At 40.2% G+C, this 117,653-nt stretch overlaps 13 protein-coding genes and 1 long non-coding RNA gene across 18 annotated transcripts in view; 8 read left to right on the top strand and 6 right to left on the bottom strand.

Annotated features, from left to right (window-relative positions):
* Positions 1-1,362: 1,362 nt before the first annotated feature.
* On the top strand, positions 1,363-6,563 carry LOC124394205 (tripartite motif-containing protein 16-like). The gene is made up of 6 exons (XM_046862340.1): positions 1,363-1,993; positions 3,910-4,005; positions 4,099-4,332; positions 4,497-4,656; positions 4,849-4,911; positions 5,133-6,563. Exons 1-6 carry the CDS (start codon positions 1,406-1,408, stop codon positions 5,660-5,662), a joined length of 1,671 nt encoding a protein of 556 aa, XP_046718296.1. The 5' UTR covers positions 1,363-1,405; the 3' UTR covers positions 5,663-6,563.
* A 6,760-nt stretch (positions 6,564-13,323) lies between these two features.
* LOC124394214 (tripartite motif-containing protein 16-like) lies at positions 13,324-19,077 on the top strand. The gene is made up of 6 exons (XM_046862349.1): positions 13,324-13,930; positions 15,259-15,354; positions 15,435-15,668; positions 15,834-15,993; positions 17,228-17,287; positions 17,538-19,077. Exons 1-6 carry the CDS (start codon positions 13,355-13,357, stop codon positions 18,062-18,064), a joined length of 1,653 nt encoding a protein of 550 aa, XP_046718305.1. The 5' UTR covers positions 13,324-13,354; the 3' UTR covers positions 18,065-19,077.
* A 515-nt stretch (positions 19,078-19,592) lies between these two features.
* On the bottom strand, positions 19,593-26,545 carry LOC124394207 (E3 ubiquitin/ISG15 ligase TRIM25-like). The gene is made up of 6 exons (XM_046862342.1): positions 25,906-26,545; positions 25,322-25,405; positions 24,918-25,151; positions 24,576-24,735; positions 23,115-23,174; positions 19,593-21,799 (listed from the first exon to the last, which is right to left on the bottom strand). The coding sequence occupies exons 1-6, from the start codon at positions 26,473-26,475 to the stop codon at positions 21,240-21,242; spliced, it is 1,668 nt and encodes a 555-aa protein (XP_046718298.1). The 5' UTR covers positions 26,476-26,545; the 3' UTR covers positions 19,593-21,239.
* A 3,935-nt stretch (positions 26,546-30,480) lies between these two features.
* LOC124394220 (tripartite motif-containing protein 16-like) lies at positions 30,481-36,306 on the bottom strand. Its single transcript, XM_046862356.1, has 6 exons — positions 35,791-36,306; positions 33,683-33,778; positions 33,304-33,537; positions 33,014-33,173; positions 32,628-32,687; positions 30,481-31,385 (listed from the first exon to the last, which is right to left on the bottom strand). The coding sequence occupies exons 1-6, from the start codon at positions 36,166-36,168 to the stop codon at positions 30,859-30,861; spliced, it is 1,455 nt and encodes a 484-aa protein (XP_046718312.1). The 5' UTR covers positions 36,169-36,306; the 3' UTR covers positions 30,481-30,858.
* A 2,378-nt stretch (positions 36,307-38,684) lies between these two features.
* LOC124394219 (tripartite motif-containing protein 16-like) lies at positions 38,685-43,460 on the bottom strand. The gene is made up of 7 exons (XM_046862354.1): positions 43,376-43,460; positions 41,474-41,958; positions 40,627-40,722; positions 40,203-40,436; positions 39,886-40,045; positions 39,663-39,713; positions 38,685-39,521 (listed from the first exon to the last, which is right to left on the bottom strand). The coding sequence occupies exons 2-7, from the start codon at positions 41,834-41,836 to the stop codon at positions 38,968-38,970; spliced, it is 1,458 nt and encodes a 485-aa protein (XP_046718310.1). The 5' UTR covers positions 41,837-41,958; positions 43,376-43,460; the 3' UTR covers positions 38,685-38,967.
* Positions 39,463-40,023, top strand: LOC124394243. The gene is made up of 3 exons (XR_006927460.1): positions 39,463-39,543; positions 39,785-39,870; positions 39,944-40,023. It is a non-coding gene; the product is annotated as an uncharacterized LOC124394243 (long non-coding RNA).
* Positions 43,461-45,340: 1,880 nt separating the features above from the next.
* On the top strand, positions 45,341-49,891 carry LOC124394330. Its single transcript, XM_046862469.1, has 2 exons — positions 45,341-45,431; positions 46,008-49,891. The coding sequence occupies exons 1-2, from the start codon at positions 45,377-45,379 to the stop codon at positions 49,889-49,891; spliced, it is 3,939 nt and encodes a 1,312-aa protein (XP_046718425.1). The 5' UTR covers positions 45,341-45,376.
* Positions 45,344-66,086, top strand: LOC124394198. Of its 3 annotated transcripts, XM_046862332.1 has the most exons (4): positions 45,344-45,373; positions 62,693-62,750; positions 63,333-65,296; positions 65,492-66,086. In XM_046862332.1, exons 2-4 carry the CDS (start codon positions 62,696-62,698, stop codon positions 66,071-66,073), a joined length of 2,601 nt encoding a protein of 866 aa, XP_046718288.1. In that variant the 5' UTR covers positions 45,344-45,373; positions 62,693-62,695; the 3' UTR covers positions 66,074-66,086. The 3 variants fall into 3 exon arrangements, with proteins under 3 accessions (XP_046718288.1, XP_046718286.1, XP_046718287.1); XM_046862330.1 differs by having other exon boundaries at positions 63,333-66,086; XM_046862331.1 differs by lacking the exon at positions 45,344-45,373 and having other exon boundaries at positions 62,659-62,750; positions 63,333-66,086.
* A 2,637-nt stretch (positions 66,087-68,723) lies between these two features.
* Positions 68,724-75,868, top strand: LOC124394204 (E3 ubiquitin/ISG15 ligase TRIM25-like). Its single transcript, XM_046862339.1, has 6 exons — positions 68,724-70,252; positions 72,571-72,669; positions 72,767-73,000; positions 73,118-73,277; positions 73,372-73,437; positions 74,233-75,868. Exons 1-6 carry the CDS (start codon positions 69,653-69,655, stop codon positions 74,775-74,777), a joined length of 1,704 nt encoding a protein of 567 aa, XP_046718295.1. The 5' UTR covers positions 68,724-69,652; the 3' UTR covers positions 74,778-75,868.
* A 1,694-nt stretch (positions 75,869-77,562) lies between these two features.
* Positions 77,563-81,160, bottom strand: LOC124394221. Of its 2 annotated transcripts, none has more exons than XM_046862357.1 (2): positions 80,835-81,160; positions 77,563-78,838 (listed from the first exon to the last, which is right to left on the bottom strand). In XM_046862357.1, the coding sequence occupies exons 1-2, from the start codon at positions 81,031-81,033 to the stop codon at positions 77,652-77,654; spliced, it is 1,386 nt and encodes a 461-aa protein (XP_046718313.1). In that variant the 5' UTR covers positions 81,034-81,160; the 3' UTR covers positions 77,563-77,651. The 2 variants fall into 2 exon arrangements, with proteins under 2 accessions (XP_046718313.1, XP_046718314.1); XM_046862358.1 differs by lacking the exon at positions 80,835-81,160 and adding an exon at positions 79,807-79,852.
* A 463-nt stretch (positions 81,161-81,623) lies between these two features.
* On the top strand, positions 81,624-95,260 carry inpp5ka (inositol polyphosphate-5-phosphatase Ka). Of its 2 annotated transcripts, XM_046863227.1 has the most exons (14): positions 81,624-81,842; positions 82,432-82,522; positions 85,989-86,093; positions 86,871-86,979; positions 87,963-88,079; positions 89,392-89,567; positions 90,848-90,959; positions 91,034-91,143; positions 91,232-91,258; positions 92,513-92,759; positions 92,996-93,133; positions 93,820-93,903; positions 94,003-94,107; positions 94,461-95,260. In XM_046863227.1, exons 2-14 carry the CDS (start codon positions 82,509-82,511, stop codon positions 94,539-94,541), a joined length of 1,425 nt encoding a protein of 474 aa, XP_046719183.1. In that variant the 5' UTR covers positions 81,624-81,842; positions 82,432-82,508; the 3' UTR covers positions 94,542-95,260. The 2 variants fall into 2 exon arrangements, with proteins under 2 accessions (XP_046719183.1, XP_046719184.1); XM_046863228.1 differs by lacking the exon at positions 91,232-91,258 and having other exon boundaries at positions 81,644-81,842.
* Positions 95,261-96,460: 1,200 nt separating this feature from the next.
* Positions 96,461-102,936, top strand: tekt1 (tektin 1). The gene is made up of 8 exons (XM_046863229.1): positions 96,461-96,587; positions 97,585-97,778; positions 97,922-98,087; positions 98,862-98,990; positions 99,083-99,229; positions 101,230-101,455; positions 101,576-101,772; positions 102,675-102,936. The coding sequence occupies exons 2-8, from the start codon at positions 97,589-97,591 to the stop codon at positions 102,832-102,834; spliced, it is 1,215 nt and encodes a 404-aa protein (XP_046719185.1). The 5' UTR covers positions 96,461-96,587; positions 97,585-97,588; the 3' UTR covers positions 102,835-102,936.
* A 3,450-nt stretch (positions 102,937-106,386) lies between these two features.
* On the bottom strand, positions 106,387-113,280 carry LOC124394785. Its single transcript, XM_046863225.1, has 2 exons — positions 113,008-113,280; positions 106,387-110,881 (listed from the first exon to the last, which is right to left on the bottom strand). The coding sequence occupies exons 1-2, from the start codon at positions 113,060-113,062 to the stop codon at positions 107,994-107,996; spliced, it is 2,943 nt and encodes a 980-aa protein (XP_046719181.1). The 5' UTR covers positions 113,063-113,280; the 3' UTR covers positions 106,387-107,993.
* A 1,301-nt stretch (positions 113,281-114,581) lies between these two features.
* xaf1 (XIAP associated factor 1) overlaps positions 114,582-117,653 on the bottom strand; it is a 7,150-nt gene continuing 4,078 nt past the window's right edge. The window contains exons 4-8 of the mRNA XM_046863255.1: positions 117,535-117,653; positions 116,813-116,862; positions 116,530-116,733; positions 114,805-114,883; positions 114,582-114,644 (exon numbers count right to left, since the gene is read on the bottom strand). The exon at positions 117,535-117,653 is cut by the window's right edge and continues 77 nt beyond it. Of these exons, the coding sequence (XP_046719211.1) occupies positions 114,824-114,883; positions 116,530-116,733; positions 116,813-116,862; positions 117,535-117,653 (433 nt within the window). The 3' untranslated portion in view covers positions 114,582-114,644; positions 114,805-114,823. The remainder of the gene's footprint in view (positions 114,645-114,804; positions 114,884-116,529; positions 116,734-116,812; positions 116,863-117,534) is intronic.

Below are 117,653 nucleotides of genomic sequence, written 5' to 3'. Positions count from 1 at the left end.
CCTGGGTGTTCACATCACACAGGACCTGTCTTGGTTCTGTCACATCAACACCCTGGTGAAGAAGGCCCGGCAGCGTCTGTACCATCTGAGACGCTTAAGGGACTTTAAACTACCTCTTAGGTGCTTAAGACTTTTTACACTTGCACCATTGAGAGTGTTCTGACGGGTAGCATCACTTCCTGGTTTGGGAACAGCACCATGCAGGACAGACGAGCCCTCCAGAGGGTGGTGCGTTCAGCTGATCGTACCATCCACACCGAGCTCCCTGACCTGCAGGACATCTACGGCACGCGGTGCAGGACCAGAGCCAGGAAGATTGTGAAGGACCTCAGCCATCCCAACAATGGACTCTTTTCTCTGTTGCGTTGGGAAACGCTTCTGCTCCTGAAGGCGAACACAGAGAGAATGAGGAGGAGCTTCTTCCCGCAGGCCATTCGGTGTTTAAACCAGGTAACACCCAGGATCTAAAAACTGGCCCACTCTAAAAACTGGCCCACTCTCTCCATCATCACCCTTTTTCCCCTGCACAATCACACTTTTCGTGCTACGGCACATTATACACTGGACTTGCACAGCACAGTGCACTTTACATTTCATATTTTCTTTTTCATATTTATTTCATATTTTTTTATATTCTTATTTTTATACCACACCATTCCGCACAAAAACACTTTACACCACACCTTACTGCACACGGACACTCATGGACAATCAAAAACCATGCCTAACTTGTTTACTGTTGTTTACTGGTTAACTGCACACTGCCATAAACATTTTCTGTGTACATTTTCTGTGTATGTGTATATATATGTATATATGTATATGTATGTATATATACATATATATTTATATATCTTTATATCTTTATTTACTATTTATATATCTACTATATATATATATATATATTTAAATATCTTTTAATGAAAGCTAAAAGAACATGGCTGTAAATTAGCCAAGACCCACCAGAAATCTCTTTTGCACTTTCAAATCAAATCAAATCAAATCAAATTTTTATTTATCACATACACATACATACAGGGTACGACATGCAGTGAAATGCTTTTAACGACGGTCCGGCATGAGGGAATAAAATAGGGTAAAAAGGAGAATAAAAATATAAATATAATAACAAAATTTAAAAGAAAAATATAATAACAAGAAAAAGAAGGCAGATAACTGACAAAGTACCTAATTTATTCAGAAAATTGAACAAATCACTTTTTAATTTGTACAACTGTATAAATCACAGAGAAGCTCCTGTACAGTAAAAAAGTCTCTCTCCTGTTGAGTGTTTGAAATGTGAACTCTTGCTCCAGGTGGCCACACCCACTTTCTCTGTTACACAATCACAAACACTGAGACAGGATGAAACAGGATAAAACTCTCAGTGTGTCAGTGCTAGAAAATGGCAGCGGCAAGTATTTCAGATCAGGATCACTTTAACTGTCCAGTGTGTCTGGATCTCCTGAAGGATCCAGTGACTCTCCATTGTGGCCACAGTTACTGTAAGGTGTGTATTAATGGCTTCTGGGATGAAGAAGATCAGAAGAAGGTCTACAGCTGCCCCCAGTGTAGACAGACGTTCACTCCGAGGCCTGTTTTACGCAGGAACAACATGCTGGCTGAAGTGGTGGAGAAAGTGAAGAAGAACAAACTCCAAGCTGCTTCTGCTGCTCACTATTACACTGGACCTGGAGATGTGGACTGCGATTCCTGCACTGGGAGAAAACGCAAAGCCACTAAATCCTGTCTGGTGTGTCTGGCCTCCTATTGTGAAGATCATCTTAAACCTCACTATCAGTCTCAGGCTTTTAAAAAGCACAAGTTAGTTGAAGCCTGTGTAGATCTCCAAGAGAAGATCTGCTCTCAGCATGACAAACTGAATGAGATCTACTGCCGTACTGACCAAAGCTTCATCTGTTACTTGTGTACTTTGGATAAACACAGAGGTCATGATACTGTTTCAACTACTGCAGAAAGAACTGAAAAACAGGTGAGTGTTGGACATTTCTAGTCAAAATTCATTTAATATTATTTAGTAGATTTAATTTGTTAAATGACTGTTATTATTTGGTATTAAACGTAGGTGTTGTTACCAACACCCAATAACCTTACAGCATTTTACAGCTAAGAACTTTAACAGTAACAGTGTTATCATGGTTTTTGTGGTTAAATGAGTTACAGTTTTTTAAAAATCTTTGTTGCTAGCTTTTATTCGAATTTATTTAATTTGTAATACTTTTATATGTACGTTCTGGTTTCATATAAAGACACACTGGAACATGCAAAATAGGTGTGAAGTCATGTTTGTCAGTGTCAGGCGAAAGAATGTGCCGGAAAACCAAAGTGCAATCCACAAAGGTTTTTAATGGAAGAATTTTTGAGCAGTCAGAAAACGGCAAAACCACAACGAAACTCCAGGTTCAACAATCCTGGTGAAAACTATGAGCAAACAAAACACACAGTCCTGTAACCAATGATTTTCAGAAACAGAGTGTTAGGAGAGTCCAACAGTGATCTTAAGCATAAGCTGTAGAACGGACAAAGAACTGGTGGGAGAACGGGGTTTAAATAGAGTGCAAACTGATAAGGCCCAGGTGTAGCTGATTAGTATGCGGGAGAGCTGCTTGGAGTGATAGGTGGAGGCATGGCTGGTGGATCCCTGACAGTCCCTTGGTGAGGTGAGCCAGGGCAATCCGTGGTATTTTCCCCCTGTTTCCTGTGGAAACCATGGGAGCAAGGACAGCAGCGAGGCCAGAGGGCAGAACGTTGTCCTCAGTTGAGGAAGGAGCAGAGCGACATTCTCAGTAGGAAGTGGAGGCTGGGTGACGTTCTCAGCAAGGCACGAAGGCTGGGCGATGTTCAAAACGAGTGAAAAAAGTAACGCCTTATAGTCTGGAAAATACGGTAAATTCAATACAGAGGTGGCAAACGTACACACATTCTTCACTTAAGTAGAAGTACATATAATTCCTCTTCTTCTTCTTTTTTGGCTGCTCCCACTAGGATTCTCCACAGCGGATCATCCGTCTCCATACCCCCCTGTCCTTCACATCTGCCTTTTTTAAACCAACTACCTGCATGTCTTTCCTCACCACATCCATAAACCTCCTCCTTCGTCTTCTGCTTTTCCTCCTTCCTGGTGGCTCCATCCTCAGCATTCTCCTACTGATATACCCCATTTCCCTCCTCTGCACATGTCCAAACCGTCTTAATCAAGCTTCTCTCCCTTTGTTTACAAAACTGTGCCTCTAAGGGAAAGTTTATAATAAAATACTCTTGTAAATGTTTTAAAGTAATTATGGTGTTTTACATTACATAAATTATCAGGACACCAAACGGAACCTTTGCTATGTTTCCACACCGATGGTTAATGAGATGATACCGGAGAAACTGTACCTCTTCTAAATTTCATACGGATTACATTAACAGAGGATATTTGTTTCGATGAATTTTTGTACATCCACTGAGATTTGGGTTGTTTTATTTATTTACATTTGCAGCATTTGGCAGACGCCCTTATCCAGAGCGACTTACAACTGAGCAGGGGAGGGTTTTAGGGCTTTTTGCTCAAGGGCCCAGCAGTGGCAGCTTGGTGGTGGTACCACTAAGGGGGTGCGTCAAAAATTCCTGGATTTTTACAACCCGGAGGGGGTCTTAGAAAGAGTTCCAGTGGAGTTCCACTGTATACAAATGTCATGTTAAAGGTTTTAATCTTGCCTCCTTTATATGCATAAAAAGTGCTCAAAAAAAAAAAAATCATGATTTCTACCAAATACCATTAAAGTAGGAATTATTCAAATTTGTACTTTTTTTGTTTTCTAAAGCAGGAATAATAAACTTAATTTTTTTTATATAATTATGTAGAAATGACCTCCTACTGCAGGAATAATAAACTGTACTTCTCAGAATGAGCTAAAGGAGGAGCAGCTGAAATCCCAGCAGAAGGTCCAGGAGAAGCAGAAGAAGGTGAAGGAGCTGAAACAGACTGTGTATATTATAAAGGTGAGGAATGAGCTGTACATGTGTGGAGAATGAAGTCACCATACGATAAAGTGTTACTCTTCAGCTAGACTTCTTGTGAACATGTTTGAACAGACACGTTCCCAAGCAGCTGTAGATGATAATGAGAAGATCTTTAATGAGATGATCAGCTCCCTGGTGAAAAGGCGCTCGGAGGTGAAGGAGAAGATCAGAGCTCAAGAAAAAGCTGAACTGAGTCGAGCTGAACAACACCTGAAACATCTGGAGCAGGAGATCACTGATCTTCAGAGGAGAATCAGTGAGCTGGAGCAGCTTTCACACACACCTGATCACATCCACTTCCTCCAGGTACACTCATTGTCTAATCTACAGAGGGCGCTGTTCCTCACAAAGTCTCCTCCTGAAAGCTCATTACGCCATCAGAAGTGTGTCTTTGGTCTGATTCAGTCTGAGCTTCATTCGTTTCTCTCCTCCCCTTTTCTCCTTCTCTATGATGTGTTTACTCTCTGTAGAGTTTCCCGTCTCTCTGTGTTTCTCCTGGATGTGACGACTCACCCAGCTTCACTGTCAATCAACATCTCTCATTTGATGGAGTGAGGAAATCTGTCTCAGATCTGAAAAAACGAGTCGAGGAGATCTGTCAGGAGGAATTCAACAAAATCCGTCCACAAGGTAAAGAAGCAAATGTTTAATCTGTTTCACAGTAAAAAGAGACTTAAAGAAAACAAATACCAGAAGAAAGAAAGAAGAAGAAATGAGACATTCTCACACTTAGAGCAGTGAGGAATCTTGTTTTTCGAATCCTCGCTTTAAAGTGTCTTCATGTGATTTTTACGTCTGCATTTTGTCTCTGTGTGTCCGCAGCTGCAGTAGTTCAGAGGACTTTGCCCTCACAACAACTGAAGACCAGAAAAGAATGTCTGCAATGTAATTGGAAAACACACACACAGACACACACACACACACACACACACACACACACACACACACACACACACGCACACACGTACACTTCTTTGTATTGTTGATCTAAATCGGATCCATTTTTCCCTAAAGACTGATCCTGAGTAATATTTCATATAGAATACACTTTTTTTTTCATATACACACACACTTATTACTAACCTGTGGACATTTTCTTGTTTTAGATTTCTGTTATCTGACTCTGGATCCCGACACGGCACATCCCTTCCTCGTTCTGTCTGAGAACCACAGAGCAGTGACGTGGAGTGAGACAAAACAGCAATACTCTGATCATCCAGAGAGATTTGACTCCTGGGTCCAGGTGTTGTGTAAAGAGAGTGTGTGTGGACGCCGTTACTGGGAGGTGGATTGGAACAGTGAGAACTGGGTCTACATATCAGTCTCATATAAAGAGATCAGCAGGAAAGGACAGGGTGATGAGAGTGTGTTTGGACGCAACAGTCAGTCCTGGAGTCTGCAGTGTTCTTCTTCCTCTGTCTCTTTCTCTCACAACGGCGTTAAGACCGAACTCCGAGGTCCAGTGGCGTCTAAAATAGGCGTGTACGTGGATCACAGTGCAGGAACTCTGTTCTTCTACAGCATCTCTAAAAGATTGAGGCTTCTCCACAGCGTCCAAACCACATTCACTCAGCCGCTATACGCTGGTTTCAGGATCGGTTTTAAGTCAGCTGTGAAGTTTTGTGAGTTAAAATGAAATGTTCATCAAAGTGTTTAGTAAAATTACTAAACATTTTAGAACATTTCTGGAAAATAAATTTATCAGATGGAAAGTTTTTACTTGTATGCACGATTAGGGGGTTTATTATACTGATAGAAAAAATAGAAAAGATAATTGTAAGATGGTCTGGATAAAAGTGTCTGACAAATGCTGTAAATGTAAATGCTTTGGAAGGATGTGTTTTTTTTATCTGCACCAGAAGAGTACTCCAAAATACAGTGCGAGATCTCATATAAGCAGTCTCAGGATCTGGGATCAGTGATGTGACTGTGCTTCTGTTTTTCACCACTAGTGGGCCCCCCAGTCCCCACACCTTACTCCCTCCTCCCTAATCTGCCCAGAATGTTTGCACCTGTGTGGCATTATTTCTGTGTGTATTTAAGGTTTTGCGGTTGTGTAATCTGTTATGTGTTATAATGTGATTTGTTTCTGATGTTATGTTCACCCCTTTACTGTTTTTCAAGTCTCTTGTTAACTCCCGAGCTCCCTGTGTAGTCCTGTTTTGAGTTTGTGTGTCCAGAGTCCACTGCCCCTGTCTAGTTTTCTTCTACTCAAGTTTGGTTTTGTGCTCAATACTTTTTTAATCATAAACTGTATTCTTACTCTGCCTGTGTAGGACTTCAAAACATTTAGAAAATTAAACTTTTGTAATATTTTTCTTTTTTTTTTTTTTTGGTTTGTGAATCTCAGACTGTTCAAATAGAGAACTATGGATTTATCCTGCACTCCCATCTTGGTCTCTGCACGTGGTTTCTAGCCCCTTCTTGTGGCAGACCATCAAAGTGCCTGCCTTTAGCTTGAGCATGTCTAATAAATGTCATGAATGTAGCTGCTTTGGCAAAGATTGTGTTTTCAGAAATAATAAATCGCACTCAAACTGCTGCCTCTTTGTTTCTGTCCTCCTACTGGTCCAAAAACACCCTACTGTGTGTAAAAGACATTTTGATTTTATATCTTAAACCTTAAACCGACTGTTAAAAAAAATCATCAAAAAAGTGGAGAAATAAAGAGTCTTTTCTCAAGCAAGACTCCAGAACCAACCTGTGAAGTGTAAAATTCAACAAAAAAAAACCAACAACAAAATTTCAAGCGTAGTGAATTTACAAAGCAAAGTGCAAAAAAGATTTCTGGTGAGTCGCAGCTAATGTCAGGTCCCATCTTAAACTTCACTATCAGTCTCAGGCTTTTAAGAACCACAAGTTAGTTGAGGCCTGTGCAGATCTCCAAATGAAGATCTGCTCTCAGCACGACAAACTGATTGAGATCTACTGCTGTACTAACCAAAGAGCTTCATCAGTTACTTGTGCACGATGGATAAACACAGAGGTCATGATGCTGTTGCAGCAAAAACAGAAAGAAGTGAAGAACAGGTGAGTGTTGGACATTGTTATTTTTTAGGCTGTTTATGAGGAAGACTGAACAAAGTCCCATGTTCCTGTCCTTTTCCTTTCCTCAGATCCCGGTCCCGGCATCGCCCTATCTCTGAATAGGGTTCTCTTCGATTGGAGGCCTGAGATTTCAGAGCTACACAGGTATCGTTAGCCAACAGGGTACCGGTGGAAATTGGGCTACTGTTGGCCGAAGTAGGAGAAGGAGAGGAGGAAGACGTCTACAGAGACGGCAGGGAAAGGAGCAGTGTAGGAGAGTGGAGGTTAGGGTTGGTACTTTAAATGTCGGTACTATGACGGGGAAAGGGAGAGAGATAGCTGATATGATGGAGAGGAGAAAGGTAGATATGTTGTGTGTTCAGGAGACCAAGTGGAAAGGGAGTAAGGCCAGGAACATTGGAGGTGGGTTCAAACTGTTCTATCATGGTGTGGATGGAAAGAGAAATGGTGTAGGGGTAATTCTGAAGGAAGAGTACAGTAAGAGTGTAGTGGAGGTGAAGAGAGTTTCTGATCAGATGATGAACATGAAGCTGGAAGTTGAAGGGATGATGATAAATGTCATCAGTGCCTATGCTCCACAAGTTGGCTGTGAGATGGAGGAGAAGGAAAGATTCTGGAGTGAATTAGATGAAGTGGTAGATGGTGTACCTAGGAAAGAGCGATTGGTGATTGGGGCAGACTTTAATGGGCATGTTGGTGAAGGGAACAGAGGTGATGAGGAGGTGATGGGTAGGTATGGCCTTAAGTAGAGGAATGTGGAAGGGCAGATGGTGGTAGATTTTGCTAAAAGGATGGAAATGGCAGTGGTTAACACTTATTTTAAGAAGAAGGAGGATCATAGGGTGACGTATAAGAGTGGAGGAAGGTGGACTATGTTCTATGCAGGAGATGCAACCTGAAGAAGATTGGAGACTGTAAGGTGTTGGCAGGGGACAGTGTAGCTAGACAGCATCGGATGGTGGTCTGTAGGATGGTTTTGGAGGCGAAGAAGAAGAGAAGAAGAGTGAGGACTGTAGGAGAAGTTGGACACTAAGGAAGGAGAAAAGGATTTGTACCGATTGGCCAGGCAGAGGGACCAAGCTGGGAAGGATGTGCTGCAAGTTAGAGCAATAAACGATGGAGAGGGAAATGTGTTGACTAGTGAGGAGAGTGTGTTGAGAAGGTGGAGGGAGTATTTTGAGTAGCTGATGAATGAGGTAAATCAGATGGAGAGAAGGTTGGATGATGTGGAGTTGGTGAAGCAGGATGTAGATAGGATTAGTAAGGAGGAAGTGAGAGCAGCGATTAAGAGGATGAAGAGTGAAAAGTCGGTTGGACCAGATGACATACCTGTAGAAGCATGGAGATGTTTAGGAGAGATGGCAGTGGAGTTTTTAACCAGATTGTTTAACAAGATTCTGGAAGGTGGGAGGATGCCTGAGGAATGGAGAAGGAGTGTGCTGGTACCGATCTTTAAGCATACGGGAGATGTGCAGACCTGCAGTAACTACAGGGGAATTAAGTTGATCAGTCACACCATGAAGTTATGGGAAAGAGTAGTGGAAGCCAGGCTGAGAGAAGAGGTGACCATCTGTGAGCAACAGTATGGTTTCATGCCGAGGAAGAGCACCACAGATGCCTTATTTACTTTGAGGATGTTGATGGAGAAGTATAGAGAAGGACAGAAAGAATTGCGGTGTCTATGTGTGGATTTAGAGAAAGCATACGACAGGGTGCTGAGAGAGGAGCTGTGGTACTGTATGAGGAAGTCAGGTGTGCCAGAGAAGTATGTGAGGGTGGTGCAGGACATATATGAGGACAGTGTGACGGCATTGAAGTGTGCAGTAGGAACGACAGACTGGTTCAGGGTGAGGGTTGGACTACACCAAGGATCGGCTCTTAGCCCTTTCCTGTTTGCAGTGGTGATGGACAGGTTAAAGGACGAGGTTAGACAGGAGTCTCCCTGGACTATGATGTTTTCGGATGATATTGTGATTTGTGGTGAGAGTAGTGAGCAGGTTGAGAAGAGCCTGGAGAGGTGGAGATATTCGCTGGTATATGAAAGTCAGTAGGAGTAAGACAGAGTACATGTGTGTGAATGAGAGGGATGGCAGTGGAGTGGTGCGGTTGCAGGGAGAAGAGGTGGAGAAGGTGGAGGAGTTCAGGTACCTGGGGTCAACAGTGCAAAGTAATGGAGAGTGTGTTAGAGAAGTGAAGAAAAGAGTCCAGGCAGGGTGGAGTGGGTGGAGAAGAGTGACATGAGTGATTTGTGATAAAAGAGTATCTGCAAGAATGAAAGGGAAAGTTCATAGGACTGTGGTGAGACCTGAGATGTTGTATGGATTAGAGACAGTGGCATTGAGTAGAAGACAGGAGGTGGAGCTGGAGGTAGCAGAGCTGAAGATGTTAAGGTTTTCGTTGGGAGTGACGAGGATGGACAAGATTAGAAATTAGTTTATTAGAGGGACAGAGCATGTAGGATGCTTTGGTGACAAGGCGAGGGAGGCGAGATTGAGATGGTTTGGACATGTGCAAAGAAGGGACATGAATTATATTGGTAGAAGAATGCTGAGGATGGAGCCACCAGGTAGGAGGAGGAGGTTCATGGATGTGGTGAGGGAAGACATGCAGGTAGTTGGTGTGAAAGAGGCAGATGTAGAGGACAGGGTGGTATGGAGACAGATGATCTGCTGTGGCGACCCCTAATGGGAGCAGCCGAAAGAAGAAGAAGAAGATTTATATTTTTGCATATTTGTCACACTTAAATTATTCAGATCATGTAGCAAATTTTAATATTACACAAAGATAACCCAAGTAAATACAAAATGGATTTCTTAAGGAATATTTGGAGGATTTGTTGGATAAGGGATGGATCACTAGCTCGAAGTCACCGTATTCTTCACCGGTAGTATGTGTGCGTAAGAAGGATGGAACGCTCCGCCTCTGCTGTGACTACCGGGAGTTAAATAAGAAATCCATTCCAGACAGACACCCAATACCCAGAATACAAGACATGCTTGACAGCTTGGTGGGCAGCACCTGGTTTTCAGTTCTCGATCAAGGTAAAGCTTATCACCAGGGGTTTGTAGAGGAATCCAGCCGACCTCTTACTGCGTTCATAACACCGTGGGGATTATATGAATGGGTGAGAGTTCCGTTTGGATTGTCCAACGCACCGGCTGAATTCCAAAGGAGCATGGAGGAGTGCCTGAGAGAACTGCGGGATGAGGTATGTCAGCCTTACTTAGATGATAATTTAGTCCATTCGAAAACATTTGATGATCATCTCCAGGATCTAAGAAAGGTATTGCAGTGTTACCAGAAGCATGGTGTTAAGGTCAAGCCTAGAAAATGCGAAGTGTTCCAGAATCGGGTACGATTTCTAGGGAGGTTAGTGACTAAAGATGGGTACACAATGGACCCTGCTGACATTGCTCCGGTTCAAGCCCTAAAAGAGAGGACCCCTAAAACAGTTGGAGAAGTAAGGAAGTTACTAGGATTTCTTTCCTACTACCGGTCATACATCGAGAACTTCTCCCGCAAGGCTGCGGCTCTTTATATGCTGCTCACTGATACGATGACACCAAAAACAAAAGTACGGCTGAAGCAGAAGGGCAAGGGAAAACGTCGCCAAGGACAGCTTGCATCATCACATCCTGTCACATGGACTGAAGAACATCAAAAGGTCCTCTGCGAATTAGTGGACTGCTTGTCCAACCCACCTGTGTTGGGCTATCCAGATCTGAATGAACCATTTGTGCTACACTGTGACACTTCCCAGGAAGGCCTCGGTGCAGTGTTATATCAAAGGCAAGAAGGCAAGTTAGTGGTAATAGCTTATGGATCAAGAACCCTAACTGCTTCTGAGAAAAATTACCACCTGCATTCAGTAAAGTTGGAGTTCTTGGCCATGAAGTGGGCGATCTGTGAGCGGTTTAGAGATTATTTGTACTATGCACCATCCTTTATTGTGTACACAGACAATAACCCTCTTACATATGTGTTGACAACAGCCAAGCTTAATGCAACCACATACAGATGGGTAGCCGAACTTGCCGATTTTCGATTCGCCATTAAATACCGTCCAGGAAAGTCGAATGCGGCAGAGAAGGTGTTCGGTGACTTTGTTTTGAAGTTTGGTTTCCCAACTAAACTGCACCACGACCAAGGAAGGGAATTCGACAACAAGCTGTTTGCCAAATTGCAAGAGTACATTGGTGTGCAAGGTTCCCATACAACCCCATATCACCCACAGGGAAACGGACAAGTTGAGCGGTTTAACCGCACATTGCTTGCAATGCTGAGAGCTTTACCCGAGACCGCTAAAACCGACTGGAAGACATCACTCGCAAAGGTTGTGAATGCATACAACTGTACAAGAAATGAGGCAACGGCGTTCGCACCATACTACCTTCTGTTCGGCCGTACACCAAGATTGCCTATTGATGTTATGTTTGGTATACAAGCACAGGACCAAAACTCCTCTTACGATGACTATGCTGAGAGCTGGAGAAAGAGAATGATTGAAGCATATGAGCTGGCCTCAAGAGTATCCAACAAGGCAAAGGAGAGAGGAAAAGCTTTATATGACAAGAAAGTGCACGGAGCTGAATTGTTTCCTGGTAACAGAGTATTGGTCTGTAATTTTAAGGAGAGAAGTGGACCTGGAAAACTCAGACCATTTTGGGAAGAGCAAATTTATGTGGTCACCCAGAGGAAGTATCCGGATAGTCCAGTATATGAAGTCCGACCGGAAAATGGGAAAGGAAAAACAAGAATACTTCACAGAAAACCACTAGAATCGCATCCAAAGGATACAGCAGTGCTGAACAGTGCAGAGTCAGAGGGAGAAGATGAGGTCTCATTAGCAAGAGAAGAGGTTGTAGAAACCGATGAAGCTGAAAAGATTGACGCAGAGATTCCTTCGCAACAAGTCTGCAAAAGAGTATATCCTTTGAGAAACAGGAAAGCAAAAAAAATGTTTAGTTACAACACCCTAGGTCAGCCTAGTATTGTGGATGTTTAAAAATGCAGCGTTACGGTATTAGTTACAGTGTTAATTGCACTTTAGTTCTACAAAGTTAATCAGTTAAGTTAAAAGAAAAAAATTGCTTAATTTATTTTTTGTGTTTTATCAATGTTCAGTTAATAAGTACATTCCAGAAAATAACACAGATAATGTAGATTGTTTCCATGGGGTAAGGTTAATTTCCTTCAGTGAAAGTACAGATTCCTGTTAATGAACAGTGATGGTGACAGAAGATCATGGTGCACAATGATGTCTGCTGCAAACACACGACATAGAAAAGGAGATAAATGGCGTGTGTCGCGTGCAAAAGTACAGCACGAGTACTCGAAATGTTGTATCACTGACTTCTAACCAAGGAACAATTTCATTGGTGGAACCAAAAGTGTATTCTGAGAATGTCGGGACTACATTCTATTTTGTAGGGGAGAATGTGGGGAAATCTCGAATATACTGATAGTTTTGTGGTACAATCTAGCACCAACACCAACTGATGGAGATCACAGCGTCGGCAAATCACAGTCTGAACGACATTCTAAAAAATACCAACTCTGATTAACAGAGCAATACAACACAGTCCTGAGTCTGTTCTGTCTGTCTTCATCTTTCTTTGAGTTTAGCGTGTTTGTTCTCTGCTAATCAATCAATCAGTGTAGTAGTTTCCGGGTCACGATTTATGTTCCCTCTTGCATTATTTTTTATCTATATATTTTTTAGCTCAGTAAAGGATATGATTTGAAATAAAGTTCAGTACCGTTCTTCAAACAAAACATACTTATGTAAAAGTAAAATAAAATAAAGACTACTTAAATAAGTACAAACAAAAAATACTTCTCAAATACAGTAACTGACAAAGACTAAATTATGATGCTGGAATTAATTTTTTTAATGAATTCATTTCTTTAAAGCTTCTTCAGGACCATGTCTATTGTTAAAAGCACTGTGTGTTTCACTGTTTTGAAGAGTAATTGCCAAAGTACCTCAATCATATAATAAACAGAAGAATTAACCAATCAGATTGAAATGTGTATGAATGTATAAATAACAGAGAAGCTTCTATAGAGTAAAGATATATTCTCTCCTGTTGAGTAGATGAACTGTATGTCTATTATTCGAACCCCCTCTCAATGAAAACTCTCTCTGTTACACAATAACAATCACTGAGGCGGGATGACGATTTCAGAGAAAACGAAACCCGAAAAAGTCCCTCCCTCTCTCTCTATCTCCGTCTCTCTTGCTCTCTCTCTGCTTCTCTCAGTGTGTCAGTGCAAGAAAATGGCAGAAGCATGTATTTCAGATCAGGATCAGTTCATCTGTCCAGTGTGTCTGGAGCTCCTGAAGGATCCTGTAACTCCTCCATGTGGTCACAGCTTCTGTAAGGTGTGTATTAACAGCTTCTGGAATAAAGAAGATCAGAAGAAGGTCTACAGCTGCCCCCAGTGTAGAGAAACTTTCACTCCGAGACCTGTTCTACGCAGGAACAACATGCTGGCTGAAGTGGTGGAGAAACTGAAGATGACCGCTTCTGCTGTTTACCATTATGCTGGACCTGGAGATGTGGAGTGTGATTCCTGCATCGGGAGAAAACGCAAAGCCACTAATTCCTGTCTGGTGTGTCTGGCTTCATATTGTGAAGATCATCTTAAACCTCACTATCAGTCTCAGGCTTTTAAGAAGCACAAGTTAGTTGAAGCCTGTGTAGATCTCCAAGAGAAGATCTGCTCTCAGCACGACAAACTGATCGATATCTACTGTCGTACCGACCGAAGCTTCATCTGTTACTTGTGTACTTTGGATAAACACAGAGGTCATGATAATGTTACAGCAAACGTGGAAAGAACTGAAAAACAGGTGAGAACTGGACATTTCAATTCATTCATTTCTATTTAAAAATATATGTAGTTAAGTTAATTGGTTAAAATGCCAACACCCAATGAACTTCTTACAGAATTTTATAGCTAAAGCACATATTGTGAGTATACAGTATAACTGACTTCCAGAAGAAAGGATATTGCTTATAATCATACACTCCAGTGCTCATGATACTTCTCACTCAAGGTGTTGGGAATTTTTTTTGGTCCCACCCTTGGTGTTACTCAAAGGAGATTAAGTTTCCTTTTGAATTTGATTCCTCCCAAGGTTTCTTACTCATACCATCTAAGGGTTTTGTTTCTTGCCACAGTTGCCCCAGGCTGCTCATGGGGGATAAACACACCACACATCATTCACTTATATTAACATTTTTGTTCTATAATTCTTACATTCTGTAAAGCTGCTTTGAGACAATGTCCATTGTGAAAATTGCCATGGAAACAAACTTGATTAGAATTGAATAGTTATTGATTTTTGAAGGCATTCTGGGAGCTACTGGCTTCAGCTTTGTGCTAAATAACCAGACACCGACTGATATGAGGTGGTATCGAAAAGTTTCGAGTGAAACAGCAAATCTGCCTCAGAGATGTTTGACATACAATTAGAGCAATTAGAACAATTAGATTTGTGGGGACTAAAGGTCTTGAAACTTTTTGATACCACCTCGTATATATTCTATGAAACCCTTGATCTGTAACTTCTGAATCTAGATTCACCACTATAGGTCATCATGGGGCACAATACACACAAATTCTTACACTTTTTTCCACTAGAGCCTGTTCACCTTCATGCATGTTTTGAGTGGTAGGAGGAAACCAGAGAACCCAAGGAAACATAACTATGAAGAGACAAAGAAAAACTTTAACAAAAATTAACAAATTCAGGGTTGAACCCAGGATCTGAGAGCTGTGTGGGAGCTTCTAGGGCATAATTGGCTTACTTGCTCGAGGGTCCAGCAGTGGCAGCTTGGTGATGCTGGGATTGGAACTCACAACCTTCTGATCAGATGTCCAACATCTTAACCAATGAGCCCCCACCTCGATTACGACCAATAAATATTTTGTAATCACATTCTATTTTTTATACAAAAATTAACTTTACTTTTCTACATTTTCACAAAAGATATAATACAATTAAATATAATATAAACAAACATTTTACTTAATGCAATAAAAGTAGGAATTGTTTATATTGTTTATACATTTCTTTTGTATTTATTTTTAATATATTTATGTAGCAATGACCTCTGCAGGATTAAAAAAATAAAAAAGCATGAATAAAAAAAACTGTATCGTCTTCGGTCTCAGAATGAGCTAAAGGAGGAGCAGATGAAATCCCAGCAGAAGATCCAGGAGAAGCAGAAGAAGGTGCAGGAGCTGAAACAGTCTGTGGATATTATAAAGGTGACGAATGATATAGAGTCGCTATAAGATAACGTGTTACTCTTCAACCAGACTTTCATCATTTATATATGTTATTTCAGACGCGTTCCCAAGCAGCTGTAGATGATAATGAGAAGATCTTCCATGAGCTGATCAACTCTGTGGAGATAAGGCGCTCGGAGGTGAAGGAGCTGATCAGAGCTCAGGAAAAAGCTGAACTGAGTCGAGCTAACCGACTTCTGAAACATCTGGAGCAGGAGATCGCTGATCTTCAGAGGAGAGTCAGTGATCTGGAGCAGCTTTCACACACACCTGATCACATCCACTTCCTCCAGGTAACACTCACTGTCTGATCTACAGAGGGCGCTGTTCCTCACAAAGTTTCCTCCTCAAAGCTCATTACGCCATCAGAAGTGTGTCTTTGGTCTGATTCAGTCTGAGATTCATTCGTTTCTCTCCTACACTTTTCTCCTTCTCTATGATGTGTTTCCTCTCTGTAGAGTTTCCCGTCTCTCTGTGTTTCTCCTGGATGTGATGACTCACCCAGCTTCACTGTAAATCAACACCTCACATTTGATGGAGTGAGGAAATCTGTCTCAGATTTGAAAACACGAGTCGAGGAGATCTGTCAGGAGGAATTCAACAAAATCCATCCACAAGGTTGGAAACAAATATCTTCTGTATCACAGTAAAGAGAGACATGAAATACATAGAAATCTTATTGAAATTCACACATAACAAATATAAACTTTAGATAGGAACTGACAGGAACCTACATACAGTCAGTCAGTAAGTAATAACACTCATATAGTCAGAGCTTCACCTGGAAAAAGTGCTGGATTGTTCTCAAGGTTTGAGGTTTTGGGGTGTTGCTGATTTTGACATTTAAATGCTGAGTGGATGAAGCTCTAAATCAGGAGCCCCCAAACTTTTTTTCTGTGAAGGCCACATCATTTATCCTTTCTTCACTGGAAGTTGGTCTACAACAGAAAGTGACATGGTTGAAGGAACTACCAGAATTATTGTGGAGATTTGATTATGATTTTAAATCTATTTATTTTGCCTTCTAATGCTGGATTCATTTATTATTTTGTCCTGTACCGTACAGACCATTTTCAGAGCTATATCACCTATTATAAAAACATTATGACTATCATAAAGATGTTTATTCATGTTCATTGCTATTGAAATCAAAACATTTACATACTTATGCATATGCATGCGGTTGGTGGCTGAATCTTACAAATTAGGCTACGTTAATATCTTAATGCAAGAGTTAACAGTTAACTTAAGAGTTCGACTAATTTTACTGATGCAGATAGCGAGGTTGGATCGTACTCACCAATAAACAATTAATCAACCAATAGCTTTAAAAATTGATACTGGATAAACAACCAACAAACATAAAACTATATGTAAAATAGTACTGAACTTTATTACAAAAAAGTACTGGATAATGAAAATGTGCTAAAGGAAATAAATAGGAACATATTTAGTAATAAATATAATTATAACATAATATGGCCCTCTCCGTGCAGCCCGCAGTCCCGCATTTAAAAACAAACAGCACATAGCATCTGTAATTCGCCTCTAGAGGCCGCTCTCGTAATGACAGGTGACCAGATCCCGGAAAACTATCGGAATGGATTTTTGCTGATAGTCGATATTTCCAGCGATCAACTATTGGTGCCTTGATTTCTATTAATAACAAAGAGATATTTTAGCTTGCAAACCAATCTTCATTATCAAATACAGATATGATATGAGTAAAACATATATTTTAAATTAATTATTCAAAATATGTCTCTGACATCACTGAGATCAGTGAGGAATCTCATTTCCATATTCATGCTGTAAAGTTTCTTCATGCCATTTCGTCTTTGTGTCTCCACAGCTGCAGCAGTTCACACAGTTTTACCCTTAGAACCGCAGAGCAGAGAACATTTTCTGCAGTGTAGGTGTAAAACACACACACACACACACACACACACACACACACACACACACACACACACACACGTCTGTATTGTTGATCTAAATCTGATCCATTTCTCCCTGATGACTGATGATGTGTAATATTTAAAATAGTTCATGTAGAGCAGCATTAGGAGAACAGAAACACACACAGGTGTCTCACACACACACACACACTTATTATAAATCCTGTAATTAACATCAAACCTGTGGACATTTTATTGTTCTAGATTTCTGTTATCTGACTCTGGATCCCAACACAGCACATCCTCAACTCATTCTGTCTGAGAAGAACAGAGTCGTGAGTTGGAGTGACGTAGAACAGCGATACTCTGATCATCCAAAGAGATTTGACTCCTGGCCTCAGGTGTTGTGTAAGCAACCTGTGTGTGGACGCTGTTACTGGGAGGTGGAGTGGAACAGTAAGTGCTGGATGCTCGCTTCAGTCTCGTATAAAAATATCAGCAGGAAAGGAGGGAGTAATGAGTGTGGCTTTGGATGCAACAGTCAGTCCTGGAGTCTGCAGTGTTCTTCCTCTTTCTCTTTCTGGCACAACGACATCATGACCGATCTCAGAGGTCCAGCGTCCTCCAGAATAGGAGTGTATGTGGATCACAGTGCAGGAACTCTGTCCTTCTACAGCATTTCTAAAACAATGAGGCTCCTTCACAGAGTCCACACCACATTCACTCAGCCGCTGTACGCTGGATTTAGGATCGGTTCTTACTCAGCTGTGAAGTTGTGTGGTCCAAAATGAAAATGTTTAGTAAAATCATACAGAAGGGATCAGATTTATTTTCCTGTAGGATATTTCTAGTACAAAAAATTGTGATAAAGTGGAATATTTTTACTTTATGCAGTATTATGGGGTTCATTATACTTATAGGAAAAATGTACAATTTCTGTATAAATGATATATATGGTATAATTCTATATTGCCAGCTATGTCCTTGTAGACGTAGTAGTGTAATAGAAAAAACAAATAACCCAACTGTCAACTGTAATTGACTCTTTCATTGAAAATCCAAATCCAAATTATCCAAAATATAGATGTGGATAATGTAGAGGTTTGAAGAACTCATTCATTCAAGTCTTCCGTCTTCTCCTGAGTCTCGAGTAATGTTCTCACACTGTACGGTTTTTACTCCGTATTAGTTTCAACACTGTAGGATCTCAGTTGTCATAATGCCAAGATTGTATAAAAGTGAAAAACTGACGCAGACAAGAAAAGACTCGTCCCATAATTTTGTTTTGCCTCGATAATAAAAACGTCATACGAACACTCCTTTTTCCCTCCAGAACTCAGTGAGATTCATTTCTTGCTGTTCTGCCCATCTGACTCATTTCCACATCTCCTCTGAGCTGGTTTGACGTTGCTGTCATGCTAATCACTAAATGCTAACTGCTACATGCTTAGTCCTGAATCTGTTCATGAAACTTTATACACAACCTGCATTTATATTGTGAATATTTAAATGATAAATATTGATAAATATTTAAATTCACTAATGTCCTTTTTCTTTTGTATTTTGTGTAATGTGTATTTTTGTGTGTTCTTCTAGTTTTTTTGTAATCAATGGACATTGTCCCAAAGCACCTTCTCTGCTGCCTAAGTTATAAAGTACATATTGCATGATGATTACGGTATTGATTTGGAAAATGTTATAATATACAATAAAGCTCTTCACCATGTAAAGAAAAAATACTTTTTCAATACCATTTTTGCTTTTTTTATTTTTGAGTTTCGGGATGAATTGATGAATAAAATGTTTTACGTCAAATGTGAACAGAAAGTGCAATCGCTGACTGTTTTTTTTTTTTTTAAGTCCTAATAAAGAATAAAAAAAGATTTGATATATGAGCGAGACCACTATCCGTCACAGGAGTTTCGTCAACCGGTTTCTCTGGATGGAATTTGTAGTTAGTAATTTCACAGGCAGTCAAATTTAATCCATGATATTATCACACAAGATACACCATATACACCAGAAGCTTTTACACACACATTAAGGTGCAGTTACAGTTTTATTATTCCTGAAGAAATATGAATAAGAACATATTTTACTTTAAAATATCTTAGAAAATCTACAACAGTGTGTCATGAAATGCCGTGTTCACACTGTGTGATTTTTAATAGTCCTTTAGGATTGAATAAACACGACCCCCATGTCACAATGTAGGATCTCAGTTGTCATTTTAAGAAAAAGACTCTTCTGAAGTTTGACATCATCGATCCGTGACACGTCCAGACCCGTTTTCTTGCTAAAGCTATCTGTAGCGTTCATTTTGTTTATGAATTACATGCTTTGATGATTAAAATGTCATACATTTACTTCATGACTTAATTATGTTTATGAGAAGCTCCTACCAGGTCTTGGTTTGACAGTTGTTGTTGTAAGAGAAATCACATTGCAGGAAAGAACCTGAAATCATCTGACCAGAATTTCATCAGTGGAAAAACATAAGCAAATTTTATTCATAAAGCACATTTAAAATCAAATCAAAGTGCTGTACATAATAGTAAAAAGCAAGAAATAAAACAAATAACACAAATTAAACTTAAAAACATGGAAAGCACATAAGAGAAGATGAGTTTTAAGTATGGATTTGATTTCAGTTAACGTAGAAACAGTCGTAATTCGTAGAGGTAGGTTGTTCGATTACACCTCCATTGTAGGCGAGATTGTCAGACAGACAAGAGATGTTGATCTCTTTATCTAAGTGATCTGGATGGATTATGAAGAATAATTAGGTCAGTGAGGTATTTGAGATCTTGGTTGCACGAAGATTCTAAGATCTTAAAATCAATATGGTATCGCACTGGCAACCCATGTGATAAACATAAAAATTGAAGTGATGTGATCGTGTTTGCAGCCACCCATGTGGTGAACCATCTGAAGATGAGAGATAAAGGAGAGAGGTATCCTGACATACAGTGAGTTGCACTTATCGAATCATGTGGAAATGCAGGTGTGAATGACTGCTTCATAGCTACCTCTTAAAAAATGATTTGACTTCAGCCAATTGGTGTAGGTGAGAGAAGCTGGTGCTAACTTTGCTATTGATTTTAATTGTCTAGCTTAAGATTTTAATATTGGTGGTAAGGTATGATGAGAGGGCACCTACTTCAACAAAACTCCTATTAGAGAATTCATATGGACCAAATTGGATAATTAGCATTTTGTTATCATCGAACAACATCATAATCAACAAAACTAATTAATTACTATTAGTAAACCAAATTCACTACTTTACTATTAAATTCACAAAGACATGCTTATTGTCTCTTGTGTGACTAAAAAGGATCACAATAGTCATTTATCAGGGGTCAGTGAACACATCGGTGATCAAATGATTCAAAATTACGGCTTTTAGCTTTGCTCGCCCTTTTTCGGATTTTCATAATATGACTCAGATGTCAAAATTGTGGACAAGGTACAGAATTTAAAGCTAGAAGCTAATTCAAAGTAAAAAAAAAAAAAAAAGGACAAAAAGTGAATCAATCTACAAATAAACAACACTGGATTAGTGTACAGTACCAGTGACGTGGAACACAGAAACAAGTCAGAAACAATAGCAGTGTTCAAAACAACTGGCTTGGCAAAGTCAGTTGTACAGAAACATTGACTAACCACATATTTCTCAAAATTGTGTGTGTGTAATTGAGCAAAACTGTGCTCAGTAGCTTGGTGAGTGAGAGGGCTGGAGTATATAAGCATTGTAGTCTTTGGCGGCCATATTTGATTGATGTGGTGTTTGCTTGGAAGTGAAATTGATGTCCAGTTGTGACCTGACACGGTACATACAGTTACTGTTTATTAACGGATTATCCACAAAAATCGTACACTAGTTCCTTTGAAATTATTGATATAATTCATGGATCTACAGAATAGATTATTCTATAGAATAAACCCCTTCGGGAGATCAAATCCTTACATTTTCTCCTCCTTAACAATTTTACTAACATTTGGACCACATAATCTCACAGTTGAGTAAAAATGACACACCCTGAACCCAGGGTACAGAGGCTGCGTGAACGTTGTGTGGACTCTGTGGAGGAGCCTCATCGTGCCAGTGATGCTGTAGAAGGACAAAGTTCCTGTGCAGTGATCCACATACACTCCTATTCTGGACGAAGCTGGAATTACGAGCTCAGTCGGAATACCGTTGTGCCAAAAGGAGACAGAAGAAGGAGAACACCACAGACTCAATGATTGCTTTTCATACCCAAACTCACTCTCTTCAACTCCTCCTTTCCTGCAGATATCTTTATATGAGACCGATATGGAGACACCCATCCCGCTCCACTCCACCTCCCAGTAACAGCGACCACACACTCTCTCTTTACACAACACCTGAGGCCTGGAGTCAAATCTCTCTGGGTGATCAGAGTATCGCTGTGTGGTCCTTTCACGTGTCACGACTCTGTTCTCCTCAGACAGAAGGAGTTGATGATGTGCCGTGTTGGGATCCAGAGTCAGATGAATAAAATCTAAAGCAAGAAAATGTCCACGGGTTAGATGTTAAGAACAAGATTTATGATGCAGCACCTTGCAACTCATTCAATCCTCTTCAAAAGTCATTATATTCATTCATTTCCAGGGACAACAGGCGTCTAGTTTCTGGAGAAGAAAACGCTAGAATTCAGGCCATGCATCAATTACTGTATAAGGGACTCGGCCAAGTCACTGTCCACTACCATTGCCTACTACCACCATCACAGCTTCTGCTACAACACTATGGTTGTTTTATTTCTCTGTGTTTGAGTTGCCTGCCATGCTAAGAAAAGTCATCTAATTGGCTCCTGCAAGCTGATTGGTGCTGCCTCCTGATTGGTGCTCCTCACTTTAAAAGCCATGCCATCAGTTGTTTGTGAGCCGTTTGGGTTGTGCTGTTTGTTTAAATAGTTCAGAACTTGTGTCAGAGTTTGTTGTTAAGATCTTTGGAGATTCTGGGAACCAGTTTGTTTGATTGGTTTGTTGGAAAGGGCTGTTTCCACCTATTTAAACTATTTGTTTGGTTGGTTGATTGGTTTGTTGGACGTCAAGGGTCTGGGCAAACTTTATGGCCCTAATCCTTATGCCAGGATGTCTCTCACATTCTAACAGACAGAGGAAGTGTGTCAACTTACCAGACATTCTGAGCTGAAACTCAAGAAGACTAGAAAATGGTCTTTATATTTAAAAAGGCAACACATCCACATTTATCAAAAGTTGCTCATCCACACTGAAACATCTGATAACGCTCACATCCCTGTACTGCACATAAGCAAAATTTAAGACGCTTCGACTTGCGTAATTTTCACCTGCCAATTATTTACTTTCCAGCACTTTAAAACATCGGAGCTCTGTTGAGGACAGGCACCGTCACGTGACTAAACGTGCGTCATTGTTTTTTTTTAAAGCCTCCGTTTTCACAGTTCACACCGCACGCAAAAACAACGTTTTCAGATTTATCCACTTTGGAGAGCGTTTTCAAAAAACTACATTTTCCTGGACTGAAACCATCAGAAGGCCGAAACGGAGAGGAAAATACATGTTTTCAAACAAAACAAAACAAAAAGCATATCGGTGTGGACATCTCCCAACATCAGACTGTCACATTCATAGTATTTGAGAGCATCAGTGTCACATTCCTACAAAACAACCCTCCTTTACTCCTATAGTGTTTACCAAGCCATTACCCATTTTAACCACTTACCAAGCCATTTATTGTATTTTGCTGTTCTGTTTTTTTATCATTAATTCTCTGCTCATCGTTTTTATGAGAGACCCCTGAGTGTATTCATGTGTGTGTTTCATGCTTACACTGAAGAAAGTCTTCTCTGTTTCTCTCTTCAGGGAGTAAAATCATCTGAACTGCTGCAGCTATGGAGACACAGAGACAAATCAAAGATTAAAAAAGTACGTGGGAACAGTTTGAAGCATAAAAATAAATACAATTGAACTGTTTTCCAAGATATGTTTAGATGGTTGACCTCAGCTCCAGGGTCAACAACTGGCTTCACCACCATCATTGTTTCTCCTGTAGACTTTGCTCACACAGACATTCTCTCCAGCTCCCCAAGACCTTCTCCGAAGGGAAGGGTTCATGCATGTCAAGGCTTTATTTTTGCATTAAAGGGTCAGAATTTTCACTGTTTTGCGTTACTCTGTTATGTTGTTTTGCTGTTTTGTCCACGTATAAATGTGGATGAGCAACATTTGAGGAACGATTGAAAACAAAATTGTGGCTGCGGAGTGTTTTTAGACGAAAACGCCGTTTGGAAATGTATCCCGGATTAGTGTAGATGTAGTCTAACTCTCATGCTGTTGACCCTGGGTTAAATCCCAGCCCTGACACATGTTGAGCAGTAGGACTGGATTTTGAAGCACGAAAACCAACAGTCACTTTTCCCAGATGATCCTCTGAAAATATGTGCATTTTTGCTTTCTTTTAAAGGTGTTATATTTGTTGTTTCACACACATTACAGCACAGGGAAATCCAGCGATGTTAGGAAGCCATGATACAGCACCCCCTGGAGCACAGAAGCTTAAGAGCCTTGGTCAAGGGCCCCAAGAGTGGCAGCTTGGCTATACAGGGACTTGAAGCCCCAACCTTCTGATCAGTAAACCAGAGCATTAACCAGTGTGCAACCACTTCCCTGATGAACCTTGTGTAGGAATTAAGGCAGGATTATAGCTGCTGGAGCAGAGACTGCTGTCATTTTCTGTTCAATTTCACCTAAGTTTTTAGCAATAATGATATGATATGCATTTGTGGTGCTCAAAAAGATTACGGTAATCCCCCGCTTTACCGCAGTTCAAATCTGGCGCCCCGCTTTATTGCATTTGCCACGTAACTGATTAGTTTGGCTGATTTTCCAGGTCTCTCGCGGAGAGCACAATAGACCAAAACACTTATAGGGAATTGTTTTTATGGAGTTTTATGTTGACATAATGAAATGTATTCATAAAAATATAATTATCCATTGTAAAATGCAGTCAAATGTTAATACAGTACAGTACTGTAAACATAAAATGGCATTTTTGAGGTGGCGTCCGTTTATCGTGGTTTTTCGTTTATTGCGGACGGTTTTGGAACTTACGCATTACTGTAGTTTCTTGATTTATGTAACTTACAAAATTATGTTAAACTAATAAAGGTGGTAGGTAGCTTAGTGGTTGAGGCACTGGTTTTTGGATCTGAAGGTCATGAGTTCAAATCGCTGCCCCTGAGCAGGGTCTGTAATCACATAGCTGCTCAGGTGTCTAAAAAGTTCTCTTACCTTGTGGACGGATTTTGTTCAATTCCTTCTGGCAGATTTTCATGACTTGTTTTTGCAGATCTGAGACAGATTTCCTCACTTCATCAAATGAGAGATATTGATTGACAGTGAAGCTGGGTGAGTCGTTACATCCAGGAGAAACACAGAGAGACGGGAAACTCTACAGAGAGGAAACACATCATAGAGAAGGAGAAAAGTGTAGGAGAGAAACGAATAAATCTCAGACTGAATCAGACCAAAGACACACTTGTGTTCAGGAACATTTATTACTGCTGTAATGAGCTTTTAGGAGGAAACTTTGTGAGGAACAGCGCCCTCTGTAGGTCAGACAGTGAGTGTTACCTGCAGGAAGCTGATGTGGCTGTGTGTGTCTGAAAGCTGCTCCAGTTCACTGACACTGCTATTGAAGTCATTAATCTCCTGCTTCAGTTTCTTCAGGAGGTTTCTAGCTTGCCTCAGTTGAGATGTCTTCTGAGCTCTGATCAGCTCCGTCACCTCCGAGCGTCTTTTCTGCATGAGGCTGATCAGCTCATGGAAGATCCTCTCATTATCATCTTCTGCTCCCTGTGAACTCCTCTGTTAGAACACACACTCATTTTAGTGTCTTTATAAACCAACTCTTTAGTTTTTACTATGATACCTTTGTGTGTGTGTGTGTGTGTGTGTGTGTGTGTGTGTGTGTGTGTGTGTGTGTGTGTGTGTGTGAGATATTTACTTGTTTTTATAACTGGGTTTTCTTTTTTTACCTTAAGAATATTTATAATATTTTTCAGCTTCCGCACCATGTTCCTCTTCTTCTGGACCCTCTTCTGGAATTTCTTCAGCTCATTCTGCAACCAAATAAAAGAAATGCAATAAGTTCTGTATCTCTGGAAGTCCTAAGAGGTCATTCATTATAATTATTTTTTTCTTTCCTTCATGGATAATAACCAGAACTATTCGTGGCAGTCCATGAAAGCTGCCACAAATGATTCTGGTTATTATCCATGATGCTGCCTCTGAGTTTTATATAATCTGCAAACTGAAAGGTATAGTTAACTTCTGCAGATGTCAGGTGGCAGAGATGGTTGCAAGACCATGCAAGGTTTAATGCAACAGATGAACAAATAATTAAAAAAAACACTCTTTCAAGGTAAAATTGGAATTAGAGTATCACTAGTGTATCATCAAAAACATATTCTTGTAATATACAACTGAAATTTGGAACATAAAGACGTCTAAACGCAAAGAGATTCAAATGAAATAAAAAATGATCTTAAAAAAGCAACAATGCGATAAAACTTTCACAGTTTTAGATTTTAGAACAATTTTCGTGAGAAGAAGTTCTCACCTGTTTTTCCATCACTTCATCATTAATTAAAACTGTATCGTGGTCTTTATGTTCATTCATCCAACACAAGTAGCAGATGAAGTTTCGGTCAGTGCGACAGTAGATATCGATAAGGTTGCTGTGCTGAGAGCAGATCCTCTCCTGGAGATCTGCACAGGCTTCGACTAACTTGTGCTTCTTAAGAGCCGGAGACTGATAATGAGGTTGAAGATGTTCTTCACAATAGGAGGCCAGACACATTAGACAGGACTTGGTGGCTTTGTGATTGCTCTCAATGCAGAAATCACACTTTACATATCCAGGTCCAGAAGAAGCAGGTTGAAGTTTCTTCAGGTTCTCTACTTCTTTAGCCAGCATGTCGTTTCTACGAAGATCTGGCCTTGTAGTGAACGTTTTTTTACATTGCAGGCAGCTGTAGACTTCATTCATGGCCTCCTGATCCCAGCAGATACTAATACAGCTCATACAGAAATGATGTCCACAGGGAGTAGTCACTGGGTCGTCCAGGAGATCCAGACACACTGGACAGCTGAACTCATCCTGGCACATTGAAGTACTAGCTTTTGCCATGTTCCTCAGGGAGAGAGAGAGAGAGAGAGAAAGAGAGAGAGAGCGAGAGAGAGAGAGAGAGGCAATTTGAATTTTCTTTTTCTCAGAAGATACCTTTCTGGTTCTGGGTGTGTGTAATTTATGTGACAGAAAGTGAACAGGCGTGGCTTCAAAGGCACAGGAAGTTCAGCCTTTTTCTGTTGAAATGAGCTTCTGTAACTGAATCATTTATGACCATCATGTGTTTTTACACCATTAAGTAGAAATAAATATAATTGCAAAAGGCCTAGAAGGTACGTATTGTGAAGCAGATACGAGATAGAGATGAGAGAAAATATAAAAAACGGAATGATCATCAACATCATAGCAACATAATGTTTTTAGAAAGCAAACAAAAAAAAAAGCCATAAAGTTTTAGTAACAAAGTGACGATTTATTTCTGCCATTTCTGCTCAATCATCTGATTGTTACTTTATTACGGATAATCGATACAATAATAGTTTCAAAATTGCCGTTACAAGCCTCAGTAAAACTGAAACTGCTCGGTACAGCAGGTTTGCTGTTGCCATAAACTACCTTCCTGTTGTATTTGAACAATTCTACTTATTAATAAAAACAAGGAGGGGAAAGTCCCTTGGTATTTTTTGAAAGTCTCTGTGCATGCAAACTCGCCTGAGCTGAACTTTGCTGTAAGCAGGATTCAGTCTCGCTGCATATGTACTGTACGTTTTTATTTACTGTGTGTCTTCTTTATAAAAACCCCCACCTACACATCTACACACCTACACACCTACACACTTACAACAACGTTACATCCACAGATAGTTGCTCTTTTATATATATATATATATATATATATATATATATATATATATATATATATATATATATATATATATATTTTTTTTTTATTATTATTATTTTTTTACATAAAAGGTAAAAGCAGATTGGACATGGATTAGACACTGGATTAAAAATTACTTTCCTGGATTTGCTGGAAAAATTAGGAAAAAGGACGTCTGTTTTGACAACAACTAATATTTGTCCTTTAAGATATTCTGAAGAACAATCCTCTCAGTTCTGCCTTGATAAATGCATCATTGTCTATAAAATGCTTGATTGTCCCAACTATGAGGATTGGGATGATGATGATGGGGGATGATTAATCCCTGGCTGGATAATTATGTGTATGTGTGTGTTATTGTATGTGTGTTTTACTGAATTCTTAGATCCAGTTGTCTCTGATAGTGGTCCTGTTAATGATGGGCATCAAAGAAGATGCTTCATCTTCATGTTTGTGGTGGACATGCATATTCATTTTGTATGTCCATCACATGCATCATCCTTTACTCATAGAAGATCCAAAATATGATGGCTCCTTAGTTTAATTCGTTAATATTATAGATATTGTAGTTGTTACTTAATTAATATTGATTGATTAGTAATCTAATAAATTGTCACATTCAATTAAATTGATTAAATCAAATTAAGTAAATTAAAATTTTTTATTAATTAGTTTACATCATCAAGAAATATGATAAAATTATCAAGGATTTTCTATTGGAAGGAAAAAGACCCTGAATTAAAATGAGTAAGCTGATTCACCTGAAGGGGCAGAGGGGGCTTTGTCTCCGTTTATTCAAGTCTGTGGGGCAGTAATGGCGAGTCGAGGCGAGAGCAAGACGAGTTTCTCAAAGTGGAAATATGCTCATTATTTCACTTTAGTTGATCATAAAGACAAAAACTTTTTAGTCAAATGTAAGTTGTGTCTTTCTGGTTCGAAGCTCATATCTACTGTGATAAACAGCAACTCCAATCTGTTGAAGCTCCTCCAGGAACTCCATGCCTGAGGAGCTAGAAGTTAGAAGCTAAGTTCTGTTCTACATTGTTGATAGTTTTCATATTTCAGCTGTGAAAGGAACATTTTAAAGAGCTTAACACAAAAGCTTTTATGATGCAGAAGCCACTCGTTTTTGATTGTGAATCTATTATTCAGCTTGTTTTGTTCTTTATTTCAGAAATCCTTGTGATATATTCAGTTTGTGCTGCTCTGACTTTAATAAAACAGTGTTTAAACATTACTTTGTGTTTAAGTCAGTTTTGTGTTTGTGTAGATCATAACGCATAAAAGGGCATTAATGGGAAAAGTAAAGAAAGTTCTTCAAAAAAGTAACTAAAAAGTAACTTTTAACAGTAACGCATTACTTTTTGGTGAAAATAATCAACAAAGTAATTTTGTTATTTTTTGAATAAGTAACAAGTAACTGTAACTAGTTACTATTTTTTAGTAACTAGCACAACACTACAGGGAGTGCAGAATTATTAGGCAAGTTGTATTTTTGAGGATTAATTTTATTTGAGGATTTAATTTGAACAACAACCATGTTCTCAATGAACACAAAAAACTCATTAATATCAAAGCTGAATATTTTTGGAAGTAGTTTTTAGTTTTAGCTATTTTAGGGGGATATCTGTGTGTGCAGGTGACTATTACTGTGCATAATTATTAGGCAACTTAACAAAAAACAAATTTATACCCATTTCAATTATTTATTTTTACCAGTGAAACCAATATAACATCTCAACATTCACAAATATACATTTCTGACATTCAAAAACCAAACAAAAACAAATCAGTGACCAATATAGCCACCTTTCTTTGCAAGGACACTCAAAAGCCTGCCATCCATGGATTCTGTCAGTGTTTTGATCTGTTCACCATCAACATTGCGTGCAGCAGCAACCACAGCCTCCCAGACACTGTTCAGAGAGGTGTACTGTTTTCCTCCTTGTAAATCGCACATTTGATGATGGACCACAGGTTCTCAATGGGGTTCAGATCAGGTGAACAAGGAGGCCATATCATTAGATTTTCTTCTTTTATACCCTTTCTTGCCAGCCACGCTGTGGAGTACTTGGACGTGTGTGATGGAGCATTGTCCTGCATGAAAATCATGTTTTTCTTGAAGGATGCAGACTTCTTCCTGTACCACTGCTTGAAGAAGGTGTCTTCCAGAAACTGGCAGTAGGACTGGGAGTTCAGCTTGACTCCATCCTCAACCCGAAAAGGCCCCACAAGCTCATCTTTGATGATACCAGCCCAAACCAGTACTCCACCTCCACCTTGCTGGCGCCTGAGTCGGACTGGAGCTCTCTGCCCTTTACCAATCCAGCCACGGGCCCATCCATCTGGCCCATCAAGACTCACTCTCATTTCATCAGTCCATAAAACCTTAGAAAAATCAGTCTTGAGATATTTCTTGGCCCAGTCTTGACGTTTCAGCTTGTGTGTCTTGTTCAGTGGTGGTCGACTTTCTGCCTTTCTTACCTTGGCCATGTCTCTGAGTATTGCACACCTTGTGCTTTTGGGCACTCAGTGATGTTGCAGCTCTGAAATATGGCCAAACTGGTGGCAAGTGGCATCTTGGCAGCTGCACGCTTGACTTTTCTCAGTTCACGGGCAGTTATTTTGCGCCTTGGTTTTCCACACGCTTCTTGCGACCCTGTTGACTATTTTGAATGAAACGCTTGATTGTTCGATGATCACGCTTCAGAAGCTTGGCTATTTTAAGACTGCTGCATCCCTCTGCAATATATCTCACTATTTTTGACTTTTCTGAGCCTGTCAAGTCCTTCTTTTGACCCATTTGCCAAAGGAAAGGAAGTTGCCTAATAATTATGCACACCTGATATAGGGTGTTGATGTCATTAGACCACACCCTTCTCATTACAGAGATGCACATCACCTAATATGCTTAATTGGTAGTAGGCTTTCCAGCCTATACAGCTTGGAGTAAGACAACATGCATAACGAGGATGATGTGGTCAAAATACTCATTTGCCTAATAATTCTGCACTCCTGTATATATATATATATATATATATATATATATATATATATATATATATATATATATATATATATATATATCTATATATATATATATATATATATTTGCACTGTATATTAAGCAGTTACTCATATAGAAGTTCTGAAGTTTAGTGTGAAAAATATTTTTCCTGCATTGCAAGTTCTCCACCATTTGTGCCACAGTGAAATTAGGAATAAATCACTGGTTTAAACACTTATGGAAAGTGTGGAAAGTATAAGTAAATATAAAATCATTAAGCAAAAAAATTTTCATGTTTTTTTAACTTTTACATTTTTATTTTGAATTTAAACCTTTATTTAAACCATACAGGAGTAAATTGCCTAAAACTTACTATCAACACATTTCTTTTAATAAGATATTTATAAGTAATTATACAGTTAGCAACATTTATCAAAAAAATATCATGCAAAAAAAACCCAAATATATTAAAAAATGTGTTTCACACGGGCCGTTTCCATCAACAGCAAGTTCTGCAAGAATTCGATTTACAGTTAAACTTTCGATACTTCAACTAACAATCACATAATCTCACAGCTGAATAAAAATTACACACACTAAACCCTGGGTATAGCGGCTGAGTGAAGGTGGTTTGGACTCTGTGGAGGAGACTCATGGGGTCAGAGACGTTGTAGAAGGACAGAGTTCCTGCACTGTGATCCACATACACTCCTATTCTATGGGACACAGGACTTGGGAGCACAGTATTTTTGTTGTTATGCCAAAACGAGACTGAGGAAGGAGAACACAACAAACTCCAGGACTGACTGTTGCGTCCAAACAAACTTTCATCACCGTCTCCTTTCCGGCGGATGTCTTTATATGAGACTGATATCTCCACACCCACCCCGCTCCACTCCACCTCCCAGTAACCACGCCCACACACACTCTCTTTACACAACACCTGAGACTTGAAGTCAAATTTCTCTGGATGATCAGAGTATCGTTGTTTTGCCTTTCCATGTGTTGCGACTCTGTTCTCCTCAGATAGAAGGATCTGATGATGTGCCCTGTTGGGATCCAGAGTTAGATGAATTGAATCTGAAACAAAACAACAAAATGTCCACAGTTGATTAATCGCAAGAGTAGCTTTCAATGTATTCAATCCCCGTACAAGTCATCTTGTGGATTCCAAATTGCACACACCCATTCACAATTTCTAGAACCGGCTTTTGCTGAATTAGCGTCTTTCAATCGTTTGGGGTGAGTTCCTAGCAGCTTTGCACATAGATAGAATCACACCACTTATTGGGGTGTCCAAACTCTTTGATATACGACTTACACTGTAAATTTCCAAAGAGAATACTGAACAGTTTTCCACTTTCCCTTAATACATTTGAAATGAGCTTTGGATCAGAGATGATGGTGGTGTTTCTGAATCATGTTCACGCATGCCTTCTTCTTCTTCGCATGATAGAGATTTAACCTGCATTTGTGGATAAAATGGAAAACTCTTCACAGAAAATGATTTCCGGAGGTCTTAATGGGCTCCGTGATTTCCATTACAGAATTATCACTGGTGCAATCACTGATCAACACTTTGATCCCTTTTGCTCCAGATATTTGAAACATTTGATGATAATTTGTAGCGTAAATAATGAGAGGTAATTGTTTTGCAATTTGATGTAGAGAAACATTATTCTGAAATTGTTCCACAATTTCACATCTTCATTTTGCAGAGACTCTGCCTTTTAAGATACACTAAAAAACTTTCTTTCGGCTTCTCCCATTAGGGGGCGCCACAGCAGATCATCCGTATTCATGATCCGCATGTTTGATTTGGCACGTTTTTACGCTGGATGCGCTTCCTATCACAACCCTCCCCATTTATCCGGGGTTGGGACCGGCACTAAGAGTGGCTGGGGTTGGTTCCCTGACCGGGGATTGAACCCGGGCCACAGCGGTGAGAGCGCCGCATCCTAACCACTAGACCACCAGGGGGCCTTCTATTTAATAAAATAGCAAAATGTTTCTTTAACTATTTCATTTGAATAACACATTTTTTTCCAGACTCTTGTTGTCCCCATACAATTTAAAGACGTGTTGCAGCCATTCAATTTCAAACGATCTTATTGTTTAACTTAAATCGGTACATCTCCTCATTTTCAGCATTTGATATATTTTTTGTTTGTATTGTGAATAAAATATGAGTTTATGAGATTCGCCAATTCTCATAAACCATAACTCATAATCCAAAACTTTTTTTGGAACTGTGGCCATAAAAATTGCACATCATTGTGTAAAATAGGCCTGTGTGTGTGTGTGTGTGTGTGTTACACCTACGCTTCAGAAAAACATCTCTGCCTTGTGGTTTTGAGCATAACATCATCTGAATTGCTGTAGCTGTGGAGACACAGACAAAATGGAGAATGATGAGAGTTTTGATTCATTATTGTTCTCAGACAGACACTTGGACACAGTTGGACCTCAGGCAAGATATCTGACAGCGCAAATTTTACCATATGACAACAATCCCTTTGCCCAGGTGAAGCTCTGAGAAGTTTCTGATGCTCCTCATGCAAATGCTGGTCATTTACAAGGTCAGTGTTAATGTATTGGTGTAAAGTTAGTCTTTATCCTGCTTACTTCATATTCTTGTTACAGGAATTTATTAATGCAGTCTCTCTTTGCTCCCGAGAAAAAGCTTCCAGCAGAAAAAGTTCTCTTACCATGTGGAAGGATTTTGTTGAATTCCTCACAACAGAGTTCCAAGACTCGTTTTTTTAGATTCAAGACAGATGTCTTCACACCATCAAATGAAAGTTGTTGGTTGACGGTGAAGCTGGGTGAGTTGCCAGATCCAGGAGAAACACAAAGAAACGGAAATCTCTACAGATCATAGAGAAGGAGAAAAGTGTAGGAGAGAAACGAATGAATCTCAGACTGAATCGGACCAAAGACACACTTGTGATGCTGTAATGAGCTTTTAGGAGCTTGTAGATCAGACAGTGAGTGTTACCTGGAGAAAGTGGAAGTGATCAGGTGTGTGTGAAAGCTGCTCCAGCTCACTGATTCTCGTCTGAAGATCAGCGATCTCCTGCTCCAGTTGCTTCAGGGGTTGTTCTGCTCGACTCAGTTCAGCTTTTTCCCGAGCTCTGATCAGCTCCGTCACGTCCGAGCGCTTTTTCTCTATGGAACTGATTATCTCAGTAAAGATCTTCTCAGTATCATCTACTGCTTCCTGTGAACGCTTCTGTTACAGCACATACAAAACATTTTGTTATTTAAAAAGCAAGTCTTCGTCTAACTCTGATACTGTATCAGTGAAAGACAGTGTGTGTGTGTGTGTGTGTGTGTGTGTGTATTTTCAGGGGTTTCATTTGAATTACTTTTCACACCTTGATAGTTTCCACAGTTTGTTTCAGGTCCTTCACCTTCTTCTGCTTCTCCTGGATCCTCTCCTGGAATTGTATCTGCTTGTCCTCGATCTCATTCTGTGACCAAATAAAACAGAATGATGCATGTTTGTATTAACAGTTCAGTGTGTCAGTGTTATCTGCAAATAAAAAGGTGTGGTTCACACTTGCTCTACAGATTTTCGCTGGAAGTGGATGGAGCTATAATGAATAGACATTCAGTGTTGAAGATGAGGATGAGGTTCCCTCTAAAGGTCTGGTTCCTCTCAAGGTTCCTACCTCATGCTATCTCAGGGAGTTTTTCCTTCACCACAGTCACCACTGATACACTCACTAAGGACAAACTTATAGGCACTAAGATCATACATGCTTTTATATAACTTTATAACCGCTTTATCTCTCTAAAGCTGCTTTGAGACCGCGTGCGCTGTTAAACGCGCTCTACAGATAAAAATGAATTGATTTGTGAGTCCATCAAGGCTTTACTGCAAGTCAAAACCAAAGGCTTGGGAGCAGGTGGCTGATAGCTTTCAATAGCAAAACCCGAATAAAAGCGCAAGAAAGAACATGACAGAGAACCATCATGGTTAATTACAATCGCAGTGTGAATTCAATTCTGCACTCATTATGAGGTCTGGATTTGTTTGAAAATGGTGTCTGGGAGTAATTAATTATAATTTCTTTATTCAGTACACAGTACACGCTCTTATACATATACTAATTGTCCGTCTTCAAATGATGGGTGAAGTCCCACCTTTTAAACTAGCGCTTTAACCTACTGAACCAGCGTTGGTGGATTGATTTGTTGCTAGAGACTCAAAGCACTTTTGTACGTCGCTCTGGATACGGGTGTCTGCTAAATGCTGTAAATATAAATGTGGGCTTGGGCAAGTCCCTCAGTCCTTCATATTTCTTCCTTATGGACTTACCATTAATTTACATCTTTCTTTTTCACTGGCGATTGTAGTACGATGGCTTCTTTAATTAATTAGCGTGTAGGGCGTGCTAATCACGTGACCCCCTTATATAGGAGCAGGTGAGGTTTCGGGGCCTACTATACAGTGGCCGAGAAGTGCAAAACACATTAACAAATCCGAAACCAAAATAACAAATGCAAAACCAAATGCATTTTATATTTTCTTTCACAAAAGCCCTTAAAGTGATTAAAAACAAAAATGCAATGAATCTTTTGTCCTTTATAGAAAAATATGATTTACAGAATAAACCATAGCCCTGTTTTAACTTTTTTTACTTTAATTGTATTATTATTATTATTATAAATTGTATTTATTTATCTATTTTTTCACTCTTTCCCGTAAATATGTGTATATATTTGTATTTTCATGCACCTGTTCTGTGTATTGTAATGTAAATTGTACTTGTTATTGCCATGTTGTTTGTATATGGTTAATTACTTTAAAAAAAAAGAAAGAAAGAAAAAAAAGAAAAAAATAAGACTGTTGAACTTCCTGTATATTTTTGAATGACAGGTGTCTCGTCCAATGATTTGTAAGTTTCAATTCACAAACGATACCTACCTTTTCCAGTTGTTTGAATTGTCATTGTGTTTTTGGATTTGTTAATGTGTTTGATGAGTGTTTAATGAGTAAGACAAACCGGAAAAGGGAGGTATAGTTTGTGAATGGAAACTTACAGATCATTGGACGAGACACCTGTCATTTAAGATATACAGGTGAATGACAGGTGTCTCGTCCAATGATCGGTAAGTTTCCATTCACCAACTAACTAAATCTATGTATAATAAAAATGACTTTGGTGGTAATTGTGTCTTTTCTTGTCACTTGTCAGTTTAGTTGGAAGCATCATGTCAAATCATTAGGTGCAGGTGAAGCCTCCCGGCCACACAAAGTTTCCACAACTGGGCTTTACAAAGACTTACACTCATACTATTCATTTTCTCAGGCTGAACACAATTACCACCGACGTCAATTTTATTATACATATTATAAATATTAACACAATATTCACTCTTCTGTACCAACAACCCTTCAATTTCTAACACAAAAATAATATCACAGTAAATGATATTCACATAGAAACTTGGCAGAAAACAAAGATAAATTTCTCACCTGTTTTTTATTCCTTTCATCTTCAGTCAGAACAGTTTTGTGGCCTTTATGATCCTTCATCATACACAAGTAACAGATGAAGCTTTGGTCAGTATGACAGTAGAGCTCGATCAGTTTGCCATGCTGACAGCAGATCTTCTCTTGGAGATCTACACAGGCTTCAACTAACTTGTGCCTCTTAAAGGTCTCAGACTGATAGTGAGGTTTAAGATGATCTTCACAGTAGGAGGCCAGACACACCAGACAGGAATTGGTGGCCTTGCGTTTTCTCCCAATACAGAAATCACACTCGACATCTCCAGGTCCAGCATCTCCAGGTCCAGGTCCACAGTCAGCAGAAGAAGCATTTTGGGGTTCAGTATTCATCATTTTAGCCATCAAAGTTTTTCTTGGAGTGAAAATCTCTCAAAACAATTAAACTGATCCTGATGTTTTCAAATAATACAGTATGTTTCTGCCTGCACGCACTGAAAAAGAGAGAAAGAGACAGAGAGAGAGAGAGAGAGAGAGAGAGAGAGAGGGTTGAAAGAGAAAGGGAGGAGCTTGCATTTGCAGTTTCGTTTACTCATAAAAAAACTTCAGGGTGTGTCGAATCATGTGACAGGAAATGTGGTTATGGGCAGAGATGGAAAAGTCCACACATCCTTCACTCAGTAAAAGTGCAGATACTCATGATATAAAAGACTCTGGTAAAAGCTAAAGTTCTGACTGCACTTTTTCACTCAAGCTAAGGTAAAGAAGTTTGGGCTCCGACATGTTCTTCAGTAAAAAGTAGTGGTTATTACTACCTGTTTTAGTGTCACGCTGGAAACTGAACCTCACATCATATTAATATATTAATATAAAATAATTTCTAATGTTGTTCTCTAATGAATGTATCCAGACTGAAGATCCACCATATAAAACACCAGCCGAGAAAAGATGATGATGATCACTTGATCAGGAATGTCTCTGTTCTCACTCATGTTCTCATCAATGACTCCCTCTGTCTCATCCACGTTAACCCCAGACTTCTTACTGCCTTCTGCCTGCTCATTGTGAGCTTCAGAAACTAGTCTACGTCTGTGGTGTGTGAGAGGAAATGATGCACCAGTGGATTAAAAAAGCTGCACAATGACAAGAAACAGGTTGATCTGCTGAAAACGGAGCAGTGAGAAGAATAATATTGGCATTTCAACAAATAGATTAAAACTAAAGTAACGAGTCTGTTTTCAAAATGTAAGAAGTAGAAAGTACAGATGTTTGTGTAAAAATGTACTGAGTGAAAGTAAAAAGTTATCAGAAGAATAAATAATGAAGTAAAATACTGATATCAGAAAAATCTACTGAAGTACAGGAATGAAGTATTTACTTCCCACTTCTGGGCTGCATTGAGCCACAACAGAGGGGTTAAAGCTGATCTAGGAGATCGATCTGGACTGTAATAAATGCATACAACATTTATTAACGTTATAAACGTATATAAACTGCTACAATGGCTTATGGCTGCAGTGATTATGAACAAGTGTCCATCAGTGAACAGTTGATAACTTCAACAGTGATGGAACTGTAATGAATGGACATTTAGTGCTGAGAATGAGGATGAGGATGGTTCCCTTTTTAAGTGCGGTTCCCCTCAAGTTTTTTACTCTTACCATTTCAGAGAGTTTTTCATTGCCGTTGTCACCACCGACTCACTCTTTAAATGTTAACGTAATTAATTTCTTATTTATGAGGCTGAGATGTATATTTGTAATCTGTTTATTTCTGTAAATCTGCTTTGGGTCAATGTTAAAAGCGCTATATAATTTCAATTGAATTAATTAAATTCCGACGCCCTCTCGAGGCAAGGGCTGAGGGTTAGGGTTAGGGTTAGGGTTTAAGGTTAGGGTTAGAGGTGGTGAAGCAGATATGGCGAGGTTTTACAGAGCACAGGTGGATCTGTTTGTGTCCCCTGTGGTTCTCCCTTGCTCACCCAGCCTTTTTGGGGTTGGACGCCATGGTACAGATGTGGCCAAGGCTATGCCTGTACGCCTTTCCCCATCACGCTGCTCCTGGAAGTTCTGGAGAGAGTTTGCTGGGGTGGATTCCGTCTCCTCGTGGTTGCACCTTGATGGACGGTCAGACCATGGTTCATGGACCTAGTGTCCCTCCTCAAGGAACCTCCTCGGGAGATTCCTCACAGGAGGGATCTTCTCTTCCAGGCAGGGGGCACCTTGGTTCACCCCTGCCCGAAGATTTGGAGGCGGTGGCTGTGGCAGCCTCTACGGCCGGGTCCACTAGAGTCCCACTCCAGGACATCTGCAACGCTGCAAGCTGGTCCACCCCGCTCTACCTTCAGGTTCTATAATCTTGACCTTAGAGCCAGTCCCGGCTCCTCTGTTCTGAGCTCTGGCTGTGCTCTTTCACACTAGGCAGGGACTGTTCAGTGCGGCATGATTGGACTCTTGTTCTCAAAGCATTGTGTCCCTGAAAAGGGACCTCCCTAGGTTACATATGTAGCCCTAGTTCCCTGAGGGAACGAAACGCTGCGTCTCTGAGCCACACTCCCTGCATTCCTACCGCTCTTCTCTTCTCTTTGCAGAAGCTAGCATTGGCTCCACCGCTTACACTCTTTGTAGCTTTCTGGACCTTTCACAGGCACTGTATATTAATCAATTACTCATATAGAAGTTTTGAAGAAAAGCTTTTGGGACACGGGGTTAATTTGAGTGTGGCTGATTTTGTGTGTGGTATATTCGGGTTGTAGTTGTAAATGCTTTCATTTCATATTGCATTATGATTATTTTATTGTCTAATAACGTGACTAAATTGGTTTTGCTCCATTTCAAGTAGAAAGCTGGTGTGGAAAGAAGGTGTATAATTGCTGGCTTACTTATATAATCATTCATCATTAAAATGCAAAAGGTTTTTAACTGTTTTTTTATTCAGAATATTCATTTAAACCCTCCTTTAAATCACACAGGAGTAAATTGCTGGACACTTACTATCAACAGATTTCGCTTGATAAGATATTTCACAGTAATGAATTAAAAAGGTTGTAACATTTCTCCAAAGCAATATCATGAAAGATACATGTAGGATAACAAATGTGTTTTTACACACAGTAAGATCTGTTTCCATGAACAGCAAGTTCAGCAAAAATGTAAAGTACATACACCGTTAGAGTATTACACATTCTAGTATTACATTAGAGTATTACACATTCTTTTGTGCTTTAACAAACATCTTATCACCTAATCTCACAGCTGAATGATAATAACACACACTGAACCCCGGGTATAGCGGCTGAGTGAAGGTGGTGTGGACTCTGTGGAGGAGTCTCATGGTGTCAGAGACGTTGTAGAAGGACAGAGTTCCTGCACTGTGATCCACATACACTCCTATTCTATAGGACGCAGGACTTGGGAGCACAGTCTTTATGTTGTTGTGCCAAAACGAGACTAAGGAAGGAGAACACCACAAACTCCAGGACTGACTGTTGCGTCCAAACACACTTTCATCACCATCTCCTTTCCGGCGGATGTCTTTATATGAGACTGATATCTCCACACCCATCCTGTTCCACTCCACCTCCCAGTAACCACGCCCACACACACTCTCTTTACACAACAGTTGAGGTTTGAAGTCAAATCTCTCTGGATGATCAGAGAATCGTTGGGCTGCCCTTTCACGTCTCACGACTCTGTTCTCCTCAGATAGAAGGAGTTGTTTATGTGCTGTGTTTGGATCCAGAGTAAGATGAATGAAATCTAAGAAACAACATGTCCACAGGTGATTAGCTTTCAGTGTATTCATTGGATTCCAAAGATGGCACATGCTTCGTATGTGTTTGTGTGTGTGTGTGTGTGTGTGTGTGTGTGTGTGTGTGTGTGTGTGTGTGTTACACACACCTTTCAGAAAATCATCTCTGCCGTCTGGTTTTGAAAGTAAAAACGTTCTAACTGTGGAAACAAAATGGAGATTGAACAATAACGTTGAAACAGTGAGAATTTTGATTCCTTATTGCCCTCAGACAGACACTTGGAGTAGGATTGGATTTGGAGCCTCAAAGAAGATACTGGACATTGGGCAGCATTTCAGAAAAAATATTTCCAGAAGGTAAATGTCTCTTACCATGTGGATAGATGTTCTTGAATTCCTCCTGACAGATTTTCTTGACTCGCTTTTTCAGATTTGAAACAGATTTCCTCACTTCATCAAATGAGGGATGATGATTGATGGTGAAGCTGGGTGAGCCGTCACATTCAGGAGAAACACAGAGAGACGGGAAACTCTACAGAGGGGAAACACATCATAGACGAGAGAAACGAATGAATCTCAGACTATATCGGGACAAAGACACACTTCTGATCTCAGACAGGAACATTTATTGTTGAGGGGGAAACTTTGTGAGGAACAGCGCCCTCTGTAGATTAGACAGTGAGTGTTACCTGGAGAAAGTGGATGTGATCAGGTGTGTGTGAAAGCTGCTCCAGATCACTGACTCTCCTCTGAAGATCAGAAATTTCCTGCTTCAGTTGCTCTCGAAAATGTTGATTTTGATTCAAATCAGCTTTCTCCTGATTTCTGATCAGCTCCGTCACCTCTGAGCGCCTTTTCTTCATGGAGATGATCAGCTCAGTAAAGATCTCCTCATTATCATCCACTGCTGCTTGGTAACGTGTCTGTTAGAGCACAAACACACAGATGTCGCAACTCTTCATGTTATTGTGATACCAGAAAAAGAAAGAGAAAGAGCTAGAGGGAGAGTTGTTTGTGTTTGCAGTTTCATTTTCCCAGAAAGAGCTTTCTGGTTCTGGGTGTTTTGTAATCTTGTGACTGTTTACAGGGTTTTTATGGGAATTCCGTTCATACCTGGATACTTTCCCTAGTCTGTTTGAGTTCCTGCACCTTCTTCTGCTTCTCCTGGATCCTCTGCTGGAATTTCATCTGCTTGTCCTTTAGCTCATTCTGAGACCAAATAAAACACATGTATGCATTTCTTAACTAGGGATGAGCAGTATTTATGATAGATGTGTTTAAAATACGTATTTTAAATATAAAATAGGATTTTGTAATTTGTATTTGAGAGAGTGGATGAAAACGGCTTCATATTGTGTATCAAAATACTTTTTGCATTTTTGTGGTTTTAAAATACTGTTAAATACTTTGTAAGAAGTTCTACATGATGACATCATAAAAATGCAGCCTCTGATTGGTGCCTACTTAGTATTTTGCTCAGACTTGTTGATCAGAACAGAAAATTTATCCATATGGAAAAAGGTGGTGAAGAAACCTGCAGCTAACAGCTTTCAAACATGATCGTCTGATGATCGATAAATAAATATTTGATTGCCGAATATTGTACCCTAATTCAAGTAGCTGTTTAGTAGGATCATGATTTGGCAGACCACTGCATGAACCAAACATAATATATTATATTTATGATTAACAATCAGATGATTAATTAGTTAGAAACTGCAGGTGCCATCAGTCGTTTTCTGATGAAGGACTTGTTTGTTATTGAGTTGATGTTACTGATGTAAATCAGCCCTTCGTTATCAAACACCAGACTAAATTAGGACACAATTATAAATCATTCACAAACTGTTAAACATTAAACTGTTGCTTGCTTTAAAAGGTTTTCATTTTTGATTTTAGGTTTTGAACTAGATTTTGTATAAATGTACTCAAGAAAAGTTTAACAAAAAGTAGTTCTCACCTGTTTTTTATTCCTTTCATCTTCAGCTGGAACAGTTTCATGGCCTTTATGTTCTTTCATCGTACAAAAGTAACAGATGAAGCTTTGGTCAGTACGGCAGTAGATCTCCATCAGTTTGTCGTGCTGAGAGCAGATCTTCTCTTGGAGATCTGCACAGGCTTCAACTAACTTGTGTTTCTTAAAAGCCTGAGACTGATAGTGAGGTTTAAGATGATCTTCACAGTAGGAGGCCAGACACACCAGACAGGAATTGGTGGCTTTGCGTTTTCTCCCAATGCAGGCATCACACTCCACAGGTCTAGCATCTCCAGGTCCAGCTCCATAGTGCGCAGAAGAAGCAGCTTGGGGTTCATTGTTCATCATTTCAGCCAGTAAGTTTTCCTGTATAGGATAGGACTTGGAGTCGAAGAGTCTCTACAATGGATAATTAAATTGATCCTGATGCGTTGAATTGCTGGCCTTTGTAATGTTCCTGCCTGCTCACACTGAGGAAAACACCGAGATATATAGGGAGGGAAAGAGGGAGAGAGAGGGAGGTGTGTTTGCATTTGCAGTGAGTTTCAGTTTCTCAAAAAAGACCTCAGTGCAGGGGCGTAGTCATCATTTCAAAAGTAGGAGGGACGAAATGTCTAGTGTTACCTGTTTGTTTTTTCAGTTAACCCTTGTGTAATTGACAGGTTTTATTTTTAATCATATTGTTTTGCTTTATATGCTTTATGATTATATATGATTAAAAAACAGAAAGAAAGAAAGAAAGAAAAAAAGAAAGAAAGAAAGAAAGAAAGAAAGAAAGAAAGAAAGAAAGAAAGAAAGAAAGAAATACAACAGCTTGCCACTGGGACAGGACCCTTAAAAGGACATCTTTGTACCTTATTTACCCCAAAAATGTATAGTTGTACATTAAGGTACACATTGGTACTCTAAGGTAGTAATGTGAACCTTTTTGAGTATAAAGTACAAAGATGTCCTTATAATGGTACTAAGAGTATACTGTTTACATATTTCACATTGTATTGTGTGTATGCACAGCACACGGCACACAGTAATGGAGACTTTCACATTCAAATAATACTTCATTTTGTTCTCTTCTACAGTCCATGTTTCAGGAAGAAAACAAGTCATTCAAAACAAACTACTGAAAGAAAATATGTATTGAACTCAACTGACAAACATGTCAAGACCCGATATCAGTGAGATGAAATAAACATTTAGTGTCACTTCTTTTAAGCTTCCTGTCTGGTTTGTTTAAAAATAGTAGCTTTTAACACAGTGTTAAAGCGAACATAGATCTCAATATATAAAGCTACTTAAAACTGCCAAAAGTGTTTCTGCGACGTTCCTTCCCATCTAACAGCTGAGTAATCATTTCCCTATTTATATTGTCAGTTTTGTCACTGTGGATGTGACACACAGCAACACTGTTTAGACGGGACTGTGTCAATAGTGACATACAGAAGAAAATAAATTAAGCACACTGCTGGACATTACCCAATAATTTGTATCCTAAATTGTTTAACACTTTAGTATGGGGAATGTATTCACTATTAACTTTGACATTCGCCTCAAACTCTTAATTTACTGCTTATTAGCTTTAAAGGTAGTGGTTGTAGTTAAGTTTAGGTATTAGGTAGGATTATGGGATGCAGAATATGGTCATAAAGGATAAGGAATGAATATGTGCTTTCTAAGTCGCCTACTAATAAACAGCCAATGTGCAGTTGTTCATCATACTAATCTGTTACATATTTATTTCTATATTTTACTAATTACATTTTTTATGATTGGTCCATATATAATCCTACAAACACTTGTGTATAAATAGATTATACATTATAAAATGTAAAAAAAAAAAAAAAAAAAAGGCAATAGCAGCCAGGTGTTAAAAGCCACATCTGTTCTCACCTGTAAAGTTTCTTGTGTAACATCCTGAATCTGCCCTGACAAACCGAGGCTGTCTGTTTCTTGCTCATTCTTGACAACACATTAAAATGTAAAATTAGTGCAATAATGAAAGAGCAGCCCATAAAATAAAGATCAGTTCCTATCAGCATACTGTAACGTTTCCCCTGTGATCTACACTCATTCACCGGACTACATTACCCAGCATCCTTTGCACCTCGTCATCCACCATGTTTGTTTCCGGTCTTCACCTGTCTGTTCACCTGGACTCTATTTATACTCATCACCACTGTCTTTATTCAGTGTCGGTTATCATCTTTACTACGGTGTATGTGTGTGTGATTTACCTGCTCCTTATTATTAAAATCACATCTTTAATGTTACTATTTGTTGTCCTCGCCTCTCCGTGTACATACCGTGACACACAGAGTTAAACATGCTGTACAATCTCACTTCAACATTATCTATATTCTTATTTAATGGGTTTTAATATCAGACTTGTTAAAAGACATTATAAAAGAGTTTAAGGAAAATACACAGAAAAAAGTGAATGTCCAAGCAGCTATTTTTCCTTATAATCCTTTAAAACTTGCTAATTATTCAACAAGAGCAACAGGCAGAGTTACTAAACATTGTGCAACACAATTCGGATACCATATGCAACTTACACTGCTTGACTTTTTTGTAAAAAAGGAGTGAAGCGGTTTTTCCTGCTTTGAGCTCATCGCAACCGAATGTTGGATCGCGCGCGGGACCGCGGATGCGACTCGAGCTACAGTACTGGGGCGCGTGACAAATGAGTGACTGATTGCCATGGACACGTGAACGTCATGTATAGACTATCTTGTCTCTTTGAATTTTAAATCACTCTGCATTAATATACATTGCTCCATTAAAACCTCAACATGTCGTGAACACACACTCTCCATTAAAAAAGTGAGGGGGACGAATTTACTTTTTATAAAAAGTGCGGGGGACTTCATCATCTATAACTTAATATCTTTTGGCGCAATATCAACTTTATTTAAAGTGAATAAAATACCCTAGTTAATGGAGCTCAACATGAATTGAGCCGCAGACACACACCTGACCCGCAGGTGAGATGAACTGGGAAAGCAGGCAGTGGGTCAAACCACTGTGAGGAAGGGGAGGGGGGGGAACGCAACTGTTTCTAAATGCATTTTTTGCGTTTGTTTATTTTTCTACTTACACAATTATTTAGGTATACATACATATATTTTTTACAATAGAGAGTGCAATATTTTTAAAATAATTTTTGGGGGAAATAATTCCCCAAAAATGCCCCCAAAAAATAAGGGATGCAACTCACGCTTTTGTCTTTTCTCGCATCACCTATAGGTGTCACTATTTCTCCTCTTATCGGGTGTAATAGATAAAAATTGGAATTTAAACAAACAATATGTATTTAATAAAAATAACTATTTCACAATTTAAAAAAAAAGTATTTTGGCACCATTTAAAATAAATCTCTTCTATTTCTGTTACATGGGCTTGAGGAGCTTTAGGTCTGATCCCCTCAGTAGGCTGATCATGTAAACTGGTTCATAAAGCAGGTGAAAGTGTTCAATAAACCCGGTTTGTTTAACTGGGACTTTTTTCCTTTCTGTTTTTTTGGTGATTTAATGCGGAGTGAAATGTGAGTCTATTAAAAGTTATTAAAGGGAAAATACAGCGGTAAAAAGTGATTTTATTAATCATTATTTATTAAAAAATACTCATTATTATTGTTATTATTATTATTATTATTATTATTATTATTATTATAAGGTAAAATAAATCTTACAAAGTCTGATCAGAAAAACGAATTTGGATTAATTCAGCTCGGTGTTTTCCTCCGTTCTCCGTGTGGCTCCTCTGCGTTTCTCTATGACGTCACGTTGAGTGACGTCACAGTGTGTTTCATAAAGAGCCGCGGGCGCTCAGGAAAGCAGACTCTTTTTTATTGTTCAAGAGTGAAGCATCGTTTTATTTTAATAATACATCATGGAGTTCAAGTGTCTACTGATTGAACAATCTGGTGATCCAGACAAAAGTTCTGGTATGTGAAATCACACACACACACACACACACACACACACACACACACACACACACACACACACACACACATACATATATCTATTAGGTGCCTAGATGAGGGTGGGCTCCTCTCAAGGTTTCTTCCTCATTCCTTCTCAGGAGGTTTTTTATTTTGTGCACTTATTAGGAAGAGACATATAGAGACAATGTCCATTATTAAAAGCGCTTTACAAATAAAACTGAATTGAAGTGAATTTTATATAGTAAAGATGTATAATGTTATAATTATGACACTATAGGATTATGTGTATGATCTTCTAACCCCTTGAACACTCCCTGGTTCTAAATGTAAGGAAGATGTTAATGACGTCCCCTTATGTAGAATGTGCATGTGAGCTGTTCTTCTACACAAAATCACTCCATTTTCAATCAAAGAGTCAAAATATTTGCTGGAGTTGCTTCAGTTTGTGGATTTGATTTATACTACTTTATATAATTGGATTTAAAGACCTGCATTAGATCTTGTTTTTGTCTTCATCAAGCTCTTGTTAATGTTTCTGTTCTAAATGTGCAACATTTTCTTTCTTTCACATAGAAAACCGTGTTGTGGAACTCCGTTTTCCAAACCATGGAAGTATTGGAGAAGGTTCATTTAAACGGAAATCTAAATCTTCTCCGTATGGTGACAACGACGACAACAATTATGAAACTATGCCGATGATTCACCAGCAAATGTACGGCCCGGGATGTTCGTATTATAACTTTGCATATTGTAAACCTCCCCGGGACGACCTTGAGGATAAAACTCCTGTCGTTCAGCCTCCTGCAAAAACAACAAGAATCGATTCATTGTATGTTGAACCTCTTGTGATGATGTCAGAGCGCAGTGGTGGTACGTCTGAGACTGTTACTAACCAGCCTAAGTCCAGCGTTAGAACAGTGCACCATAAACATAAGTGCAAGTCTCCTCGTCATGGTGACAACGACGACAACAATGATGAATCAATGGCAATGATTTGCCAGCAAATGTATGGCCCAGGAGGTCCTTATTATAACTATGCAAATCGTAAACCTTCCCGGGACAACCTTGAGGATAAAACTCCTGTCAAGAAGTTGCCTGCAAAACCATCAAAGGTTAATTCATCACATGTTGAAGCTCCTGCGGTGTCGGAGCACAGTGGTGATACATTTGAGTCTAAGCTTTTTACCAGTCAAACAAAGTCTCGTGATGGTGACAGTGACGACAATTATGAAACTATGGCGATGATTTGCCAGCAAATGTACGGCCCGGGAGGTCCTTATTATAACTTTGCAAATTGTAAACCTCCCCGGGACAATCTTAAGGATAAAACTCCTGTCATTCAGCCTCCTGCGATGATGTCAGAGCGCAGTGGTGGTACGTCTGAGACTGTTACTAACCAGCCAAAGTCCAGCGTTAGAACAGAGCACCATAAACATAAGTGCAAGTCTCCTCGTCATGTTGACAACGACGACAACAATTATGAATCCATGGCGATGATTCGCCAGCAGATGTACGGCCCGGGAGGTCCTTATTATAACTCGCCAAATCGTAAACCCGCCCAGGATGACCTTGAGGAACAGGATGTAACTCCTGTCGTTCAGCCTCCTGCAAAAACAACAAGAATCGATTTATCGTATGTTGAACCTCCTGCATTGATGTCAGAGTGCAGCGTTGGTACGTCTGAGACTTTTACTAATAAGCCAATGTTCAGTGTTATAACAGAGCACCTTAAACATAAGTGCAAGTCTCTTCGTAATGGTGACAATGACGACAAGTATGAAAATATGGCGATGATTTGCCAGCAAATGTACGGCCCGGGAGGTCCTTATTATAACTTTGCAAACCGTAAACCTCCCCGGGATGACCTTGAGGATAAAACTCCTGTTGTTCAGCCTCCTGCAAAAACAATAACGATCGATTCATTGTATGTTGAACCTCCTGCAATGATGTCAGAGCGCAGCGGTGGTCCGTCTGAGGCTGTTACTAATAAGCCGAAATCCAGCGTTACAAAAGGCTCATGTAAACGACAACGCAAGTCTTTTCGTGATGGTCAGACTGTTACTAAGCCTCTCCTGGATGACTTTGGGGATAAAACTCCTGTCAAGAAGTTGCCTGCAAAACCATCAAAGGTTGATTCATCACATGTTGAAGCTCCTGCAGTGCCGGAGCACAGTGGTGATACATTTGAGTCTAAGCTTTTTACCAGCCAAGCAAAGTCTCGTGATGGTGACAATGATGACAATTATGAAACTATGGCGATGATTTGCCAGCAAATGTACGGCCCGGGAGGTCCTTATTATAACTTTGCAAACTGTAAACCTCCCCGGGACGACCTTGAGGATAAAACTCCTGTTGTTCAGCCTCCTGCAAAAACAATAACGATCGATTCATTGTATGTTGAACCTCCTGCAATGATGTCAAAGCGCAGCGGTGGTCCGTCTGAGGCTGTTATTAATAAGCGGAAATCCAGTGTTACAAAAGGCTCACGTAAACGACAACGCAAGTCTTCTCGTGATGGTGAGACTGTTACTAAGCCTCTCCGGGACAACCTTGAGGATAAAACTCCTGTCAAGAAGTTGCCTGCAAAACCATCAAAGGTTGATTCATCACATGTTGAAGCTCCTGCGGTGTCGGAGCACAGTGGTGATACATTTGAGTCTAAGCTTTTTACCAGCCAAGCAAAGTCTCGTGATGGTGACAGTGACGACAATTATGAAACTATGGCGATGATTTGCCAGCAAATGTACGGCCCGGAAGGTCCTTATTATAACTTTGCAAATCGTAAACCTCTCCGGGACAATCTTAAGGATAAAACTCCTCTCATTCAGCCTCCTGCATTGATGTCAGAGTGCAGCGTTGGTACGTCTGAGACTTTTACTAATAAGCCAATGTTCAGTGTTATAACAGAGCACCTTAAACATAAGTGCAAGTCTCTTCGTGATGGTGAAAATGACGACAAGTATGAAAATATGGCGATGATTTGCCAGCAAATGTACGGCCCGGGAGGTCCTTATTATAACTTTGCAAACTGTAAACCTCCCCGGGACGACCTTGAGGATAAAACTCCTGTTGTTCAGCCTCCTGCAAAAACAATAACGATCGATTCATTGTATGTTGAACCTCCTGCAATGATGTCAAAGCGCAGCGGTGGTCCGTCTGAGGCTGTTATTAATAAGCGGAAATCCAGTGTTACAAAAGGCTCACGTAAACGACAACGCAAGTCTTCTCGTGATGGTGAGACTGTTACTAAGCCTCTCCGGGACAACCTTGAGGATAAAACTCCTGTCAAGAAGTTGCCTGCAAAACCATCAAAGGTTGATTCATCACATGTTGAAGCTCCTGCGGTGTCGGAGCACAGTGGTGATACATTTGAGTCTAAGCTTTTTACCAGCCAAGCAAAGTCTCGTGATGGTGACAGTGACGACAATTATGAAACTATGGCGATGATTTGCCAGCAAATGTACGGCCCGGAAGGTCCTTATTATAACTTTGCAAATCGTAAACCTCTCCGGGACAATCTTAAGGATAAAACTCCTCTCATTCAGCCTCCTGCATTGATGTCAGAGTGCAGCGTTGGTACGTCTGAGACTTTTACTAATAAGCCAATGTTCAGTGTTATAACAGAGCACCTTAAACATAAGTGCAAGTCTCTTCGTGATGGTGAAAATGACGACAAGTATGAAAATATGGCGATGATTTGCCAGCAAATGTATGGCCCGGGAGGTCCTTATTATAACTTTGCAAACTGTAAACCTCCCCGGGACGACCTTGAGGATAAAACTCCTGTTGTTCAGCCTCCTGCAAAAACAATAACGATCGATTCATTGTATGTTGAACCTCCTGCAATGATGTCAGAGCGCAGCGGTGGTCCGTCTGAGGCTGTTACTAATAAGCCGAAATCCAGCGTTACAAAAGGCTCACGTAAACGACAACGCAAGTCTTCTCGTGATGGTGAGACTGTTACTAAGCCTCTCCGGGACAACCTTGAGGATAAAACTCCTGTCAAGAAGTTGCCTGCAAAACCATCAAAGGTTGATTCATCACATGTTGAAGCTCCTGCGGTGTCGGAGCACAGTGGTGATACATTTGAGTCTAAGCTTTTTACCAGCCAAGCAAAGTCCAGCATTACAGACGGCTCGCGTAAACGACGATGCAAGTCCCCTAATGACGGCAAGAACACCCTCAAAGTTCTCGGGATGATGATTCACAAGAAACTGTATGGTCCTGGTGGTCGTTATCATGATTTGGTAAAACGTAAACGACCCTGGGGTGAGGACGAGGACAAGAAAAAAGATTCCTCTAAACCTGCCAAAAAGTTCTGCTCTTCCAAAGATCGTTCTGACACACAACCGAGAGCCCGAGGAAAAGGCAAAACTAAAAAGCAGATGAAGTCTGCTGAAGGGGATGGTGGTGCTGAAACCCGCAGCAGCCAAACAGCTGAGCCGATTGACCCATGACCGCACAGCCTCGAGCCAGAGGGGTGTAAAACTTTATCAGAAGAACAAACTGGAAAACATCCCAATGTTGAGACAGTAACGTGTGGAATGTTACATTTGAACCCCTTTACACTTATCCTCTCCTCCTCCTGATACAAAAGATCCTTTGTGTTATGTTAAATACATTTATAAATACATTCCCATATTATTTGCTCCATTAAAAAATCTCTAATACATTGTTTTTTTCTGTGTGTGTGTTTTATTCAGTAATGCTAGGATTCTGTGTTTATATATGAACAGAGTATATAAATAAAATAACGTGTGTGTATATTTATATATATATATATTAATATATAAATACGCTGTACTGAGGCAGTTGGTTGTCCCCAACGAGCTCCATAAAGATTTGCTTTCCATGATTTGGATGTGAAGATCTTCAGCGGCCTGCTATAGAGCTCTGATCTCAAATCTACCAAACACTTTTGGGATGAATGTGAACACTCCCCTCAGTGTAGACACACCTTAATCCCAGGCCTGTTCTACACAGAAACAACATGCTGGCTGAAGAGTTGGAGAAACAAAAGAAGACTGAACTCCAAGCTGCTTCTGCTGCTCACCATTACACAGGATCTGGAGATGTAGACTGAGATTCCTGCACCGGGAGAAAACACAAAGCCATTCAATTCTGTCTGGTGTGTTTGGTCTCCTTTTGTAGATTGTGTCAAGGATGGACATGACACCAAGACAGTTTTCTAAGATAGAACACGTTTTTTATTTTCTCCTTCTGTTTCTCTCTGCCTGTCTGCCTCCTTCTATGTCTTACCTAAACTCCTGAAACCCTGCCTACTCCTTAAAGGGCTATGCCACATTTAACCACTTTACATCCCTCCCCTTAGGCTAGTGATTACAGTTTTTCTCAACTGCTTTCAGTCATTTCTCACAACAGAACTGCATTTCTCAAAACTACTCGTCCCACCGTCAGAACCTGTTGTCAGTTCTTCACATCATATCAGCAATGTCTTGTTGTTTTCATCAATTTGCAATTGCTTTTGGACAACATGCAAATGGTTCTGTACATCTGTCAGCTGATTTTGACAATTCTTGTTGCTTTTGTCTTGCTGTGCAAAATAACTTGTCCTGGTTCTCAGCTGAAAAGTCACAACCACCAAACCAATTAGTCTTTTTCTCAGGTTGGAAGTCTGTACTATCAAAATGAGTGAACATGTTCTCAGAATTGTATGTCTGTACAGATTTCTACAAATTGTAAGTACATGTTTGCTAAGAAATATGTCCAGAATTGACAAATTGCTCTCAGGTGAGTCTTCACCTTCGTTAACAAAGAGAAACATGTGCAACTCTAGACTAACAAATGATCAACCAGTTCTGTGAAATAGCTCAGAGGTGCAATTCATGAAGACTGATTTGGCAGCGTCACATATATATACAGTGCACAACACAAGTGTTTCCCTTTCTGATAATGGAAGCTGAAGGAAGAAGAGGAGGATTAAGATTGCGTGGTGGAAGAGTACAGAAACACAGAAGAGGAAGGGGGAATAAGATGCCAAGAATACACCGTGATTCCAGATGAAATCAGGTCCACACTGGTGGATCACGTTATCAATCATGGCCTTACAATGGAAGAGGCTGGTCAAAGGGTGCAGCCAAATGTTGGAAGAACAACTGTGTCATCAATAATTCAAACATTTCGTAGAGAGAACAGGTATGTAATGTACTGTATAGTAAAGTAATACTGTAGACTTACTGTTACATATACTGTAATACACCTTAGGTTTTCCATGCATACAGTATTCTTAGTTATTTACTGTATGAATCAAAATCCTGTGATCCTTATACTTCTATAATTTACAATATATTTTCTCATGTAGGACTGCAAGACAACCTCGCAGGGGTGGCAGAGGGCCCCTTTTCACACCTCAGCAGGAGGAAGCAATTTGCAGCATGGTTATGTCTAACAATGCCATAAGACTAAGGGAGATACAAAGTGCTATTGTTGAAGACAACAGTATCTTTGAAAATATACAATCTGTGAGCATTTCAACTATAGACAGGGTCTTGAAAAGACATGTAATCACCATGAAGCAACTGTACAATGTACCCTTTGAAAGAAATGCTGACAGAGTGAAAGAGCTACGACTCCAGTTTGTACAGGTATGTTGTATACCCACTATACTGTAAGAGTAACTTCTACACATTTGATATTGGTGGAACTTCATAGATCTTTACATTTGATGTAAAGCTGTAAACAATGAAGACAAATACAGTAATTTATGCACACTGTGTTTTTTCTGGTATATAGCGCATAATGGAAATGGAATCAGGAGAACCACCTCACAACTTCATATACTGGCTTCAACCTGGCCAAAGGCAGAAGGCGTGGTAGAAATCTAATCGGCCAGAGAGCTACTGTTGATGTCCCAGGCCAACGTGGAGGAAACATCACTATGTGTGCTGCTATTTCAGACCAAGGTGTGCTAGCTCATATTCCTATTATGGGACCATACAACACACAGCATATCCTTACATTCTTAGACAATCTCTATAGAAATGTCATTCCTGAAGATGAGAGGGACCTCAATTGAGATGATCTACCAAAGTATGTAGTAATTTGTGACAATGTCAGTTTCCATCACTCTGACAACATCAGGCAGTGGTTTGTCCACCACCGCAGGATGCTGATTGAATTCCTTCCACCCTACTCCCCGTTCCTGAACCCAATTGAAGAGTTTTTCTCGGCTTGGAGGTGGAAGGTTTATGATCATCAGCCACATACATGGATGACACTGCTGGCTGCCATGGATGCAGCATGTGAGGACATCTCAGCAGATGCATGCAGAGGCTGGATTAGGCACTCAAGAAGATTCTCTCCACCATGCATAGCAAGGGAAAATATATGTTGTGATGTGGATGAGAATCTGTGGCCCAACAGAGAGGACCGACATGACGCATAGGAAAACTGCCATATAATTTCACCTTTGCCTTCTGTACATGTATAGTTTTTCCCACTTTGTCTTTTTCAGGTTTTCATTTGTTGGTAAATAGCCTATGTGTAGTTTCCTTTGTTTTCAGTATGTAAGTACCACTATTAACAGTACAGTCAAAATGTGAATACAGTGTGATTTTTTTGTTTCGATTCTTCCATATACTGTTACGTGGGTCGATGTTGATTGGTTAACTGAGGTTAGATGGAATCAATCAGAAAAATTATCTATTCATACCATGTAAATTACTGTAACACCTGGTTGATGTACAATGGTTTGCAAAAGTAACTTCTTTTTTTATCGGAGGGACACTGTAAATTATGACACACACCAGTACGGTAATTTAGTAGTTTCTAGTCATCAAAACCTGACTTGAGTATAATTTAAATAACTAAAACTGTGTATGATGTTCTACTGACAACATGACTAATAATTTTGCCTGTCACGTTCACATTGTTGAAAAAATGACATGGGATTCTGCTGCCTCTGACACAATGATTGATGAAAAAACACACTTTTGCACGATAGACAAAGCATTTTGAGCAGGTGACTCGTATTTTCCGGTTATCCAATATGTTGTGCAGTTTGTACGTGTTGTTTTGAGAAATGCACTTGGAGATCTGCAAACTTCAATTCTGATCTGAGAAATTACTGAAAGCAGTTGAGAAAAACTGTAACAACTGAGAATTCAAACATAACATTCCAAACTAACTGGAGCATGGGAAAAGCATAACATGGAACAGTATCATTACGAAAGAAAAGCAGAAGAATAAATGTCCTCAACCAGTGAAGTAATCCTGATAACGTGGGTTGGGGCGACTGACCCTCTCTGAACGAGTCACTTAAGGCTGGGCAGTGGGGGCAGCAGTGGCAGGTGCTTCACTCTAAGATGGCAACAGTACAGATGACTATAGGGTTGTAGGAGGTGAAGCTTGTGACGAAAGTATATAATTATCTTCACACTCCACAGGTGCAGGCTCCTGAACCTGGAGAAGGAGACGTCAGTTTCTTGTGTATTGTCTGCCCTGAGATGTTACCACATAGCTGTTAGGCTGAGAAGCAGGGCCTTGTTCAATGGCCAGTTTGTCGAAACCCTTGTCTGCATCCTTACTGTCTGAACCCTTTGTAAAGACGGGAGAGTGTGGGCTTTGCGGTCATAGTATGCTTTGCTCTCCTGTCTCCTTCGGGTCAACAAAGCTTTGACATCACGGCATAAGGATGGCTTCAGCCGGTCTTTCAGCTCCGGAAGAAAAGCTCTTGTACGTCTGGAAAAGAGGAGCTGGGCAGGAGATGGCAGGTCAGCACGAGGAAGGTTACGCAGATGGAGTAAAGCAGCCTGTATGTCACTGCGGTCTCTGTGACACTTCTCAATCAAATGTTTGGCGGATCGCACAGCACGCTCCGCAAGGCCATTGGACTGTGGGTAGTGAGGGCTACTCCGAATGTGTTTGAAATCCCAGGCACGTGCAAAGTCAGAGAAGTCATTATAGATGAACTGTCGTGCATTGTCTGTCATGAGTGTCTGGGGAACTCCATGAACCGCAAAGTGACATCACTATAGTGTGGAATGAATTTTGATAGATAGTTTGTCATGCCAAGAAACCGTTGCAAGGCCTGTTTGTCATCAGGTTTTGGCATTTGGCGGATGGCTATAGTCTTGTCAGGGTCAGGTTTGATGCCGTCAGCAGTTAGAAGGTGGCCTACATAGGAGACAGAGGTGACACGAAACTTGCACTTGACAGGGTTTAGCTGCATGTTGCAGGCACGGATTTTGTGAAGTACCTGTTTCAGTCGTTCCTGTAGTGTGCTTCCCCAGACAAGGATGTCATCTACCACAATTTGACATGGCTGCCCTTCAAAAAGATGTTCCATGGTGCGCTGGAATACTTCACTGCCGGTGGAAATCCGGCATACGTAAAATCTGTACCTGCCAAATGGCGTCATGAATGTGGTCAGCTTAGATGATGCTTCATCTAACAGGATTTGCCAAAACCCGCATTTTGCATCAAGGATGCTGAAGATCTTGGCCCCCGGCATGTCAGCAATAACCTGGTCAATAGTTTTCAATGGATGGTGCAGTCTGAGAAGTGCTGTGTTGAGGTGCACTGGATCTATACATATCCTAACAGAGCCATCTTTCTTTTTCGCAGCAACCATGTCTGACACCCACTCCGTGGCATCGGTCTCAGGGGCGATTACGCCCAATTTAGTCATTATCTCGAGTTCTGCCATGACTTTTCCTTCATTGCAATGGGCACTTCCTTGGGTGCACAGTCGGCGCTACTGACTCATCTAATCGCATGTGATAAACAACAGGAAGTTTGCCGAGTGCTGTGGTGTCAAACAAGTCACTAAATTCCCGTACCTCTGGTTCTTGGTCCTGCACGGCATGAACATGTGGACCCAGCTGTACCAGGCCCATCGCCAAGCTGTCCTGCAATCCAAGCAGTGGCCTCACATTAAGATCTACAACATGGAATTTGAGCTGGTCTTGTTCACAGTGTAGTGTTGTGGTGCCCACAGTGTTGATCGTTTGCCCACCGTATGCTATGAGATTCACCTTTTATTAGTTTTAATTTGAGCTGAGGGTACAATGAGGTGTAGCTGTTGGGTGGAAATAACATTGCATTTGGCACCTGTGTCCACCTTCAGTTTTAACTGACCCGATCCATGCTTCAGATGTCTTCTTCTTCTTCTTCTTCTTTCGGCTGCTCCCATTAGGGGTCGCCACAGCGGATCATCCGTCTCCATACCACCCTGTCCTCTACATCTGCCTCTTTTACACCAACTACCTGCATGTCTTCCCTCACCACATCCATGAACCTCCTTCTTGGCCTCCCTCTTTTCCTCCTACCTGGTGGCTCCATCCTCAGCATTCTTCTACCAATATAATTTATGTCACTCCTCTGCACATGTCCAAACCATCTCAATCTCGCCTCCCTCACCTTGTCACCAAAACATCCTACATGCGCTGTCCCTCGAATAAACTCATTTCTAATCTTATCCATCCTCGTTACTCCCAACGAAAACCTCAACATCTTCAGCTCTGCTACCTCCAGCTCCACCTCCTGTCTTTTACTCAATGCCACTGTCTCTAATCCATACAACATCGCAGGTCTCACCACAGTCCTATAAACTTTCCCTTTCATTTTGCAGATACCCTACTATCACAAATCACTCCTGTCACTCTTCTCCACCCACTCCACCCTGCCTGCACTCTTTTCTTCACTTCTCTAACACACTCTCCATTACTTTGCACTGTTGACCCCAGGTACCTGAATTCCTCCACCTTCTGAAGCTCTTCTCCTGCAACCGCACCACTCCACTGCCCTCCCTCTCATTCACACACATGTATTCTGTCTTACTCCTACTGAGTTTCATTCCCCTTCTCTCCAGCGCATATCTCCACCTCTCCAGGCTCTTCTCAACCTGCTCCCTACTCTCACAACAAATCACAATATCATCTGCAAACATCATAGTCCAGGAGACTCCTGTCTGACCTCGTCCGTCAACCTGTCCATCACCACTGCAAACAGGAAAGGGCTCAGGGCGATCCTTGATGCAGTCCAACCTTCACCCAAAACCAGTCTGTCGTACCTACTGCACACTTCACTGCTGTCACACTGTCCTCATACATGTCCTGCACCACCCTCACATACTTCTCTGACACACCTGACTTCCTCATACAATACCACAACTCCTCTCTTGGCACTCTGTCGTAGGCTTTCTCTAAATCCACAAATACACAATGCAATTCCTTCTGTCCTTCTCTATACTTCTCTATCAACATTCTCAAAGCAAATAAGGCATCTGTGGTGCTCTTCCTCGGCATGAAACCATACTGTTGCTCACAGATGGTCACCTCTTCTCTCAACCTGGCTTCCACTACTCTTTCCCATAACTTCATGGTGTGACTGATCAACTTAATTCCCCTGTAGTTACTGCAGGTCTGCACATCTCCTGTATGCTTAAAGATTGGTACCAGCACACTCCTTCTCCATTCCTCAGGCATCTTCTCACCTTCCAAAATCCTGTTAAACAATCTGGTCAAAAACTCCACTGCCATCTCTCCTAAACATCTCACGCTTCTACCGGTATGTCATCTGGTCCAACCGACTTTCCACTCTTCATCCTCTTAATCGCTGCTCTCACTTCCTCCTTACTAATCCTATCTACATCCTGCTTCACCAACTCCACATCATCCAACCTTCTCTCTCTGTGATTTTCCTCATTCATCAGCTGCTCAAAATACTCCCTCCACCTTCTCAACACACTCTCCTCACTAGTCAACACATTTCCCTCTCCATCCTTTACTGCTCTAACTTGCAGTACATCCTTTCCAGCTCGGTCCCTCTGCCTGGCCAATCTGTATAAATCCTTTTCTCCTTCCTTAGTGTCCAACCTCTCATACAGCTCCTCATATGCCTTTTCCTTGGCTTTCGCCACATCCCTCTTAACCTGCTGCCGCATCTCCTTGTACTCCTGCCTACTTTTCTCATCACTCTGTCTATCCCACTTCTGTTTTGCCAACCTCTTTCTCCTTATGCTCTCCTGCACTTCCTCATTCCACCACCACGTCTCCTTGTCTTCCTTTCTATTTCCAGATGTCACACCAAGTACTTTTCTAGCTGCCTCCCTCATCACTCCTGCAGTAGTTGCCCAATCATCCAACACCTCCTTAACACCACTGAGCCTCTCTGACCTCTTCCTGAACCTCACACTACACTCTTCCTCCTTCAGTTTCCACCATCTTATTCTTCTTTCAGTCCTCACTCTCCTCCTCTTCTTCTTCGCCTCCAAAACCATCCTACAGACCACCATCCTATGCTGTCTACACTGTCCCCTGCCAACACCTTACAGTCTTCAATCTCCTTCAGGTTGCATCTCCTGCATAGCACATAGTCCACCTGTGTGCACCTTCCTCCACTTTTATCGTCACCCTATGATCCTCCTTCTTCTTAAAATAAGTGTTCACCACTGCCATTTCCATCCTTTTAGCAAAATCTACCACGATCTGCCCTTCCACATTCCTCTCCTTAAAACCATACCTACCCATCACCTCCTCATCACCTCTGTTTCCTTCACCTACATGTCCATTAAAATCTGCCCCAATCACCAACCGTTCTTTCCTAGGTACACCATCTACCACTTCATCTAATTCACTCCAGAATCTTTCCTTCTCCTCCATCTCACAGCCAACTTTATCATCATCCCTTCGACTTCCACCTTCACGATCATCACCCTATCAGAAACTCCCTTCACCTCCACTACACTCTTACTGTACTCTTCCTTCAGAATCACCCCTACACCATTTCTCTTTCCATCCACACCATGATAAAACAGTTTAAATCCACCTCCAATGTTCCTGGCCTTACTCCCTTTCCACTTGGTCTCCTGAACACACAGCATATCTACCTTTCTCCTCTCCATCATATCAGCTATCTCTCCCTTTCCCGTCATAGTACCAACATTTAAAGTACCAACCCTAACCTCCACTCTCCTACACTGCTCCTTTCCCTGCCGTCTCTGTAGACGTCTTCCTCCTCTCCTTCTCCTCCTTCGGCCAACAGTAGCCCAATTTCCACCGGTACCCTGTCGGCTAACGATACCTGTGGCGGTCGTTGTTAACCCGGCCTCGACCGATCCGGTATGAAATTCTCATTTGTGATCCGTGATATTTGATTTGGCACATGTTTTACGCTGGATGCCCTTCCTAACGCAACCCTCCCCATTTACCCGGGCTTGGGACCGGCACTAAGAATGCACTGGCTTGTGCCTCCCTAATGGCTGGGTTATGCTTCAGATGTAATGTTATAAATATTTCGCCACGTTGGGAAACATCATCCACTGTCTCACAATAGAACGTGTCCTCAGGAGCATTTATTGTTGTGCCCAGTTCATTAACTCTGTTTGAATTATGGTTTCTGAATTGTGCTGCAGTACGTTTTGGGTAGTAATCACGGCTTTGGGAGTGAGGTGATGTCTTAAGTGATGGAGCTGATCTGCAGCACATTGCAAAGTGGTTCTATTTACCACAATTGTTGCACTGTTTCTGAAAAGCAGAGTACTTTTGTTTGTCAGGGGCGTGGTATCTGTTACAGTTTATGCAGCGATCTTGCACCTCACATACATCAGCCTCCTGTTTTAGTTCTTTTGTGCTCTTCTTGGACTGTTCATGTAATAAGCATATATTGACTGCGGATTCCAGCGTGAGCTTTTTTTCGCGGAGCAGCTGTTTGCGCACGCCGTCACTTTCAATCCCACAGACGACGCGGTCGAATATTAACTCATCATTTAAATTTCCAAAGTCGCATTTTTTCGCAAGTATTTTGAGTGTGGAAACATATGACTGAATAGACTCACCAGGCTTTTGATTGGTGGTGTTGAAGACATGTCTGTCCATTATTACATTCTTCGTGGGCAAACAGAGTTCAGCAAACTTCTGCAGTAATACATCGGGATCTTCTCTGTCTTCTTCCTCAGAGGACGTGAAAGCCTCATATTTTTCCACCGCGTCAGGACCTGCTAAATTCAGCAGGGTATATGCCTGCACTTTCTTTGATTTGTCTGAGAGACCAGCATTGCAATATATTCGCCATTACTTTTTAAATGTGCTCCAGATGTGAGCTATACGCTCGTTGAAAATTATCGGATCAATACGACGGAGTCCTTGAGCCATGTTGGAAAACTTCTGACACCATGTAGATTGTGTCAAGGATGGACACGACACCAAGACAGTTTTATAAGATAGAACACGTTTTTTTATTTTCTCCTTCTGTTTCTCTCTGCCTGTCTGCCTCCTTCTATGTCTTACCTAAACTCCTGGAACCCCGCATATTTCTTAAAGGGCTATGCCACATTTAACCACTCTACACCTTTTGTGAAGATCATCTTAAACCTCACCTCATCAGCCTTTAAGAAGCACAAGTTAGTTAAAACCTGTGTAGATTTTCAATTTCTGTTACTTGCCATTCAATTCCAAACACATTCATGTATCTCACTACAGACTGCGTAACATAAATGGAATTTGCTGAACACGTTTAAGGACCATCTCTACATATAAAATGTAATTATGTCACTGTAAAACATGGGGAGAACTTGGTTTTACTTTGTACTGGACCAGGAGATCCAAAACATTTGGGGAAAATGACCCTAAATAAACATGAATGTTGTGCGGCCCGATTCAGTGGGATTTAATATAAAGAAATTCATTGGTTCACCTTAACCCGTTCAGCAATTTTATTGGTCTAATGTTAGAGGGCTCAGTTTTTTAGCTTGAAGTTCGTGAAACCGGGAAAAACCCAGGAAAAATCCATAAATTAGCTGCGTCATTGTTTAAGCCGCGAGGTTCATGTTCATTGTTAAAAGCTCTATACAAGTAAAAATGAATTGAATTGAATAGATATTTAGCAGGAGGAAACCAGCGTACATAGATATTGGCTAAGATTGGGGGTCACAGAACATTCATGTTTATTTAGGGTGAACAATGACTTTCTTGGTCTGCTACTGTTTAGATACAAGCCGTGTAACAGACACTGTCTTTCATTAAAGCCTGTGTAAAGTTCATTAGTTTCAGTGTAGACACCTGCGGCTTATAGACAGGTGCGGCGTATTTATGTTCAAAATCAAAATCTTTGTATAATTCAGTGGGTGCGGCTTATATAAGGGTGCGTTTAATAGTCCGGAAATTACGGTATGTTCTTTATAAATGTAAGTTTGTCTCTGATGAACAAGCCGGTGGCGACTGTGGTGAAGGAAAAACTACCTGAGATGGCATAAGGACGAAACCTTAAGAGGAACCAGATTCAAGAGGGAACCCATCCTCATCTGGGTTGCACGGAATGTCCATTTATAGCAGATATACGATGTTGCGGGGTACAGTGATGATGATATCTACACTGGTTTCTTTCTGCTAAATATCTACACTGGTTTCCTCCTGGACACTACTGGCATGGATTTCTTTACTTGGTTTGAAATACGACCCCTGGTATGGGACCTCCAGCACTACACAGACTGGCTTCGAAAGCCTCAGCTGTCAGCAGTGGATAAAGTTCACAAAGCATGTAGTTAAAGTAGAGATTCACTCAGTAAAATGTGACTCCAGTAAAGAAAAAGTGTCCATTTAAACTTTCACTTGAGTAAAAGTACAAAAGTTGTTGCCTTCAAATGTACTTAAGTATCCAGTCTTTTACGGTTTGGCGTATTATAAGGACGTCCCGGAGCCGTACGCTGGCTGGTAAATCATCGCTATGGTTTTGTAGTTTTTCTTATCGTTGTCACTATGACGAGGAGAATTACATTTCCTTTTACGCGAACCTTCTACAACACATGCTTGATTTGGAAAAAGCCGTATCACACGATGTTTTCTACGTTGAAAGAAAGAAAATGCTGCACATTAAAAACATTAACAAGAGCTTATCTAATGCAGGTCTTTCATTCTAATTATATAAAGTTGTATAAAGAAAATCGACAAACTGAAGCAACTCCAGCAAATATTTTAGACTCTGTGATTGAAAATGTAGTGATTTTGTGTGTAGAACAGCTCACATTATACATAAATGTACATTATACATAAGGCCACATCATTAATATTTTACTAACATTTATAATTAGAGTGTTCAAGGGGGAAAGGAGGACACAAACTAGTAGAGAAGGAAAAGCTCTGTGACATGGGATGAGGAAGAAACCTTGAAAGGAACCCACCTTCATCTAGGTGGCATCAAATGTATATGATGTGTGTGTGTGTGTGTGTGTGTGTGTGTGTGTGTGTGTGTGTGTGTGGTATCACATATCTAAACTTCTGTCTGTAACATCAGATTTTTCTAGAAAACCAACTATCATGACTTGTCTAAACTTCACCCTTGAACTCTCGATCTGCTGCGTCATAGAGAACACTGGCTTCATAGTAGGTTTTTTTACAGTATTGATGGTTTCTATAATTGTGACGTGATAGTGGTGGATTAAGTCGGGTAAATCCCCACTGAAGGCCCAGGTACCAAATGCACAGATAGATAGATAGATAGATAGATAGATAGATAGATAGATAGATAGATAGATAGATAGATAGATAGATAGATAGATAGATAGATAGATAGATAGATAGATAGATAGATAGATAGATAGATAGATATGATGAGAATGACTGTTGCAACTCACGCGCTTGTCTTTTCTCGCATCACCTATAGGTGTCACTATTTCTCCGCTTATCAGGTGTAATAGATATAAATATGAATTTACACAAACAATATGTATTTAATAAAAATAACTATTTCACAACAAAAAAAGTATTTTGGCACCATTTAAAATAAATCTTTCTTTCTGTTACATGGGCTTGAGGAGCTTTAGGTCTGATCCCCTCAGTAGGCTGATCATGTAAACTGGTTCAAAAGTGAAAGTGTTCAATAAACCCGGTTTGTTTAACTGGGACTTTTTTCCTTTCTGTTTTTTTGGTGATTTAATGCGGAGTGAAATGTGAGTCTATTAAAAGTTATTAAAGGGAAAAATACAGCGGTAAAAAGTGATTTTATTAATCATTATTTATTAAAAAATACTCATTATTATTATTATTATTATTATTATAAGGTAAAATAAATCTTCCGGCTTCACCCAAACTGAACAAAGTCTGATTAGAAAAACGAGTTTGGATTTGGATTAATTCAGCTCGGTGTTTTCCTCCGTTCTCCGTGTGGCTCCTCTGCGTTCTCTGTGACGTCACATTGAGTGACGTCACGATGTGTTTCATAAAGAGCCGCGGGCGCTCAGGAGAGCAGACTCTTTTTTATTGTTCAAGAGTGAAGCATCGTTTAGAGAGATCACTTTAGACATCATGGAGTTCAAGTGTCTACTGATTGAACAATCTGGTGATCCAGACAAAAGTTCTGGTATGTGAAATCACACTCACTCACTCACTCACACACACACACACACACACACACACACACACACACACACACACACACACATATATCTATTAGGTGCCTAGATGAGGGTGGGCTCCTCTCAAGGTTTTTTCCTCATTCCTTCTCAGGAGGTTTTTTCTTTTGTGCACTTATTAGGAAGAGACATATAGAGACAATGTCCATTATTAAAAGCGCTTTACAAATAAAACTGAATTGAAGTGAATTTTATATAGTAAAGATGTATAATATTATAATTATGACACTATAGGATTATGTGTATGATCTTCTACCCCCTTGAACACTCCCTGGTTCTAAATGTAAGGAAGATGTTAATGACGTCCCCTTATGTAGAATGTGCATGTGAGCTGTTCTTCTACACAAAATCACTCCATTTTCAATCAAAGAGTCAAAATATTTGCTGGAGTTGCTTCAGTTTGTGGATTTGATTTATACTACTTTATATAATTGGATTTAAAGACCTGCATTAGATCTTGTTTTTGTCTTCATCAAGCTCTTGTTAATGTTTCTTTTCTAAATGTGCAACATTTTCTTTCTTTCACATAGAAAACCGTGTTGTGGAACTCCGTTTTCCAAACCATGGAAGTGTTGGAGAAGGTTCATTTAAACGGAAATCTAAATCTTCTCCGTATGGTGACAACGACGACAACAATTATGAAACTATGGCGATGATTCACCAGCAAATGTACGGCCCGGGATGTTCGTATTATAACTTTGCATATTGTATACCTCCCCGGGACGACCTTGAGGATAAAACTCCTGTTGTTCAGCCTCCTGCAAAAACAACAAGGATCGATTCATCGTATGTTGAATCTCCTGCAATGATGTCAGAGCGCAGCGGTGGTCCGTCTAAGGCTGTTACTTATAAGCCGAAATCCAGCGTTACAAAAGGCTCACGTAAACGACAACGCATGTTTTCTCGTGATGGTGAGACTGTTACTAAGCCTCCCCGAGACAACCTTGAGGAACAGGATGTAACTCCGGTTGTTCAGCCTCCTGCAAAAACAACAAGGATCGATTCATCGTATGTTGAACCTCCTGTGATGATGTCAGAGTGCAGCGGAGGTACGTCTGAGACTTTTACTAACCAGCCAAAGTCCAGCGTTACAACAGAACACCTTAAACATAAGTGCAAGTCTCCTCATCATGGTGACAATGACGACAAGTATGAAACTATGGCGATGATTTGCCAGCAAATGTACGGCCCAGGAGGTCCTTATTATAACATTGCAAATCGTAAACCTCCCCGGGACGACCTTAAGGATAAAACTCCTGTCATTCAGCCTCCTGTGATGATGTCAGAGCGCAGTGGTGGTACGTCTGAGACTGTTACTAACCAGCCAAAGTTCAGCGTTAGAACAGAGCATCATAAATATAAGTGCAAGTCTCCTCGTCATGGTGACAACGACGACATCAACTATGAAACCATGGCAATGATTTGCCAGCAAATGTACGGCCCGGGAGGTCCTTATTATAACTTTGCAAATTGTAAACCTCCCCGGGACGACCTTGAGGATAAAAATCGTGTTGTTCAGCCTCCTGCGATGATGTCAGAGCGCAGTGGTGGTACATCTGAGACTTTGACTAAACAGCCAAAGTCCAGTGTTAGAACAGAGCATCATAAACATAAGTGCAAATCTCCTCGTCATGGTGACAATGACAACAACAATTATGAAACCATGGCAATGATTCGCCAGCAAATGTACTGCCCGGGAGGTCCTTATTATAACTCGACATATCGTAAACCTCCCCGGGACGACCTTGAGGAACAGGATGTAACTCCTGTCGTTCAGCCTCCTGCAAAAACAACAATGATCAATTCATCGTATGTTGAACCTCCTGCAATGATGTCAAAACGCAGTGGTGGTACGTCTGAGACTTTTACTAATAAGCCAAAGTCCAGCGTTACAACAGAGCACCTTAAACATAAGTGCAAGTGTCCTCATCATGGTGACAACGACGACAAGTATGAGAATATGGCGATGATTTGCCAGCAAATGTACGGCCCGGGAAGTCCGTATTATAATTTTGCAAATCGTAAACCTCCCCGGGACGACCTTGAGGATGAAACTCCTGTTGTTCAGCCTCCTGCAAAAACAATAACGATCGATTCATCGTATGTTGAATCTCCTGCAAACATGTCAGAGCGCAGCGGTGGTCCGTCTGAGGCTGTTACTAATAAGCCGAAATCCAGTGTTACAAAAGGCTCACGTAAACGACAACGCAAGTCTTCTCGTGATGGTGAGACTGTTACTAAGCCTCCCCGGGTAAAAAAGGATAAAACTCCTGTCAAGAAGTCGCCTGCAAAACCATCAAAGGTTGATTCATCACATGTTGAAGCTCCTGTGGTGTTGGAGCACAGTGGTGATACATCAGCAAAGTCCAGCGTTACAGACGGCTCGCGTAAACGACGACACAAGTCTTCTCGGGATGGTGAGACTGTTACTAAGCCTCCCCGGGTAAAAAAGGATAAAACTCCTGTCAAGAAGTCGCCTGCAAAACCATCAGAGGTTGATTCATCACATGTTGAAGCTCCTGTGGTGTTGGAGCACAGTGATGATACATCAGCAAAGTCCAGCGTTACAGACGGCTCTCGTAAACGACGATGCAAGTCTTCTCGTGATGGTAAAACTGTTACTAAGCCTCCCCGGGACGACCTTGAGGATAAAACTCCTGTCAAGAAGTTGCCTGCAAAACCATCAAAGGTTGATTCATCACATGTTGAAGCTCCTGCGGTGTCAGAGCACAGTGGTGATACATCTGAGTCGAAGCTTTTTACCAGCCAAGCAAAGTCCAGCGTTACAGACGGCTCGCGTAAAAGACGACGCAAGTCCCCTAATGACGGCAATACCGCCCTCAAAGTTCTCGGGATGATGATTCACAAGAAACTGTACGGTCCTGGTGGTCGTTATCATGATTTGGTAAAGCATAAACGACCCCGGGGTGAGGACAAGGACAAGAAAAAAGATTCCTCTAAACGTGCCAAAAAGTTCTGCTCTTCCCAAGATCGTTCTGACACACAACCGAGAGCCCAAGGAAAAGGCAAAACTAAAAAGCAGATGAAGTCTGCTGAAGGGGATGGTGGTGCTGAAACCCGCAGCAGCCAAACCACTGAGCCGACTTTATCAGAGGAACAAACTGGAGAACATCCCAATGTTGAGACAGTAACGTGTGGAATGTTACATTTGAACTCCTTTACACTTCCTCTCCTCCACCTAATACAAAAGATCCTTTGTGTTATGTTAAATACATTTATAAATACATTCCCATATTATTTGCTCCATTAAAAAATCTCTAATACATTGATTTTGTCTCTGTGTGTTTTATTTAGTAATGCTAAGATTATATATATAATAACGTGTGTGTATATTTATACAGCGGGGAAAATAAGTATTTAACACATCAGCATTTTTATTAGTAAGGGGATTTCTAAGTGGGCTATTGACAAAAAATTTCCACCAGATGTAGCCATCAAACCATATATTGAATTCAAACAAAGAGATCAGAACATTAAAGTATAAAAGTTGAGTCATAATAAATAAAGTGAAATGACACGGGGAATAAGTATTGAACACATGAAGATAACAAGGAGATCACCTGAAATCTGTCAGTATTGAGAGAGAAACGCTGCCCCCTATCAGTATCATAAACCGGCCACGATCAGGTGCTCCACGTAAGATCCCTGTCCGAGGAGTCCAAAGAATAATCAGGAGAGTTCGCCAAGAGCCAAGAACCACTCGGGCAGAACTTCAGGAAGACCTTGCATCAGCATTTACTGTTGTTTCAAAGAAAACTATAAGCAATGCACTGAACCGCCATGGCATCCATGCACGCTCACCACACAAGACTCCATTGCTGAACAAAAAGCATGTTGAGGCTCGGTCAAAGTTTGCGAAAGAGCATTTGGAGAAGCCTGTGGATTGTTGGGAGACTATAGTATGCTCAGATGAAAGCAAAATTGAACTTCTTGGCAGTCATTCTACACACCATGTTTGGAGCAGAAATGGCACTGCCCACCACCCCAAGAACACCATACCAACAGTTAAGTTTGGGGGTGGAAGCATCATGGTTTGGGGCTGCTTTTCAGCAAGGGGTACTGGCAGACTTCATATTATTGAAGGCAGGATGAATGGAGAAATGTACCGGGACATTCTGGATAAAAATCTGCTGCCATCTACCAGAAAGCTGAAAATGAAAAGAGGGTGGACATTTCAGCAAGACAATGATCCCAAACACAAGGCCAAGGAAACAATGAAGTGGTTTCAAAGAAAGAAAATCAAGTTGCTTGAATGGCCCAGTCAATCACCTGACCTAAATCCCATAGAAAATCTATGGAGAGAACTGAAGATCAAAGTTCACAAAAGAGGCCCAAGGAACCTTCAAGATTTAAAGACCATTTGTGTAGAAGCAATGAGAAATGCAGCAGTGAGCAATGCAGACGTCTCGTCTTTCCATACAAGAGGCGTCTAGACGCTGTAATCACCAACAAAGGCTTTTCTACAAAGTATTAAATAAAGTGTGTTCAATACTTACTCCCTGTGTCATTTTACTTTATTTATTATGACTCAACTTGTATACTTAAATGTTAATATTTGGTTTGATGGCTACATCTGGTGGAAATTTTGTGTCAATAGCCCACTTAGAAATCCCCTTACTAATAAAAATGCTGATGTGTCAAATACTTATTTTCCCCACTGTATATATATAAATACGGTGTACTGGGGCAGTTGGTTGTCCCCAACGAGCTCCATGAAGATCTGCTTTCCATGATTCGAAATGGAAGATCTTCAGTGGCCTGCTATAGAGCTCTGATCTCAAATCTACCAAACCCTTTTGGGATTAATGTGAACACTCCCCTCAGCGTAGATGCACCTTTAATCCCAGGCCTGTTCTACACAGAAACAACATGCTGGCTGAAGAGTTGGAGAAACAAAAGAAGAACTCCAAGCTGCTTCTGCTGCTCACCATTACACAGGATCTGGAGATGTAGACTGTGATTCCTGCACCAGGAGAAAACGCAAAGCCATTCAATCCTGTCTGGTGTGTCTGGTCTCCGTTTGTGAAGATCATCTTAAACCTCACCTCAATAGTCTGGGGCCTTTAAGAAGCACAAGTTTAGACTCACAAGTTCAGAGCTGTATAGCAGGAGATCTTCTACTCCAACCCATGTAACGCAGATCTTCATGGAGCTGGCTTTGTGCACAGGTGCATCGGCAAAATGACGTCACAGTAATATCTGTTCTGTCAGGAACAGGAGTTTTGAGCGGCACGTGTGCTTCAATATCGGTACAACATCAACGAAAGACAACGAGAGATCAGGAAGGCCTTCAACGAGCTCGACCCCTGAAAACGTTCAAAACCGTTCACCAACTCGTGCATGACGATCATCTGAAAACAATCCACATCATCTCTTTTCTGCACCCAACCTAGTCACCGGATTCGACTCCTGCAGACTTCATCCTGTTCCCGTAGATGAAATCCGGCTCGCTGTTTTGACAACGTTGCAAAGATCCGTTGCGGAGATCTGTTGCGAATAGCAGAATTTGTTTGACGCTTCAAAAAAGAGGACTTCCAGCACACATTCCAGAAGAACGCTGGAGGTGCGGTGTTGCTGTGCGAGGGGACTATTTTGAAGGTGATAATGTGTAAACGTAGATAAATAAAGTACTTTCTTGAAAGCAGAGCTCATCTCAAAAACTATATTGGAGAAACTGACCAAGAACGAGTAGGATGAACCTAACACACTCCACATTTGGAGAAGCAGATCAAATAAAGCGTAAAGTGTAAAATAAAGTATTTATCAATATAGAAATGAATAACAATACAGGTAGTCACCAACTTGGAGGTGTGTTCTAATGACCCATCGCCCCTGACCCGAGTCGAGACGTGGCCTGCTCCCAGGAGTCTTAAAGCATGGTGATCAGTATGGGGTTGTATTCTATAAGTTGTTAATAATTTAACATATTACAGTATAAAATTTATAAAAACAAAGCAATATACAGTACCACGATGTATAAACTCTACACTTGGACGAGTGCCGGTTTGCTATGTTTGCCTGCTGCGTGAAAATTTAAATATTTGTACAATTTTGTTGTATCGTCATCACATGAACGAAAACAACGTAACTCAGTAGGGTTCGTTTAAAAAGTCGTCTCTAACCACACACTCATACACTATACTGGAGTTTTCTCTGAGATAAAATGGAGTGATTGTGTGTTTAATTGAAAAGTACTGAACAGGATTCATATCCAGGATAATAAAGGTGTCTGATTGATGAGTCGTTCATGGACGATTCGTTCCTTTTGAACGAGTCTTTGACATATGACTCAGAAGAACGAGTCGTCTCAAAGAGTGAGTCGTTTATTTTCTAATGGACGCTCATGAGCGAAGCTTCGCAAAATCTCTGTAGGTTATGTACAGAATTACATTAGAATTCGACTCTCGACTCCCGATCTAGTCTAGTTCTACTAAGTCATCTTTCTGATCAAAATGAACTAAAAGACACAAACAAAGATTCGTTCGTTTTGATGAACCGTTTGAACCGTTTGAAGAACCGAGTCATTAAAATGTTCCGATTTTCCCATCACAAAGATAATTAGATTGAATTAGTTATCAGCTTTTTCAGAGTAGTAGAGGAAAAGTGATCAAATATAAAAACAATGATAAAAATAGTCATTAATGTTTTGTTTTTTTTACATTAATTTCTATTCACACCATTGTTCGAAGTTGCCACTATGTATTCCAGTCCATCCCTGTAGGGGGCAGTAAAGCACCTTAAGCGTCGGTGGGAGAAGAAGAACTCACGCTTTCTTTCTTCTCTCTCTCTCTCTCTCTCTCTCTCTCTCTCTCACACACACAGCAGGAAAATGGCAGAATCCAGTATTTCGATAGATCAATTATCAGCTGATCAGTTCATCTGTCCAGTGTGTCTGGAGCTCCTGAAGGATCCTGTAACTACACCATGTGGTCACAGCTTCTGTAAGGTGTGTATTAACGGCTTCTGGGATGAAGAAGATCAGAAGAAGGTCTACAGCTGCCCCCAGTGTAGAGAAACTTTCACTCCAAGGCCTGTTCTACGCAGGAACAACATGCTGGCTGAAGTGGTGGAGAAACTGAGGAAGACTGAACTCCAAGCTGCTTCTCCTGCTCAGTGGAACACAGGATCTGGAGATGTGGACTGTGATTCCTGCATTGGGAGAAAACACAAAGCCGTCAAGACCTGTCTGGTGTGTCTGGCCTCCTTTTGTGAAGATCATCTTAAACCTCACTATCAGTCTCAGGCTTTTAAGAAGCACAAGTTAGTGGAAGCCTGTGTAGATCTTCAAGAGAAGATCTGCTCTCAGCACGACAAACTGATCGAGATCTACTGCCGTACTGACCAAAGCTTCATCTGTTACTTGTGTACTTTGGATAAACACAGAGGTCATGATACAGTTTCAACAAACGTGGAAAGAACTGAAAAACAGGTGAGAACTGAAAGTTGAGTAGGTCACGTGACAGTATTATTGTTTTTATTGGAGGTGTAACGGTACACAAAACTCACGGTTCGGTATGTACCTCGGTTTTTAAGTCACGGTAATTAAATAAATTTTAATTAACGCAGTTTATTGTTACTTTTGTGTACATCAACAGTTTATATTTTTTTACAATTCAATTAAAATGCCTGCTTGCTTAAATACGAAATAAGATTTAATTTAAATACAATATAGGAAAATAAAAGAGAATAAATCGAACGCAATATACTTTGTTGTTATATTGATTCAATTGAGTAAACAATTAAATTGGCACAAATTAAATTTAAATAAAATGAAATAAATAGAAAAATGTAATTAAGTATATGGTTTAGTTGTTGGACCCCATTTGGGTGATACAGATGTGTATAAAAGTGTGTGGTTGTTTTACATTTAATATTTAATTTTCTAATGACGTGATCTACTTAACTGTTCATTCCATCCATCCTTCATTCTTTCACTCGCTTGATATGAAACCGTCGTTAAAAACTGACGTGATTTTGCGTTCGCTCAAACCGACACGCTACAGATCGTATCTCCGGTACGAAGTGAGCAGCGACACTGTGCTACCTGACGTTTCTTTTTCATACCCCTGACATCGCTGTGTTTAATAATAATAATGGCGGTCCGCCACTTAATACGTTCCTGACGGAATTCCGATTGTAACTACGTTCCGCATGTCAAAAAGGATTGCGTTCGTTACACCTGAAACCCCGTACCGACACGTGTGCTGTTACACCCATCCTTTTTATTATTGTAATACCATTCGCTCTTTTGTGTCAGCTGTCCAGAGCAGTGTATAAATACACACTAATTATTGTGTATTTACTGGAACGGTGTACAGGTAAAAGGTGAAATCGTTATCCTGTAGAAGTACGAGATGGTGAAACGGGTCATAATCACATGGGCATCAGATCTACTTTCTTCTGAGATCGAAAGACCAATCCAAGAACATCTAAATGTGTTAATTAGGTTATTGATAATTAGGTTCCTAGTGATTAGTATCGCAGGATTGAACCTTTTGACATAATTGTGCGTTCACGTGTGGTCGATAGCGGTGCGATAAAGGTGCAACACTGTGATTGGCTGGTGAGCGGTACAGTAGCCAATAAGCCAATTTGTTATTGCTGTAGAGCAGGAGTTATCGCTTGAAGGTTATGAAGAACCTGGAAAAAAAGTGACAGTTATTATATACAGGTGCAGGGGTCACCCAGAACTCATGTGGGTCACGTTCTAAGACATGCGAGTTCCAAAAATCCGTGGATTTTGGATTATGGTACCTTAGTGATTCGTCTAGACACTATGTCTCATTAATACAATAATGTGTGTTAAAGATTTGTATAAATTTGTTAGTGAAAGTTTTTTAAAAAGTTATTCCTGATTCCTGAACATTCGGTCCCGCTTCGGATTCCCGCCAATTTTAAAATAATCCGCTACTTGCTGTTAGTCAGGTTAGGAGAACTCTGTCGTACAGCCACCGTAAGAGTGACAATTCAGTCTGAAAAGTCAGACCATCATAACGTGGGGACTCGCTGTAGATATAAACATTCGAGAAAAATCGAGAAAAATATTCAATCACACATTTTTATCTGTTGTAAATGTACCTTAAATGAAGTTTTTAATACTCTAATCAACATGGAGAAATATTGACGCTCTATGGAAATTTGTGTTTGTTATCAGTGAATCAAAACTCCACATAAAGCATGAAGGGAAAATATTCTTGTGAATGTTTTTAAAGTAATTATTGGTGTTTTAAATAATGCTAATCATCAGGACACCAAACATACATTTTTCTTTGTTTCCACACGGACGGGTTTAATTGCTGGATTTTGGTGCTTGATTTAAAACTTTGCATCAGTCAAACATTTTTCCCCCCATTATATCCGAGTAAAAAAAGGATGTCGTGAACAAATGTGTGTCGCGGTGAAGGTTTCCTTTTCGTGTCTTTTATATTTATTTATTTATAATTTTTTGAAAAATAATCAGAAATAAATGCAAGAAAACTCAAAATAAATTTTTCAGTACTTATACTGCACTTGAAGGTTTTAGATGAGGGTGGTTGTTTAGTGGTTGAGGTTCTGGGTTACCGATCAGAAGGCCATTGGGTTTAAGCCCCAAAATTTCCAAGCTGCCCTCTGTTGGGCCCTTGAGCAAGGGCCCTTAACCTTCTCTGCTCCAGGGGTGCTGTTTAATGGTGGCTCCGACCCCAGCAAAAAAAGAATTTCACTAACTTTTAATGCAGGAATAATAAACTGTATCTTCTTCTGTGGCAGAATAATGAGCTGAAGGATGAGAAGATGAAATCCCAGCAGAAGATCCAGGAGACGCAGAAGAAGGTGCAGGAGTTAAAACAGACTGTTGATATTATAAAGGTGAGGAATGTGCTGCATATGTGTGGACAATAGAGTCACCATACGATGAAGATTTACTTGTTAACCAGATTTTCATCTTGCACGTGTGTTCTAACAGAGACGTTCCCAAGCAGCAGTAGATGATAACGAGAAGATCTTCAATGAGCTGATCCGTTCCATGGAGAAAAAGCAACAGGAGGTGACGGAGCTGATCAGAGCTCGAGAGAAAGCTGAACTAAGTCAAGCTGACAAACTTCTGAAACATCTGGAGAAGGAGATCGCTGGTCTGAAGAGGAGAATCAATGAGCTGGAGCAGCTTTCACACACACCTGATCACATCCACTTCCTCCAGGTAACACTCACTGTCTGATCTACAGAGGGCGCTGTTTCTCACAAAGTTTTAACGAATCTTCCTGTCTGAGATTCATTCATTCCTTTCCTTCTCTATGATTCGTTTCCTTCTCTGTAGAGTTTCTCATCTCTCTGTGCTTCTCCCGGACTTGACGACTCGCCCGGCTTCACCGTCAACGAACGGCTCTCGTTTGACGGCGTGAAAAAATGTCTCACGGATCTGAAAAAACGAGTCGAGAAAATCTGTCAGGAAGAATTCAACAAATTCCGTTCACAAGGTAAAAGAAGCGAACATTTTTTCTGAATGAACGAAGTCGTGTTTGCGTTTCAGTGCCCTTGTTCACGTCTCCGTTTTTGTCTCCACCCCTGCAGCAGTTCACCTTCAGCTGCTGATGATTTCACTTTCAGAACCGAAGAGCAGAGAAGAATTTCTGCAATGTAGGTCTAAACAAACAAACACACACGAATAAATGTTCGCAAAATAAATCCTCATAACATTTTAAAGCCATGATGTGCAGAAAATCACACAAAGACATAGAAGAAAATATATTTAAAACATTTTGGATCAATAAAAAATACAAAAAAAGGCAAACTAATAAACAAGAAGAATTGACCTTTACAAAAATTGCATACATCGTTAAATATTTAAATCTCTGCCGACTTGATGCTCCTGTATCGACTCATGGACCATTAAAAGTGAAACTTTCATGGATGGGGGGTGGATCTGTTCATGCACATTAATAATATTTATTAAAAGCTTCTTTCGTTTTACATTTTTATTTAAAGAATTATCAATACACTGTATATTAACTTTATTAGGATTGTTTAATGTGAAATCAGATATTGAGCATCCCTGTATTAAAGAAATGGTACGATCCTCATGTCATAACATTCGATTGTGTGATTGGTAATCGAATCAGATGCCTCCTATCATCATAGCATCGAATCTTCTACGCTTCACAGTTTAAATCTAAAACACATTTCAGATAGAGCAGCATTATAAGGACTGAAAGACTGCATTATGAGGACCGAAAGACTGCATTATAATGTCCGAAAGACAGCATTATGAGGACCAAAAGACTGCATTATGAGGCCCGAAAGACTGCATTATGAGGACCAAAAAACTGCATTATGAGGACCAAAAAACTGCATTATGAGGACCAAAAAACTGCATTATGAGGACGGAAAAACAGGTGTACTCTGTGACTAACATCTGCCCTTTGACTCTTTTAGATTACTGTCATCTGACTCTGGATCCAAACACGGCTCATCGGCAGCTCGTCCTGTCTGAGAAGAACAGAACCCTGACGTTCAGCCGCACCCGTCAGCAGTACCCTGATCACCCGGGCAGGTTCGATCTCAGGCCTCAGGTGTTGAGTACGGAGAGCGTATGTGGACGAGCTTACTGGGAGGTGACGTGGACCAGTGACGTCGGCGTGTCCCTGTCAGTCGCGTATAAAGAGATCAGCCGCAAAGGCCAGTTTAACGAGTGTGAATTCGGATACAACCCTCAGTCCTGGACTCTGGGCTGTTTCTTTCATTCTTTTTTTTTCCAGCACAACGAAATCAAAACGGAGCTCGAGGATTCTGTAGCCTTCACTGTAGGAGTGTACGTGGATCACAGTGCAGGAATCCTGTCCTTCTACGGCGCCGGGGAGCCCATGAGGCTCCTGCACAGAGTTTACACCACCTTCACGCGACCTCTGCACGCCGGCTTCAAGGTCGTTCATTTGGACTCGGTTATAAGTTTATGTGATCCAAAGGAGTTCAGCCTTTAATACACAATATGGACAAAAGTCTTGGGACACCTGACCTTTTCTGCAAGTTGTGGTTCTTCTTCAAACCGTTACCACAAAGCTGGAGGTACATAATTGTACAGGACGTCTCGTTCAATTGAACTTGGAAACCCAAACCTTTTCCAGCAGTGCACAAAGCGAGCTCAGATTAGGATATGTTTTTTAAAGTGTGGAGAGGAAGATCTCCTGCTGAAGAGCACTTCCGAACGCCTTTAGGATGAATGTGAACGTTGACTGCACCCAGGCCTCTTCACCTTCTCACCTACATCGGTACCTGACTTCACTAACACCCTTGTAGCTGATGAACACAAATGTCCACAAGCACACTCCAAAATCTAGAGGAAACATCTTCCTAGAAGAGTGGAGGGAATTGTGTGGAATGTGATGCTTAAAAAGCACATACTATCCTAATGACCAGGAGGTACCAACGATCTCTGGATTTCCCCACTTTGTCTGTATGATGAAATGTCTGTGGACACCTGGCCATCATGATCTTATGAGCTTGTTGAACATCTCAGCCCAGATTTCAAATCATTTCATTTCTTTAGCGATTTTTACAATACACCCTGTCTCTTGATGAGCAAGCTTTACATGGTATGATGAAGAAACCTTGAGAGGAACCAGACTCAAAAAAGAGGAACCACATCCTCATTTGTGTGACACCAAGAGTGTGATTTACAAATCGTTAAAAACATTACAAACACCGGAAGTTGAGAAATCTCCTGGGGTCCGGCGTCTTCTCTTTGAAGGTCCACAATCTTTGAATGTTCCTTAGGGTTAAAGAGCGGTCCAACTTTAACTCGCTAAGCCCTCATGGAGCTCGCTTTGTTCATCGTCATGCTGGAAGGTGTCTCAAATCCCGTAAAGGAAAACTGAATAAGATATGGACTTTGTGGGAACACTTCAGAGAAGATGATGGTGTGATGGTCAGGTGTCCACATACTTTTGGGTGGAGACTCCTTTTATAAATGTTGACTACATTTCCATACACTTTCTAACTCAAACTTTTTGGACTGTGTTTGAATCCGTTTGTGTGTGAAAAAGAATAAAAATAAAAGAATTAGCAGATGAAACACGGCCGCGATGTTTCTCAATGGCGCAGATTAGCGTTTCAGACATGTTCTGTTCTCTTCGATTTCTCAACTGTAATGCAAAAACAATCTGATTGTCCTCAAACCTTGTCCATGTTCATCATGTCCATCACAGCGCACTGAGCTTTTCTCAAGACCTTTTGGCCTGCAGGTAGTTTACAACACTAGGGTTCATCCAAGGAGGAAAAAGTCTTCAGCCGGTGCCCAAAGAACCTCAGGAATCAGCAAAGCTTGGTAATGTAAAATACACAATAATTAAACTTTTGCTTTAACCAAATATAGTGCAAGTTTGCGACACTGGGGACGCCTAGCAGGCGTCCGACAACGTCAGCATTTTCACACCCTTTGATTGGATGAGCAGCTCGTAAACCACATCTGTAGAAAACTGCACAAGCTTGAAAATATTTATGTGGATCTAATAGCTGGTTTATTTTTCATTACACAACACTGGACAGAGGAGAATAAATTAATTTGGACAAACTTTTCCTGAAAAGCTGGACATCGTGAGAAAAGATCGTCCAAAATGGAGAATTTGCACATTAATTCCTTCACTGTAAATCCCCAGGAAAACTGGAACGCAGGGAAAAAAGGCAAGAAAACCCCGGGGACATTGTACGAGAGTAATTTCGATGTTACCGCTAATTACTATTACTGCTAATAAAAATGACTGCTTTGAATTTGCTCAATTGATTTTTTGAGTTGTTTAAAATGGGCATTTCTGTGTTGAGAAAAATGTAATATTTACTTTCAATTGCACAATATTTGTTTACATTTATTTACACCATGTTCACCACTTTATTTATGGCATGCTCACTACAAATAGGACTTGATTCAGGTTCGGTACTGGGCTCCTACACAGTTTTCATTTCAAAGTTCAAAACTTCCAGACTCAAATATGCAGACTTCCCTAATGATTTTTAAAACCATATTCAACATCTAAAATCATGACTTTAAATTCCAACATGCGTTACGTTACAACCTCTGATTCTATTCTATTACCAAATAAATGCCAGAAGTTTGTAGCTACTGCGGCTCATACAAATTAATACCAAACCACCTTCAATTCAGTTCTAAAGCTGCGATGTAAATCACAGGGTTCCCACTCTTTCAAGAACACCAAATTTTATTTTTAAAGCACCATTTAAACAAAAACATACAGCCAAGACAACGTTCTGATGGTCTTGTAGCCCAATCCAGCCTTGTGAAGGTCTACAATCTCGTCCCTGACGTCCTTTCACAGATCTTTGGTCTTTCCCACGGTGGTGGAGAGGTTTGAATGGAAGAGGTTGAGATTCTGTGACTGGTGTTTTTCATACATGAGTTGATTTTAGTAGGACTTTCTACAGGATTCATTTGGGTGTGTGGGAGTCAGAATTCTTGCTGGTTGGTACGGGAACAAATACTTATTTCACTCCATCAGATACAAATTAATTTATAACCTTCTTTAAAGTTTTTTATATTCCGTCTCTCTGTTAAAATAAACCTGCCATAAAATGTCTACACTGGGTTAAGTCTCAAAATCAGCAGGGGATCGAATAATAATTTCACCCACTGTACTTTCAAGAAGTGTGGAAACCCGGTAATCATTTATAAATGACTTTTAAAAACATTTTAATTCTACAGCTATAGAAAAACACCTTTCAGTGTGCAAATTCCATGAAGAAAAACACCTTTCGTCCAGTGTGGAACGTGATTTTTATTTTTCCGCCCGACCCTAGTTAATCAATAACAAACGTTTTCTAACCACAAGACGAAAATATTTTTCCTACTGAATTAATGACGTGTGCAAATTAGATAACGCAGAACATACGAGTAATATTTTATCGACAGTCGCCGCTGTGTCTTTGGGTCTCCGTTTAACCGAGTTCGCGGGAAGCGGTTGCCGTAAGATGCGGTAATGTTTAATGCGGCCAACGGCTCTTTCCACGTAAATCTTCATCCTCGACATGTGACGGGACACAAACACATCCTGTCCTGGGGTGAGTAGCTGGACCCCTTTGGCTGCAAAATACTCAGGGAAACTGAACCCTCTGGGGGCCATGACGATGTCTCCTTCTTCCAAAAGCTCAATTAATCCAGATGATGTGGTGATTATTTTGTTGCTGGCTCTTCCACTCCAAGACTTGGAAAGAAACGTGATAGACCCTGTTGGACTGATGCCAACCAGGAATTTGATGGTGTTGTGGGACTTGTAGTTGGAGTAGGCTGTTGTTCTCGCGCTCTTCGATGTCGCTCGGACAATAGGTATCTCGCTGCAATCTATGAAACACCTGACTGATTTGAAAGAGGGGCTTCTGAACAAGGCGGGAAGATTCTGTTTAATTTCGCCCCTCGAAGGCCAGTGAATTAAACGGCTGAAACGCTGCGCCATTACGTCCAACCATTCATGGAATATCGCGGAGATTGTCGTAGAGCTGCAACGAAACCTGAATGCGAGATCTTTATGAGCAAGGCCGAGTCTCAATTTCATTAAGACCAAATAAAACTGGAGAGTGGCTGAAGGACTCGGTGTTCTCGGACTCCAAGCGGTGGTGAGGAACGTCAGGAGTGCGAAGAACGCTTTGGACGAGCGTAGGCCGGTGTAGAAGCGAATGATCTGATCATCCTGTAAATCCACGTCAGATTTCTGGAGTTTCCTCTCGCGTGTGAGTGAGCGAACCTCGAACTCTAGGCTTCTCACTCGCTCTTGGGAAGATCTGTTCAGGTTCTGCATGTCTTCGATATCCCTCATGGTGAGATCTGTTCCGACACACGCGTCTCTGCGAAACGTGACTTCTGTTGCATTCGTATCCTTTATTTCCGGCGCAGGCTGAACTCTAGAGGGCGCCTTGTGCACCTCTGGTGCTCGTTTCAGATTTCTCTGATATCTGTCTGTTTTTCTGGAGGGGGAGGGTCTGTGTGGAAGCTTGGATGGAACGTAGTCTGGACTAAGAGGGTCATCTGATGGCTTTCCTACATACAAAAGAAGTAGAAAGACATTATTGGGATAAGCTACAGCTTCACATCAGAGATGTGTGGAATATTTACAGAAATAAACGCATCCTTTTCCGCCATCTGTTTTTCTCCGCTGCTACAATTCCATTTAACTTCATTTATACTTTAATATGTATATTTATACTTTGATCTTTTTATTTTAATCTTGATTTTGATCTTTTAGTGTGAGCAACTGCAACCAAGCAATTTCTCTTCGGGATCAGTGAAGGATTCAGATTTAAATACTCGCCAGGATGCACATTTTTGACATTAGTTTTTTATTAATGCAATTCATAATTATTTACATTTATCACATTTATCTTGAAGAGACGTCTTAATTCTAACAATGTGGATATACATCATGTGTAGGCCTAGTAAAGTAGATCCACTCAGCAAAAGTATTTGCCTTTAAATGTAAGTCAAGAAGCTTTTATTGTCATTTCAACCACATATATATCTGATGCAGTACACAGTAAAAATGAGAAAATGTTCCTCCAGAACACTGGTGCTACATTAAACAACATAAAGCTACATAAAAAGAAAACACAGAGATCAGGACTAGTAAGTGTCCTCGCCACATAAAGTGCATCGTGTGCAACCTGGTGCAAACAGAGCGAGACAGACAGTGCAAAGACAACACAAGACAAATACATTTACATTTACATCTGCGGCATTTAGCAGACGTCCTTATCCAGAGCAACGTACAAAAGTGCTTTGAGTCTCTAGTAATGAATAAATCTACACTGGTACACAGGATTACAAACTTAATATAAATATAACTCTTGAATTCTACAAACTTGGAAAGTGCTAATTTAAGTGTTTTAGGAAGATGAAGGTCTTCAATCGTCGCTTGAAGATAGTCAGGGACTCTGCTGTACGGACATCTAGGGGAAGTTCATTCCACCACCTTGGTGCCAAAACAGAGAAGAGCCTTGAAGTGTACTTACCTCTCATTCTGAGAGAAGGAGGTACCAGTGGAGCAGTGCTGGAGGATCTCAGACAGCGTGGTGCAGTGTGAGATGTGATGAGGTCACTGAGGTAAGATGGTGCTGGTCCATTTTTGGCCTTGTAGGCAAACATCAAGGTTTTTAATCTGATGCGTGCAGCTACTGGAAGCCAGTGGAAGAGCAGCAGTGGGGTGGTGTGGGAGAACTTGGGCAGATTGAACACAAACCTTGCAGCTGTGTTTTGGAACATTTGCAGTGGATGAATAGCGTTCAGGGGAAGACCTGCCAGCAGAGAGCTGCAGTAGTCAAGTCTTGAAATGACAAAAGAATGACAAGGCAGTGCAGGACAACACAAGGCAGTGCAGGACAAATACACAAAACACAAAATAGCACCACCAGTAACCCTGCTGTATATTACACAGTGCGGTGTGTAGCAGAAAACTGAGTACAGGAGTGAATCTTGTCATATAAACAAAAGGGTTTGTGCAAAAAGCAGCATGTAAACAGTTTGTAGTAATGAAGTGATATAATGTGTGTGTGCTGAAGATGTGGATGTGTGAAGTGAACTTCAGTATCAAAAGTAGATTTATTATTACTATAACGTTCATATGATCATCATATGCACCAAGCGCCGATCACAACACGTGTAAAACAGAGCGTGCGCTCGATCCTGATTGGTGACTTAAAAGGGAACGCAAAAAACGAAGTAAAAAGTTAAATATTCGAACGTATTACATTCACTTCCTTACAGCGCCGATATGCCAAATAACTAAATGTTTGGCTGTAAAAAAGGAACAGGTAAATATATATAAAAAATTCTGTTGTTATCAACAATGTGTAACTGTGACATTCTTTTAAAAAAAGTCTGATATTATTAGTGCGCTTTTTCTCCTTATTTTATATCGTAACAACTGGATTATTTCTATTCGCAAGCTCAAATTTTAGATTTAATATAACGAGTAAATATATTCAGGAATGCAGATTAATCCAGAAATTATGATAATTGAGTAAAAACCCTGTTTATTTACCGGAGATAAAATGTGTGCTGCAGATCCTGGAGTTACTGGTCGGGATCCAGCCTTCTCGCTTCACGGCTGCGATCCACGCGTCACGCTGCGCTTTAGTTTTCGGGAATCGAAAAACTTTAATTTCCGACAGTAAGTTAGTTCCTGGTCTTAAAGAGCATCCAACTACCGAACAACACGGTCCTAGTTTCACTTTTGACATTTTTAATCGCAGGAATAAATCAACTTTCGCCTGCTAATGTTTTGGAACGTCTGCGTTTGCTAACCGGAAGTGACTGAGGACCAATGACGTCACTTCCTTGCACAAACGAACGGGGCTTGTAGCTACTCGAATCGCGCCGGAAACGCGATTTGTACTGCGCATGCGCGTAAAATGTCGAAACAATTTAGGACAGCGTCACGAAATTTATTTGTTCATTTATTTTTTTATTTAATTTGTTATTATTATTTTTTATTTACCGGAAATAGTTCTTTACATGTGATTCTCTTGATATAAATAATTTTCTAAGGGGGTCAAATATGTAAAAAAAAATTATATTGAATAAATTTAGTAAACGAGTAGTTAAAAGTAATAAAATCGATGATATGTAAATAAATGGAAAAATGTAAATAAATAGTTTACTTTGGTTAGACTCTATTTGGGTAATACAGATGCATATATAAAAGTGTGTATGTGCGCGTCTTTTCTTGGGACTCTTATTTTAAAACTCGGCGGCCATTTTGATAAAAAAAAAAAAGCAAATAAACATTTCCTCTAGTCCCTGTACGTGCTTAGCCACGGGCCGGGTTTTAAATCCACCAGAACGGCAAAACAAGTGCCCTTGGTAGGATGTGCAATTCGTGACGCGTAGTGTGCGAGTATAGGGAGCATTGCGTGATTGAGGCATCCGGCATGGTGCTGTGAGTGAGGAAGTGGGCGGAGCTTTTGAAGAGTTTATACTCCAGTCCTGATCCAGGAGAGAAGATCAGAGAAGAGCTGTGGAGCTGAAGAGAATTATTCTGTGTTTTATGGTAATTATTCGCGTGTTTATAATATTATATATATTTATATATATTTGTTTTTGTTTTGAATATGTTGCCAGGTGTTTGTTTATTCATTAATATTAGTTGTCGGATCAGACGCTGCTTGTGTCATAAACTGCAGCCTGTTTTCACTTCTGGATCTTTTAAATAACGTTAAATATAATTTACAATAAAATACAGGTAGTTTTAAAACTTACATTTTAGTATATTGCTGCGTATAGGCTATTTTATGTGGTCAAATAATATAGTGTGTTTACAGTGTTAATTGTATTATTAATTTATATGTATATGTGTATGTATATGTATATGTATATGTATATGTGTGTGTATGTGTATATGTGTATATATATATATATATATATATATATATATATATATATATATATATATATATATATATATATATATAGAGAGAGAGAGAGAGAGAGAGAGAGAGAGAGACAGATAGATGTGTGTGTGTGTGTGTATATATACACTATATGGACGTGTGTGTGTGTGTGTGTGTGTGTGTGTGTGTGTGTGTGTGTGTATGATTTATGTGTATATGTATGTAATGTATATAATTTCTTCTGTTTAGTGTTTTTAGGTGATGGAGACGGAGCAGGAGACTTTAAATGCACTGAATTCTCTCATTCTGGAGCCAAAACGCACAATATGGACACTTTCAGGTTAATTTATTAACTTGTTTTATTATTTGATTGATTGATTGCAAAACAATCTACAATCTGGCAACCAGATAAAAAAAAAAAAAAATATATATATATATATATATATATATATATATATATATATATATATATATATATATTTTATTATTATATATTTTTTGTTGATCTGATTAAATATTTAATCGAGGATAAATATTTAACTTGATTGACATCCCTAATGAATATATTTATATGTTAGGTCTGTCATATTTAATATTATGTGATGTAATATTAAAGGCATATGAGGGCTGTCAATCATGTAAAATATTTTATCGCGATTAATCACATGGTTGTCATGAGTTCACTCGTGATTGATTGTAAATTAATCGCACAATCGTACCTGTTCTAAATGTACCTTACATTTATACCTTTTAAACTTTTTAATCCTCTAATCAACATGCGCAGGGACAAATACTGACGCTTCATGCAAATGTGTGTTTATTATCAGTGAAACCGAACTCAAAATAGATCATGAACAGAAAATATTCTTTTAAATGTTTTAAAGTAATTGTGTTATTTTTTTTTCATGATGTAAATCATCAGGACACTAAAGGGAACTTTTGTTTCCACACGGACGGTTTTAATTGCCGGATGTTGCATCATGGCGGATTTTGGTGCTGATTTGAGATTTGGCGCAGCAGTAAAACAAATGTTTAGTGATTTAAAATTATTTGTCAGTGGATTTTTATTTTAAATCTCAGTACAGAAGGACGACATGAATAAATGTGTTGCGTTGAAGGTCTTAATTTCACCTCGTTTATATTTATTTATTTATTTATTATTTAGACGGTTGAAGGAATCTGCATTAATGTGTCGATTTTTTTTAGCCCTAATATATATATATATATATATATATATATATATATACACGCTTCGGACACTTCGTTTCTCCAGACATTCAGCTGAAACACTCTGCTGTGCCTCTTATAAAACTCTCCACAGATGTTCTTCACTGGTTGGACATTTCTTTCTTTCTTGTGATGCAGTTGATCTCAGAGCAGTTCAGTAGGATTGAGGTGTGGTGACTGTGCAGCTCGTTCCATAATAAATAAATAAAACTTCAGAACTCAGACGTGCGCTTCTGATCATCGTCTTGTTGTACGGTGAAGTCGCTTCTGATGAGACGCAGTCCAGACAGAACTGTATGGTGATGAAGTGTGAAACGGGAGCCATGTTGGGTCGGAACCTTCACTGCTCCAAAACAACCCCAAACCATTAATCTTCCACCTCCATGTGTGAGTGTGGGGGTGAGGGAGTCTGATCACATCTTCTCTCCTGTTCTTCTTCTTACACAAGTTCTTCTGGTAGACACACAAATGTCTACCAGATCTTTTCTACTCATCCACTGTGGTTCAACTCGACTTCGATTGATTCCGTTGTTGATGCTTTTGTCTCGCAGTGTTATATTTCTAGTTTGAGGATAAACACCGGTCCTTAAATGTGCCTCTGTGTTGAGTATTTGGAAGTGGTCACCAATCTCCACACTGATATTGGTGTACAGTAGGACATGGTTGTGTCACATGAGTGTTGTTTTGTCTCCTGAATATATTTTTGCTGTAATTCCTCGTTCTCTGGATTTACAGCCTGAACACTAAACTCTTTCATTCAGTTCTAAAAGAGGATTAGACCACCGGGATTACGCTCCTCAGGCGGAACAAGTGGATTAAGGTCTTGATTAAAGGCGTGAGTTGTGGTCTGTGGGAATGGCCTGCAGGTCCTGTAACACGGCAATGGCAATGGCAGGGTCACATGTCATCTAAAGGGGCTTTAGAGTATCGCACCCCTTTTTTTTTTTTTTTATTTCACGTGTTTTGGGGTGAGGCTTGAGTTTGAACGCAGCGAACCTTTAGATGTTGCAGAATCATAAATGACCACTAGGTGGTGGTGTACTGTGTTTTAGAGCTTTACAGTACATACTGTATAGAGGAAAATAAAACACAACCTCATTAGAGATTTGATTGATTGATTGACTGATTAAATACAATGGAAACATGTGTAGTGCTTCAATTACCAAGAGGAATCCAGTAAATATTAGTGTATTGAAGAAGTTCACTGTGAACTAAACACATCTTTCCGCTCCCAGTATGGGACGGTTTTGTGCTGTGTGAATCTGGACATGTTCACTGCATGTTTAATAGGTTTAATGTCGATCTCGTCTTCGGTTATTTATTACACGCTGAAAGTCATGGTTTTGTTTTGTGAAAACTGAAACTGGTCCAGAAATCAGAACATAAAACAGGATAAAAACTTAATTATATATTCATAATTAAAAACCTGAACATCGTCTAAATCAGGGGTTCAGTTTCATTCACACGGTAAAGAAGATTTTCTCTACAGATCTTTTCTTATTTACTTTCAGCTCACAGTTTATTATCTGTAATAACCTCACTCTTCATGTGTTTTACTGATACTGCTGGAGCTCCTGCAATCATCATTATCATCATCATCATCATCATCATCATCATTATTATTATAATCATCATCATCATCATCATCATCATTATTATAATTATTATTATTCTCTTTCTTTTCTTTCTTTCTTTCTTTCTTTCTTTCTTTCTTTCTTTCTTTCTTTCTTTCTTTCTTTCTTATCTATAGCTTTCTTTCTTTCTTTCTTTCTTTCTTTCTTTCTTTCTTTCTTTCTTTCTTTCTTTCCTATCTATAGTTTTCTTTCTTACTTTCTTTCTTTCTTTCTTTCTTTCTTTCTTTCTTTCTTTCTTTCTTTCTTTCTTTCTTATCTATAGCTTTCTTTCTTTCTTTCTTATCTATAGCTTTCTTTCTTTCTTTCTTTCTTTCCTATCTATAGCTTTCTTTCTTTCTTTCTTTCTTTCTTTCTTTCTTTCTTTCTTTCTTTCTTATCTATAGCTTTCTTTCTATCTTTCTTTCTTTCTGTCCTACTTTTCTTTCTTTCTTACTTTCTTATGTATAATTTTCTTCTCTTTCTTTCTTTCTTTCTTTCTTTCTTTCTTTCTTTCTTTCTTTCTTTCTTTCTTTCTTTCTTTCTTATCTATAGTTTTCTTCTCTCTTTCTTTCTTTATATTTGAATAAAACGTGACCATGTTAAATGTTGGAAAGGGAAAAGAAACGTGCTGCAGAGGAGACGTGAGCTTTTATATTGCATGTTGTTTTCAATCACCAAAAACCTCTGGCTTTATTGATTCATCCACACAAAGGTGTTTTTTATTGTAACAATTTAATTATATATTAAAGTAAATGTAGCAAAGACTTGTGGGTATTTTAACATCCTATTCAGCAGCATGGCCGAGAGAACGATTTGCATTTTATTTACATGCACAGGTCTGTAACGACGTGAGCTGGAAACGTGACCCAAAACGAGACTTGAGCATTGAGAAGCAAACGTTAATTGGATTTCGGTATTCCTTTCTTCTTTCTTCTAATGCATTTTATTTCCTTTTTCTTTTTTAAGGCTCTTTATGGTCACATGGAACGTTGCTACAGCAGAACCTCCAGACGACATCATGTCTCTTCTGCAGTTAAATTCTCAGGAGAAATCAGACGTCTATGTGATCGGGTTCGTTTTTTTCACACTCCGGCACAAAAAGCCATGCACAATATATAATATGTGGAAAGAAGGTTTTGGGACACTTGACTTTTCCAGCATCACACTTGTATAGGAACGCTTTGGATGTGATTCATGAAGATCTGCTTTACCTGGTTTGGAATGGAAGATCTCCTGCTACAGAGCTTTAAATCCTATTAAACGTGAACATGATGAATGTAAATGCTGACAGCACCCCAGGCTTCCTCAAGTCCCTCAGTACCTGACATTAATAACACCCTTGTTGCTAAATGAATCAAATCTCCACAAAATCTAGTGGAACATCTTCCCAGAAGCGTGGAGCTCATTATAGCAGTGAATGGAGACTAAATGTGGAGTGTCATGACACAAACATTTGTCCATATAGATTATTTATTTCAACATTCAATAAAATTGTGAAAATAATGGCTTTAATGGTGTTACATTAAAATGTGCTGTTCGGGTCACGGCACCAAGTTCCAGGAAGGATCGACAAGTCAGGAGATCGGATTGAGAAATCCAGATCTGCAATCTTTATGATTAAAAATGTCACAATTTCTTAAATATTTCTATATTCTTAGTTCACAGTTCAGTATAAAAGAAATTGCGTCATTTTTTTGAGAGCTTAAAAATGCATCTGTGTGGACAGAAGGTCAAAAGATGCCTTTTCTGATTCATCCAGATTCATGCGGATTTGGTTCTTTTGTTTCCATCTTTATATACTTATGTGTTTGTCTAAACCTCTGCTAATGTTCTGCTTTTCTTTTCCAGTTTACAGGAAGTGAGAGCAACACCTCTGAAGTTCGCTACAGATGTGGCTTTTGGAGATTCTTGGAGTTGCTTGTTCATGGACACCTTGACTCCTCTGGGCTATATTAAAGTACGTCTTATAGGTTGTTGTTTTTTTTTACTCTGGCCTGACTGAACATCGGAGGATATGTTTAAACCAGTGAAGTTCTACAGACCTTTTCACCTTTCTACACATTCCCTGTTATAACAAGGAGAAGGGAACCGATATCGATATCACTCCATGTAAAATAGTACTGAACTTTTATTATTTTTAAAGTACTGAATCAGGAAAATGTATAATATATAAAATAAATAAATAAAAAAGTTACATCCAAAAATACGTATTATACGTATTGTATACCGTATTGTATAACGCAACCCTGAAAAACTATCCTTATTTTTTTTGCCGATTTTTCCAGCAATTAACTGCAGATTAATCGGCAGAATCTATGATTCGGTCAACCATTAATGTAGAGTTGATCTGGCAAATGATGGAAAGCTCGAGATCCAGCAAGCATGGTTTTGGAAAGGAGGAAGGAATGGAGAGAACAGGAGAAAATGTTCTAGAATACAGGTCAGGGAGAAACAGGGGTACTGTAAGAGAAGGCTCATGCATGCAGATGCTTTGAAGATGCAGAGATCTGTATTATCTACACCAGCCTTGAAGAGCAGAACAGTGATGTTTTATAAGAACAGAAGTAATGAGATGTTAAAGATGTTAAGGTGGAGGGTAACAAGGTGGCCAGCAGAATTCTGGACCAGTTTTTAAGGAAATGTCTGATCCAATCATTTCAAAGAAACCTTGAGAGGAACCAGACTTTATCCAGGTAGACTGGTAGTGATAGCTCCAAAGCCGACTGATGAGATGTGGTACATATAATGAGAATAAGGTGTTAATCTGGATCCTGTCTGAGCATGAACATCTCCAGATCTTTGGTAGGAAGAGTATAGGCACAGGGAGGTTTAGAGTAAAGGAGAAACACACCAGAGATATCGGTGACATTTTCCCTGCTGATCTGGAACTGACTTGATCTCTTTCTTTTTTTCTTCTCTGCTTTCTTGTTCTTTCCTCAGGTGTCGTCTGTGAGGATGCAGGGTCTGCTGCTGCTGCTTTTTTCTAAGTTAGAGCATGTTCCTTTTATCAGAGATATCCGGACCACATACACTCGCACTGGGATCTGCGGATACTGGGTAAGTGCATACCGTACAGTGGTTCTCCCAGGGGATGCATATGTTCTCGAACAGAGGCTTGTATTTCATGAAATAAGTGATAGACGATGGAGGGGTGAGTGGAGCAGTGACGGACGATGGAGGGATGAGTGGAGCAGCGGTAGATGATGGAGGGATGAGTGGAGCAGCGGTAGAGGATGGAGGGATGATTGGAGCAGCAGTAGAGGATGAAGGGATGAGTGGAGCAGCGGTAGAGGATGGAGGGATGAGTGGAGCAGTGGTTGGAGGGATGAGTGGAGCAGCAGTAGATGATGGAGGGATGAGTGGAGCAGCGGGAGAGGATGGAGGGATGAGTGGAGCAGCGGTAGATGATGGAGGGATGAGTGGAGCAGCGGGAGAGGATGGAGGATGAGTGGAGCAGCGGTAGGGGATGGAGGATGAGTGGAGCAGCGGTAGGGGATCGAGGGATGAGTGAAGCAGTGGTAGATGATGAAGGGATGAGTGGAGCAGTGGTAGATGATGGAGGATGAGTAGAAGCGGTATGGTATGGAGGGATGAGTGGAGCAGTGATAGATGATGGAGGGATGAGTGGAGCAGTGGTAGATGATGGAGGGATGAGTGGAGCAGTGGTAGGGGATGGAGGGATGAGTGGAGCAGTGGTAGGGGATGGAGGGATGAGTGGAGCAGTGGTAGGGGATGGAGGGATGAGTGAAGCAGTGGTAGGGGATGGAGGGATGAGTGAAGCAGTGGTAGATGATGAAGGGATAAGTGGAGCAGTGGTAGATGATAAAGGGATGAGTAGAGTAGCGATATGGTATGGAGGGATGAGTGGAGCAGTGATAGATGATGGAGGGATGAGTGGAGCAGTGGTAGATGATGGAGGAATGAGTGGAGCAGTGGTAGGGGATGGAGGGATGAGTGAAGCAGTGGTAGGGGATGGAGGGATGAGTGAAGCAGTGGTAGGGGATGGAGGGATGAGTGGAGCAGTGGTAGATGATGGAGGGATGAGTAGAGTAGATGTAGGGATGAGTGGAGCAGTGATAGATGATGGAGGGATGAGTGGAGCAGTGATAGATGATGGAGGGATGAGTAGAGCAGTGGTAGATGATGGAGGGATGAGTAGAGTAGATGTAGGGATGAGTGGAGCAGTGATAGATGATGGAGGGATGAGTGGAGCAGTGATAGATGATGGAGGGATGAGTAGAGTAGATGTAGGGATGAGTGGAGCAGTGATAGATGATGGAGGGATGAGTAGAGCAGTGGGACTCTCAGATGCAGATTAAAAACACAGCACTGATTTTATGTAAAATGTCTGATGATCTGTCCTTCTCAGGGAAATAAAGGAGGAGTGAGCATGCGTTTCTTCTTCTATGGTCATTCACTCTGCTTCCTCAACTGTCACCTGACTGCCCACATCCATTACGCCTCTGAAAGAGTGGAGGAATTTGAGCACATCCTCAACTCCCAGATGTTTGACAGCAAAGACGCTCCGTCTGTTTTAGACCACAAGTAAGTGGACAGTAATGTGCAGTGAGTCTCATTTGAGGTGTAACGTTTTCATACCAAACTGTTCAGTCCACATGTGTACCAGATGCAGTCCTTTCAACATGTGGAACATAGTTACAATCTGAGGTCTCTAAGGAACGTGTTAAGCGTCAGACCGCAAGTTTGTTTAGTCTCCGCCTTTCGCTTCAAGTATTTCTCTTAAAAGGAAAAAATCCTGACAAATCCGTATCTCGAGGGAGTGAAAGAATGAAGGATGGAAAGGATGAAGACATTCATTAAAGTATGCTGAAAGCAGTAGAACAGTTAAGGAGATCATATCTTTTAGAAAATTCAGTATTAAATGTAAAACACACACACACACACACACACACACACACACACACACACACACACACACTTACATACACACACTCATTAAATTGATTTATTCTATTTAATTTGTAGAAATTCTTTTGATCAAATATTATAGAATTGTTTTTTATATATTATTAAACCAAGCCCTGTCTGTCTGTCTGTCTGTCTGTCTGTCTGTCTGTCTGTCTGTCTATCTATCTATCTATCTATCTATCTATCTATCTATCTATCTATCTATCTATCTATCTATCTATCTATCTATCTATCTATCTATCTATCTTTCCAATTGTCTGTCTATCTATCTGTCTGTTTCTCTGATTGTCTATCTATCTGTCTGTCTTACTGTCTGTCCATCTGATTGTCTGTCTGTCTAATTTTCCAATTGTCTATCTATCTGTCTGTCTTTCTGATTGTCTGTCTGTCTATCTTTCCGATTGTCTATCTGTCTGTCTTTCTGATTGTCTGTTTCTCTGTCTGTCTGTCTATCTTTCTGATTGTCTATCTGTCTCTCTGTCTATCTATCTGTCTGTCTATCTTTCTGATTGTCTGTCTGTCTGTCTGTCTGTCTGTCTGTCTGTCTGTCTGTCTGTCTGTCTGTCTATTAGCATGTCTCTTTCTATCCATTTTAAGATATATTTTATTAATTCATATTTTCATTAAATAATTCTGTTCTTTTAGATGAAGGTGATGAAGAGTAATATTTCCACTTTTACACAGTATTAGATGCATTACTACAAAACTTCACCTCTTTTCTTGTTTTGTTTTTTTTCCAGACGATTATTGAAAATTGTTTTTAAAGGTTTGTGCCTAACCGTGAAGTTTATTTACCGTTACACCCCTATCATGTAAAACGAGACGTCGCTGACCGTGGTGCTGTTCTTATTTCCCGAGATCGATCCGCTTCGTGATTAATCCTGCTCTGTTTTTAGGCTCGTCTTCTGGTTCGGAGACTTGAATTTCCGAATCGATGACCACGGCATGCACTTCATCCGCAACTGCATCAACAGCAAGAAATTCAACCTGCTCTGGTCCAAAGACCAGGTACGTCCTGAGTCTCCATTTTCTCCACCTCCAGTGTTTGGACTTGCCTACTAATCTTCGTTTCTTCTCCTCAGCTGACTATGATGAAGAAAAAGTTTCCCAGACTGCAGCAGTTTGAAGAGGGACCTCTCGATTTTCAGCCCACGTACAAATACGACTTGAACTCTGATGAATACGACTCAAGGTGGGTGTGACATGAGCGCCTCCCTGTGGCGGGTTCTAGCAGTGTATACAGTGTGGTCACTCAGGTTTGTCCTCTCTCATCCTCACAGGTTACAGACAGCATGGTTTGGGCTTATGTAAGAACTCCATTCTTAAATAAAGCTCCCTTGTAGATAGAACTTCACATACTCTTTATTAACACTCCCCTCTGGAGTCTACTTTCACCCTGACCAACTGACGTGCACACACACACACACACACACACACACACACACACACACACACACCCACACACACCCACACACAAACATACTTCACTGCTCCTATTGGTCAGAGCTGAAAGTCTCCTCGTAGCCCCGAGCTGCTTTAGTATGTGCTGTGACATGCCGTGTGCTCTCCCTCCCTGTAACATTCCTCTACTCACTCTTTCACTACGTGTGTTACGGGATTAACTGTAGCCCAGATCTTTACACCAACACTGATAACAGAGGGACTGTAGGAGAAAACGAAATCACATGGTGGAATAAAAGAGGTGAAGTGTAAAAGACATGCAATTAATCACATGCTGTAATAAACATTCATTATAAATCTGGGCACCATTCATTAATTCATTACACAAACATGTACACATCTATCTATCTGTCTGTCTGTCTGATTGTCTGTCTGTCTGTCTGTCTGCCAGCAATCGGATTGTTTGTCTGTCTGTCTGTCTAGCAATTAGGTTGTCTGTCTGTCTAGCAATCGGATTGTCTGTCTGTCTAGCAATCGGATTGTCTGTCTGTCTGTCTGTCTGTCTGTCTGTCTGTCTGTCTGTCTAGCAATTGGATTGTCTGTGTGTCTAGCAATCGGATTGTCTGTCTGTCTGTCTAGCAATCGGTTGTCTGTCTGTCTGTCTATTAGCATGTCTCTGTCCATTTTAAGATATATTTTATTAATTCATATTTTCATTAAATAATTCTGTTCTTTTAGATGAAGGTGATGAAGAGTAATATTTCCACTTTTACACAGTATTAGATGCATTACTACAAAACTTCACCTCTTTTCTTGTTTTTGTTTTTTCCCATATGATTATTAAATAATCCTGCATGTACACTTTCAGATTCGCTGGATTCTTCCTCTGTATTAACAGCAGAAACAGATCCATACTCTGAAAACAAACGAACCAATAAACCAATGAGCAAACAGATCACTCTAAAATATCTCTAATCAGACTGTGTCGTTTCCTCCATGTAAATCTGGCCTGTAATACATGCTACACCGCCACCTACTGGTCATTTAAGATTCTGTAATATTGAATAGATTCACTCCATTAAAAAACCTGTTCTCAAGTCCCACACCAGCAGCTGGTCTTCACACCTTTCTCTCTTCTCCATTCTCGTGTTTCTGAGCAGCGGGAAAAAGCGCAAGCCTGCATGGTGCGATCGGATCCTGTGGCGGATGAACCCCAAACCTCCACCTGAGAATGAAGATAAAGAGCCTGATGGTGATGATGATGATGATGATGATGATGATGAGGAGGAACGGTTTAAAGAGGCGATGGATGAATTTCCTCTCGGGGTTGTACAGGACACTTACACCAGCAACATGGAGTACAGCACCAGTGACCATAAACCCGTCATGGGCATCTTCAGACTGGAGGTGATGGACACGTTTATGTAATGAAATGTTTCATAGTGTTTAGGAGAACATTTAGGAACGTAGGAAACATTAGTGATACACAAAATGGACAAAAGTTTTGGGACACCACTCCTTTTTCTCCAGTCTTTCAGATACAATACTGACAAATAATACCTCATCTGTGTGTGTGTGTGTGTGTGTGTGTGTGTGTGTGTGTGTGTGTGTGTGTGTGTGTGTGTGTTTGTTTAACCCTCCAGTTGAGGAAGATGTATGAGACTCCTCTGGTGTGTGTGAGTGCTGAGGGTGAATGGAGCGCAGACATGGACGCTGTGGTCACTTACAGAATTCTGGAGCAGTTTTTATCCAGTACCTGGGACTGGATTGGGCTTTATAAGGTCCAGTATCTATCTGTCTGTCTGTCTGTCTGTCTGTCTGTCTGTCTGTCTGTCTGTCTATCAGGTTCTCTCCCCTTCCTTTAACTCTCTTTCTGTTTCTCCTTGTCTCTCTCACTCCGAGTTTCTCTCTCTCGCTCTCTTTCCCTTTCATCCATCTCTCTTTCCCTCCGTCTCTCTTTCCCCTCCCTCTTTCGCTCTTTTCTTCCATCTACCTCCATCTCTCTTTCCCTGTCTCCCGTTTTCCTCTTTTCCTTCATGTCTCTTTCTTTCTCTTTCTTTCTTATTCACTCTCTCTCCATCTCTCCTTCCCTCAACCTCTCTTTCCATTTTAGATCTTTTCCTCCACCTACCTCTATCCCTTTTTCTTTCTTTGCTCTCCCCTTTCATTCTCCATCTCTCTCTCTCTCTCTCTCTCTCTCTCTCTCTCTCTCTCCCTTATCACTCATGTCCCTTCTTGTTCTCCTCTCTCCTTCATCTCTCTTTCTCCCGCTTTTGCTCTTTTTCTCCATCTCTCTCACTCTCTCGATAATGTTCTTTGAGTGCCGAGTTGAAAAATGCGCTGAAACACTTTTTTTTTTTTTAAGAAAAAACCTCCCTCCCTCCCTCTTTCTCTCTCCCTCTCTCTCTCTCTCTCTCCCTCCTCCCTCTCTCCTCCCTCTCTCCTCCCTCCCTCATAATAACCCCAGGTGGGATTCCAAAGCGTTTCAGACTACATCACCTACACCTGGGTAAAAGACGACCAAGTAGCCTTCAGTAACGATGTTATTCAGGTAACCTGCTGCGACTCGTCCACATTCCCTCAATTCTTCAACACTAGAACGTGTGTGATGCGTCTTTGTGCTTTTCTTTGTTTTTATTTATGTTTACAGGTTTATGTGAGTAAGGAGGAGATTCCTGTCCAGGGCGGTGAATGTGTGCTCTGCTACTACAGTAGTAACCTGCAGTGCATTGTGGGAATCAGCGAACCTTTTAAAGTGAGTGAAGTATAAGCACTTACAAATACACGCAGGGACCAAAAGTATGTGGACACACAACTATAGGAGTTTGTGATGTATTTATTTTGTTTTGTTTTTAAACATCACATTCCACATTTAGTCCTCATTTGCTGTAATAAGCGCCGTTCTTCTGGGAAGATGTTCAACAGGGTTGGAGATCTACAGCAGAAGATCTTCCACTCCAACCCATCCACTTCATGGAGCTGGCTTTGTGCACAGATGCATTGTCAAATACTTTTACCCACGCCGTGTAAACCCTGGTTTCCGTAGTTACTGTAGACCTGGTCATGTGATCGGGAAACGGGGTTGAACTTCCCGTTTTTGTCTTGTAGGTTCACGAGTCACAAGCGGCGATCGAGGAAGGTTTCCTATTTGAGAATACGAGCCGACTGGACCGGGCGTTGGAGAGTTAGGACCACCACACGTAGGAAGCTGATCGTTCCGTGGAAGCTCTTCCTGCATGGGGGGGGGGACCTGAGCAATTTATTAAGCAAGTGCAATTTTATCTCAAAACAAAGGCTTTTGTTTTAAATCAGTTCGAATGTTGATGTTGATTTTTCTTTAACAATGAAAGGTTTTTCTCCCCGTGCTGCCTTCTTCCTACTGATGATCATGATTTTATTTCCAGAAGTCTATTATAATAGTTTTTTTTTAAGAGAATACATTAACTATGGAGCAGGACATTTTATTCGAATAGCGTTAGAGTAATATTTATTTAGAGAATATTTGACTCCCGACTCTGTCTCACTGTCAGTGTTATCACGTTTCTTTAAATCTGTTGAATATTTCTTATTTGCACTGATTTCTTTGACACAGGATTTGTAGATGAAATTAATTTACTCGTATTTTTGTTTATTAATGTTTTTTTTTTCCCTAAGCCAGATGTGCTAGATTTGTCTATTATTACAGATGTTGTTTGTACATAAACAGGTGGACGCTTATTTAAACATATCATTTGTATAATTTATATATACATATACACACAAATAGAGAAAGAGATATAAAGTACATTTTGTGTGTGTGTGTGTGTGTGTGTGTGTGTGTGTGTGTGTGTGTGTGCATACTGTTTACTATGCAAAAGTCTTATGCAGGTGTAAAAAAAAAAAATGCAGTAAAAATGCTTTTAAAAATGTGTTTATTTATATTTTTTTCTATCAACAAATTGGAAAGTAAATAAACAGCTACAGTTTTTGAAGGAACTCTGCAGGTAAGTTCTTCCAAACATCCTGGAAAACGAACCCCAGATCTTCTTACTAGACTCCTTCTAGTCCTTCGGTCTCTTCATGTAATCGATAATGTTGAGATTAAGGCTGTGTGAGTGCTGAAACTTCACTTCCAGAACTCCTTGTTCTCTACACTGAAGATGTACCGTTCCTGAAGACATTACCTGGGAGAGACCTTGCTGATGCAGTAGAACTACTTTGTGTCTTATTAATGTGCTCAGTCTTGCCATGGTGTAGGACCTGGGGTATGAAACTTCTCTTAGTAGCAGAGGTTGGATGTTCCTTATCAAGTCTGAAGCTCCTACACAATTGTTTCTGTTTCATTTAATGACTAGGTTTCAATCTACAGATGAAATGAAGGATCTGTTTGGTAGAAATGGTTCATCACACACTTGACACCTCTGATCCTACAAAATCCCTGACTTTGTGCAAGCAAAAGAATTAAAAGCGAAAGTGTCGTCACACTAAATATTAATATGATTATATTAAATAAGTATTGATTTCTTAGTAAATAAAAAAAAAATTTTGAAGTTATTTTGGTGTTTTAAATTAAGTCAATCATCAGGACACCAAACAGACCTTTTGCTATGTTTCTACACGGACGGTTTTAATTGCCGGATCTGTTGCATAATTTTGGTGCCGATTTGAGATGTGGCTCGACGGTAAAAAAAAAAAAAATGTTTAGTGATTAAAAATTATTTTTCAGTGGAGTTTTTTGTATTTTTTAAAATCTGAGTAAAGAAGGGATGTCGTGAATAAAAGTTTATTGCATTGAAGGTCGGTTTATTTATATTTCTAATTATATTTATCACATTTAATTAAAATAATACAAAAATAATTAAATTGCATTAACTCGTTATTAACGTTAATTTTAACAGCGATTTTATTATATATATATATATATATGATTGAGATGTTATACCTGATAAAATAGATTTCACTTTTATGGTTTTTTTTTGGCACAATTTATTTCCTAATTCTTTAATATTGTTTCGTTAATTTGCTTTTAAACAAATATACAAATAAATAAATAAAGAGGGGTTTCGCTGGCCGTAGCCCCGCCCCATCCGCGTTAATTTACACCAGTTTCCATAGCAGCAGTTTTGTTGTCCCGCCCCTTCCCGGAACTGACAGTGACGTTGCTACGGCAACCGTTTGTTTTCTGGGTGGAAAGTTAATGTCGGCTGTGTATCTCAGGAATTAAACTTCTTTTACCCTCTGAAATCATCCAGAAAGGTGAGTTTAATCTCATAAGCCTGTTAATATAATGTCATTTTGTGTATTTCGTCATTTTTAAATAAATTAAAATAATACATTTATTACAAGATTTGATCGAAGTGTGCAGGCAGGACCCCCTGCTCAGACTACCATCAATCAGACCCGGAAGTAATTTAGAGCTAATTATAGTTATGATTATTATTGTTGATATCGTACAGTGATTATTAATTAAAATTATTATATAAAAACATTTTGGAATGTTGCTCTACATCTAAAATCAGGAATAAACATTGTTTTATTGATTTAAAAATATTATTATTATTATTATTATTATTATTATTATTATTATTATTTACTACTTTCAATATAATCTTGTATCTGAAATCAATGAAACTCAATCATTCAGATTTTTTGTCACCTATTAAAATTAATCCGAATATAAAATGAATATTTTCTAATTGAAATTAAACTCTGATCAATCTTTAAATCCTTTTGCTTCTTCTTTTCTTATCAGATTTCTTGATTACAATATCATAAACATGAAAATAGCCATAAATCATAATAATATTTAGAAAAAATGAGTTTGAGCTGGAGATTATTATTATTATTATTATTATTATTATTATTATTATTATTATTATTATTATTATTATTATTAAAAGCTCAATTGCAAAAAAGATGGGACACTGTGGCACATCATGAAGGGAAAAATGTAACGCAGTAAACCCAGGACTGTTGAGCAGGTCGAATGGTGTAGATGCTACACAGTGGGAAACATGAGCCTTGTTCTTTATGTTCTTTATGTTCAGTCGTGAATAAAATATGGGTTTATCAGATTTGCAACTCAGAACTGTTATTTTACATCGAACTTTGTTTGGAATTGGGGTTTTATTATTATTATTATTATTATTATTATTATTATTATTATTATTATTATTATTATTATTGTGTTATTTCTGGACCTTCTAACTTCTTGGTCACTGCTTATCTCAGATCTTTTTTATTTATTTTACAGTATAATGTCTCAGTTATTAAAAGCACCTCCTAAGTTCCTGCCTTCTGAGTGGAAATATGTGAACCACGTGCTCTTCAGGAGCGCGGAGGCCGAGCAAGAAAGCTCGGAGAGACTCACGGCTGAGTGTAAGAGGCTGATCGAGGAGACCGAGAAGTCGGTGAGACGCATGCAGCAGGAGGCCAAAAACCAGCTGGGTAACTGTGCCATTAAAGCAGTCAAAGATTTCTTTTAGTATAGAACTGCTGGCTGATACCATCTGATTGTGTGTGTGTGTGTGTGTGTGTGTGTGTGTGTGTGTGTGTGTGTGTGTGTGTGTGTGTGTGTGTGTTGATCTCAGAGCAGAGAATCAAAGATGTTAAGTTCTGGAGGCAGGAGTTGGAGCAGAAACTGCACGAGATGGTGCAGGAGATCGAGCTGCTCCTGACCGTTAAGAACCGAGTAGAGAGATCTCTGGCGAGTTGCTCCGAGCCTCTCCAGGTCACTCTGGACTGTCTGAACGAGAGGTGAGACGTTAATGGAACTCGCAAGAAACATTGTTTTAGGGAAAAGTTCTTTGCAAAAGGTTACTTATGACACTCGTTGTGACAGTCTTTTTTCTAAGAACCAGTTTTTAGATCTTTGAGGAACTTTTCTGGCAGTATTATTATTTTAAGACTTGCACAGTGGCTGTGAAGAGTTTGAGTTTATGGTTTTTGAGACACATGCGTGTTACTTTCGTTTCTATGCAACAAATTCAGCAAAAGACAAAAACACACAAGAATTGAACAGTGAATGAATGGAAGAAAGTAAATGGTAAATTTTAGGTAAATGGAATCCTGAACCAACATGGCTCCCGTTCCACACTTCAACACCATACAGTTCCGTCTGGACTGTGGCTCATCAGAACCGACTTCAAGACGATGATCAGAAGCACACGTCTGAGTTCTGTAAGTCTTATTTATCTATTATGGAACGAGCTGCACAGTCACCACACCTCAATCCTACTGAACTGCTCTGAGATCAACTGCATCACAAGAAAGAAAAAAAATGTCCAACTAGTGAAGAACATCTGTGGAGAGTTTTATAAGAGGCACAGCAGAGTGTTTCAGCTGAATGTCTGGAGAAACGAATTGTCCGAATGTGAAAAGCCGTTCTTCATGCTGAGGCAGGATTTTATGGAAATAAAGTCTGGACAGTTTCTAGATTTGTTTGGTGAAAGGAACATGCATGTGTCTCTCAAAAAACCATAAAAGAGTTGTACACCCTGAGATTGCTGAAACCTGTTGAGGGTTCCTCAGGCAGAAGCGAGTGGCGATAGACCTGGTCGATGATGAGGTGGAGAAGGAGCTTTTGAAGGAGAAGGACGTGATCGAAGGAGTGATGACTCTCCTGCAGCGCACTCTGGAGCAGGTCACCGAGCAGATCAGGTGAACATGAACAAACTTCACAGTCTTGTGTGCAAAAGCCGAATAAAGAATCTATCTGTATTTCAGTGTTTGCTCATTCGCACTCTCTCCAGACTCAGCCGCTCTGCCAAATACTACCTGGAGAAAGATCTGCGTGATAAATTTCAGGCCGAACGCATCGATGATTTCTGCTCCCTGCTCAGCAGCACCACGGAGAGCGCTGACTATCCGTCCGGAGTGGGACAGAACACTGACATAGGGTAAAGACATCATCCTGTAGAGCAGAGGATGTTATTTAAGAAACACCTGCTCTTGGCTTTATTGTATAATCAGTGGTGGATGAAGTAAAAAGAGAGTTGAGTTAAAGTGGATCCACTTGGGTAAAATGTGACTCCATTAAACGCAAAAGTGCTCCTTTTAAACTTTAAGTAAAAATACAAAAACATTCGCCTTTAAATGTATTAATTTATCCAAAGTAGTGATTTATTATAACTATAATGTTCCTATGATCATTTTTATCACAAGACTCTTTACTTAATCACCTCAGTTTATGTGTAAAGACTCGAATGTGACTCTCAGCACACTGATCTATTAATAGAATGATATTAATGACTCAAACACAAGTAACAGTAAATGGCGAGGTTTTGACTCTGGTTTCGTTTTTAAAGGGGAATTGTACATGTACTGTAGTGTAAACATAACAAAAATTGTAAATTACTTGTCATAAATGTTTTATTTACTATTATTCATTTAAAGTAGTAAATAAAACATTTATGACAAGTAATTCACAAGAAGCCGCGGCTTCTCGACAACTATTAGATTTTTCTCTTAGTCTGGTTCCAAATAAAAAGTCGTGAACTAACGAGGTCACGAGTGTCGAGGTTCCACTGCACTGTCACGTGTGTGGTGGTGAGTTCGAGTCTGGAGTTTCTTCATCATTTATTCCTCTCTAAATGTTCTGCTTGATGTTGAACTGATGCTGAACTGTATGTCGGTGATCAGTAGATACACCAAGCGCCGATCAGAACACGTGTAAAACAGAGCGTGCGCTCGATCCTGATTGGTGACTCGCTGCGTGTTTCACCAGTTACGTTTTTATCCTCAAAATAAAAAGAAACGACTGATTTCACTAAATGTAGTCGAGTAAAAAGTCAAATATTTGACTTTGAAATGTAGTGAAGTTTCAGTAAAAGTGAGGTAGAGAATAAAACTGTATATGTTAATGTTTGAGCTTTTATTGCTAGTTGTTGTTTTTTATATTTTATGTAGTTTTTGTCGCATTCGTGAATCTGATTGTGTATGTGTAGCATTATGTGCGTCATTCAGGGTTGATATGAATGTTCAATGAATAATTACATTTTATTTTTTATATCGTTTGTATGGACTTTGTCTCAAAGCAGAAATAAATAGATGACAATTATACATTTTCATTGTTGTTGAGGTTATGAACTGTTCAGTGATTTATATTATACATTTATAGCATTTATTAAACGCTCTTATCCAGAGCAACCTACATTGCCTCACTTCTGAGCAGTTAAGAGTTAAGGGCCTTGCTCAGGGGCCCAGCAGTGGCTGCATGGTGGTGGTGAACTTATGACCTTGCAATCAGAAGTTCAACATCTTAACCACTGAGCTCACACTTTCACACAAATCCCTACATGGCAACTGTAGTAAAGCATGGATTTTTTGAGTTAAACCCTCCACAGTAACCTCATGGATCTTCAAACAGGTCATGTCGAGAACATCTTGAATGATTTCTAATTAAAAAGAACTCCATCCAGAGGTGGAATCGGGTGTTCCATTGCTCCTGTTCTTTCCTTCTCGATTCTCGGATTGTCCCGATTCATCCCGACACCTTACCTCTGGATGGAGTTCTCTTCACATGTAGACCACTCTGTGTGAGGAGGGTTCCACATAAACAGCCTTAAGATCCATGAAGCTACTGAGCAACTCAAAAACTTTGAGGATGGATTTGGACCGTAATTGATATCAACAGTCTGCTACATTGTGCTCAGGACCACAAGTTGCCTGAGCAGTTCTGTATTTAAGCGTCCATCACTGAACACCTCAACAGTGATGGAACTGTAATGAATGGACTTTAGGTGTTGAAGATAAAATTCTCTAAAGGCTTCTTTCTCAGAAAGTTTTCATAATGAAGAACAAACTTGAACTAAAGATGCTTCGAGACCATGTCCATCAGTAAAATCGCTGTACAAAAAAAAGATTCATTGAATTGAATAAAAATACCCTCGTTTTCCAGACTTGCCGTAACCCCTGAGGAATGGGAGACGTTCTCCGACGTGAACATCACCCAGGCAGAGAAGGAGAGGAGCAGCTCGTCGTCTCTGCGGGCTCTGGTGGAGAACCTGCTGGTGCAGACGGCGGCAGACATGCGCAGACAGCACGAGACCACCGGCTCAGCCCTGGCGCTGCGCATACAGGAGACCAGAAACGCTAAGGCCGAGCTGGAAGATCAGCTGTTCAAGGTGCACTTTCATTCTAACTTAGGGTTCATTAGCCATAAGTCAATCCTTTTATATGCGACATACGTTTCGTGAATGAAAGAATAACCGACAGTCCCGTGTCCCGTATCCTGTCTGTTAAAGCTGCTCGAGGAAATCGCGAGCCAGGAACAGAACCTCGACGCTCTGAAAAGGGCCGTGGCGGATAAAGAACTGCCACTGAAGGTGGCGCAGATGCGGCTGCAAACGCGCAGTCAGCGGCCCAGAGTGGAGCTGTGCAACGATCACGCCCACACGAGGTTGCTCTCTGAAGTGCAACAGCTCACGGACCACATCTCCAGGTGAAAACACTGACACTTTTACTCTTCAACTCAATCCATCTTTATTCGTATTGCGCTTTTAACAATGGACACAATGCAGCTTTCCACAGATAATGTGGTGATAAAGAATGAATAAGATTGTTCTTTAGAAGTGTAAGTCTGTCCCTAATGAGCAAACAGGTGGCGACTGCGGTGAGGAAAAACTCCCCGAGTCGATTTAATGCTGGTGGAGGTCATTTCAGTTCATCCCAGTGATGCAAATCTTTTCATTCTGTTCACCAAAATATCAGATGAAACTCTTTCACTGATCATGTGACCCAACAGCACATAAGCCTTATTTTACTCGACTTTCTAAACGCACTGTCACCCCCTCTCTAAATGTGGCATGATTGCACTATATTAGAGTCTGTAGACACCTGTGCTTTTTAAACATCTCTAGTTTGAGCAACTCTGTTTTAGAAGGTATCTTTCTGGATTTTAAATTAGGTTCAGGACCACACAGCAGGCGAAGGTGTTGCTTCTATAGTAACACCTCATTCAGAGGAACCTCTCAAACTACCTCCGTGCCTGGAACGCTAATTTCCCTTAGTTATTAACGTAGCCTAATTATTAGACAGACAGACAGACAGACAGACAGACAGACAGACAGACAGACAGACAGACAGACAGGCAGATAGATAGATAGATAGATAGATAGATAGATAGATAGATAGATAGATAGATAGATAGATAGATAGATAGATAGATAGATAGATACATAGAACGAATAAGTACCGAGGTATTACTGAAAATTTTCTTTTAAACTCCACGTCACGCCACTGTTCCAAAAAACAGCACCCCCTAGTGTTTTATTGACTGTTTCCTTGTATGAAGTAAATTGCTATCCCTAAACCCTCACACTCACTCTATACGTTTTCGTGCAGGCTGAAAGATGGTCTGTCCGAGTCAGAGATGGCGATCCGAGCCCTGACCAGAAGCCAACTGCTCCTCGAGGAGGAGATCCAGATCAAATCAAACTCTCTGTACATAGACGAAGTGATCTGCACTCAGCTCCGTCAGCCGATCACCATTCACGACTTCTGACGGAATCATACAATTGTCTAGAAAAACGAATGGTTTAAGATGAGTGCACCGGTCTTGCCCATGTCTAAAGTATAATAAAGTCTTACTGTAGGATAAAAATTTGATGTTGGTGTGAAAAGTGATGGGTATTGATGGGGTTTTAAATCAAATGTTCTCAGTCTTTCAGCAAAACGGCTTTTGGATATCAGATGATGAGAGGTCATGGTGACTTAGAGTACTTGAGCTCTAAATGAACAAGTGGTCTGGAAAGAGATAACACCAGCTCCAGCACTTCATCCTCCTCAGCCTGCTCGTATCTGATTGAGATTTAGACAGAAAAAGCTCTTAGCATTCAGCACACATTCTCCGTTCATGGTGTTTAGGCCAAAAATACCATATAACACATTTTGAGAAGAAACTTCATACATCATCTGCATCTCAGCCTTTTGCTTCACTCTGGGCGGAGCTCAGTCTCACACGTTAAAAATATTACCACTTCTTTCTTTTAACATTTTTATTTAGAGCATCATAATAGACTGTATATTAATTTATTGGGAGAAAAACAGGTAGTTCTATGTGAACTTAGACATTGTGCACCCCCATATAACCAAAATGGTACATTCCTCATTTCATAACAGCTCTGTGAAGATTCAACTGTGAGATTGGAAGTCGAATCAGGATCCTCCTATCAAACATCGAATCTTCCACTATATGAGGCCATGAATCCCGTCAAGGTCCCGACAAACAGTTTTGTCAACAGTTAATCGGATCCAAAAATAACAGTTAAATCAATCAGAAATACGGGTCATTTTGAGCCCCTTTTTTGAAGGATGGTGTCACAATATCAACACTAAACCTTTTACCATACAATGGGCATTAATTATAAATTCATGAGTGTCGTCTTCTTCTTCTTTCATCTTCTCCCATTAGGGGGCGCCACAGCGGATCATCCGTCTCCACAACCCCCTGTACTCCACATCTGCCTGTCACCCCAACTACCTGCATGTCTTCCTTCAACACATCCATGAACCTCCTCCTTGGCCTTTCTCTTTTCCTCCTTCCTGGGGGCTCCATCCTCAGCATTCTCCTACTGATATACCCATGTCCCTCCTCTGCACATGTCCAAACCATCTCAATCTCACCTCCCTCACCTTGTCTCTAAAACGTCCTACATGTGCTGTCCCACTGATAAACTTGTTTCTAATCCTGTCCATCGTCATCACTCCCAATGAACATCTCAACATCTTCAGCTCTGCTACCTCCAGCTCCACCTCCTGTCTTTTACTCAATGCCACTGTCTCTAAACCATCCAACATCTCAGGTCTCACCACAGTCCTATACACTTTCCCTTTCACTCTAACAGATACTCTTCCATCACAAATCACTCCTGCTATCACTCTTCTTCACCCACTCCACCCTGCCTGCACTCTTTTCTTCACTTCTCTAACACACTCTCCATTACTTTGCACTGTTGACCCCAGGTACCTGAACTCCTCCACCTTCTCCACCTCTTCTCCCTGTAACCGCACCCCTCCACTGCCCTCCCTCTCATTCACACACATGTACTCTGTCTTACTCCTACTGACTTTCATTCCCCTTCTCTCCAGCACGTACCTCCACCTCTCCAGGCTCTTCTCCACCTACTCCCTACTCTCACCATAAATCACAATATCATCCACAAACATCATAGTCCACGGAGACTCCTGTCTGACCTCGTCCTTCAACCTGTCCATTACCACTGCAAACAGGAAAAGGCTCAGAGCTGATCCTTGATGCAGTCCAACCTCCACCTTGAACCAGTCTGTCGTTCCTACTGCACACTTCACTGCTGTCACACTGTCCTCATACATGTCCTGCACCACCCTCACATACTTCTCTGACACACCAGACTTCCTCATACAATACCACAACTCCTCTCTCCACCCTGTCGTACACTTTCTCTAAATCCACAAACACACAATGCAATTTCTTCTGACCTTCTCTATACTTCTCCATCAACATTCTCAAAGCAAATAATGCATCTGTGGTGCTCTTCCTCGGCATGAAACCATACTGTTGCTTACAGATGGTCACCTCTTCTCTCAGCCTGGCTTCCACTACTCTTTCCCATAACTTCATGGTGTGACTGATCAACGTAATTCCCCTGTAGTTACTGCAGGTCTGCACATCTCCCTTATTCTTTAAGATCGGTACAGTAAAACCCCGTTGGACGAGCATAATTCGTTCTTGAAAATTGCTCGTAACCTTCTTGGTTTCCATGGTAATTCTATTTACTTTCGTTTTCACAGCACCATCACTGATTTTGTTGGGAGACATTTTTAAAGATTTCTAGTGAAATAAAAATATAAAACTAAAAAAAGTTATGTTTTTGCTAGACTGAACGAGAGCGACCGAGTGATACGTCACCAACTAAGCGACTGATGCTTCCCTCCGGCAAAAACGGGGAACCGGCAGTGTGGGTTTGTTCGTGCCTTTGAAATTTGCTCGTGAAATAGGGTAAAATTTTGCAAATAAGGTCGCTCGTATCGCCGTTTGCTTATATAATTAGTTGCTCGTACAACAGGGTTTTACTGTACCAGCACACTCCTTCTCCATTCCTCAGGCATCCTCTCACCTTCCAGAATCTTGTTAAACAATCTGGTTAAAAAATCCACTGCATCTTTCCTAAACATCTCCATGCTTCTACCGGTATGTCATCTGGTCCAACCGACTTTCCACTCTTCATCCTCTTCCTCCTTACTAATCCTATCCACTTCCTGCTTCACCATTTCCATCTCCATCCTTTATTACTCTAACCTGCAGCACATCCTTCCCAGCTCGGTTCCTCTGCCTGGCCAATCGCTACAAATCCTTTTCTCCTTCCTTAGTGTTCAACTTCTCCTACAGCTCCTCATATGCCTTTTTCTTGGCTTTCACCACATCCCTCTTCACCTGCTGCCGCATCTCCTTGTACACCTGTCTACTTTTCTCATCACTCTGTCGATCCCAATTCTGTTTCTCCAACCTCTTTCTCCTTCTGCTCTCCTGCACTTCCTCATTCCACCACCACATCTCTTTGTCTTCCTTTCTATTTTCAGATGTTACACCAAGTACCTTTCTAGCTGCCTCCCTCATTACTCCTGCAGTAGTTTCCCAATCATCCAGCACTTCACCACCACCGAGCTCCTGTCTGACCTCTTCCCTGAACCTCACACTACAGTCTTCCTCCTTCAGTTTCCACCATCTTATTCTTCTTTCAGTCCTTACTCTCCTCCTCTTCTTCTTCACCTCCAAAACCATCCTACAGACCACCATCCGATGCTGTCTAGCTACACTGTCCCCTGCCAACACCTTACAGTCTCCAATCTCCTTCAGGTTGCATCTCCTGCATAGAACATTGTCCACCTGTGTGCACCTTCCTCCACTCTTATACGTCACCATATGCTCCTCCGTCTTCTTAAAAAAAGTGTTCACCACTGCCATTTCCATCCTTTTAGCAAAATCTACCACCATCTGCCCTTCCATATTCCTCTCCTTAAAACCATACCTACCCATCACCTCCTCATCACCTCTGTTCCCTTCACCAACATGCCCATTAAAGTCTGCCCCAATCACCAATCGTTCTTTCCTAGGTACACCATCTACCACTTCATCTAATTCACTCCAGAATTTTTTCTTCTCCTCCATCTTACAGCCAACTTGTGGAACATAAATTCATGAGTGTAATATGAGGAATTCATCAAATATCGATGCTTAAAACGTACATTATTTACATTAACATTTATTGATAAAATCACACCTTATGAGGCATTTTAAGCCCTTTATGCATTCTTGGTTAAAGCATTATAAATGTTTTAGATTTAAATAAACTTAGTTTAATCTGTGAAAAAATGCAGAGAGTCATTTATGAATTTTGTGACACATGCAGGTTTTTTCTTTGCAACAAACTTTGGGTAAAAGGCAAAAATCAAGAATTAAACAGTGAACGAGTGAATGGGAGATTTGTGTCTCTACCAGAAGAACTTGTGTGAGACGGTGAACAGGAGAGAAGATGTGATCAGACTCCCTCACCCCCACACTCACACATGGAGGTGGAAGATTAATGGTTTGGGGTTGTTTTGGAGCAGTGAAGGTTCCGACCCAACATGGCTCCTGTTCCACACTTCAACACCATACAGTTCCGTCTGGACTGCGGCTCATCAGAACCGACTTCACTGTACAACAAGACGATGATCAGAAGCGCACGTCTGAGTTCTGTAAGTCTTATTTATCTATTATGGAACGAGCTGCACAGTCACCACACCTCAATCCTACTGAACTGCTCTGAGATGAAGAAATCTCCAACTAGTGAGGAACATCTTTGGCGAGTTTTACAAAAGGCGAAGTGTTTCAGCTGAATGCTGTTGAATGTTATGTTGATGGCCGTTATAGCTCCACTGCGCTGCTACAACAAACTCCAATACATGTTACAGCGCCAAATACTGGTCATTTATGATTCTGCATTCTACATTCACATATTCACTCAGTTCAAACTCAAGACACAACTAAAGAGAAATATAATTGCAGGTGGACTTGATAGTTTGTATAATCATATTATCACTATAGTTTTATAGTTTTATTCGTTGACAATAATAAGCTTGGAACAGACGTTTGTGTCAAACTTGATTTTGTCAGTAAACCTTTAATGAACAAAACCCAGAAATAATGATTAATGTGTGTGTGTGTGTGTGTTTGTGTGTGTTGTGTTGAAGCTTCTGTAAGCATCGGCTTCCATCAGATCTAAAATAAACCTCTTCCTTGTCCCTATAGTCGTCCCGGTGTCATTAATGATTTGGCGTATTATAATAATGACCATTCGGGCCTTAAAGTGTCTTGTAAATCATCATTGCAAGGGTTTTGTGGACATTACTGGCATCATCAGCATCAACGCTAACGCTAGACTTCAGCTATTTACTCTAGATTAGGCTTAAACATATCAAATAATATTGACAAACAGTAAATATCTGAGGAGTAAAGCTTGTTTTTTAACTCAGGTGGCTGACTAAAGGTCGCTTCAAGGTTGTTGGGCTCTGACATCGCAGGATGTTCAACCTATGATGGATCAATACATGTTTTTTTTTTATCTTTATCCTCAAGGTCATTGTGGGGTCGTTTACGATGTGCCATATTACGGCCTCCCGGGCCTTACATTTGCTGGCGAATCATTGCCATGGTTTTGAAGTTGTTGTCGCGGTTTTCACCATGACGAGGAGACTTGTACTTACATTTATGGTGCTCTGAACGCTAGGTTTTGGCTGCTTAGTAACAGTCTCAGACGTATCATCACTGACCTCTGACACCAAAGGATGATCAACATGTGATGAGTCTATCATCACTGTTTTTGCAGGTGGTTGGCTGACAGGACTTTCATCTTTATGATCATTTGCCATATTATAATAACGACCTCCCGGGCCGAAAGAACTTTCATCTTGATCCTGAAGGTCATCCTGGGGTCGTTCACGATTTGCCACTGTATAATTAAGACCATTCAGTATCTGGCGAATCATAATTGTGGTTTTATGGATGTTACTGGCGTCATCAGCATCACAAGGAGACTTGCGTTGTTCGGTACATGGGACCTCTGTAACGCCCGACTTTAGTTGGCTGTTAGACGGCTTCGGCTCAGACGTATCAACAGTGAGCTTCGAAACTGCAGGATTTTCAACATATGATGAGTCAGACCTTATTTTTGCAGGCGGCTGACTGACAGGACTTTCAACTTTATCCTCAAGGTCATCATGGGGTCGTTTATGATGTGCCACATTATAATAAGGACCTCCCGGGCCGTACATTTGCTGGCGAATCTGCGCCATGGTTTCAAAGTTGTTGTCATCGTTGTCGCCATGACGAGGAGACTTGTACTTACATTTACGGTGCTCTGTTCTAACGCTGGACATCGGCTGGTTAGTAACAGTCTCAGACGTATCACCAATGACCCCAGACATCAGAGAATGTTTGACATATGATGAGTCTATCATAACTGTTTTTGCAGGCGGCTGATTGACAGGACTTTCATCTTTACCCTCAAGGTCATACTGGGGTCGTTTATGATGTGCCATATTATAATAACGACCCTCCGGGCCGAAGGGACTTTCATCTTTATCCTGAAGGTCATCCTGGAGTCGTTCTTGATTTGCCACTGTATAATAAAGACCATTCAGTATCTGGTGAATCATAATTGTGGTTTTATGGACGTTACTGGTGTCATCAGCATCACAAGGAGACTTGCGTTGTTCATTACATGAGAACTTTGTAAAGCTAGACTTTAGTTGGCTGGTAGAAGGCTTTGGCTCAGACGTATCACCAAAAAACGTTAAAATGGCAGGATTTTTTGAATATAATGAGTCAGTCCTTGTTGTTTTTGCAGGCGACTGACTGACAGAACTTTCCTCTTTATCCTCAAGGTCATCCTGGGGTCTTTTACGATGTGCCATATTATAAAAAGGACCTCCCGGGCCATACATTTGCTGGCGAATCTGCGCCATGGTTTCGAAGTTGTTGTCACCGTTTTCACCATGACAAGGAGACTTGTGCTCACATTTATGGTGCTCTGTTCTAACGCTAGGTTTCGGCTGGTTAGTAACAGTCTCAGACGTATCACCACTGACCCCTGACACCAGAGGATAATCAACATGTGATGAGTCTATCATAACTGTTTTTGCAGGTGGTTGATTGACAGGACTTTCACCTTTATGATCAAGGTCATCCTGGGATGGTTCACGATTTGCCATTGAATCACAAAGACCATTCAGTTTCAGGCCATTCATAATCAAGGTTATATGGACGGTACTGGCGTCATCAGCATCACAAGGAGACTTGCGTTGTTCGGTACATGAGAACTTTGTTAAGATGGACTTTAGTTGGTTGATAGAAGGCTTTGGCTCAGACGTATCAACAAAGAACTTAAAAACGGAAGGATTTTTTATATATGATGTGTCAGTCCTTGTTGTTTTTTCAGGCGGCTGACTGACAGGACTTTCATCTTTATCCTCAAGGTCATCGTGGGGTTGTTTACAATGTGCCATATTATAATAAGGACCTCCCAGGCCATACATTTGCTTGCGGATCTGCGCCATGGTTTCGAAGTTGTTGTCATCGTTGTCGCCATGACGAGGAGACTTGCACTTACATTTACGGTGCTCTGTTCTAACGCTAGGTTTCGGCTGGTTAGTAACAGTCTCAGACGTATCATCACTGACAGGACTTTCATCTTTATGATCATTTGCCATATTATAATAACGACCTCCCGGGCCGAAAGAACTTTCATCTTTATCCTGAAGGTCATCCTGGGGTCGTTCACGATTTGCCACTGTATAATTAAGACCATTCAGTATCTGGCGAATCATAATTGTGGTTTTATGGATGTTACTGGCGTCATCAGCATCACAAGGAGACTTGCGTTGTTCGGTACATGGGACCTCTGTAACGCCCGACTTTAGTTGGCTGTTAGACGGCTTCGGCTCAGACGTATCAACAGTGAGCTTCGAAACTGCAGGATTTTCAACATATGACGAGTCAGACCTTATTTTTGCAGGCGGCTGACTGACAGGACTTTCATCTTTATCCTCAAGGTCATCATGGGGTCGTTTACAATGTGCCACATTATAATAAGGACCTCCCGGGCCGTACATTTGCTGGCGAATCTGCGCCATGGTCTCAAAGTTGTTGTCATCGTTGTCGCCATGACGAGGAGACTTGTACTTACATTTACGGTGCTCTGTTCTAACGCTGGACATCGGCTGGTTAGTAACAGTCTCAGACGTATCACCACTGACCCCTGACACAATTGCAGGATGTTTGACATTTGATGAATTGATTCTCGTTGTTTTTGCAGGCGTCACACTGACAGGAGTTTCATCTTCAAGGTCATCCTGGAGTCTTTTTGGCGTATTCATAAAAGGACCTCTCGGGCTGAACATTAGCTGGTAAATCCTCGCCATGGATTTGGATTTGTTGCCATGGTTGTCGCGAGGAGACTTATATTTTCGTTTACGTGAACCTTCTCCAACATGTCCATAGTTTGGGAAATGGCGTATCATAACACGGTTTTCTACGTGAAAGAAAGAAAATGCTGCTCATTAAAAAACATTATCGAACACAAATCTTTCATTCTAATTACAGTGGAACCCACTTATCTCGACCCCGGTTAACTCGACAACCCTATTAAGTCGACATTTTTGAAGTGGCGGGGGGGGGTGTCCGCGTGCCAGGTGGATTCATGACAGATAAACATGTACTGTATGTATTTTTATAGCATGCCTTTATCAAACAAATCATGGCAACGCTGTTGTGTAAAAAACCCCTTCAAAAACACGTGCATGCACATTCTTATTTATTAACGCACATCATGTACATAAAGAAATTTTAAGCACATTAATATACTGCCGCCATATTGATTTTTGTTTATCTCGATCATCGGTTATCTCGATGCTTTTTGGCGACCCCCTAGGACATCGACATAACCGGGTTCCACTGTATATAGAGTTGTAAAAATAAAATTCACAAACTGAAGCAGCTCAAGCAAATATTTTGACTCTATAATCTAAATATATATAACTGCATTTCGTTGCTGTGTACCTGTACAATGCAATGACAAAGTTCTATCTATCTATCTATCTATCTATCTATCTATCTATCTATCTATCTATCTATCTATCTATCTATCTATCTATCTATCTATCTATCTATCTATCATCTCTACACTGTAAAATAATAATTTGCTATTACTTAAAATTGTTTACTTAAGTGATTTTAAAATGATAACTTTATTATAAATTACTCACATTGACACACTGACTAAATCACCCAATAAACATTTTTGCCTCATCATATACAGTCAAATGGGGTAAAAAGTTATTGCCATGTAACTGGATATGGATATAATTTCCCCTCCTCCTGAAACAATACAGACTTTAGATATAATAGGCAAAAAGCAGAGGTGGCAAAAGTACACACATCCTTCACTTAAGTAGTAGATACTCAGGTTTTAAAAACTCTGGTAAAAGTTGAAGTTCTGACTGCACTTTTATACTCGAGTAAAGTAAAGAAGTTTGGGCTCCGACATGTTCAGTAAAAAAGTACTCATCGTGTTTCCACACGGACGGTTAATGAGGTGATACCGGAGAAACTGTACCTCTTCTAAATGTCATACTGATTCAATTAACAGAATGCCTTTCATCATCATCTACATTTGGATAATCTGAATCTAATCTGCGTAAGGCGGCACTTTTCAACATGCGGTCTGTGAATAACAAGGCGTGATCCTATTGGATTTCATCATCGCAGGAAAACTCCACCTGGTGCGTTTAACGGAAACATGGCACAAACATGAGATGTTCGTTGGGAGTGACGAAGATGGACAAGATTAGAAATGAGTTTAATAGTGGGACAGTGCATGTAGGATGTTTTGAAGACAAGGTGAGGGAGGTGAGATTGAGATGGTTTGGACATGTGCAGAGGGACATGGGGTATATCAGTAGGAGAATGCTGAGGATGGAGCCACCAGGAAGGAGGAAAAGAGGAAGACCAAAGAGGAGGTTTATGGATGTGGTGAGGGAAGACATGCAGGTAGTTGGTGTGAAAGAGGCAGATGTAGAGGACAGGGGGGTATGGAGACGGATGATCCGCTGTGGCGCCCCCTAATGGGAGAAGCCGAAAGAGCAAGAAGAAGTAGAAGAAGAGGATGGCACAAACAGTCTGATGGAATCTTTTTTAATAAACTTACCCCCACTGGCTACAGATTGTTGATGTCCAACCAAAAAAAAAAAGAACTCCTTCTTTTATTCTTCAGATTTGTCATGTTGAGTTTGTTTTTTTATACCGGAGTAAATAAGAAGGTCGTGAATAAATGTGTTGCGGTTTTTCAATGGTTTTAATTTCGCCTCTTTTATATTTATTTATTTATTTATTTATCTCTATTTTTAATAATTAAAAAAAAAATCTGGTCAAACAGAAATTAATAAAATTATTGCCGTTAAAATGGAAAATTTGTCCAAAAAATCAAAGTAGATAAAATACTGATACCAGAAACATCTAAAGAACACGAAGTGTTTGTACTTCATCACTTCCCACCTCTGCTTAGCGCCGGCCCCGGAGGAACCAGACTCATAACGGAACCCGTCCACATCTAGGTGTGTGTGTGTGTGTGTGTGTGTGTGTGTGTGTAATCTCACGTACTCGAATTTCTGCCTTCATCATCAGCTTTTTCAGTATCTAAACTCTTGACAGTCATGATGTAAGATGTGAGGTCTCGAGGAGAGAGAGAGATGTTTCACACATGAACTCTGAAAGTCGGTCTGTTACTGCGCCCCTGCGGCTTTCATACTGGATACCCACTGTGACGTCACTCCGACCCGCTACGTCTTCTAGAGCGCGAGATTGACAGGCGGAATGAAGAAAAGAAAAGAAAAAGAAAAGAAACAAGAAAAGAAAAGAAAAAAAAACGAGGAGCCACGCGGAGAACAGAAACATGGGCGCCGACCTGAATTCACGTGAAGCACTGATGATGTTCAGGCTCCTGGTGTAAACACCGAGTTGATTTAATCCGAATTCAACTCGTTTCTCTGTTCGGTTTGTAAAAGATTGATTTTACCTTATAACAACAACAATAATAATAATAATAATAATACTAATAAGAGTATTATTTGTTTAATAATGCTGAATAAACGCATTTTTCACTGCTGTTTATTCCCTCCGAATAGACACATTTCACTCCGCATTAAAGCTCCAAAAAAAAAGCGGAAAGGAATCCGGATTTATTGAACACTTGCACGAGCTTCATGAAGCATTAGAATGTAAACGACACGAACAGGAGCATGTTTTACACATTCAAGAGCAGCTGATGTTGGGATCAGGAGGAGTGTGTGTTGCTGGAGGTGGATCCAGGTCGAGATCATGAAGAGAAAGAAAATCCTCTCCTGCCGCATCTCCTCGTACTTCTGCCTACTTTTCTGTTACTCCCAATTCTATATCAAACATTTACTGACGCTGATACAATTTTATTCTGCCAACATTTTTATTAAAATATAGTGTCATTACTTTTACTACCAATGTATTTTTTACACATTTTTTTTTTACAAACAGTCTCTCCCAAGCCATTTAGATCTTCCTGAAGACAGAAATGTCCCAGTGCGTGGAAAACATCAGCATGGAATCTCCTTTAGTGACGGCTAGAGATTTTACCAGCAAATTCACATCAATGGTGGAAATGATCATATAAATGACCTATCTATCTATCTATCTATCTATCTATCTATCTATCTATCTATCTATCTATCTATCTATCTATCTATCTATCTATCTATCTATCTATCTATCTATCTATCTCTCTGTCTGTCTGTCTCTCTGTCTGTCTGTCCATTCAATCCAGATTTATAAAAATATCTATCTATCTATCTATCTATCTATCTATCTATCTATCTATATCTATCTATCTATCTATCTATCTATCTATCTATCTATCTATCTATCTATCTATCTATCTGTCTGTCTGTCTCTCTGTCTGTCTGTCTCTCTGTCTGTCCATTCAATCCAGATTTATAAAAATATCTATCTATCTATCTATCTATCTATCTATCTATCTATCTATCTATCTATCTATCTATCTATCTATCTATCTATCTATCTATCTATCCATCCATCCATCCATCCATCCATCCATCTAATTTTATATTTGGTGAAATTCCTCCGATGTAATAAAGCAAATAAAAGAAAATCATATATAATATTTTAAATATAATATTTGTGTTTTCGAGGAGTAAAAACTTTTGAAATCAGCTCTGATGTCGGCACTTGTGTTCTTGTAAGCGGTCAAGCTGTGATAATAAATAAATGAAAAACAACAACAATAATTGATCAATAATAATTAACAACAATAGTATAATAATTAACAACAACAATAATAATAATAATAATAATAATAATAATAATAATAATAGAATGAAAGTCTTTATTCGAGTGTATTTGGATACTCACCGTTTACAGTTTCTTCCCCTCACTTCTTCACATTTGCCCCACTAACCCGTTTCAGACTTTCGAAAATCCTGCACTTGCCCTTGAATGGTGAAAATCACTCCATTTAAACACATGCTACTTCTCCGTCTTGATAATATGGCAATCTGTAATCCATACACTCCGTACACACACCGTATACAATGCCCCCCACTAATATTGGCATCTGGCAAAAAAAAAGCCCTGAAACATTAAAGAGCCACCACCATATTAAACCATGTGCATGAGGTACTTTTTTTCACGAGGCTTCCTCTGTGTGTGTCCACCAAACCCACATCTGGATTTATTTCCAAAAAAAATCTCTTTTGAGTGTCAACAGTGTCTGGCAAGCTGAAGAGTTTGCAGTTTGGATGAGAGTACAGCATTTTTCTTACAACCCTTCCAAACAACCTGTAGTGGTGATTCAGGAGACATCAGATTGTAGTTTTGGAGACTTTTTTGGGCCCCAAAGATTTTCTGCAATTCTCCAGCTGTGATCCTTTGAGAATTCTGATCACTTGAACCAATGAATCCTCTTCATAATATTGAGACAATTGGGGTTGATTGTAAAAATTTTTAGTACACTTTAACTTCTTAATCATTGCCCTGGTGGTGGAAACAGGCATTTCTTATTCTATTTCTATTTCTTTTGCCATTTTTTGTGAAGCTCAACAACTTTTTGCTGCATATCGCAACATATTCTATTTTCTTACACAAAGTAATAAATGAATGAGAGAATTTGGAGGTTGTGTTTCCTCATATTTACACCACTGTGATACCGGAAGTGATGGTTGAATTTCCTGTTCCTAATCCAAATAATATCAATAGTAATATATCTATATATACACACCGGGGTCAGGGTCAGCCATGATACAGCACCCCTTGAGCACAGAGGGTTAAGGGCCTTCCTCAAGGGCCCAAGATTGCCATCTTGGCAATACCAGGGCTTGGACCACCAGATCAGTAACCCAACACCTTAACCTCTGTGCTACCACTCCCCGATGAAGATACAGACACGATTCACTCCTATTAATATTCAGTGTGATCTGATTTTAAATCAATTCAATACAAGCGGAAATTTTATTTGATCAATTAAATTGCTTTGGTTCAGACAGACGGCAAATCAACAATTTACTTAAGAGCCTTCTGACTTTTTACACGTGGCCCTTTCACAAACATGCCTTTCTAGTGCAAAAAAAAAAAAAAAAAAGATCAAATAAAAACAGAGGCTCTTTTCATGTTCTGTCTGCAGGAAGATGCAGCTCTACCTCTGCCATGTAAATCTGTATATAGCGGTGCTGAGAGAACACGCTCTGGAAACAGTTTCAAAATTTGATCTACATAGAAAATGATTGGTTTCTAAATAATAAATGTATAGAACATCTACAAATAATTATATATATTTTTTTAATAAATACATTTTTAATTATGCAAATACATCAAAAACTATACATTGAGATATAACTGCCAACTTGCACAATTTATTAAATCTATATAAAACTGTTTTTTTATTCATGAAATCATAGCATTTTTGTGGATTTTTTGACACATCTCGTTGTACCCCTGCCTACTTTTGAAATTTTACATCCAGAGGTTAAAAAATAAAGACAAGGTTCACAGTTTTCTTCGCTCCTGGGGTGCCAATATTAATGAAGGGCCATGCATTCGGGTGTATAACGCTAAATGCTGTGATACGTAGCATGTACATACCTCGTGCCATTGCAGTGTGCGTATCGGCAGAATGAGGTGACAATATGGACAGGTGCTGGTCTGATTCTCGTCCACCCAACCCTTTTTCTCATTCCTCTTCTTCTTCTGCAGATCCGACAGTGACAGAACCGTGTCTTCGGGCTCGGACTCAGCCCCCCGGATGTCAAGGTGATCTCTCCAATCTTCTGGCAAATCCTTATCAAGCTGTGTATAAAGGGCTGATTTTAATATCATGATGTAAATATAATTCCAGTAATGAAATATGATATAAAGAGAACCGAACCTGATCATCCTGCAGAGTGTTCACTGGCAGAGGCTTTACATTTTTATTATCTGATCATAATAAACAAAATAAACAGTGCTGTTACAGGTGAGCGTGATGCTTCATTCATGAACAGCTCAAGAACACACAATATGTCTCATGATATACAGAATATATATATATTTTTTTAACATCCCATTCTACATTTAATCTTCATTTGCTCTTTTAATAAGCTCCGCTCTTCTGGGAAGATGTTCCACTGGATTTTGTGAAGATTTGTGTGATATTTATTCAACCACAAGGCTATTAGTAAAGTCAGGTACTGATGTAGGTGAGGTGAGGAGGCCTGGGTTCAGTCAGCGTTCATAATCATCCCAAAAGGATTGGATCTCTAACGCAGGAGATCTTCTACTCAAACCCATGTACAGCATATCTTCATGAGCTTTTTGTGCTCAGGGATATTGTGATGCTGGAACAGGTTTGGGTCTCTTAGTTCAACTGAAGGGAAAGTTTTCTCCACATTTTGGTGGAGGAACCACATATGGTTAGTAAAGTCAGGTGTAGCAATACTTTTGGCCATATAGTGTATATTCGCTATAAGGTAAATAATGACGTTTATATTTCTCTCATACCTTTTTTGCATACGTCAGGACGCACCACACCTTCATCTGAGCTCACCGTAGGATTATTAGATTAGACACAGGACATGTACTACACTCCACAGACTAAAATCAGACACTCACGTTTAAAGCTGAAGTCTTCCTCAGAGCTGCAGATGTTCGCATGCTGGAGCTGATCTTTCAGCCTGACGTATTTCTTACAGTCCGGGCAGAGTTCTGTCCGACTCCCACAGGCCACCGTG

Source organism: Silurus meridionalis, chromosome 12 (genome assembly GCF_014805685.1).
Source record: "Silurus meridionalis isolate SWU-2019-XX chromosome 12, ASM1480568v1, whole genome shotgun sequence".
Taxonomy (NCBI): domain Eukaryota; kingdom Metazoa; phylum Chordata; class Actinopteri; order Siluriformes; family Siluridae; genus Silurus; species Silurus meridionalis.
The sequence above is the reverse complement of the archived record's forward strand: the minus strand, read 5'-3'. Positions and strand labels throughout refer to the sequence as shown.

What these genes read in the sequence shown, in the direction of transcription:
- LOC124394207 (XM_046862342.1), bottom strand. Translation starts at nt 26,475, where the DNA reads ATGGCAAAAGCTAGTACTTCAATGTGCCAGGATGAGTTCAGCTGTCCA. An exon ending in ATGAAGTGATGGAAAAACAG is followed by an intron (nt 25,406 to 25,905) that starts GTGAGAACTTCT and finishes ATTTGGTTGCAG; the next exon opens with AATGAGCTGAAGAAATTCCA. An exon ending in CAGAGAAGACTTTCTTCAGT is followed by an intron (nt 21,800 to 23,114) that starts GTAAGCATGAAA and finishes TTCTTGCTTTAG; the next exon opens with ATTTTATTCATCTGACTCTG.
- LOC124394205 (XM_046862340.1), top strand. Translation starts at nt 1,406, where the DNA reads ATGGCAGCGGCAAGTATTTCAGATCAGGATCACTTTAACTGTCCAGTG. An exon ending in AGACTGTGTATATTATAAAG is followed by an intron (nt 4,006 to 4,098) that starts GTGAGGAATGAG and finishes ATGTTTGAACAG; the next exon opens with ACACGTTCCCAAGCAGCTGT. An exon ending in CAACAAAATCCGTCCACAAG is followed by an intron (nt 4,657 to 4,848) that starts GTAAAGAAGCAA and finishes GTGTGTCCGCAG; the next exon opens with CTGCAGTAGTTCAGAGGACT.
- LOC124394220 (XM_046862356.1), bottom strand. Translation starts at nt 36,168, where the DNA reads ATGGCTAAAATGATGAATACTGAACCCCAAAATGCTTCTTCTGCTGAC. An exon ending in AAACTGTGGAAACTATCAAG is followed by an intron (nt 33,538 to 33,682) that starts GTGTGAAAAGTA and finishes GTGCTGTAACAG; the next exon opens with AAGCGTTCACAGGAAGCAGT. An exon ending in CAACAAAATCCTTCCACATG is followed by an intron (nt 32,688 to 33,013) that starts GTAAGAGAACTT and finishes GTGTCTCCACAG; the next exon opens with CTACAGCAATTCAGATGATG.
- LOC124394214 (XM_046862349.1), top strand. Translation starts at nt 13,355, where the DNA reads ATGGCAGAAGCATGTATTTCAGATCAGGATCAGTTCATCTGTCCAGTG. An exon ending in TGGAAAGAACTGAAAAACAG is followed by an intron (nt 13,931 to 15,258) that starts GTGAGAACTGGA and finishes CTTCGGTCTCAG; the next exon opens with AATGAGCTAAAGGAGGAGCA. An exon ending in CAGAGAACATTTTCTGCAGT is followed by an intron (nt 17,288 to 17,537) that starts GTAGGTGTAAAA and finishes TTATTGTTCTAG; the next exon opens with ATTTCTGTTATCTGACTCTG.
- LOC124394330 (XM_046862469.1), top strand. Translation starts at nt 45,377, where the DNA reads ATGGAGTTCAAGTGTCTACTGATTGAACAATCTGGTGATCCAGACAAA. An exon ending in TGATCCAGACAAAAGTTCTG is followed by an intron (nt 45,432 to 46,007) that starts GTATGTGAAATC and finishes TCTTTCACATAG; the next exon opens with AAAACCGTGTTGTGGAACTC.
- LOC124394785 (XM_046863225.1), bottom strand. Translation starts at nt 113,062, where the DNA reads ATGACTGTCAAGAGTTTAGATACTGAAAAAGCTGATGATGAAGGCAGA. An exon ending in TGATGAAGGCAGAAATTCGA is followed by an intron (nt 110,882 to 113,007) that starts GTACGTGAGATT and finishes TCTTTCACGTAG; the next exon opens with AAAACCGTGTTATGATACGC.
- inpp5ka (XM_046863227.1), top strand. An exon ending in TCAGACGTCTATGTGATCGG is followed by an intron (nt 86,094 to 86,870) that starts GTTCGTTTTTTT and finishes TTTCTTTTCCAG; the next exon opens with TTTACAGGAAGTGAGAGCAA. An exon ending in TGGGCATCTTCAGACTGGAG is followed by an intron (nt 92,760 to 92,995) that starts GTGATGGACACG and finishes TTAACCCTCCAG; the next exon opens with TTGAGGAAGATGTATGAGAC.
- LOC124394221 (XM_046862357.1), bottom strand. Translation starts at nt 81,033, where the DNA reads ATGTCAAAAGTGAAACTAGGACCGTGTTGTTCGGTAGTTGGATGCTCT. An exon ending in CAGCACACATTTTATCTCCG is followed by an intron (nt 78,839 to 80,834) that starts GTAAATAAACAG and finishes TTTTGTATGTAG; the next exon opens with GAAAGCCATCAGATGACCCT.
- LOC124394219 (XM_046862354.1), bottom strand. Translation starts at nt 41,836, where the DNA reads ATGATGAACAATGAACCCCAAGCTGCTTCTTCTGCGCACTATGGAGCT. An exon ending in ATGAAAGGAATAAAAAACAG is followed by an intron (nt 40,723 to 41,473) that starts GTGAGAACTACT and finishes ATTTGGTCTCAG; the next exon opens with AATGAGCTAAAGGACAAGCA. An exon ending in ATCACATCCACTTTCTCCAG is followed by an intron (nt 40,046 to 40,202) that starts GTAACACTCACT and finishes TCCCCTCTGTAG; the next exon opens with AGTTTCCCGTCTCTCTGTGT.
- tekt1 (XM_046863229.1), top strand. Translation starts at nt 97,589, where the DNA reads ATGTCTCAGTTATTAAAAGCACCTCCTAAGTTCCTGCCTTCTGAGTGG. An exon ending in GGACAGAACACTGACATAGG is followed by an intron (nt 99,230 to 101,229) that starts GTAAAGACATCA and finishes CTCGTTTTCCAG; the next exon opens with ACTTGCCGTAACCCCTGAGG. An exon ending in CTCACGGACCACATCTCCAG is followed by an intron (nt 101,773 to 102,674) that starts GTGAAAACACTG and finishes GTTTTCGTGCAG; the next exon opens with GCTGAAAGATGGTCTGTCCG.
- LOC124394198 (XM_046862330.1), top strand. Translation starts at nt 62,696, where the DNA reads ATGGAGTTCAAGTGTCTACTGATTGAACAATCTGGTGATCCAGACAAA. An exon ending in TGATCCAGACAAAAGTTCTG is followed by an intron (nt 62,751 to 63,332) that starts GTATGTGAAATC and finishes TCTTTCACATAG; the next exon opens with AAAACCGTGTTGTGGAACTC.
- LOC124394204 (XM_046862339.1), top strand. Translation starts at nt 69,653, where the DNA reads ATGGCAGAATCCAGTATTTCGATAGATCAATTATCAGCTGATCAGTTC. An exon ending in TGGAAAGAACTGAAAAACAG is followed by an intron (nt 70,253 to 72,570) that starts GTGAGAACTGAA and finishes CTTCTGTGGCAG; the next exon opens with AATAATGAGCTGAAGGATGA. An exon ending in CAGAGAAGAATTTCTGCAAT is followed by an intron (nt 73,438 to 74,232) that starts GTAGGTCTAAAC and finishes TGACTCTTTTAG; the next exon opens with ATTACTGTCATCTGACTCTG.